Source organism: Seriola dumerili, unplaced genomic scaffold, assembly GCF_002260705.1.
Source record: "Seriola dumerili isolate Sdu_G_001 unplaced genomic scaffold, Sdu_1.0 BDQW01000081.1, whole genome shotgun sequence".
NCBI lineage: Eukaryota > Metazoa > Chordata > Actinopteri > Carangiformes > Carangidae > Seriola > Seriola dumerili.
This window is the reverse complement of record NW_019174336.1, coordinates 1,564,548-1,708,726: the sequence shown is the minus strand read 5'-3', so window position 1 is coordinate 1,708,726 and position 144,179 is coordinate 1,564,548. Positions and strand designations below refer to the sequence as shown.

Sequence of the window (144,179 nt, the reverse complement as noted above, 5' to 3'; positions counted from 1 at the left end):
CTCAGCATTCTTTCTCCTCCAAACACGACAAGTTGAGTTTTTACCAAAAAGTTCTATTTTGGTTTCATCTGACCATATGACATTCTCCCAATCCTCTTCTGGATCATCCAAATGCTCTCTAGCAAACTTCAGACGGGCCTGGACATGTGCTGGCTGAAGCAGGGGGACACGTCTGGCACTGCAGGATCTGAGTCCCTGGCGGCGTAGTGTGTTACTGATGGTAGCCTTTGTTACTTTGGTCCCAGCTCTCTGCAGGTCATTCACTAGGTCCCCCCGTGTGGTTCTGGGATTTTTGCTCACCGTTCTTGTGATCATTTTGACCCCACGGGGTGAGATCTTGCGTGGAGCCCCAGATCGAGGGAGATTATCAGTGGTCTTGTATGTCTTCCATTTTCTAATAATTGCTCCCACAGTTGATTTCTTCACACCAAGCTGCTTACCTATTGCAGATTCAGTCTTCCCAGCCTGGTGCAGGTCCACAATTTTGTTTCCGGTGTCCTTTGACAGCTCTTTGGTCTTGGCCATAGTGGAGTTTGGAGTGTGACTGTTTGAGGTTGTGGACAGGTGTCTTTTATACTGATAACGAGTTCAAACAGGTGCCATTAATACAGGTAACGAGTGGAGGACAGAGGAGCCTCTTAAAGAAGAAGTTACAGGTCTGTGAGAGCCAGAAATCTTGCTTGTTTGTAGGTGACCAAATACTTATTTTACCGAGGAATTTACCAAGTAATTCATTAAAAATCCTACAATGTGATTTCCTGGATTCTTTCCCCCCATTCTGTCTCTCATAGTTGAAGTGTACCTATGATGAAAATTACAGGCCTCTCTCATCTTCTTAAGTGGGAGAACTTGCACAATTGGTGGCTGACTAAATACTTTTTTGCCCCACTGTATATGTATACCAGCTGTACATGTCAGGTATGCATCCAGTTGTTTGGTTGTTTCCTATGCGTGTACATGCTTCATATTTGAAGAGCTTGAAGAGTTGTCAGTAGGCTTCAGCAGAGGCTCGTCATGGTCAGGAAGATGCTCCTTGATGTAAATGAGACCTAAATCAGAAACAATACATTTTTATTATCTTTATCTTTATCGTCATCATCAAAAAAGTAAGTACACAAGTATACAAGTTCAGTGTTTTAAGAAGTGAAATGGGACACTTAGTGATAGTTTTCTTCTTACCTAGTTTGAGGATGTCTTAATCACTGATCCAAGAAGTTTTGAATTATGGATGAAGTATGTCTGTAGCACGCAGCTCTGGGTCAGATGTCATTTCCCCAAACCATTTCTTTAAACCGCTTTACAGGAAATCAACTAGCTGCTCGCAGAATCTCAGCGACACTTTTCTCAAGCTTGACCATGAGGGTGGTGATAGTGGGGAGCAGCCATCCCATCTGAATGTTGGATTCTCCCTGTAGTATATTTATTGCCTTGGCAACTGCACTCATGGTGTTGGTATATTCACCAAAAAGGCAATGTCAGCTGGACTGTACCTGACCCACACAAAAGAAAAGAAAACATGTTCTTCTACATAGGACTGCTATGCGTTCAGTTATATGTAATCTAACACACCAGTTATTTCAGATTAGACGGGATGTTTTGTAATTGCTCCTTATCCTTTCTTTTCATCATGTGAAAAGTTTCAGAACTAGATCTATCAAGGTAAGTGATTATTGTAATAAATCGAACATACATTATTTTTCAATCATAAAAAAGTAAATACAATAACATTTTTGAAGATCTCTTCACAGGTTCACCATAGAGGTAAATATTACTGTGGGTAATGAAACCGAAAGACACAAACAAACCTTCACCACTTACTCCAGAGAGTGTGAGACTTGGAGAAGGCTGACTGTGACAGCTTCTTGTAGGCCTCTGTCCTATTTGCATTGTTGGCATCCACTCTAGAAACCAAATTTAGCAAATGACAAGCGCACCGATGATGCTTCAGCAGTTGGTACTGAAGTCTATCATCTTCAGCCATAATGGCTTCAACACTGATGAATTCTACTTCCACCTCCTCATCATCAGGCCCATCTTCCTTCTTCCTCAACTACCTCTTTAGTGGTAACATTGTTGTTTTCATCTTCTCCAAACACACAAAATGCTTTGAGGAAGTTTGAGCCATTATCAGTCGTGGTTCTGACTATTTTTTGTCACGAATTTCACACTCTGAGTGTATGTCATTCATTGCACCTGCCAAGAGATCAAATGTATGAGCACCCTTCAACCACTTGCATGCAAGACCAACAGAATGCCTCTCAAAAGTGCTGGCATCCAGCCAATGTGCTGTAACTCAGATGAAACTCCTTGCAGTCCAGCAATCAGTTGTTGTGGCAATGTATGCAGTCGTCCTCATTGCTTCTTTCACCTGCTCCTTCATCACTGCTGTGGCTTTATCAATCTTGCGCCGCACAGTGCTTCGAAACATAACAGTGCAATTTGGCTGGAGATTTTAGACAAGGCTTTGAAATGATGATTGTTCAACAAGGGAGAAAGACACCTTTAACTATAAAGTTTAGTACTGCATGGTCAACTGACTTTTGTTTGACTTGTCTCCTCAAGCTCCATTTGTTTTAGTCTTGATGAAGATGTACCAGCCTCTGCTTTTCTCTTGCAGGCTCTCACAGTGAGTTCACTATATGTCTTGAGTCCATGCTTCTTCTGTAAAAGACAGTATGCAACTTCAGTTAAATAGGCTCTAGGTTTACTAAAATTGGCATGAAACGGATAAGTAAGGGACAATGGATGACGCAGCTTTTCGGTTTTAGAAATTAATGCACGTTCAAGGTGGTAATGAGGTCACGAGCAAAGTACCTCGAAGTGTAGTGATTTCTGCTACCCAGCACGGTGAAGTCCATTATCCCCAATGCCGGTTTAGATACGGGCGACAAGATCTGCTGTCGGGATATTGAACTGTTGGCAGTTGGTCTTAGACCGTACTATGTACTGAGGGAGTTCTCACACATTATCGCCATTGTTGTTTACATTCAACCACAAGCAGAGCCTGCAGTTGCGCGTGATGTCATCCACAAGACTGTTGCGAGAGGACAGACCCAGCACCCTGATGCATTCATTGCAATATCTGGGGATTTTCACAACGTCACTCTCACCTCTCACCTGACTGGCTTCACTCAATATTTTGACTGTCCCACAAGGAAAATAAGACACTGGATCTGTTGTATTCAAATGTCAAGGAGGCCTACACTGCTTCAGCTCTACCACCACTTGGCAGATCAGATCATAATCTGGTTTTTATTCAGCCTTCCTACAAGCCCTGTGTACTGAGGCAGGCTGCAACCACCCACTCATTCAGGAACTGGACCCCAGAGGCCAGTGAGTCTCTAAAAGACTGTTTTGAGTGCACAGATTGGAATGTCCTGTTGGAGACACAGGAAAATGATAAAAACAAGGACCCTGACCTTGATAGAATGGTTGAATGTACCACAGACTACATGAACTTCTGTATGGACACTGTAATACCAGCAAGGACTGTACACTGCTTTCCAAACAACAAACCCTGGATCACCAGGAACATCAAGACCCTCCTCAACCAGAAAAAGGAGGCCTTCAGGGATGGAGACAGGGAGAAGCTCAGGTGTGTGCAACATGAGCTGAAGAGGAGATTAAAGCAGACGAAGGAGGACTACAAAAAGAAAGTAGAGAGGAAGCTGCAGCACAACAACACCAGAGAGGTGTGGAAGGGGATGAGGACCATCACTGGCTATAAAGAGAAGAACAGCCAAGCAACATCAGGTGATGTGGACAAGGCCAATGAGTTCAACCTGTTCTACAACAGGTTTGACACAGCCTCACCTGTTCTCTCTCCCACTGCTTCAGCTGCAGCTTCTCCTACTGCATCTCCTCCACAACCTGAAACTGCAGCTGCAGCTCCCTCCACACTGGGGTCAAGTCTCCTGTCCTTTACAGCGGAGGAGGTGAGGGTGGAGGTTAAGAGACTACGTCCTGGAAAGGCAACAGGCCTAGATGGTGTGTGTCCAGGGCTGTTAAAGGACTGTGCAGCCCAGCTGACTGAACCTCTCCAGAGGATCTTTAACTTAAGCCTTCACACAGGGAGGGTCCCGGTCCTGTGGAAAACATCATGTCTTGTTCCGGTCCCTAAAGTAGGACGACCAGCTGAGATAAATGACTAGAGACCAGTGTCTCTCACATCACACATCATGAAGACCTGGAGCAGCTGCTTCTCCACCTTCTGAGGCCACAGGTTGAACTTGCACTAGAGTGGAGTGGAGTGGATGATGCCGTCCTTTACATGCTCCACCGGGCCCATTCTTACTTGGATGAGCCAGGTAGTTACATGAGGATTATGTTCTTTGATTTCTCAAGTGCATTTAACACCATCCAACCCCCCATCCTTAAAGACAAGCTGGAAGGGATGGGGGTGGATCCCTGCTTCACGTCCTGGATTGTGGATTACCTGACAAGACGACCACAGTACGTCAGGCTGGGTAACTGTGTCTCAGGGACAGTGATGAGCAGCACTGGGGCTCCACAGGGGACTGTTCTGGTTCCGTTCCTGTTCACCCTGTATATGGCCGACTTTAAATACAACTCTGAGTCCTGCCACATCCGCAAATACTTGGCTGACACTCCTCTTCCTGCCCGTATCACTAACGGGCAGGAAGAGGAGTACAGGGATCTGACGATGGCCTTCAGTGAATGGAGCGACAAGAACTGCCTCCTTCTGAACACCTCCAAGACCAAGGAGATGGTCATGGACTTTCGGAGGTCTAGGCCCACCCTTCAGCCAGTCAACATTTGAGGGAAGGACATTGAGGTGGTGCACACTTATAAATACCTAGGTGTGCACCTGGACAGTAAACTGGACTGGTCCCTGAACACTGATGCCATCTACCTGAAGGGGCAGAGCTGGTTCTTTTTCCTCAGGAAGCTCAGGTCCTTTGACGTTTGTAGTGAAACGCTGCACATGTTTTATCAGTCAGTGGTGGCCAGTGTACTCTTTTATGCTGCAATCTGCTGGGCTAGCAGCATGTCAGACATGAACACAAGGAGACTGGATAAGGTTGTAAAAAAAGGCTGGGTCTGTGCTTGGCAGGAGTCTGGACTCACTCAGGACTGTTGTGGGGAGACCCATGCAATGGAAGATGGAGGCCATCTTGGACAATACCAACCATCCTCTCCACAACATTCTGGCAGGACAGAGAAGCAGCTACAGGTGCAGCAAACGTCTCATCTCACTGCGCTGCAGAACAGAGAGGTTCAGGAGATCCTTTGTTCCCACTGCCATCAGGCTATACAACACCTCAGCCAGAGGAAGTGGACTAATCTAATTATTATTGTTCATTTATTATTAACTTTTTATTATTATTATTATTATTATTATCAACAATTAGCTAATGGACACATACATTTCCCCTACGGGATAAATAAAGTATCTATCTATCTATCTATCTATCTATCTAAAATCAGTCACACCATGAAAAGCTACTAAATAAACCACGATTCATTCATAATACAGATACACAATACGTGAATACAAACCTGTAGTTTCACACACATCATTTTTCAGGGCTGTGTGAAATTGTTAAGAATAATAAACCAGTCTGTGTGTCTTGTTTATATATATATATACTGTACATCTGACACATCTTTAAAAGGAAGAGAAAACATTATCCATTGTAAAGTTGGACAGAATAACATTTTAAACCAACTTGTTTTAGAATGCTGGATTGACCAAATACAGACACAACAAAGGTGCATTTGCTACTTTGATTTATTTGAAAGACTGTAGTATTGAAGCAGACTGTAGGTGGGTGCAGGTGACCAAAGAGCCTTTGTGAAATAACACTGTACAGTGCTTGGAAGTAATGGCAGTTACTATGAAGAGACTCATCAACAAAAACTTGTATGTGCCACATTTTTCATTTTTTATCACTTTATATACAAATGATGTTACTGTTTTTAGCTGAGAGCTGCTGGGGGGGCAAACTGTGGTGCAGTGGTCAGACAACAGTTCAGGATACAGTATTTTGGTGTTGTTTTAATTAGATTTGAAAAACCTAAACTAAGAACAGTCTGTACATCTGCTGGGTACAATTATCCGTGTGTGAAACACGTTACAGTCTGAATACAAGAAAAACTTATGTGTCATAAATGAGGTTTGGTGCATATGAATACAGTTTGATCTTTTGTGACCTGTAGCCCGCCAAAGTAAAGGCAGACATCAGTGGGTTAAAGTTTGAGTTTTGCAGACATGATGTTAAACTGATGCACAGAATGAGGCGACAGCGGGAAAATCATCTGTTCAGATTCTCTTCTTAAGTGTAAAATAGTCATTTTGCACAGAACCAACTACGTGTGGAGTCACTTCCTCTGCTGTGCAATGCATTGAGGCCTTTAGAAAAATAAACCTGATGTTCAACACAGTCAATGATTCATAAAAGCAATTTCACTGAGCAAGTCAAGTCAGGTAGATAGCTATAAAATTACAGACATCTCAGACTGTTAGAGCACAGTAAATATGGAAAATTCAACATAAAAGTCAGATTTACAACAATACAGTCGTCGCCTCGCTGCAACGTGCCGGAGTCATCGAGGAATTCTTGTCTGCAACATCAAACAAACTGAAAAGGCACATCACATTTCTCAAGCCGACATTTAAACCAGACATCCTTAGTGGAATCACATGAAACCTCACAATGTTTTACATGGTACACAACAATGTACCACACCACTTTTTAACGTACGCTTCAGGATACAGCTTCCTCTGGGATGGTCTGTAAAAACCCTGGGGAACATCTCCCTTCACATCAAAGAAGATGTTCTCCATTATTTACAGCACTGTGTTTAAGGCAACCCTGCTTTTCTACTACGAAAACAATGTTTCTGCAAATCAGCTCAGTGACCAGCATGGCGTCAGGCGTGCTCCAGTTACAGCACGTCTGACATACAGTCTCATCCTGGTATGAAAAGGTCAGCGGCCAAAGTTGGCACCCAATGACTGCACTGGATTTAAGTTTGGCTACAAATATTCTCACTGCACATTTATAAACTGATCAAAGAGCAAATTTGCCAAAAACTTTCACTTCCATGTTTAAGTCTTATACAGGAGACTTTGTGTGGTTGTGTTTGTTTTGTTGTTGCTGACACATCTCAGGTTTCTGGCTGTCTGTGTCCAGGATCAGGAGACCAGTGAGAGGTTTTAAGGTTTCTGCAGAGACCAGGATGAAGCACATCAGTAACAGTTTCCTCATCTGTCTCAGTTTCCACGTCCATCTGTGATTGTTCATGTGTGTCCAGAGAAGGACTCTGTTCTGAGGAAGAAACAGATAAAAATAAAATGCTTTGGTCCATGCATGATCTATCTTGGCTGTTCAGGTTCATATACTCCAGAGCACACGTGACGGTGGCTCAGATCCTCGCAGTCTGTTGTTTGGAGTCCTTGCTGGCGTCTACCCGTTCTCCTTCCACAGTACTAGGTGAATGCTATGGTCGGGCATGCTGGTGGCAAAAACCAGTCCAGAGTCATTTCCCCCGTCCAGCCCATTGAGCCAGGAGGTGACGCCGGCCAGGAAGCTGGATCCTCGTTTGGATTTCCTGTAAGCGGGTAGAGGCCAGCGGCCCGAGATGGCCTCTGTCCTCAGGTCCATCACATACAGGAAGTGGTTGTCAAAAAGGAGCGCGAACACCTCGCCGTAGCTGAGCAGGGACAGGTTGGCTGGGTCCTGTGTTTTTATCACCCTGGGAACAGCAGAACATAGAGTCTGATCATATTCTTAAATAATATAACACACTTCTCTTGTACAAAGTTCCTGTGATGAAACATAAAGAAAACTCACTTTTAAGGTTTTGGTTTGCATTTGCATTGTTTTACATTGCAACAGTGGAAAACAGTTGATGTATTGAACACAAAGTTCTACATCTTTTCCTCTTTGGACATGTTGCTACAGTGTTAAAACGTAATGCTTTGTTAACAACTGGTATTGCTAACAATATCAACAACAAGCACACAACAACAATAACAAGCTTCTGACTTGTACCTGAACATGGTCAACACGTCTGAGTCCTGTGGTACATGGAACTCAGCACAACAGCTGGACTTCCACTGTCTCTGTCTATCAGGAGGAATCTATTAGTGAATGTGACACTGCCTTCCACTAAAGGGATGTGGAGTCCAGTGATTTCTAACAGGGCATAATTCAGTAAGACAAAGAACTACTATTGTAATGGAACTCATAAACCAGAATTATATACAGTTTACTAATCTTAAAAAAGTGAATTTGCTGTCATTAAACTCTGATGTGAAAGACTATGTTCCAGAATGTCCCTCCAGAATGTTGCGATGTCGCAATCGGAATAATTAACGCAAATTCAACCAATCCCCATGAAATCTGTGGAACCTTGCATTTTTGTCCAATCAACACAACTTTTCCGCAAATTCGATCAAATATCTGATCAAATAGCTGAACCAATCACACCAGTCCCTGCGCAAAACCTAGATTTACGTCACCAAACTCATTTCCTTGTTTCTGATTATGGAGCATGTTGTGAAGCTGTAGACATGTGTGACATGAACGTCTCACATTTACCAACAAAAATGACTGTTAAAGGCCGTGTAAAGCAATTCCCAGATGTTTTGCACCACAGCGGGTTAAATAGTCTTGTACCGCATGCAACACTGTGGTGGAACCACAGGTGTAGAGCTGCCGCAGCCACCGGAAAGACGCTCCGCTACTTTTATTCTCCTGATGAAGTAAAATATCTACAGTTCAAATAATCCTGTTGATATTTATCTTCATTTTAAGGAGCTTGAAGATCCGATCATCACTAAAGTGGTTGTTATGTAGAGAACTAATAAAAACAAATGAAGTGGTCAAAATTCTCATATTGACATTTAAGGTGTATTGATTGATTTCCAAACATCAATCACACATCAAGTAACACTCAAGAAAACGTTCCACCTTAAAAGTGTTCGGTAGCTGCCGGTAGCCTCTGAGCTGCTCAGTGAATGGGGGGGTGGGGGGTTCTTCACAAGGTTATTATAAAGATCAGCTCTACCTGTGATTAAGACGGAGCAGAGGAGCAGAATCGCTTGTTCTTTTTCACTGATTTGTGAAGACTGGGACATGGACACATTTTTCTATTGTGTCCGTTGTTTTGTCCTTCTGTTCTGTTTTAGTCTCTTTTATCTAACTAGTGCTGTTTAATACTTTGTGACATCTGCTGCCCACAAAAAACATAAACTGACATTTTTGCCTAATGCACACACACTACACAATAGGATTCATTACTTCATCACAAAGAGACAAATACGTGTCGTCACATATAAATTTTACCTGAGAATCTTGAAACTGGCGAAGTCCCACTGATAAACTCCGAGGTCAGAGCTGCAGACGATGTAGCGTCCGTCAAACTGCAGGCGAGGCTGGAGGCTGATGCTGCGGTCCTCTGACACCGACAGGGTCTTCAGACACTTACAGTTGATTTCTCTCCCTAAAGGCCAAACCTGCAGGAGAAACACAGTGTTTGTTCCATCCTCTGGATCCTTCATGTACAGCAGCTCATAGGTGAGAATAAAAATCAAAACTGCATTACCTTAATCTCATACTTATCAGCACTTAGGAGGATGTGGTCACCAGGACTGTGCATCATAGACTCCACTTCACTTTTCTGCAGTATCACCTGTAAAGGAGATAACAACACGTGATGCACATTTCAACAGACATCGAGCATTTGAAGGCTAAAACCATGAAACCGGGTAAAGCGAGCTGACCTTGGTGACCCACTCAGTGTGCCCAGTAAGAGTGTTGAGGCAAGCACCAGCAGACAGGGCCCAGACCTTCACAGAGAAGTCTGCAGAGCCGCTGACCAGCACGTCCAGCTCATCATTGTAGTCCACGCTGAAGACTGAGCACACACAAAACATTTGTCTTTTTAAAACCAGCTGCAAATATCATTAAAAGGTCAGAACATCAAATGAATTCATGTAGTTTTTATATATTGGGAAATGGCTGTTGTTTAATTTATACCCATTAAAAGCAGAGTTTGTAGAGTTTATGGCCCAAGCTGCAGGAATAGTCCCAACAGGCTTCATTTCATCATATTTAAACACTGTATGTCCCTGAATGAAATGTGCAACACAAATGAACCCAGCAGCAGACATCTTCAGAAAAACCCACCTGCTCCTGTGTGGCCGCGGAACTGTTGGATTTTAGCCCCTGTGCTCCACTCCCAGCATGCAATAGTGTTGTCGAAGGACCCAGTCACCAACTTCTGTTCATCAAATTTCACTGTGGCGCAGGTGTGCGTCTGGATCCCGTAGATGCACTGCCCCGTGCGCACGTCCCACAGTTTGGCAGAGAGGTCGTCAGATCCTGGGGAAAGAGAAGACGTCCATGTTGTTGCTGTAAACTCCGACTGTCACACCTGCTCCAGACTGACACAGTGACAAACTGAGTTTAGGTGAAGGACGTGTATCCATGTGTCAGTACAGGTGTGTTACTGTTGAGGTGATCAGATCAACAAATAAGTAAGACTATAAAGCTGTTAAGTGTATTGATTTGTTTTTGTACTAACTGCAGAAACATATAGTACACAGATACGGATACTGTATGCAGTCAGTGTGTAGTACAGGATTAATAAACACTGCTGAACACGGAGTTATAATGGCTTAAATTTCAATGTGGAAAGGTTACAGTTATTAAGAAATGTTAAGAGCCATTTTTAACATAAAACAACAACAATCAACATTCACACCCGGGTCACATGACTCTGCAGTACACGCTCCTGCTCTGATCAGCATTTATGTAAACACAACACCAGCGTGAACGCACTAATTTTCGATCCCTACATAGGACGTCTGTGTGTGTGCTCTGTAACTGCATGTGATGACATCGCTCCTTGCAGTTGCTCGTGTCCTCAGTCTGAACTGAAGGGCAAACAGGACCGGCAGTGGAAAAGGGGACAATACGGCTTTTATTAGCGGCTTTACCCGTGTTTAAAAAACCTGCATATACCTGCTAATTTTGGTGGAAAAAGTGTATAAGACATTCAAATGAGCTAACATGCACAATATCTAGGCCCTGAAACTGACACACCTAAATGGAATGCAGCCACTCTCAAGCGTTTCCCCAGCAGACTTTTCTGTCAAAATATCTGCTACGAGAAAGATAACAAATCCGGAAGATGATAGTGTGTCCTCCCCAACAGTCAACTGGTCAAAATAAGTGAAAGCTTAAATAAATTGAAGGGTGTAGGTTAGAGTTGTGCCAGTGGAAATTGAACTCTGTGAGAGTGATCACCGATAGCTCACGCCTTTTCCAATATTAAGGCAATATTTGGCTTGTTTTCTCATTAATGTAGAAACTTAATATTGATGTAATTATTTGTAGTAATAAATTAATATTACATTTTATTTGCCCTTCCATAGTTTGAGCAGGTGATTGTCATTGAAGCACTGTTTGCTGCGTGTCGGTGCCGCGCTGGGATTCAACAGAGATTGATAGACAGACCGTGTCACTTAGTTGTGTTTCTAAGTTGCTGTTGTAAAAAGAACTTTGGGTTCTAACAGGGAAGAGAAGGGACGGTCAACAAGAGAAAGAGAGAGAGCTGACAGCCATAAACAGCTGTTTCTACACACTTCCTCCTGCTGATTAGTGTGAATGCTCTGATTATTAAACTTACATAATTAATGCTTTGTTTGTGATGACAACTTTGTTTAATTTTAGCACAGCCATAAAATGCATGACTACTGTCACCACTCAGGGTATCCCAGAAAGAGCCAGAGAGTAATGAGCAAAATTCAACATGCGCTTTCCTCTCTCTCTCATTAGGTAACGATAGGACGCTCTGACTATGGATATGACGACACAACGCTAGTGTAGGTGAACCATGTGTGTGGAGCCCCAGCAAAAGTATATTTTTCTAAAATGGCGTAATCATAAAAGGACGTAATCATCAGCAGCAGGTCCACAGCTCACTTGATGTCACAGCAAGTGGTGAGCGGGCACCGATTTCAAATACACTGAGCTTCCATAGATTATGTTGCAACAGCGGACGGAAAATGAACACATACCGTGCAATCTGACAAAAGCTCCAAATAATGCCTGCTCTCCAATATCCATAGCATCCAGCTGCACCACATTCTACACATTCACATCACATCACCCTTTCCCCACTCCGCTGTCTTTAAGCAGCCAGACAAATTATGCATTTCATTTGTCACTGACTTTGACTATATTTTATGAGAAAGAGAGAGAGTGAGTGAGAGAGAGAGAGAAGTGGAACAGTCTCGTTCAAACCTCTGTTCAGCTTTCAACAGGGTTCGATGCAGTTCAGTTCAGATCAGCTCATAAACACCATCAAGCATTTACTAACTAGCAGTTATTACCAAGCTGCTCTGCTGCAGATAAAATCATCATTTATGAACACAGGTTCATGACAGCAGCTACACTGACATTTAAACTGTCACAGAGAAAATAAGATGGATCCGACCCTGTGGTCAGAGATGAGAACATTTTCAACACTTCTACAGTGGAAAGTGGTCTCAGAGTTTTGGACCCCATGGTACTGTGTGTAACTCGAGGCTGATTCTAACTCTGATTCTTTCCCACATTGAAAATAAACCAGAGCGACAATGTACCTGTGCAGAGGAGGCCGTCCTTATAGTAGAGGGCGTATACTCGAGCACTATGGCCGATGAGGGACGATGTCTCAAACGCCTCCTGGTCCTTCAGCTGCATCATGCGCAGTTTAGCCTTCAGGTAGACCCCCTTCCAGTGTGATGCATCCTGAATGGACTCATCAATCCTCCAGCCCAGCTCCCGACACACTCCCTGCCACACCTCTGTGCACGAGTTTATCACCTGCGAGGAGACAGACATGGAGGCACTTTCAGTAAAGCTGCTGCACAGTACTTGTAAGTTTCTGTGCATTGTTTTGTCAATGTGGTGTTTATATTCTGAAACTATCATGTCAGTAAGTTCTCTTCATTTAACCAGTGATCAATCTTTTTTGTTGTTAAATAAATACATTTCCTGCCTATTTGGAGCAATTAAAACATCTTGTAACTGCAACTTTTGAAACTAGTGTACACTAGAGTACACTATTTTTGGTACCTTCTTGTCTCTTTTCAATTTATTTGAAATTTAGATCGAAATCATGATGACATTTGGTGCTAGCTTTTGATCCTATGTGCTATTGGTATATTTCTGTCAACATAAAAAAAGAAAAAAGTGATTTGAAATTACCCAGAATACCTTGCCTTTTACAAGCAAAGACAGAAATTTTATTTGCACCGACACAGTCGGTGTGGGTAAAAAGTCATTTGTGCAGCAGCATCAATGAAAACTGAGTTCATGAGCAGTGAAGGTCAAAGAACACCACACAATAACTGTCTATGCTCCGTGATTTAATGTAATGACCATCCTCTGTGTAAAATATCTATTGGATTGAAATGGTCTATTGGCTGTATTCTAAATTTTTACTTTTACAATTCAAAGTAGCGCACCTGTGTTAACTGCAGTCCAGATTGACAAATAAAGCATGACATTACTTTCATGTTCTCTTTGTTTCTCATCATTCATGGACATTTTTCTTTTTAAATTCTTTATAACCTGCATCCTGGGTCATTAGGGAGAGTCTAGACTTTATTTACAATATTCTAACTTGTTGTTGCTGCCTGTCTTAGTAATAAACACACGTGTCATTTACATTCAGTCATATATGATGCATATATGAAATCAGTTACCATACATGTAGTTGAAACTATCCTGATTTTTGTTTCCATTTTCCTTACAATGTTTAGTTATTTCTACATGTGGGACATACAAGTCCATACCTGGATACATTTACGAGCTAAATATCAACGCAGAACACTTCAAGTGAACTGCCAGGTGATTGAGCTGGGCCACCTTAATCAAGAAGTGACGTTGCTTCAGATGATGCCTGTAAGGGAGGAACGTCTCATAAATGTTTTCCTTGTGTGTTTCATGGGAGGGAGACATTTAAGGGAAATGAGAAGCACCCGGTTAACACTACCAGACATCAGGGAGCATGATATTTACCTTATTCCACTGCTTGCAGACCAGGCAGCAGGTGAGCAGGGTCTGAGGGTCCAGCCAGCGCAGCAGGTAGAAGGCCAGCTCCAGGGGAAGGAGGCGCAGGAAGTCACGCTTGAGCAGCGTCTCCAGCCCATTAGACAGATGACGGAGCTGGACAGCACCACTTAAAGATATGAGGTGGTCCAGAGAATGGTTGCGCTGCTGGTCATTTAGAGTAAGGAAAGTGGCAGAGACTGACTCCAGCCACCCCTCAAAGGCTGCCTTCTCCATGGGCACATGAGAGCAACCTGCAACACCTGCAAGAACAATGACGGGTCTTAATTCAGCCCATTATGAACGTTACACGAGACGACATGATTATCTCCAGCAGCCAGAGTAGGAATCTGATAAATATTATATATGGAATAAAAATGATCCCAAAGTGTTGTCTTCAAACATGCTGCGTTTTCCTGACCAATAAAAAAATCCCAGAGATATTCAATTTGCTCGGTATCATTCAAAAATTGTAGATATCAGTACTGATACAGACACCTTGGTTTTGATACCGATTCTTAACAATACCTTTTTCCAATATCAATTTGATCAAATCCCTTGTATCAAAAAGAAAATCACAACACGCATTATAGTACAAATTTTAGTTTTACTTCAGTTTAATTTTGAAGCTCGGTCTCTTCACTCACTCAGACATGTTTGTATAAATAAACAGCCCATCACCAGCATTATTAGATCTTGGTCCAAGCATGCTGCATGCTGATTGGCTAATGAGATTTACTCATTTACTCCTAAGGTATCAACATTTGGTATTGAATGAGAAAGTATTTTTCCATCCTTGATAGAATCAATCCAATTTGTTCAGCCCATAAAAGTATCTAAGATCGATACCCAGCCAGAGTTATAGCAAATGTATTACAGTTTTACTTTAATCAAATTTGTTATTGAATTATTTACTGTTTATTGATCAATCAATTAATAATCAATTCTGAATTAGATGAAACAAATAATGGAGTGTGAGGTGTAAATTTTAATGTTTAATAACTATGGGTTGTTTAGCTGTGAATTTTATGACATAAAACAACATAATACAGATACAAAATATTACCAAATGTCAACTACATCAGTGAAGATCTTGCTATATTACTATAGATTAATAAGTTCCTGTTCCATCAGTATTAATTAGTATCAGATAACTGAAATCGCTTGAACCACTTTGAATGACAACAACAGCATCTCATGCAAAAATGAAAGTTACACAGATTATTGTTGGGAGATTTGCTGATTTTGAAAATTGATAAATGATCATTTTTGAAAATATATTTCAGTAATTATTCAGACTATTATTATTATTATAGTTATTTCACTCAATTAAATCAATAAAATGTCCAAACATTTGCTGGTAACAGATGTTGTCTTCTGTGTCGTGTCATCTCACTGTAAACTTTAAGATGATGTATGGTGATGTATGAGTTATCAAATTAATCACGATACCAATTTGTAGTAGCTTCAGAATCCATAAATGTGGCTAGAAAGAATATTTTTGAAGTTTTGTTGGATAATAGCAGACACAGCGGCATATGGTTTTAGCTGTGATAAACTGTCAACAATGTGTAGTTCAAAATCCATGAGTCAGTATTTCAGTTAGTTACTTAGTTGGAGAACATATTATATTCATGAGCCAGCAATGTCACCCGGCTGATATGTAAATTAAACTGCGGACACACATTTGTATTTGTACAATTTAAATGCTGTCAGTAAGTTGTGACTGTAAAATAAAAACAAAAACAGCTGAAGGCTTTAGCAGCAGGCTTCAGACAGCTCACTTAGCTATGGATGGGCTATAAAAACAATGCTGGCGTCCTATGTAATCCATGTATGTATCTGGTACATGTTTCATTTAATAACATAACTAATCTAGAGGTAATCAACTTTACGAGCAACTGTATCTGCTTATGCATTCATGTCTAAATTAGCTACTTGGCTAGTTAGCAACTTTTGCAGCTAACGTTAGCTAAGTAACACTACTACAATTTAATAGCAAGTTAGCTACGACTGGTAACACCCCTCCCAAAAAATGAATGAACAGCATCTGCTAGTAAATAAAATTACATTTTAAAATATTAACTCAAAATGTCCATCAACCTGGGAGTTGCAGGGAGTTCCTTTATCGCCACTTTCCTTGGCTTAGTGAGTTCACATATCGAAGTTAGCTGTCGTAAGCTAACCTGTCAGCAAGCAAGTTGAAAGGATTGTCCAAGTAACCTAGCTCCGTAGCTAACGTTAGCTAACCACCATGATGAGAGGACTTGATTCTGTTAATTGCGAACTACATAATGTCTGTAATGGAATAGTGTTCTATACATTTCCCAAGAAGAGAGTTTTTAGGCTAGGTGGTGGGATACAATGATAGCAGGATCTGACAGCTTGAAAACCAAAAGATAATGGAAACGCTATCCTGGTCTGGTGTTTCTGTTTCACCCTTCGCTCTGTCTTACAGGAGGCGGCGTAGGAGCGTTTGCTAACTCTGCCCCGGAAACAACATGAATGAATTGAGCGCGTTCAGAGAAGAAAGTCAGTATCATACCGCCACACATACACATTAATTCATTTTTTGCTTGGCATTTTTCTCTTCACAAGTCTTAATTTGCCTGTGAGGCAACACTGTGGTAATCAAATGTCAAACTTCACAGGTAAAGTAGCTTCCGGTGTCGCGCACAATGTGGGACGGTGTGAAATATATTACTCGGGCTGGGCTACTTATGTCTGGCTCTGTCAGTGGTTCCGTTATATCTGCACAGCGGCGGTGTCAGATATTTGGTAGTGGGTTATCGTGAGGTTCGGTGGAGCCACAATTTCAAACTCTGTATTCAATGCAAGGACGACTTTCTCTCTGACAGTAGCGCGCTTATTAAACCACGCGAGATAATAAGGGGTCAGGTACAGCAGCTTGCTGAAATGCGCTGAGGAATAATCACCACCAGAGGGCAAACACATAACGAATTTGATATGATTTCTTGCACATAGTTTTGATTCTTCTTTCCCTGAAACACTTGATCCTACACTTCACACAATGCAGCTTGATAGTGAGTTTTCATTAGTCCCATATATAAGACGTACAAATAAAATAAAAAAACATGTAAAAATGATATATGAAACCTATTAGAAATTGGAACAATTTCATATATTGACATATATGTTTAGCCCATACAAATATGTATGTATATGTACGTATGCTTATATTGTACACATATGTTACATAAATATGTGTCCATCCCAAAGCCCATCAATATATATAGATATATACAGTGGGTTCCATGAGTCTGTGACAATTTATAGACATGTTTAAAATGATTGAGAAATTAATAATAAATACATATATAAGATAAGTAGAATGTTTATATGTATGTTGTTTTAATGAACTTGCATATATAAATTAAATATACATTAGTTGACATATATGGTCACAACATGTTATATCATATACAAATTCATCATATAAATAATTTAAATGAATGTACATATAAAACTTTACTATGGGTATGGGTATTATTATATCTTCATATATCCAGGGGATGTATATACAGTATGTGATAATCTATGGCAACATCAGCCTTGATAAAGGGTGATGCATGTCATATGTTACATTTCTGTATGGGAAGGGTAGTATTTCCTGCAGTGTAAACTTAACCTTACAATTTAGACTGAATAAAACTAAAAGCATAGTTTATCAAATAGTTCATCATATCCACTGCCTTGTTTCCCCTTCAACTCCTGAAGCATGTATGATGCAGAGACTCAGGTCAGGTCTTTTGTTTCCCCAAGAATTCACATTTCTGGGCTTGTGTCCAAATCTAATCCCTAATACTGGAGTTCTAGTGAAGCGGGTAACTTCTCTGGCACCCTCCTAACACCTCTTTATGTCTGCCAAGTCATGGAACTACAACCTGGCACAGCCATCTCAACCATTTTCTCTTTCTCACTGGGCCTCAATAGGCATTTGTTTGGAAGTCATTCCAATAAGCTGCACTTTACAATAGATGACTGACAGTTCTCTCCTTAACACTGACATTAACATGAACCCCTATATACAATGGTCAGATTAATCTGCTTGTGGGCTCTGGGCAAAAATGTGCTTTTAACACCACCCAAAGCATAAATCCATTTATTTTGCAAATGAGGATCTTACCACTAGATGTTGACATAAAGTCCTACTGCAGAACAGGTGTTTTTTTTCTGGTTTACATTATTATATTTCATATGTGTTACAGGCCATAGGACAAATAGGGTGTAAAGCTTGCACATCCAAAAGCACTTTCACAGGTGCTGGATCAAAATGATTAAACTAAAGGCAAAAGTAAGAAAAAAGATCCACACACTATGCTAATAGCTCCAGGAATTTTAATAAAACAGCAACATTTTGATCCGCAAGGATCTTCGTCAGGCACTGGCAAATCACCCTCACAAAACAGAGCAGGCTTTAGACACAGGCTCATCACACAGGTGACTGTGATCTACATGATTGAGACTTAGATTGCCCTCAGACTGAACAAATCAGAGCAGAGCTGGACAACAATGTCTGATCCTAACACATGGTGGATGGAGCATGCCTCTATAGGCAGCTGTGGCCTAGGAAGTAGAGCAGGTCATCCACTAATTAGAAGGTTGGTGGTTTGATCCCCGGCTCCTCCAGGCCACATGTCGAAGTGTCCCTGGGCAAGACACTGACCCCACATTTCCCCTGATGGCTGTTCCGTCACTGTATGAGTGTGATGTGTGAATGTGGCAAGTATTGTAAAGCACTTTCTAAGTGCAAGTCCATTTACCATTTATAGAAAGAGCACAGCTTGAGTCAAAGTCCAAAGTCATATAGACACACATGGAATACAACTAATCAAAAGGCAAGTCAAATATGATTTGTAAATCAAATAATATAAACAACTAAATAGCAAAATACATAGAAAGATTTAGAAAATGACTAGATAGGAAAATAAAAGAAGAAGATAGCAATATCATACATGCCCAAGACTTTCTGGTTAGCAGGCAAGCTCAGTCTAACAACTGGCTTAGTGTTTACTGACACCTGCAACAAAAAAGATTACAATCAATGAGGAGGCAGAAAAGGGAGATTTTTGAAAAGGACCGTCATATTCATTAATATGTCTGTAAAAAATAATCTTTCAATCATATTTGGTAAAAGTAATTTGTATTTTTCAACTATTAGCACTTACAAGAAAGTTTTACGATCAAAACCTAAATTTAGGCCCTAAGGTGCTAAAGTATTAAGCCACAGACCATAGTGTCAAAATGTTCACTGTAGCAGTCAGATCAACATCTATACAGTCTGCATGATTCATGTTTGAACTGTGATTAGATTTAAGGTGGTACTGCCAGTTAGGAAGGCCAGTGTAGGAAAGTGTTTTCCATCCTTGCTCACACAGTCATAAGTCATGTCTCTGCTGTGAGTGTCACATCCTGATCAGCTCATCGTGGTAAACAGGAAACTTATTTCTAATGCTGACAACAAAAAATAGATAAATCTGTGCCACATAGATCATGACACAGATGCAATGAGTACTGTCTTTCAGATGGATGACTAATAGATGGTGTTAACTAACAACAACATTAACTGTCATTTTTATTACTCACTCCTTGTGTGGTTCACCGCTCCATCTGTATCTGTTACTGATTAGGAAGGAACCTCAAGGACAGAACAGCAGATCTGCTGCTGTAGTCTCTTCCCTCTGTATTTTAGCACAGTTTGCATTTATATTAGATTATGTAGGGATACTAAAAGAACATGTGGTGAAATGCAATGTGTAACCCAGCTGTGAGTCAATTTGAGTCGGTGTGTATATTCAGTTACAGTATATTAGGTCACTTAACTGGAAGTTCTTCCGTGATAAAACAGTGATAAAGGGATTAAAGTGTTGGGCTGTGTGCTGTCTGCAGTCGTGTCATGTCTACATGAGACAGATCATGTCGGGCTGAGGCTTATCCTGCACACTGGCCTGTTTCAGTGGCCAACCTGCCTCTTCATACGGTTTCTTCATCACACACACATAAACTGTGAACCACCATGAACATCTCTATATCTCTTTGCTGAGTCTGTTAGTCCAGTGTATGTGTGAGGCAAGATATATTGACATATAAAATATTGATTTGAATAATCTCATCATCACTAACATGGTTAGTTATCCTTCAAAAATCATACATCAAAACTGTTGAGTAAATTAATTAATTAATGACTAATGACAGGCTGATGCTCCATGTCCCTGAAGTTAATACTGAACTTGGACGGACTGCTTTTGGCTTCTCTGCATCGTCCACCTGGAACTCACTACAAAGCACTTTAAAAATTCATTGGTAGCTCTTGGTCACTTTAAATCCATAATCTCAAATGTTTAAACCTCTGTTTTACTTTAATTGATTGATTGTATGATTGGATCAATGATGTATAAAGATTTTCAACTGTGTACAAGTGTTGTGTACACATAAACTCATTAAAATTCTAAATGAAGTGATTTTAGTGTTTTTTAGATGAATTCGCTGTGGCCTTTAAAAATGTCATGTGGTGCAACCGTGATTTATCCTACAATAGTTTCATTTCCTTAACATGCGTAACATTTTCTACAGGTTCTCAGTTATATAAAGTGTTTAGAAACAAAGTTTTCATTTCTTTTGAGTTTTTGTAAATAATGGTCTCATATTTTTGTTGTACAATGTCACAGTAGCCATGTTAAATGTACTGAATAGACTTATTTTTCCCCATAAACTGACTAATAAAACTGATAAACTGATAAAAAAAACTGATAAAAATGTTTAAAAAATACCATCCACTTAAGTATACTGTGATATTTCATTTTTCATTTCATAGTTATTGCTGTTATTGGAGGCACATTTTGACACTAATTGAAAAATTACAAATGACTGAAGTTTTTTGAAAAGTGAGTACATACTGTATATATATATATATTTTTTTTTTTTAAACCTTTTTTAAATGAAAAATTGAACTTGGACAGAAAATTTGGGCATCACGTCATTGACCCATTGACCCTTATATGTTAGTTTTAATTGATGTTCTTCTTTTGACATCATTTTGTGACAGTGATTTAGACAAGCAGAGTATGTGTATAAATGAAAACATTTTGTTTTTGATTTACAGGGGATCCAAAAGTCTGAGACCACTACCTCAGCTTTAGACCTGCATCAATTAACACAGTAGAACCGTCCACACAGTACAACATCATCCAGCAAAACACTGAGTCGGGCCAATCAAATGTGTGCAAGTATTCCTGTTAAATTATTCTGTAATCAATGTGACCACTCATAATTATTGGCCGTGTTTTTGCTTCTGATAAACCTCTACAATCATGGATCTACAGTTCTACATGAACTAATCTTGTTCTGTGTTTCATCTTCTCACTTGTGCCTGAAGCAACACACCAACCTGCAGTTTTTAACCCAGACAGGCTGAGCTCCCGTCTACGGTTAAAGTCTGGACGTTACTCACACAACTTATATGCACAATGCACAATACACAATATCCCGATCATGTGCCAGTTACTGTAGGTGACACAAAGTTCATGGGTGCAGATCTGTCCAGTTGGCTGCGGGGGTGTCAGGCACAGCTGGTGTTTAGGGCGGGGTGGGGGGGTGGGGGTGGGGAGTAAAAGGAGTAACAAGTCTCTCAGAGGCTAAGTGATGTATGTCTGACTGCTAAGCTCTACGCTACAAAGGAGCCACTAAAGCTGCTGAAGACACTAATGAGCCAGTGACTAAAACCTGGCCTGGATTCACTGGACTGAGCACGGTGGAGACGACACACTGACACCGGCTGACTGGGTCACACAAGGACGTCTAGTGGATTTAGGTTTCCTAATCCAATACGCCCTCAGTTAAATGAGTAGATGTGAATATAAAGGCAATTTATTCATCAAATCTTGCATGTTTCTGGACATGTAAGGACTCCTGTGTTCTGATAAGGGTCATGAGGTCACTGTGGGCAGGAAGTGTGTTACACCTGAACCACCTTAACACACACGGACAGGAACTATTCACTGTTTAAACTGTATGAAATCCTGAGGGTTCACAGGGAAAATGGGCTTTAATAAGTTAGATGTGCTTTAAAGGACCACACCAATGTTTACACACACACTCCACTCACATCAGATGTGACTGATTTTAATTTTCTACCTGTGGATCAGTCATTGGTTTCTATTTATTTCTGTATAGTAAAGTAACCTACAGAGACTTGATACTTGAATTAGATTCACTGCATAACTGAACTGAAACATTGTCACTGTAAAACCAGGATATTGGTTTTTTAAGATGCATTTTTGCTTCTATTTGAGAGTTAAGTGACAAACAGATGAGATCAGAGAGCGAAGGTGCGATGTGCAAAAAGGTCCCCACCTGCAACTGAACCAGGTGTGCTGTGGTTACATGCATAAATATCATACAGCACTCATTTTATTCTGAATCACATGTTGTAATAATGTTCGCTATGATGATAAAACATACAACATGCTGACAGGTTTCAGCTGAAAACTGAATATTGTGTACATCATCTAAATGTACGTCAATCCAGACAAAGCGATCAATAAACAAGAACAAATTGTCCTGAACATGAGAAAGGCAGATATTGTTGTTTTAAATTGTTTGAAAGGTTTTCCATTTTGTCCTATAAATCCCTTCAGCTCCTGTTGTTTTCTTGGTCTGACTGCAGTTTGGAGCAGGTCTAACTGCACACATCAGACTGGAGCCTCAAGGCGAGTTCATATACATATGAATATATCTGTTGTGGATATTAACTTCTTCATACTGATCATTGATCAATTTCTGCCCAAAGCTGAGCAGGTCTGATATGTTATGTTACGATACATTTTAATATGATACATTATGTTAGGATACGTTATGTTACATTACGATACGATACAATATGTCACAATGTGATATGTTATGTTACGATACTATATGTCAAGATATGTTATGATACGTTATATTATGATAAGATACGATACACTACAATACATTACAACACGTTACCCTTATGATATGATATGTTACATTACGATACATTATGTTAAGAAACGATATGTCAAGATACGTTACGTTACGTTACGATATGTTATCATACGTTACGATACGTTACATTACAATACATTATATTGTATGTAATTATAATGATGCAATACAATACATTACGATATGATGTTATAATATGATGTAACGATACAATATGTTACCAGACAATATGTTACAATACGATATGATAATATATTTTACGATAATATATCATATTAACTGAGTTTTCATTATCTCTATTTGACCCTAACTTACTTTTTTGTGTTGTAAAGTTTTTTATTGTTTCATTTTACATGTTGCTCATATCCACAACAACAGATGTGTAATTTAAAAAACATCTTTTATTTCACTTTAATGGAGACACGTCTTAAAAGTGTACGTCTACTGTAAATGGAAATGTGTGTTGTTTGATTTAGGCTCAGATACTGTGAAGGCAGTTGAAAAATAATAATTGATTTTTATTGTTTGTGCCAAAAGGAATGAAGAAATGCAAAAAAGAAAGAGAAAGAGAAGAAATGCAAAAAAGAAAGAGAAAGAGAAGAAATGCAAATCAACTTACAATCCAGTCTCAGTCTAAGAATTGAAAACTTGGATGGGATAAAACAGGGAAGCTTTGAGATTATTCTTAATCTTTTCAACAGTCCAACAATGTGCATGTTTTTCTTTTCATATTCTTTCTTTTCATTATGTTTTCTTTTTCTCTGTCATGTTCAGTTTCCCTCTTCAGTGGGAGCAGGAGAGTGAGTATCAGTGTCAGCAGGTGTTAATCCAGCTCATGTTTTGCTGTTGTCTCTCTGCTCTCATGGCTGATTACACTCTGTGAGTCCGGAGCAGTTAGTGTCCGGTGTTGCACTCATTACTAACCAAGCATGGGCAGTGTCAGTGTGTAGCATGCCAGCCTCTAAACTCAGGGCAACAGCAACGCAGTGAAGAGCATCACACAGCAGCATGTCAGAGCTTTAGGACTTCTTCTTCACTTCTTTTCTAGTCTGATACAGATCGAGTTTTACCATGGAGCTAGGAAGAGTTCATCTGAATCTGAAGACCTTGCTGCTGACTGTGATGATGTTCAAATGGGGTGAGTAGAAATAGCAGTATTTTTTATCAGTGTTTTAGGACAGTTAGTGTAAGTAGAACTGAGCCTGTGATTCCTGTGTGTGGTCGTTTGCTTGTTGTTTGAAGTTCTTGTTTAATCCTTTGTCATGTAACCTGCTGCTTTAGTAATGTGTTAAAGGGGAAGAGTTATTAGAATGATGTACTCAAAAAGTATTGTACCTTACACATCCTTACTGTTTGCTTATTGACTAACAAAACACACAGTAGTGTTAACATTTCATCATTTATTGGAGCTTGACTCTTGTGAACAGTGAACTGAGCAGGTCTCAGGAATGTGACCAGAGCTCTCAGAGATGCTGCTCCATGAACAAGTGGTTTCTGGGTGGTGCTTGTTGGGTCGCTTTGTGCTCCCACTATATTAAGAGACTCAAACAGACTGAGCCAAGTTGTGGGTGATGAGGGGACAGGTTAGTTTCCAGTGTGTTTCACCAGCAGTTATTTTAACAATTGATGCTGTTGGACTTTGAACCTACATGAGAATCGGATGTATGATTGTATGATTTATCGCGGAAGGCGTGGCTTCAGAGACACAAACCGTGTATTTGTGGTGTCGTTTTTAGAAGCTCTGTCTATCCATCAGATTTGACACATGACTGGTTCAGAATCAGAAGCAGTGCTCCCCAGTCATGCATACTCAAACAGAGCAAACAGAGCTGAGAGCAGCTCATTCATATCAGCCTGAGAGTGAACACAGGTCACAGAACATCCAGACTTAACATCCTGTTCTTCACCAAGTTCGATTCATGAACACCAAAGAAACATCTGATGTCACTCTGGGCCCGATTGTTCGAAAATAGAAACTTTATTAAAAGTGCTCAATTCTTATCATTTTCTCTTTTTTTCTTTCAATCAAACATCTTTTTGTAGGCAGAAAAAAAGTCACTTAATAACACGCTGCTTTTATTAAATATACGACATGTTCAGTAAGTGTGAGTAGTTTATCACTCAGACTGATCTCACAGGAAATGTATCCATAAATAGATATATTTAAATATTTATCTATTTATTATGTTAATAATAATTTGACACATACAGTCCAGCTAAAGGGACATTTAAGTGTTTATATATACCTATAAAATCCAACTGGAAAACAAACAGAACTGTTTCAGAAAAAATTACATTAATATACAGTACAGGTGCTGGTCAATAAATTAGAATATCATCAAAAAGTTGATTTATTTCAGTAATTCCATTCAAAAAGTGAAACTTGTATACTGTATACATTCATTCCACACAGACTGATATATTTCAAGTGTTTATTTCTTTTAATTTTGATGATTATAACTGACAACTAATGAAAACCCCAAATTCAGTATCTCAGAAAATTAGAATATTGTGAAAAGGTTCAATATTGAAGACACCTGGTGCCACACTCTAATCAGCTAATTAACTCAAAACACCTGCAAAGGCCTTTAAATGGTCTCAGTCTAGTTCTGTAGGCTACACAATCATGGGGAAGACTGCTGACTTGACAGTTGTCCAAAAGACGACCATTGACACCTTGCACAAGGAGGGCAAGACACAAAAGGTCATTGCCAAAGAGGCTGGCTGTGCACAGAGCTCTGTGTCCAAGCACATTAATAGAGAGGCGAAGGGAAGGAAAAGATGTGGTAGAAAGAAGTGTACAAGCAATAGGGATAACCGCACCCTGGAGAGGATTGTGAAACAAAACCCATTCAAAAATGTGGGGGAGATTCACAAAGAGTGGACTGCAGCTGGAGTCAGTGCTTCAAGAACCACCACGCACAGACGTATGCAAGACATGGGTTTCAGCTGTGGCGTACCTTGTGTCAAGCCACTCTTGAACAAGAGACAGCGTCAGAAGCGTCTCGTCTGGGCTAAAGACAAAAAGGACTGGACTGCTGCTGAGTGGTCCAAAGTTATCTTCTCTGATGAAAGTAAATTTTGCATTTCCTTTGGAAATCAAGGTCCCAGAGTCTGGAGGAAGAGAGGAGAGGCACAGAATCCACGTTGCTTGAGGTCCAGTGTAAAGTTTCCACAGTCAGTGATGGGTTGGGGAGCCGTGTCATCTGCTGGTGTTGGTCCACTGTGTTTTCTGAGGTCCAAGGTTAACGCAGCCGTCTACCAGGAAGTTTTAGAGCACTTCATGCTTCCTGCTGCTGACCAACTTTATGGAGATGCAGATTTCATTTTCCAACAGGACTTGGCACCTGCACACAGTGCCAAAGCTACCAGTACCTGGTTTAAGGACCATGGTATCCCTGTTCTTAATTGGCCAGCAAACTCGCCTGACCTTAACTCCATAGAAAATCTATGAGGTATTGTGAAGAGGAAGATGCGATACGCCAGACCCAACAATGCAGAAGAGCTGAAGGCCACTATCAGAGCAACCTGGGCTCTCATAACACCTGAGCAGTGCCACAGACTGATCGACTCCATGCCACCTCGCATTAATAATAATAATAATAATAATAATAATAATAATAATAACAATAATAATTATGATAATGATCATATAATAATAATAATAATAATAATAACAATAACAATAACAATAACAATAATAATAATAATAAAACTTAATTTGTATAAAACTTTTCATACAAGAAATACAGCACAAAGTGATTTCCAACAAAGAAATGACATGCACCAAGTGCATCGCATGAAAAGACATAAAAGAACATAAAACCCATATTCAAAACTTTAATGGAATAATGTTTAAATAAATGTATGTAGTAAGTAAAGAGTAAAACCTGTTCTGTACATGAGTGGTTCAAGTTGTTTGGGTTGGTAGAAAAATGTGGAGTTGAATGTAAGTTTAAGTTTAATGAAACAATGAACCAACAGCAGAGTTCTGTGTTACTACCAAGTCTGTGAGGTTATCAGGTCAGTGTGACTGAGGCTGCAGACGGGCCAGCTGATGTACCTGATCTTAAAACAGGTACAGGTACAGGGACAGGGACAGGGGGAGGTTCTGTTCAGAGACACTTCATTTCATTTTCAGAAAATTAAAAATAGATTAGCTGCTAATCCGTGTCAGAGGGAGGACAAAAGACAGTCAGATTATTATAGATTAAAGGATGATAGCACTGAGAGTGGGACTGTGTGTGTCAGACATAATGAAGAGAAAGGTGTGTGTGTGTGTGTCACATTAAAGATGTTTTGTAAAACTTGTTGTGGGGCTTAGTTGCCTTTGTTGTACAGTTGATATGCAGACAGGAAACATGAGGACAGGGGTGTGTGTGTGTGTGTGTGTGTGTGTGTGTGTGTATGTGTGTGTGTGTGTGTGTGTGTGTGTGTGTGTATGTGTGTGTGTGTGTGTGTGTGTGTGTGTGTGTATGTGTGTGTGTGTGTGTGTGTGTGTGTGTGTGTTTGCGTGTCTTAAAAGCTCGGCTCCCAGGACGTGATGAGTGTGACTGTATTAATTGGAGCTGCGTCAGGTGAATGAGACATGTCCTCCTGGCTGTCACTGTCTGATCTGCCTCCTCTGTCTGATCGCTGCAGGTGTCTGAACAGTCAGGGTCAACCTTGTGTGTCTTCTGTGGATTATAATGAACGGTGGACGGGTAATGAGGACTGTCTGCAGTGTGTGTTTATGGGTTTGTGCTCCAGTTTAAATCTGGAATTAAGAGAAATAAAAATTCAAGGAAAAAAGCAGCAAATTAACAAAGCCGAGCACACAGGTAGAAACGGTGACGACATCTGCAGAAGAACTTCTATAGGGGAGACCAGGGATGGTTGTAACAGTGACATTTCTGTCTGTATCTTTTAATCCAGTGCATTCAAAATGTAACACAAACTAGTTCTATGTGTCTGTTATTAAATGGTGTAGGTGTTATCTCTGCAACACAAACAGAATTATTTAGTTGTAACATCATGATGTATGTATATGATACTTATATTTCCTCTTATAGGTGAATATATGGCAACATCACTCCTGATATAGGGACATATATGTCATGTTACATTTCTGTTACACTTCACAATAAACGTGATTGAAGTCTAAAGAGTTGAACTACAGAGTCACAAAAACTACAGCTGTCACAAAAATGAATGTAAAAAAAAGTCTGTGCCACAGGGAGCTACTTCCTCACATGTGGAATAAAGACTAAACTGAGCAGGTACAGAGTGAATCAGGTGATTTATAACTTCCTGATTGGAGAAACTGGAAGTGTAACAACTGGCACATGTTACAACCATCACCAGTCTCCCCTACTTTATACGATCTTTGTTCTAAATACCATATCTGATAACCACAGCAGGTTAGGAGAGATAGAATAAGAGAATACAGTCATTTATTTGCTGCAGCCACCTACTGTAGCACCACCTAGAATGTTATCCCACTGTTTGTACGTCCTGGGAACAAGAGTGCCATGTCTCATGAGGGTGGGAAGCCGGTGAGACGTGAGGTCAAAGGGACAGAGGAGGGACATGGGACAGAGAACACGGTGACAGAGTAGGTGACAGAGGGGACGCATGCTGGAGCTGTAATCTGTGCAGGTATCCCGGCACCAGGAGATTAGAGGAGCAAGGGGATTGGCCCAAAGAGGCCAGAGGGATTACAACATGGAAAGGCTCTGGAGGTCAGGGAGGCCATCAAACCTGCTCTGTTCAGAGAGGGGGAGGGAAAGTATAGGATGAAGAGTAGAAGTGGAGGGGGGATAAGGAGAAGGTGGTGAAGACAAGGAGGGAAAACAACTATAATAACTCATCTAAATACATACAAAACCAGATACAGAAATGATTCGATTTTTAGGCTACAAAAAATTATTATTTCAGAAATGTCAATGAAAACACTGGATTTTTAATAGTTTATTTTTATTTGTTTTCATATGGAAAACAGAATCTTGTTTTCGAGATTCCGGCTCAAACATGATGCTGAAAGTTTCTGCAGGAGATTTAACATCAGTATCCAGGCCAATCTCTGCTCACTTAATTAAGTTGTTAACATTCTGAAATGTTCTGTCTTTTATCACGTTCAGTTGCACAGTCTCACCAGAAAATAATTTGCACCTGGTCCAAAAGCAGATGGTTCTGAAAGCTTAGTGACGTAGTAGCTTCTGTCTCAATTTTTGGAGGACGGGGTATGTGAAGGTGTGGCTTCCAAAGACCGCATAGACAATGAAGGCAGTCCGGTCTACGGAGATTTTCCTATTTATCCTCAGCTGTTGTTTTATTTGCAGAGGTTTTATTCTCCTTTTGAAAATGTGATCTAGTGGTTAGGACTGACTGAGCAGCTCAGTATTCTTTGGATGAGTCATCACCTCACACTTTACATCCAGCACCAACATCCACTAACTTTCTCCAACTTTAACCAGTTGTGTTTTTGTTGCCTTACCCTGACCATACTCTACCTTATAGATGCCTAACCATATTTTTGTTGGCAAACTTACAGTTGGACGACCCTACTCTGATCAGTTTATTTACTATAACCAAAGTCTTTCAAGTGAGAAACTCTTGTTTTGTATTACACGTAAGAAATATCTGGCATCAACATTTGTGTCTGACAGTAGGGTCAGAATGAGAACAATTATTAAAACAAAACAGTAACAAACAAGCTTGTTAGAAGAGAAGAGAATGAACCTCCAGTATTCACACTCATTCTGAAGCAGGGCCCTAACAAATGCATCAGTCAGTCTTTATATATGAATAAATAAAGGCAGGGATAAACCAATTGTTATCAATTGAAGGAAATAGTATATGGTCAGATTAAGTATCTGAATACACCTGAACACTCTCTCTGTGTCACCTGACTGAACAGTGTTTTTTCTCCCCCCATGTTTGACTCAACAGCTCTTAAGTTTCTTATCAAGCAAGCAAAGGATCATCTCCTCCCTCAGTTAACATGCTGATCCTGGTTTGCCTCTCACATCAAGACGACTTGAACCTAATCTTGAAACCCTCGACAGCCACCTGGGACTCTTCTGGTCTACAGGTGGCTAACACTCTCCTGCAGCCCACTATAATCTGTGGAGCTCAAACACAGTTAGTGCCCACGGTTCAGGCTGAGGGGAGGGTGCACATCAGCACCTCAGCCACAATTGGAAATGACAACAACCTTCTGCTTCAGAGGGTGGACGCTGGGGGTTATAGGTTATAGTACAGGACAAATGAAACTACTTTGATGGTTGCATGCTCATCCATTCCTGCAATATAATGGTTATAATGGTGTTAAAGGTGTTTTCTCATTATACTGACATTATTTCTCATATTTTGTCCTTTGACCAACAGGGGTCATCAGGGGTCATCTCAGGTTGCAGCAAATCTTTTCTGACTCACAAATTAATAATGTGATTTAATTACAGATTGACTTAATATTTTAAACTCCAGTCATAATTATGAGTGACCCCAGTTTTATCACAAAAGGTTATTTGTAGCTGAGCTTTAATAAAGCTTTAAAATACTACACAAATAATACACTTGTTTGCATTATGTTGTAGATATAAAGCACTATGTAAATATGAAATTTTACTAAGTTCATGTTATAAAAGCTTCTTACTCCAATATAGTGAAAATAAAATAGACAGCAGTTCCTCAATTAAGACAAAATTTTAGACAAAACATCAAACATTTTTTCATGTTATAGTAACATATTTTTCCTGTTATTACTCCATGAATGAATCAAATATAACATTCGTTATAACATGGGCTAGGTATTGAACCTCAAAATGTTTATGGACCGACCGAATTGGTTTGATGCAATCAAGAATGGAAAAATGTCTTGTCATTTGATCATAAGGAGGAAATGAGTAAATCTCATCAGTGTCAGTGAGCCAATCAGCATGCAGCATGCTTGGACCAATATAATAATAATGGTGGTGATTGGATGAAAATGATTGAGTGAGTAAAGAGACCAAACTTAACAATAGAACTAAAGTAAAACTAAAATTTATACTGTAACGTATGTTGTAATTTTGTTTTTGTTAAAATTGGTATAGACAAATGTGTCATTAAGAATCAGTATCAAAGTCAAGGTATAAGTCTCAGTACTGATATTGAACATTTTTGAACAATACTCAGCCCTAGTAGTAAGAACATCACAATTTATCAAAATTTTGTTATTACTATAAGAAATGCATTCTGTTAAATATAACAAACTTTTCTTATAATGTTACGAAGACAAAATGATCCAGTCAGTGACTGAATTCAAGGTTTGCTGACATCGGCACAGACAGGAAGGACTTTAAATCCAGACTCAAAGGCAGACAGAGTCAGTGGAGACACTTTAATAGAGACAGGCTTACTGGCAAACAAATGAACAAACAGGCAGATGGGTTCACAAGCAGGCAACAGGTAACATATGCAGGAGACAGTGTTCTGGAACATGAACAGGAACACAAGCAGATGATCCTTCGAGCAACTGGTTTGTAATGGCAGGTTTAAATACTGACAGCTGTGGGACCAGGTGGTGCAGTTTTGATTGCTTCTGATTTGGAGTCATTCAAGAGCAGAAAATTCTTGGACATCCACAACTTAATATCATCAAGGCAGGGTGGTACCAATGGTGTTACCAGGATTTATCAGGACAAATTGTTGTGTATCATCCATATAAGAGTAAAAATAATAGTGTCTACACATGATTTGTCCTAGGGGGAGCATGTAAATAGTAAATAAAAGTGGACCAAGATGAGAGCCCTGAGGACCTCCACAAAACAGCAGAGTGGTCAGGAGTCAGGAGAGATGAACGGTACCCAGAGGAGTACTGCTTTGTGATCAGAGATGGCAAAATCAACCAAATTCACATGTTCCACACAGACACCATGCAGAGCACAAGGTCGAGTGAATGCCCTTTGTAATGGCTGGGATGCTTGACATGTTGAGTTAGATTGAAAGAGTCTAAAAATAGGGTAAAATCAGAAGTAAAAGGGAAGAGGGGCAAAAAAAACACAGATATTAAATTCACCAACAAACAGGAAAATAATTCTTTAATAAAGGCAGAGGTTGTAGGAAGCCTGTAAATTTTAAATTTGTTTTTAAAATAAAATAACTTCATGTTGTCCTTATATTACTGTCAGCAGCTCTGGGTCCGAAAAAGAATTACTGAGGTGAAAGTGAATTTGATCTAAGCAAGAACAACTCTACACACACTTTGTTTACATACAGTACTTAGTATACGTCAGTATTTGAGTCTGTTCTTGGTCTCCAGTTTTTCTCAGACAGGTCATAATCTTTGATAATTGTCCTTCACAGTGCAGTAAATAGTCCTGTACATTTTTGTTTTACATTGCCCCATTATTAGGCTGGTCTTATTCTATATTTTACTGTCAACAAATCCCAGTAATGTGTCTACTGACTTCCCTCCTCTGTCTGTGGCTCTCAGCTTGAAGACCTTTTGCTCATGAAAATGTAAATTTAAAAAAAAAAAAAAAGAAAAAAAGAGTAGTAATAGTTTAAAAAAAGCAGCTGCTCACTTTAGTTTTTATTGTTGCTGAAACAGGAGGAAATAGTGCATTTGCTGGGGACTGTTTTCAGTGGTGGATTAGTCCACATTTGTTGCTGTAGTGAGTATTTGGGGCAGCAGGACGGTGTGTGTGGGACTGAGTCAAAATAAACAACATTGTGTTCATGGTGATGAAGAAACATGTCACCCAGTGTAACAGTGAGAGTCACTGGTGTGTTTTTAATAGTTTGTGGACAACAATGGAGCTCAATGGCTCAGAGGGATAAGATACTGTATATCAGGCTTTATACACGCACGCACACAAAATACTTGTTGGTAGGAGACATTCAGTGTTTGTCATTTAAGCCCTTGCAACATGAGCAAATGATCCCACAACTGTTTCCAGATTCTGATTTAAAAAGTTGTTATTGGTGCACAGAAATATGTCACATCTTCTTAAACAGAGCCCCGCCTACTTCAGACCACTTAGAAGAGCACAGAGGAAAAAAAAGGAAAAAAAAAGTCTGTGACCAAAACTTTTGTAACTTTGACAGGAAGTTGTGCATCCACAGCTTTCTGGCCTCTGACCGTCTCTTGCTCCTGGAAAAAGCCCAGAGATGACCTGCATTTGCAACAAATGAGAGTGACCATCTTTCTTACTACTCACCTCATTAAATACCCCCCCCAACTCCCTTCACTGTTAATATCTTCCCCTTCAGTGAGAATTTGGAAACAGGACACTGATCAAAGTGTTGGGGGAGGGGAGGCTGGGAGTATTTTGCACAGGGAGCTGAGATTGGCCTAATAAAAGGAATGCAGACTGATTCCACAGAGACCTCTTGGTATTGGCTGGTGAGGGGAGACAGTGTATTGTGAATATTCACTAACCCCCCCCCTTAAAGTGTTCACATGCACTTTGTGAACCGACGTACAGAACGCCCCACAGGCAAAGAGAATGGCTATTCATGGAGGGAAATGCACAGTATAGCCATTATTTGCACTGGCTACAAGCTGATAGTGACAAAAACAGTCAGAGCTAATTAGTGGAACAGCTTGATGGGCTGGCCCAGTGTTCATTAACAGTGAATCTCGTACCTCCCTCTTTGTGAAACAGGGTCAGAAATCCCACTACAGGCCCTGGACAGATTATGAGACAATGGGCCCCTGGGCACAGAAACACAAAAGGCCCCTGGTCCCCACTACCAGCTTCCCCCTGAGTCATCTGCTGTTGTTTTACATCGTTTTCCACAATATGTCACAGGTTAACCTTCAAAATTTTGTTGTTGGGTGAAAACTATAACTGAACTACAACTGAACTTATATATCTACATAGGCTTACTGCTATCAAACACAAGATGGGTTATAATGACAATGAAATAAATAAGCGATGAAACAGAAATTAAAGGTCCATATAGTCTAAAGGTAAATGTCCATGTGTTGTTTGATGATAAAGCAGGGCGAGGTTCTATATTAATACTGTGAAAGTATCAAAGCCTCAGTCCACAGAGAAATGCAAATAGCCTGTATTCAGAAACTGAGCCTTAAAACCAGCCGTCAGGACTTTGTGATGTCACAACAAAGCAGTCACCGCCCTCAGCCCCACCCAGTGGGACCCCCATTCAACCTTGCAGGATTTGTTTTCTCTGGGTGTTTACCTGAGATCTGCTATATTTTTATTGGATCACTCAGAAAACAGTCAGCCAATCAGAAGAGAGGCTCAGAGCCTCCTCTCTTCTGATTGGCTCACCAACCTGTTGTTACTAGAGCTCCAGAGAGAAGCCTGAGAGACAAGATGTAAAACTCTCATTGAGATGGTTTTTGGTTCTTAAAACCACAAATATATCTTCTGATGGATCAACACTTCAAATAAAACACAGAGAAGAGGAAAATATGGAACTTTAAACAAATATCTCGAAGGGAGACTTTATATATACTCTACAATAGCTTTTCACTGAATATCAATCAGAATTAAATGTTGATCCAGCCCCTCGAGGTTGATTGACAGGCGAGTGCCATCCTGAAATAAACAAGAGGTCTTAAAGCATAAAAAATAGAGTTGGAATGGAGTTTTCAAATAAACATTTATTTATTTATTTCAGTTAACATACTTCATCATCTTTATGTTATTGGGGTTTGGAAGTAGGGAGCCGATGATCTACTGAGCCATTTTACCATGCGCACTTAAGTTATGCAACTGTTTTTTTTTTACATATTGGATCTCATTTTAGTGTATGTGGGTATTTTGATGCAGTTCTATATCCTGAAGCATATGAAGAAGCAGATCCATATGAAGCCTCCATCTAAAGCAAAGACATGCTGGTGCAGTGTTATGGTTCAGAGAATGTTGTGACTGATAGAAAGTTTTGTTCAAATCATCATTTGCAGGAAAAGGCTGGAATGGCAAGAATTTTTACCTAAAACAAAATGAACCCTGACGCGTGTGGGAGGGTTTAGCAGTTCATCTAATCTTACACTTCTGCCAGGTCTCTCCCACACACACAATGTGTCTTTTCCAATGAAGTGAGGGCGGATTAGAGGAAATGTCAGGAGGAATAAGTGTAACGTGTACTTCTAAAAGGAGGTGACCCATTTTAGTCACACTTGGTTCATCGACTTGTTTTGTTGCTGCTAAATGCAGACAGATTTTGTCATTTAAATATATTTAATGAGCGAGCTGGTCCGCGCCCTCGCAGTGTCCCATCAGCAGCAACACTGTTAGTGATGGGTCTGACCTGCCGTTAACCACAATCTCATTATGTCTGCAGTGTCTGCTCTAAGAAAAGGTTGTAAGTCAGGAAGGAACAGTTAATTACTGTTGTGACATGGAGCATTATCCTGCTGGAAGGAGCCATTAGAAGAAGGTGAACTGTGAACATGGTCAGCAACAACACTTTGATTGACTGAGACATTCAGAACATGATTGACTGGATTGACTGGCCTCAGCACAGATCCAGATCCATCAGACCAGGTCTTCAGCTGTCCAGTGTTGGTGAGTCTGTGTCCACTGCAGCCTCAGGTCTCTGGTCTTGGTGAAAGGAAGTGGAACCTGACGTGGTCTCATGCTGTTGTAGGTAGGACGTGTTGTTCACTCTGAAGCTTCTCTGCTCAGCACAGTTATACAGAGTGGTTATCTGAGGTACCGTAGCCTTTCTGTCCGCTCCAACCAGTCTGTCCATTCTCCTCTGACCTCTGACCTCTGACCTCTCTCATCAACACAGAGCTGCTGCTCACTTGATGCTTTTGTTGTTGCTCCATTCAGAGTAAAAACTCTAGACACTGTTGTGAGGGAAAATCCAGGAGATCAGCAGTTTGAGAAACACTCAGACCAACAATCATGATGTTTTTCCTCATTAACTGAAGCTCCTCACCTGTACCTGAAGGATTTTATATACTACACTGCTGCCACATTATTGGCTAAGTGCATTTTGTATAAATATGCTTTGACCCATCAGAATTTTCTTTGACCCTTTGAGGTATGAATTGACCCCTGCATAACTTTTACTTTCTGTTTCAGGGATCTTCTGCAGCGCCACATCAGACAAATGTTTGTCTGCTCCCTGCCACAATGGAGGCACCTGTGTGGACACCATGGACGACTACGCCTGCATCTGTGCCAGAGACGGGGTCCGATACATGGGCAAAAACTGTGACGAACTCTACGATGCCTGTTCCTTTGCACCGTGTGAGGACTGCACCAGCATCCCTGGTACCACAGAGTACCACTGTATCTGCCCGGATGGACTCACAGGGGATAACTGCACAGAGGAGGTGGACGAGTGTCAGAGCAACCCCTGCTCTGAACCCCACTCCATGTGTGTGGACCAGCTGAATGGATACTTCTGCAGATGTCCTGCAGGGTTTGGAGGAGAGGACTGTGGGACACACGTCACTGACTGCATCGATCAACCCTGCAGTAACAACGGGACCTGCATACTACAGCCAGAGGGCTTCGAATGCCACTGTGCAACAGGGTTCAAGGGGAAGACCTGTGAGGAAGATGTGAACGAGTGTTTGTCACAGCCCTGTCAGAACGGAGCCATCTGTATAGATGGAGTGGCTGAGTACCACTGCTTCTGTGTGCCCGGCTTTCAGGGCTACAACTGTGAGATCGACATCAACGAATGTGCGTCACGGCCCTGTGAGAACAACGCCACCTGTATCAATGAGAAGGACCACTACAAGTGTGAGTGCCTGGCAGGCTTTGCAGGTACATCTCTCACACACACACACACACACACACACACACACACACACACACACACACATATATATATACAAGCTGTGTCCCAGTTCAGGGGCCACATCCCTCAGAGAGACTGTATTTAAAGACCAATTGCGTCACAGCCGTGTGACTACACTGTCCCATTTTGAAGGCTCGTTCAGATGCGTCCTGGGCAACACCCAAGATTCATTGCGCGCAAACAGACAGATAGACAGCCTGAGGATTACACTTTTAAATGTATTTTCTGGGTCTCAGCTCAGTTCAACAGCTAGCGGTACAACTGGTTAAACCAAGGGCTTTAAAACCTCAAGTTTTTGTGAAAAAAAAATTGTGTCAAGGTTGCTAGGGAACAGGAGCCGCGCTTTGCAACGCAACTGTACGGCCGTCACAGCTGGTGACGTACTGTGAAAATCCTCCCTCACCGTCTTATTTCGGTCCAGACTTCGCAGTGTACGACGGCCAGGAGGACCACACGCGTCCTCCGAAGGATGCGGCCCCTGAATTGAGACACAGCTACAATTACCACAATTTGGGGCCATGGAAGCAGTGAGTTATACATAAATATAACATACAACTTGAACTTCATATTTTTAGCCTGTTTTGTTTCACATGCTGGCACCAATAACAGTATACTGAATTAGCTATTAGCATTTGCACCTGTTTGCAGTGTTCAAGTTCTTTTTTCTTTGATTTCTAAGTGAATCAATGGATGTTCATTCACTCATCAGAGATAATGGAAAATATAAGCCACACTAAATCTAAAAATATTTGTATTTTGCCTGTGTGTTCAGATTTAAAGTTATATCTCCAAAAACAAGTAGCTACATTCTGTACTATAAGTGCACTTGGTTTTCAACCAGTTTAAATATATCCAAACATGCAAGAAGACTTGAGAGAAGATGAGAGACAATACTGACGGTGGTAAGTGTGCAACCTTATTATTATTTGTGGCAAACACAAACTCAACCACAGAGCTCTAACATCTGACTGCTGTCATGTCACAGAAGTCGCTTCAGATGACTATTCAGAGGAAAGGACGTCTCATTTCTATGAAAACTTATTTCCTCTTTTCATCTTCCTCGCATTTTCAGTGGGAGGGACTAAGACGAGAAAAAAAGATGCGAGAAAGAGAAACACATGCAATGAAGGAAATAATGTCTGTCCCTCCTGTAAACGACGAGCCCATAGGTGGCCTGTGCAACTGGTTATTATGACCCATACTTAGATTTTATTGTTGGTGACCTCTAGTGGACGTATCAGTTATGATGGGAGCAAAGGAGGATGTCAGGTGAGGTAGGATAATGAATGAAGGTGATGAGGTTGCGGTGGATGGATGTGGATGTGGAGACGTTTATCCATGACTGTTCCACAACCTTAACCACATGTTTATCATTATAACCATCACAATGAAGGTCGTCTAACCTTATGGAAAACTTATTCTAACCCACCCACAACCTTTTCCTAAACCCAACCAAACTGTGACTCTTCCATAAGCCTATCCACGTTTTTATTATTGTAACCATGGCGACCAAGGTCTGGTACGCCTGCAACCATTGGGGCGCTAATTCAGGAGACGCTCCTACAGGTCGTATCAGAGGGTGGGGACAAATGACCTGTGTGGTCGTTCAGGTTGGAGGACTTGTTGCTGCACCCTGAGGATAAACCCAGTGTTATTCAATAGTTTTGTAATTGTTCAGAAACCCAATGAAAACACTAAAACCAACAATGTGTCAGTTCATCACTCAGCTCTCAGACCCAAGCCCATGTTCCTCCTGATGATTAAGGAAGGAATATAACAAAGTAATATAATAAAATGAGGTTACTTCAGTGTTAATGTTAAATGTTTGACTATATGCACCACTGAAGTACAAGTTATCTTTAAATGACAAGAGCTTTCTGTGTCTACCTTTCCTCCCATTATTATTGTAGTTGTTATTTTGCTTGGCACATATTCCTAAGAAAAATTGTATTTAATCAAATGATCTTTAGAAGCTGCCACATGAACGGTTCATACACAATAAACAGAGATGGTGAGGAAAGGGTTTTAATTTCTTTTCATGCATTAAAACTTAAGCATAGACCAACAGACTTGCAGCAGAATCATTGCACCTGAAAGTTGTAGTGTTGCAGGTATAAAAAAAAAAATCAAGTTAAAGCAGTGAAATATAGTGATATTACCCAGAGACAGAAGCTCCGCCTCCTGCATGTGTTTTTGCTTTTGTTTATATCTGTGAATGGAGATGTTTGATATCATGTCATCATTAATCTCCTCAGTGAAGCAGCACTCAGACAAAGACTTTCTGCTTTTATTTGTTTCTCTGAAGGTTTTTTCTGCTTCTTGTTCTTTCATCATCATCATCATTTCCAAAGTGTTTTGTTTGTTCCTGATAAACTGGGCACGAGGAGTATTTTAAGTGCAGAGTAAGATGTTTTTATCTGCGGCTCAGATAAAGTCTCAGTGCAGAGTGAGAGAAAACACTACCATCCTGCTTTTCTTACACAGCTTTGTTTCTCCGTGAGCCTGCTCTGTGTCAGAGCAGCTCTGTGTTATCTGTGAGTGGTGCACCGCTGCATTCCCCTGTCACTCTCACGGGTCGTTTGGAGAATGTAAAGAAAGGCTTTTATCACCACAGATATCTGTACACCAGAATAGACACATTGATTTAAGTTGGTGTGTGGATTTATAAACATGACGCATTGTTTCACTGTTAACACCAGCTACATTTACCAGATTCACTGTTTTCATATTTCCCTCCTGGCGATGTCTGCTTATGTCCTCATTCTCGCCTCCTCCAGGAGTCAACTGTGAAATTGAAATAGACGAGTGTGAGTCCAGCCCCTGTCGTAACGGAGCCACCTGCCACGACCTGATCGCCATGTACTCGTGTGAATGTCCGCCCGGGTTTGACGGCACCGACTGTGAGGTGGACGTTGATGAGTGTGCCAGTGAGCCCTGTCAGAATGGAGCCGTCTGTCATGATATGGTGAACAGGTAGGCGAGTTATTACTGTCTGTAGGAGCTACAACAGTGATCACTGTGACTATGGAAATCGTGAAGATCAATACCGATTTCCAGTGGTTGAAAATCGCAAGCAACCAGACCTGCTGCCTAAATTTCCCGACAGCAAGACGACAAAACTGCCTCCACATCAGACTGTGTTAACTGTGAGACAACCAAACACATCGAAATATATTTGTTCTCAATGATTCCTTAATGAACCAAAGATCCTTTGAAATCACCACCAACACACACGACAAGTGAAAAAACTGGGACTCCGCAGAGTCAGCATCCAGTAGTTATGGTTGGTGCTTTATCTGCTTTAGCTCCAGGTTTTAGCCATGGTGATGGCCACTTGGTTCTGTTCTATCGTTGTTCATTGTTTGAATTTTGATAACATGCTGTATAAAACCCACCTGTGTCTGTTTCAGCTATGAATGTGACTGCAGTGACACAGGATTCCAGGGTGACCACTGTGAGGTGGACATCCCAGAGTGTTCCTCTGACCCCTGTCAGCATGGTGCCACGTGTATGGAGGGAGTCAATGGATACGACTGCCTCTGCTGGCCAGGTACTGAACCACATGCTGCACAACAAACATTTCTGTCCCAGCACAAGGACAATCAAGGTGTCCTGAGCCGACTGCGTCACAATCCATGTGCCTCTAACAAATCATCTTACAATTATCTGACCTAAAGCCTAAAGTTTGCATTCAAAATGATGCTCTTTTCTCTGGGAATGTGGAACAATTCATGTGTTAGTGTGCTCAGTGTGAGTTTTGTTTCTCCAGGTTATGAAGGACCAAACTGTGAGACCGACATAGATGAGTGTGCTGAGCAGCCCTGTGAAAATGGTGGGGACTGTTTCGAGCGCTCAGACCCATCTCACTGGGAGCTGGACTGGGAGCTCAGCTTTGCAGATGCAGCTGGATACATCTGCCAGTGTCAGCCCGGATTTGCAGGTTGAGTAAAACGGAAGAAACCAATTAGTAAAAATCTCACCTCTCACACTTTTTAAAACCTTCTGACAATCCTTTGATTTCCTTCACTTTAAAGGAGAGAACTGCTCTGTCAACATCGATGAGTGTGAGTCTGAACCCTGCCAGAACGGAGGCACCTGTGAGGATAAGATCGCGGGCTACACCTGCACATGCCCCGATGGGTTTCTGGGTGAGTCTCGCACCTTGTAATAAACGGACAACCACTAAAAAACAGGCCCAGATGGAGTCATGGACCAAACCACTGTTATAGTACAGCCCACTCTACCACCTACAACCATCAAATCGGGATTCCCTGGTGTTTAAGGGGTTTCAAAGAGTCAACCAAAAAAAATCATCTGGAATATTTCTGTGTGTTGAAATGGTGCATGAATTTGTTTATTTTACTTAATATCATATCCACGTTGTAATAAGTGGGAAACCACAGGAAAGACAACTCACGACGGCACAATTCAGAAACAGTCACGACAGTCAGTAGAACAGGCAAACAAATCTGGCAAGAAGTAGACAGGGGCCAGAGGTCCGAGTAAACTAATATTAATTAAAACACCAGGAGAAATGCGGTGATGCTTGACACTAGGGAGGAAGAAAAAATGCCATGGAGGAAGAGGAGCACAGAGACTACATACAGTCGGGAGGGGAGGACTGTAGCTCTGTTTCCATCGCAGTTTTAGAAAAGTTGACAAAACACAGTTGTGAATAGTGTGTGTTTCCATTGAGTAATGTAACGTGAAACAAACACCAATGTTAACTCTTGTCTCTATCGCATCTTTTCTTCTACTAAAGTTAGCATGCTAACCAGCTAGCCCGGGGCCAACTTCCCACTTTCTGATGGTGACTCACTGTAGCCTCCAGTCTGTCCTGAAGACGTAGCTGCTCAGAGGACGTATTATAACCTCTTGCATTATAAAGACAATGATTGCTGAAGCTCTCATCAAGCGTCAATCACCACCACCTGCTCCTGACGAGAAACCACATTCTCCAGCAGAGAAAACTTACAAATAGCTCCTTTAAAGATTTTACATCTTCAGTTGGAACCAGTGGGATAGGAACCACAGACAGAGTAGGGAAGTCAGAAAGTGTTGGACTTATGGACTTATGGAAGAAATATATGTAAATACAAAACAAAACAAAGCATCTGGTGTCCATCAGTATTCAGCCACCACCATATCTAACTGTCAGTTTAATGTCCTTCCAGGTGAGCTGTGTGAGGTGAACATTGATGAATGTGAGAGCCAGCCCTGTCAGAACGGTGGCTGGTGTGAGGACGGCAGGGCGTCCTACACCTGCCACTGTCCCGAGGCAGAACCAGGTGAACTTCCCTGGGGAGGAGATCACTGCGACGTAAAACTCTACGGCTGTGTGGACCATGAATGCCAGAACGGAGCCACCTGCCACCCGTGGCTGGAGGGTGGAGAACACGGCCACACGTGCTTGTGTCCTCATGGGTTCTACGATGAGCAGTGCTCCACGAGAACAACGTTCTCCTTCTCCACCCCTGGATTCATTCACATCCAGGTGGTTCTAGAAGAAAGGACCCGCAGGGAGGTTGAGCACCGTGTTCACCAAGGTGTCGGGGTACAGCTTCGCTTCCGGACCACCATACCCAATATGTTGCTCGTCTACAGAGGGGATGTGGACAACCACCTCCTCCTGGAGATTGTGAACGGTGGTCTTCATGCAAAAGCCTTTTCTGAGGAGTCCGAACTGGATGTGTCATTTCCTGGCTTGGTTAGCGATGGAGACTGGCGGGACGCTCATGTGTTTGTGAATAAAGAAGGTCTGGTTTTGATTCTGAAAGGACCTGGTTGTGACAGGGATGGGTGCAGAGTTATGGATGGTGGCACAGGCGAATCACCTTTCCAGCCCACTGAAGCCTTCACTAACATTTATATAGGTGGAGCACCAGAGGAGCTTTTGGAGAACACTGTTAGTGGTGCAGGCTTCATTGGATGTATGGAAGACCTGATGATAGACTCAAAGCCTATCCTACCCCAGACACTTCCAGAGGACCAAGGCCATGAGCTGGGATGCAGTAAGACTGAATGGTGTAAGCCTGACCCCTGCTCTGGACATGGACGCTGCGTGGACCTGTGGACCAGCTACCAGTGTGACTGCTACCGTCCCTTCCACAGTGAAAGCTGCTCTGAAGGTAAGCACTGGTACCACCCGCAGGTTCTTCATCATTATTGTGTATTAATTGTACACAAATATTTTGTACGTAAAATCTTCAAGCACGTGAACCCATAGTCCACCCACCGGAGTGTTTACACAATAGACTGTATGTAAAGATGGTCGTAGCCTCCTCGTAGGAGTTTTGAAGCCCATCGCCATCTTGGCAGTGCCTGACTCCACCTAACTCCCAGCTAATCCAGAAATGGGCAAAGAGGTGGGGCGGGTGTGGAGCTGAGACTTCAGTGCATAACATTCGGTTTAATAACTGTGACAAGCGTACGCTCCGGTTAGCATCGTTAGCACAGCTGGGCGTCAGGGTGTCTTGCTCGAAGGCTAACCCAAAGCTAATTCATTTGCAGGCTAATTAGCTAGTTAACGAGCTAGTTAACAAGCTCAGCTAACAAGCGCAGACAAAGATACCTGCCAAATAGTGTGAGAGGTCACACTCAGTGACTCAAATTAGCTGAGGTGATGTCTGTCAGAAATTGTGCAGCTAACCAACTGTGAAGGCACCCTCCTGTCACTCAAACTTTAAGCCTTAAATGTAAACAGGTGAGTTATATAAACAGTTGTCATGAAGGAGGAAATTAGCTCCAGAGACCAAAACTGTTTTTTGTACCAGGCTGTAAACATGTTTATTTCTGCTGTAAAGTCGGACATTTTAACATGGGAGTCTATGGAGAGTAACTCACTGTTGGAGCCAGACTCATTAGAGGAACTGCAGTTTTTGGCTTCATTTTTCATTTTCTTGTTATACCTATTAGGGAGGGATAACTAATCATTTGTGTAATTTATAAATGATCTTATTAGTTCACAGGGTTCCCACCAACACACACCTGACAGGACGTCTAATCAGTCAGAGAAATTGAGAACACCTGTGTGCAGAGCCTTCAATCTCAATCTCAATTTAACCAGTAATTTTTTTCCCGCTGAAATGTAGTGTAGTATGTAGTATGAGTATAAAGTAATATAAAATACAACATACTTAAGCAAAGTAGCTCCAAAATGTACTTAGTTATGTTCCACTACTGCACAAATCTAATAAACGACATAATTCTGACTTAAAATGTATCTTGGCAATGACAGCTCCTGTTTCATCATGAAGGGACCAATAAATATAAGATAGATATAATTAGATGCAGTTCTAACTGTGAAAACTTTCTACTACTTCAATCTACATTACATAGGCAATAAAAAAAACAGATACTTCCTGTTTGAGGGCTACCTGCAGTAAAACTCTTGATTTCCAGATTTCCATCTTGCAGTGACTTTACTGATACTGAGGTCCTGTTACTAAATGTCCTGGTCTTATTTTTTTCCTGTGATCAATCCAAACTTTCATTTCAATTTGACAGAGTTCCCATCGTGGACATACAGCCACGAGGACACAGTGAGTTTCAGTGCCTACGACGTGGGCATGAGCCTCGGGAGCAGCTTTAACGTGTCCTTCTTCCTGAGGTCATTAAAGCCGGACGGGCTGCTGTTCCAGCTCAGGAGGCCCACGGAGGAGGAGGGGGGGGAGGTCTACTTCTCGGTCTACCTGGGGATGGGGAGGGTGTTGGTTACTTCTCTACCTAACAGTGCCCCCCTGACTGCGCCGGTATTTGTGACCACTGGTGAGAAACAGCTTCTGCAGGTGGAGGTCCAACACAGGCAGGTGATCTTTGAGCACGCAGGCCTTCGCTACGGAATCGGAGAGATCCCTGAAGTGAATATTGAGAGTGGAGATCAGGCCTACGTAGGAGGACTTCCAGGAGGCTGGAGCTCTGATATGTGGGGGGGCCATTACAAAGGTTGCCTGCAAGACTTTCGATTAGACTCAGTGCATCTAGATGTGGATGCCTGGAACAGCTCGTCGGAGGAGGAAGTGTATTTACCAAGTGATGCTGAAAACGTGAAGGAGGGCTGTGTCAGTGATGACACCTGCAAGGTAGGAAACAGTTCCTTCAAAGCTTATGCTGCATGCATACAGTACAGACCATAGCTACAGACCACCAATTAACAACACCAAAAGCAGGGCGTCGTGTAGCATAGTGGTCTAAGCAGGCGCCCCATGTGTAGAGGCTACAGTCCTCGCTGCAGTTGACCCCAGTTCGAGTCCCTTTTCGGACAGCCTTTGCTGCATGTCATTCCCCTTCTCTCTGCCTCCCCATTTCCTGTCTCTCTCTGCTGCACTATCAATAAAGGCATAAAAAACCCCCTCCAAAAAAAAAAAAAACAACACCAAAAGCTTATCACCTTGAGTGGAAAGTTGGGTGATGGGGGGAGCTACAACAGCAAATGGCGTGGACATGATTGTACCAACAGACCTGAGAACTGGGAGGATATAATAACTGAACACCTGATACCATTCAGTGAATGCAAATGTATGTAAGACGATTCTCCATGAAATACGCTAAGAATATCTGTTTTAGGACTAATTGATTTGAGTTTAACCACCTTGGAAAAATGCACCAAAGTCATAACAATGTGGTTCTCCCATTTCTACCAACATGGTGTGAAAGCAGCAGCAGTACCTACAGAAGTGTGTTCTGTGAGGTACTAAAAGCGAGGATGCTAAACATGTACCTCCTCCCAAATAAGACCATTGTTGTATTTTATGTTTCAGTTGTTCTTTTTTTATAAATACATATATTGTATGAGCAATTAAATAAGAAAAAAACTAAATATTATTATGAAATCTGTATGATATATGATATATGATATATCGCGATATTAAAATATTATTGAACCTCTGCCCAAGCCTAACATCTACAGAAGTTTAATCATGGCGTCAAAACGTACTTCTTTGTTCCTGGTCTCACTGTGACCAAACCAAGTACATAAACAACAAGCTGTACAGGACAGTTTGAGGCAGCCCCAAGATGGGACACATAATTAACCCTTGACAGTACCTATCAACCATAGCTAGAACTATCAGTCTTCACAGCTGTATTTGTCTGAGCTCCTTGTGTTTGGACGATATGAAACCTCTGTGCTTCCCTCTGCAGACGGAGCCGTGTCAGAACGGAGGAGAGTGCACCATCACATTCAACGACTTCACATGTTCCTGTCTGGAGGAATACACCGGAAAGATCTGTGAAAGAAGAGTGTGGTGCGTCAGTGATCCGTGTGTCAATGGCGGCCATTGTGTGGACCTCGATGATGGATATGAATGTAAGAACGTTTGCATTATTTTATAACTGTCATGTTTTTTGGGCACTACCAGACTCCTGTGTGCAGAGAGCATTCAGACCCCTTCACTTTGTGCACATTTTATTATGTTGTAGATTTCTTTGTAAAGGGATTACTGACATTGATCCACACTCAGTAACCCATACTGACTCAGTGAAACACAACACATCATCTTTCGCCTGAACCAGTTATCATGTATTTATACAGTAAGTTCTCCCATTCAGAGACTCTGCATTCATGGCAGAAAAACCCAGCTAGAAAAACAAATGCAAAACAAATCCCAGTATTGGAAACATTCAGCCTCACATCCTGTCTGACTGTCTGAACTCTGTGATCTTAGACGAGATACATGGTCTCTCCCATGATGATGCTCTGCTAGCCCCTAACTGCAAACTGAACTTGAAGTGTTGCAATCTCATGTCCAGTCAGTGAGGTTTACAGAACTGTTCAAAGCATCCACTCGCTCACTCTATAGTGGAGCAGCCATCTTGTTATACTGTACGAACCTTCAACTGTAAATTTTACCGCTATATAGTGCAGTACATAGAGGCACACCAAAATGTAGAGAGGACGTACACTACATTGATCAAACTAGACCATCATGCATTGCAAACCCTCTCTTGAAATTGCTGCAGAAGAAGTCATCTTGCTAACAGGCTAGGTGCCAACGTTAGGTGCTAGATAATGTGATTTTATAACCCGTTGAGAGGAGGAGCGTAATACTCCTCACACGTCTCGACCGTGCAGAGGCTCATCCGTCTGAGCAGCAGCATTTCAAACATTATACTGTCAGGACCATACCTGTATACCCGGATCTGAAAAACAGTAAGAACTGACACAAACAGTGAGTGAGAACCAACCAACGAACGAGCGAGCTGAACACAGCCTTGGTCTTGGATCAGTGCTCTGGATCAACAGATACCTTGAGCTGAGCTACTGGTATCAATATAAAACAATCCAATAATAATATAAGTATTTGTCCATGTTGACCATCAGGTGTGTACAACGCGACATTTGAGAACAACCCTGTGCAGTACAGTGCTGGAGGCTCCCTGGCTGAACCCGTCTCTAACATATACATGGAGCTGCGGACTCGGTCGGAGAACGCTGTGCTCCTGAGGGCCTCCTGGGGCTCCGACCTGCTGATGGTGGGTCTGCTGGACTCCTCTGTACGGGTGGAGATCCACATAGGCAACAGTGTTGAGTCGCTGACCTTTACAGGAGTTCGTCGAGTGGCTGACGGGAACTGGCATCGAGTGAACATCTCGATGGCTGAGCAGGATAGCGAGGCCTCTCCCTGGGTCATCACCGTGGACGGGATCACTGACAGCAGCAGCGTGCCGGAGCTCACTGGGAGCCTGCACTTCCTCAACGAGGAGGGGGCCACGCTGGCCATCGCAGAGAGCTTCACTGGCTGCCTGGGCGCAGTGAGAGTGGGTGGAGTCTACCTTCCCTTTATGAATGACTACAAAGCCCCGCAGCCGTCTCAGTTCCATTTAGTGGAAAAAGCAAATATTCATTTAGGTTGTACCAGCGCCCCTGTCTGTGATTCAGGTCCCTGTCTGAACGGAGCCACATGTGAGGACCTCTTTAATAAGTACGGCTGTGCGTGTGACTCCGGCTGGGAGGGAGAGCAGTGTGAGACGGACACTGACGACTGTGTGTCTCAGCCCTGTGTCCACGGAATCTGTAAGGACTACTTAGCTGGTTTCGAGTGCCGCTGCCACCAGGGATTCGCTGGCACGCTCTGTGAAGAGGATCTGGACGAGTGTGAACATCACGCCTGTGAACATGGAGGCACCTGTCAGGACGGCCCAAACATGTACACCTGTGTATGCCCCAAGGACTACAGCGGCCCCCTCTGCCAGTGAGCACCCACTCATCCTCCTGTTTATTCAGTGCACAGAGGAACACATTTCATTCATTCATTCATTCATTCATTCATTCATTCATTCATTCACTAAAGCAAAGTTTCATACATTTTCCAACAGGTGGGACTATCCTCCAATAGAGTGTGGTAAAGATGTCCAGTGTGAAAATGATGGTGTCTGCAATGACGGGCTGTGGGGAGCTAACTGCACATGCATGCCGGGTTTCACAGGCAGCAGGTAAGTTTAGAGGTTTTAACTTCCAAAATATTTTATGATAGAATACAATTGTAAATTGTATTAGGGTCACATTGAGGAAAAAAATTAATTTTGAGAATGAATCCATAATATTCCAAGAAACACATTGTAATATTGCAATAATAAAGTCTTTATTTTACCAGAAACAGGTCATAATGTTTAAAGAAAAAAGCAATATTTCCTGCTTTACCTCCAGCCATGTAGGTCATTTTGGTTTTATCTGATTCTCAGTCATTTGTGACATTTCTGCCACTGCTCCAATTTAATGGAAATGGATTTTGTTTGTGGTGGTGCAATGAGAAATTAAATTAAGTTGAATAAATACACAAAAGCAATAATCGTAAAGATGGTAATATAGTGAGATTTATGAGAACCAATGACTGAAAAGGTCATTTAGACCAATCCAAACTCAGACAGCCCTGAAGTTGGAGCAGATGACTGAATGTGGATTTTTCAAACACATTTTGCTGTAGTTTGTATACGGCCTGGGCAGCTTGTGTGTGTTTGTGTTTCTACAAATTTTGTATTTTATTTAATTTTAAATTAATTTTAATTTTAAATTAATTAATTTTATTAATTAATTTAATTTTATTGTGTCTTTTGATTTGCTTCAATGTTTCTTAAATTTCATGTTCTCATAATAAAGAAAACTGGGGACGGTTGCAACACTTTACATTTCTCTCAGTTACTCAGAGACTGTCTGTTCTAGACAAACCAAACTTTTATATATTAAACTTACATCTGTCTGATAATTACCCATAGCATTTAAAGATGAGTACATATGACACATCATTCACTATATTTGGATAGAAGAATTCCGATGTTGTAATTTACCCCAACCCTGGGGACAGTTGCAACATATAAAAAATACATTAAATTTCACTAATTAACTTTTCCTTTTTTCTCAATGTGTATATTACACATTATTGAGTTTTGTTTTGTTTTGTGTAGAACATAGAATCTGCTTTCAGTTAGAATAGACACTTTTTATTTATTTTGTTGCTTATGATGAAAAGAACAGGCAAATATATGATAAAAGCATGAGAGGCTGACAAAATAATTCCCAAAATATATATACATATATATATATATATATATTTATATATATATATATAAATATATATATATATATATATATTTGGGCATAATACGTTTTTATTGTCTTATCCATTAAATGAGCAAATATTGGTGCTTCTGTTTCTATGGGACAAAATCAGCTTCATATTTTTCCTATTTGGAACTAAAATGTTAAAACAACTGTTGTGTGGTCTGTTGTGATTTGGCTGCTCAGCTTGAGGAAAGTTACAATAAAACAATAACAATAAAACCACCCTGTCAGCCATGACAGAACATCATGTGACACACTGACACATGCTAACCAAGTACCACCATAGTGAGAGAAAAAAACCCAAAACATTTACAGGAACACGTCCAGTGAAAACTGTTGTGTGAATCTTGGCGTGATGGAGACGCATGATGCTGCTGAACAATCATGTATCTTTGTTTGCAGAGTCAGAAATCTTAAAAAAAACCTGGACAAATTAAAGACTTTTTGAGTAGCAAACAATTACTGCTTCTGCTTATATAGTTTGTGTTTATGAATATGTGACTGTGTACTTTCTGTCTTGCAGCTGTGAAACAGAAATCAATGAGTGTGAGTCTAACCCCTGTCGAAACGGCGGCACCTGTTTGGACCAATTCAACATGTTCGTGTGTGAATGTCCACCTGGATACAGCGGCCCCATCTGTGACATGAACGTACGTCTCAACATCTTTCTTCTTACTGCTCAAAAATAAAGATTTTTTTACTTGTTGCTGAGAAAAAAAAAAAGTATTTTGTTGTAATCTTCTCACTTCTTTATAATAGTGAGTTTTTGAAACTTCCACATCCATGTGATTTATATATTCAGGTTGTGTCTTCAGGGAGCGGAAGCAACAACAACTGGACCACAGATGCAACAATGACAACTTTTTAGACATTTTGGTGCATGTGTAGATCAGTAAGACTCAACCTCTTCCCTCTGTGCCTTTTGCAGAAACAAGCTCATAAACAGGGCATCCCCTGGCTGGTGGTGGCCATCCCGCTGCTCTGCTTCTGTGTGCTCATACTGGTCATCAGCTTGACCTTCATGGTGCTCACGGCGAGGAAGAAGCGCCAGTCGGAGGGTGCGTACAGCCCCAGCGCTCAGGAGCTGGCTGGAGCTCGGCTGGAGATGGACAGCATGCTCAAAGTCCCGCCAGAGGAAAGACTCATCTGATGTGGGGGGGGTCAGAGGTAATCCGGATCTGAGCACCGCGGGCAGGTGCACAGGACTAACTGTGAAAATGTAGTGACTTCCTGGGCTGAAGTGAAAGACAGATGCTGTAGGATACAGCCCCCTGCTGGTGGAGACCAGGTACTGACCTAGTGCTGCTGCTCTGTCGTTTAACAGAAACATGTTGAACTTTGTTCTGGAGGTGGAGTGAACAAGGAAGTACAATCACTGTATATTGGTACACACTGTCTGTGGCAGGGCCTCAGCCTGCTGTAGTAGTGCAATGACAATGTAAGGGCTTTGTTAAGAATCACTGCACAGCTAGAAACATGAGCACACACACCGCTAACTTCTGCTGTTTCCATAGTCACAGCATCATGACGCAGCGGTGCTGCTGCTGGAGACTGGATCACAGTTGTTCGGTCGCATCATCAGTAGATGTTAGAGGTCCAATCAACATCCAGAACAGTCCAGCTGCTCGATGCTCGTCCAAGAACACTCAGAGTGAACCAGAGTGACTGGAAACACCGTCAGCAGTTTCTTTGTCTAGTTTTAATTGTAACTGTCCCACGACAGATTCATTACACTGATGAGTGTGTTTGTTTAATTAAGACAAAACACAACGGAAATGGACTCAGTGAACAAACACTGATGTACATGACACATCGCTGCCAGAGGAGACATCAGCTCTGTGTGGAGCGATGATGAAGAGGAGGCTGGAACCTTCCTCACATTAATACATGAGACAAACAGAGACCTGAGCTCTGTTAATGGCCTCATCTGGCCCAGTCCCAAAGTCCCCCCTAAGGCCTGAACCCTGAACCCTCAGACTTAACTGATGTCACCTGGTGAGTGATTGGGTGCGAGGGAATGCAAGGGCTCAAAATGGTATAAAGAGGAATCATGTTAGTGTGACGACGCCAAAACATGCTGCGTACAAATGTGGGTTTGTGACATTTGCGTTCATACCTCCTCCATTTGTAAACAGACAAATAATGTTGGAATCAGATCTGATGAAAGCAGATTTGTATATATTTGTATATATATATGCATATTCATCATCATGCCATCACAAATAGCTCCAGTTCAGGCTCTGAGTCATCACTGAGCTCTGTGTTTATACTCATAAGTAAACTTATATTTTCTTTGGGTTCGTTCCTGTAATGCTTGTTTGTTAATGGTTCTTCTTCTATCTTCTTTTTCCCGTGTTATGGCGGTTGTTTACATTTTTTCTGTAATGCTTCTGGGTGTCAACTGGTAACCATGGCAACCCAATTTTTAACATCACAACACTATGAACTTTGGTGAGGGTGGACAATGGGACTGGGCCTTCTTCCTCTGCAGTGGTTTAAAGGACAATCAGCTCCACCTGCTGTGTAACTGATGTTCTGGAAATTTGGTTGAAATTTGGAAACAGCTAACCAGGAAACTGGAGGCTACACCGGCACAGTCTGTCCCTGTCCCAAGTAAAGGACGTTGTCACAAAACACAAAAACCTTTCGGATGGCAAGACTGTCAGAGACACGTTCTCATCCCGTCAACAAAAAAAAATCTAGTGAACGCACAATGTTGTGGAATGATGAAATAAAAGGCAGCATGTGGTGAATTCATGTGTATCAGAGGAGTGAAGACTTTTGTGTGAGGGAAGGAAGTAAACGGAGGAACAAAGGTGAAAAAGTCTATACAAGAACACACAAAACATCTAATGCATACGTTACAACTTTCTTTTCAGTTTAAGAGCTAGTTGTTGTGTTAGGAACACAAACGTTTTCGTAGCCTGTTGTACAGTTTGAATTTTATTCTGAGTTTTAACTGTTGTATTTTGAGTTTTAGCACCTCACGTGCACAAAGGGACAGAGTCTGCTTGTGTTTGTCTCAGAAGCAACTTCACATCTGTTTACAATCGATGAAGAACACGTGAAACCCAGACAAGTTGAAGATGAAACAAACAGCTTCTGCAGATGTGAAGTTGTCAGTTTGTACAGGACGTAGGAGAGATTGCACCAAAATAAAAGACCTACAGTATCCTCAACGGTACGTTTGGGAGAAAAACCCATGAAATATCCTGTAACACACTCTAATGTGAAAAATGCAAAGTACAGTATTAGTTTTTTAAATTCTCATTTAATAAGAGTTTAGGTCTTGGCTGCACAGAGTGTCACTGTTTTCTTTATTTTGATGTACAAAATCCAGGCTGTTTTATTAATGATGTATTACAAACCTGCAATAAAGTGAAATGTTCTCAAGTGTCTCATCTTCAAACACATTCGCACCTGCAGCCTCGCAAGGAAACTGAAACCATGCAGACTGCACACAGAAGAGACAGTGTGTAAGATTTTTTAATTCACTATGGGGAAACCAATGGAAATGATTTCATTATAACTTCGACCCTCCGATGAAAATCCAGTGTTTCACCTTGTTAACATCCATATGATGTTTTTATAGAATACAGACATGATGAGAGAAATAATCATCAACACCATGACTGAGTGTTTCCACCTTGAACTGCAGTGAACCAATGACAGTCTCATAAACACAGATTCAGACAGTCAGGGTTTCATATGTCACAAACCTAAGGAACAGGACCCCCCCCCAAAACAATGCACGGTTATGAGCTAGCACAATAATAAGTTACTATGTTCATTTATATAAACCAGAGGATTAGACGCTTCTGCTTCCAAATGCGCTGATTATTGTTTGCTTCATCAAAACTTTAATCCAGATAGAGGGTGAGATGTGACATCATGGTTGTACGGCTGCCAAGTGCTAATAACAGGGATGAAGGTTAGTCACTGTAAGCATGCAGGCCATGACGGCTCCAGCAGCTTATACTTGCGCAACCTTTCCCACATTATTTTCTGTCCTACCTTCTGACCACAGAAGTCTTGCATTAACACATCCACATTAACCACCACGACTGGAGGAAAACTACTGCTGGTAGTGTGTCTATGTAACAACTATAACTGAACTGAATCATGTGCAAGTCAGTTTCAGACTATATAAAGGTCGACGTAGCCTCTGTGACATCACCCAAAGGTTTCTGAAGAGCAGTTTTGGAGCTGCTCCACAGTCGCCATGTCAGTAATGCCTGGTCAAAGAGGTGGAGCGTGTGTGGAGCTCAGACTTCAGTGCATAACATTAAGTTTAATAACTGTGGCAAGCATATGCTCTGGTTAGCATCGTTAGCACAGCTGGGGGTCTGGGCGTCTTGCTCGAAGGCTAACCCATAGCTAATTCATTTACTGGCTACTTAGCTAATCAACGAGCTAAGCTAACAAGCACTGACAGATACCTGCTAAATAGTGTGAGAGGTCACTTTCAGTGACTCGAATTAGTTGAGGTGACGTCTATTAGACACTGAAGGGCAAGCCAACTGTGACCCACCTGTAACTCAAACTTTAAGCCTAAATAAAAGGTAAACAGGTGAGTTATATAAACAGTTGTCCTGAAGGAGGAAATTAGCTCGAGACCAAAAGTTTTTTTTTTACCAGGCTGTAAACATGTTTATTTCTGCTGTAAAGTTGGACATTTTAACATGGGAGTCTATGGGGACTGACTCACTGTTGGAACCAAACTGTTGTGGTCTTTAGAGGAACTGCAGGTTTTGGTTCTTCACTGTTGGCTTCATGTTTCAGCCCTTGATGCTTGGTCAGTACCCATCCACAGAAACAGACTGAAAGGATTTGGAGGTGCAGGTGGACTCACTCAGTGGCCATTCTCAGTTATCATTACAAACTGTACAGGGTTAGCTTAGCATAGCAGTGCCTCTATGCTAACAGAGGGAGGTTAAAACAAATGTTATTTGTCTAAGAAACCAAACAAATGGAACATAGTGTTGCGGATTTTAATATTTTGATATTGGTTTTTAATATTTCTTTTGTACAAGTGGACATTCTGGTGTGATGATGGTGCTGCTGCTAAATGGTCTGAGTCACCAAAAACATAACATTCAGAAAGGGCCGTGTTTCTGATGTGTAGTGTCATGGTGCCATGTCATGGAAATAAGCGATGGTTGCGCTAAAGGAAAGGACAGGAAGGAGACCCCCCCTGCAGGGACCATGAATATTCATGTTAAATATCACAGGAATATGAACAGTGGACAGGATATCTGGCTCAGGACCCACAAACAGGAAAATAATGTAAGAAGGTGATGAGTATGTCCTTTGCAAGAGTCAGTTGTGGAATTTGAATCAAGTGAAGCTTTGTATTTTCAGCAGGTGCAGTGAGAGACTAGTCACCACTCTTTAATCAGTCTTAGAATAAATATAGTGTCATCTGTACACAGACACAACAGCAACAAGACCTGCACTGCACTTTGTAGCATTTAGGACTTTTGGGCGTTGACCACACGGACGCCCCGAGGTACCCTGGAGAGCAGTGAAGGCTGACGAGGTGTGAGAGCTACACAGGTTTCTGCTGCTGATAGAAAACTGTGAGAACCATTATTTCTGCTCTACGAACAGTGGACATCATAAAGCCTACAACTCATTCGCCATCACTGTCATCACACACAGAGTAATGCTGGACTAAGGCAAAAACGGAGAGACGGAAATAGAGTGCATATATCAGCAGAATCCTTTAAAACAACAGAATATACCATAGTGTTTCCAGGTCCCCACATATTTAATTTTTTTTAATCAGACAGAAAGGTTTAAAATCATCAGGGACAGTCGAGTTTGTTGGAGGCAGGAGGTCGATCATGAAGGCCACAAAACAAAAGAAAGAACAACAGCACTGTGCATGAAGCTAAAACATCAACAGGTGAGCTAAATGACTCTGGTGCACCATGGTTTGTAGCTGTAGCATGATGCTATTAGGATGTTAGCTGACTATAGCAGACTAGCTACTGGCAATAAGACAAGCTAATCATAGAGGCTGACATCATTATGCTGTTGTGTGACGTACGTCCTCTCTCAGGAAATACTGCGTGCTATTTTTTAAAGTCACAAATCTATAACTGATCTACACTGAGCACTGTGACGTGTGGTGACATGAGAGGGTGCTGTGCAAAGAAGTGTGTCAGCAGATCTGTTAGCGAAGTGGCAACAGGCTGAGAAGTGTTGGCATCTGAGCATCTTGAAGCGAGGTCGGCGTTCCTCTGTAGAATGGCGGGAAAATGAAACACAAAATATCCAAAATTCAGACGAGTGGAGTCCAAATGCTGTCGGGCCGGGGTGACAGTCCTCACTCACTCTCCATCTGTTCTCCAGACACAGTCTGTCTTCAGCAGGTCTGATGGTAGTAGGGAGGGGAGATGTGTGTGTGTGCATATGTGTGTGTGTGTGTGTGTGTGTGTGGCCTTCCACCACATGACCGTTCCTACCTACAGGACAAGGAGCTTCTGTTGCAGTTAATGACACATTATCTCTGATTAATCTGCACATTTGTACAAGAGAAGAAGAAAATCATGTCATTACAGTCCAGACCAAAAACATCACAGTAAACAGTTCATCATACATCAGTGCACCACACACAAACTGTGTTTTGGTAATAAAAGTGATTTTAAGTTTCAGAACTGTTCAGTCCTGGTTGATTTGGTTGTTTACTAGTCAACAACATCTGTTGACTGACTTCAGTACAGTTTATTAGAAAACTGTACTAATGATCCATTGTTGTCCTTTGCATCATGTCCAGTGCATAGTGTCAATCTACTGTCAGTCCCTTTTGCATTGGTGCACAATGTGAATCCTGCACAGCACAGGCAGACTCAGAGGTAAACACAGAATGTAAATACATTCAAAGGCTGTTGCTCAAAATCTGCTCAAGATCAACAGAATCAACATGAAGACATGATTTCATGAAAATCTTAAGGATTAGAACTGTAAGACAGCGAGCGGTCGCCACTGCATCTGCCGCCCCGCGACATGATGGTTATACACTTCAGATGGATGGCAAAGAAAAAAAAGGGGCTGGTGGAGCAGGTGACTGTTACCTGACAGGAGCTTCAGCCATCCTTTCCTTACAATACCTTTTCCTTACAAGAATTAATAATACATCCTGTGAGCAGCTACGTCTTCAGGACAAACTGGAGGCTACAGTGAGGAGACGGGCCGGGGCTAGCTGGTTAGCATGCTAACTTCAGTCGAAGAAAAGAGTTAACATTGGTGTTTCTTCTAGACTGGTAAGTAAACAGCTGCTAATGCTAACGCTAGCTATGGTTCAGTAGCAAAACTCACATATAGCTCCTTTAATGTAGAGGAAATGGTGAGCCATATTACACCATTAACATTAACCATGATCGCTGCTGCTGAGGGGGTGTACGATTCCGGGAACTCAGATCCTCCAACATAATCTTTCTTTGCATGGCTTCTCTGGTTGCCATGGTGACACGGTGAGTATCAGTAGGACCGTACATTCAGGCTCTACCTGCCACTGCTGCCTAATTCAGCAGCTGTTTACTGCCTGAAAGCACCTGTAATGTTGCTGGTAGCGTGTAAGGGAAACAATTTAATCTTAATTAGCTAATGTTTTACCATATTTACTAACTCTGGTATTCACTGCTTTCCAATCCATGATCAAAACTTTGCTGATACATAACCTGAAGTAAAACAGAACCCACAGATGTTTTAATCTTACAAAACAAACTCAGAGTGTGTCAGAGCTAATGTGTCAGTAACTGCAACGGAAGGTCCTGATACAGTAGTAAGGGAAGTTTGCGTAGTGACAGAGACGAGCACCTCAACACATATTCACAGGTTTTAGTCAAATGTCTCCCACCTCCTCCGAAGGTCCTCCACCTTCTTTTTCTGTGGTGTAGCGGGCTTGGCCATAGTCAGCAGGTCCCCGAAGGGATCCTGAGTCTTCTGGCTGTCGCCCTCAGCACGAAGCGGCTTTGCCAGAGGGTTCATAGCTGTGGGGGGGGCAGACATGGAGTCTGCCAGGCTGGAAAGGGCGTGATTGCTAGCAGAGGAGGGAGGCAGGGAGGTGACGGAGGAGGGGAAGGTCGACTGGAGCAGTCCGTAGCTGGGCGGCAGGGTGGAACTGCCCGGTGAATGCTGTCTGTAGAGCCCTGGTAGTGTGGAGAAGGACTGTGGCTGCTGTGGAGTGTGTAGGTAGGAGCCTGGTGGGGGCCCACAGACTGCACTGAAGGGGTTCCCACTGACAGTCGGTGAGTAGTGCATGTGAGAGGAGGTGTGCTGCAGAACCTGGGCAAAGGGGTTGAGTGATATGTGAGGGTGCACTGGGTAAGGAGGCAAGCCCTGTGGGTACGACCTGGGGGGTAGCGTTGGTTTGCAGGAAGAGGACGACATACCAATATCTACCCCGTCATGTAGTGAAGTGGAGCTGGTCTGTGCTGAGCTGTTGAGGGGGTCTAGAAGGCTAATCAGATCTATACTGTCCCTGCTGGGCTTCAGCAGGTCTTCATCTGTAGTCATGCTCAGCGCTTGCCTGAACTCTTGCCCCCCTAATGTAGTCCTTCCCTCACTGGCTCCTGCTGCTTTAGAGCGTGACTGGGCCACCGGTGGCGCGAGGACCGTACCAAGCTCCGGCGTCTTTCTTCCGTGTGGACGTGGAATGGTGATGTTGCCGGGGGTGGAGGGCTCCAGAGGGTCGGGGCCCAGGCCAGAGATTTCACAGCTTGGGGAGTGGGCTTCTGGCTGCACAGGAAGTTGGACAGACGGAGGTCTGTCACAGGGAGGGGGCGCACAAACAGGCAAGGCCGTTTCATCCTGGCCTACGCTCCACAGCTTGTTGTAAGGGTTGGAGAGCTTGAGGCCCGGCAGCGTTCGCGAGTGTTCGCCGACACTCAGGTCCATCCGCTGCAAACACAAGAGAGCATTCAGACTGAGGTTTGAATCCATCTTAAACCTCGGGACCAGATCTGGAATCTGGACCAAATATTGTCTTTTGGGAAATAACACTATGAAGCAGAACATCTGACCTGGTAGGTAAACTTGGCTTGTAGCTCCCCAGGGTCTTTGGGGGTCCTCAGGTCCTCGAGGCTTTTAGCCAAGGTCATCGGCTGGCTGTCCGGCTCGTCGTGGCAGCCAAAGATATCGCCAAGCAGGTTGATGTTGGAGAACTTTTCGTTGACTGGGCTGGGAGGGGCAGTGTGACTCTCTGCCCCAAAACCAGGATCATCCCCTTCTATCAACTCCACCTCCTTCAGGGAGCGGTACGGCTGTGGCCTGCAGGGACAGTGTGAGTCATTGTTATTCACTTCCCTCACTTCATGGATCAAAACACTCAAACTGAAAAAGGACCATTGACCTTTTAGCAGAAATATAGATGGACCTCATCTTGGCAAAGGATGCTTTTTGAAGTCTAAAGTAGTGGGTGTATGGTTAACACGTCTGTAAGACTCTTCACAGCACTGTGGCATTGAATCCACAGACTCTCAGTGCTTTTAAAAGTCCAACTAAAGGGGGAACTGTGGAGATACTCTAAAAGCCTGTGGTGTCAACAGGTTATGGGAGAAACCTGAGCTTTCTATACTGTTTTATACTCATGGTTGACATCGTGCTTCAACCCAGTTTACATGCTGACTGTAATACAGAAAAATGCATGTGCATGCAGGAAGTGGTGCGCAATATGGATAGAATCTTTTTTCATATACAGCGATGTATATGACAAATATGATACATCTAATCTTCTTGAAACCATTTACAGTTAAAACAGCCTGGGGTCTGTTTTCTGCTGATCCAGTGAAGTGATGATTGACCCTGACAGATCTGGAAACTTCATCCTGTTGATGTGAAAGTTTGCACCAGCAGACCTGCTCACTAAGCCTGATACAACCAGAGATGTTAAAGGGAGAGCTGGTGGAAATATTGTCACCGAATCTGGTGAAACGTGGGCCAACCAGGGGCCAACTGTTCAATAAATATATGAACTGATGAGGAATGTATCCATCATGCCGCACATGCAGCCGCCTCCTACCCCAGCTCTCACAAGCCATGAAGGTCTGCACTGCAGCATGTCTACACCACTGAAATGATCTTGCTGCAAATATAAAAAGATGGATTCACTGTTAAAATGTATTGATCCTGAGAGCGTTACCAAGAGGGACACGCCTTCAAGTCCACGACCACACATGGGAAAGTGGTGTACGGGAGGGATTTGCACTGGTGTTATTTAGTTCAGGTTAGTATGCAGGTCTGTTTGGTGTGTTATCTCCCACATAGCTAAATTATTATTGTGTTTCTTCTGGTTCAATATACGCCTGGTTCCTCAACCCAAGTCCGGCCCACATACAAGCACGACTGGCTGCTTCCACATCTGGACTGATTCTGGTGCACACACACAAAATGTTCCTGGCTGTTGGCCACCACTGGAGGATAACAGCCGGAGTCAGTATATGAGCCAGACTTGGGCCGAGGACCCGGGCACATGTAGGACCACAAGTTTCATTTTACTGTGGATCCACACAACGCCAGTACACTGCATCATGTATACTTTAATAATACTGTTGACACTAGTGCACACCAGTGCTGTACTAGACTTTGTGTTAATGTGGCATGTTGACCCAGTGGTGGTACGTCACAGGGGCGACATAACTGTTTTTCACTGACAGTGGGCGCCGTGTATGGAGGAGCAGGAGCGTCACAGGAAGAGCAATGAAGCATTTCCATAATTTCATATTTTAATAGGCATTAAAGATAAATTGTGAAAAGAATTTATAAATGAACGATCCATCAATGAATGCTTCAGATTTAAAAATGGATTTGCAAAAACAACATAAAACATTCATTAAATAAATATTCAAATAGTTCATATTGTATTATTTATTCATGAATTACTAAATGTATTTATAAATTGTCTATGTAATGAGTTTTATGCTGTTTTGTGAATCCATTTTTAATTGTTAAGTATTTAATGATGTTATTAATTGTTCATTTATAAATTCTTTTTACGATTCTTATTTTTAATGCCTATTAAAATATGAAATGATGGAAATGCTTTATTGCTTTTCCTGTGACATCCCTGCTCCTGCATAGATGTGAATGTGCCGGTCCCACTGACACTTGCTTTTATACACAACTGATAGACAAACCCTCTACAATGACTACAACACCATAACACACACACACACACACACACACACACACACACACACACACACACACACACACACACACACACACACACACACACACACACACAGATTTCAATGGAAAAAAAGAGTTGATTTGAGAAAAGCTTATTAATGAGCGAACAGTGCAGAGCCACAGAGAGAGAGAGAGAGAGAGATGCGTACAGAGGCGACCACTCAAAAGGGACGGAGAAGAGAAAGCTGTCAGGAAACCCAGAGATGGAGTCATCGTCGTACTGGAGCTCGTCTCCGGACGAATCCTCCGAGAGAAAGACTGTGTAGTGACGAGTGGGACGGATAGAGCTACGGCGAGGAGAGGGAAAACAACAGGAAACACACAGCTCATTACAGGTGTGTTAATCAAGTCCAGAAACAGGAGAAGTAAAGAGAAGGAACATTAAGAAAAGGAAGATTAGTGATAACAGTATCAGGTTTTATATTCATTTACATGCAGTGTGTTAGTGTTATAGATAGTTATATCATGTGATTTACTGCTGAATGTGAAGTCAGTTAAAAAAGGATTAGTGGTAATTAGATCACGATGACACAAACAAACAAACCAATAAACAACATCTGTAAATGTTGTACTCAAACACTTTGATTCAGCTTGTTCCACTGCAGCAGCTGTTCACAGCTGGAACACAGTTAACACGGCTCTGTAACTGACTTCAGTGTCTGCAAACTGTCGTGAGGAACGTCACTGAAGCTCCAAATAAAACTCATCATTTCATTTGTAGGTTTTAATCCAAATCCTCTTGAAGTTAAATGAAGCATCTGAAGATTTTATCTGAAGACTGAGACTCCTGAGACTCTGCTCAGCAACTGCTGCTACAACTGTTCATCGTCATTATTATTAATACTTTACATCTCTGTGGAACCTGCATTGTGCTCCTTCCTCCTGCTCGCTCTCCTCAAAATACAATATCCAACAAACAGCATGAAGCATCACGGCCCCTCTGAGGCTTTTACTGTGAAGGAGCTGCAGTTTTAATCTTAGTGTAATTAACAGAGACGTGATGTCCGGGAGGAACACACTGGCTTTTCTTAACAGTGACATTTCTTACTCAGCTCTGCAAACTATAAAGAACCCTCTGAGCAGTTTGACCTCAGAGTTACTGCACTGACTCTCAGAAGTGTACATGTCATTTCTTAAGTACACACAGACAGTGGGACACACTGGATGTAATGGAGGGAGGCTTACTGGTCAACGCTGCTTTCCAGACTCACATTGCTGCTCGGTCTCTTCAACAACATGGGGGGCCGCGCCTGTGGAGGGAAATGAATAAGATAAGAAAACAGGAACAAGTTATCTGCACCATCATCGGCTTCTCAGTGAGGAACATTTTAGAAGTGTATCATGTTTGTGTGAATCTGGACGTCCAAATCAACTAAAGAGGACTTCAGTAGAGGAAATAAAGCTACTGTGAGGCAGGCAGCCTGAGTCTGATGGAGAGCTACAGGGGAGAGAGGGCCGCAGAGGAAATGGGACCAAATGTGCACAGACAATAAAGAGATGTGTGGAGGTCACAGGTAAGAGTGAGGGGAGAGATAAAGAGAGAGATAGCACAGACCTCTCTGTACTGTACAGAAGAGCGATTACACTAAACACATCGGATTACAAAGGTGTGACGCCTAGCAACACTAGCATCTGGTTATACAATATGGTAAGCTGATAGAAAAGGTTAGAATTGTGATGGATGATAAGTCCCGGGTAAAAACTAGAATCACCTCCTTGTGGTTGTATCCCTCCTCCACTCAGACTAGTTCCAGGTTACATCCTGTTCGTCCAGAGTCATATCAAATATGAAGCATTTGAGTGAAATTGTCATAATTGCTGTGCGAAGTCTTGAGTAATGGCACTGTGCCTTTGACCTTTGACCACCAAAATCGAATCAGTTTGTCCTCGAGTCCAAATGAATGTTTGTGACAAATTTGAAGAAGTTCCATCAAGGCGTTACTGAGATATCGTGTCCGCGAGAATGAGACGGACGGACGAACAACCTGAAAACAATATACCTCCGGCTCTGACTGTCACTGACGCTGAGGCATAAAAACGTCCATGAGTGAAATGAATGTAACATTTCAGAGTTGTGTTGTTGAGTCTCTATCATCACAGGGAAGCGTCAAGTCTTTGTAAACTGCACGCTGTGCATCGTGTCATTTTCTTCTTGCAATTTGGAAACTTTTCTACTATTTCTCCAACACAAACACGTTTAATGAAAACCATCCACAGCCTCACATGTTCAAACAAACCAGTGAGGGCGGATGAATAGTTAGTTAGTTAGTTAGTTGGTTAAGTTGGTTAGTTAGTTAAAGACTTTATTGTCTAGTGTGGAAAGTTATCTTTGACTTCACTGCACCGTTAAAACATAATTCAATAAAGAACAATAGTGAGAACAAGAGACTTGAGTTTAGTGTGAAATACATGAAAATATAAAATATGATTGAATAAAATGAGAGAAGGACTAAAGCTAACTTGTGTATACATTTCTGGTGGCCAGCTGCTCTTGTGTTTACTGTCAGTCGGACTCAGACAAGCGCTCACACTTCTTGTCCTGATAGACGCTGTTCTGCTCAAGTCCTTGTTTCTACAAATCTCTACAACGGAGCTGGTGGGTGCAACGTTAGCACGACCAGAGAACCAGAGTGGCCACATTAATATGGGAAATATGCCCGGCTTAAATGAACTGGAATTAATGCCTTTTCAGTAAAGGGATTTTCCTTTTAAACACTTCTTTTGAGGCTTTCTTTGAGTCATAACTCTGTCAAACATATGATGCACCGATTACTCTTTATGATGATGTCACTACATCTAATGTTAATCCTGAATAATGTCCACAAATCCACTGAGAAAGAAGAGAGAAAGAAGACAAGAATGTGGAGTGGGGTGTAGAAAGGTGCAAAAATCTGAAGACATTTATAAATTTATACCATTTCAGGATCATTTCTGCCAACCTGTCCAAAGTGCACGGTGATTGGCCTGTGGTCATCCCAGGTGTGCAGTGGCCCCTCCCTCCTGACTGCACCGGTGGAGGAGGTAACGCCCGCTGAGCCGTCATCATCGATGACTGCGGATCCTCCGGTAGAGAGGCCGTTTTCCGCCTGCTCCTGAAGAGGGGGGACACAGGGAAGTCGAAATGGGTGAGAGGGGTGATGACACTGCAGGGGGAGGGGGAGGGAGGCTGCACGCCGTGGCTGGGGTGGGGTTCAGTTAAGGTAAGTCAGGGTGATGTTTAAGGTATTTTTTGTGAGAGAGAGACCAAGAACTGTCACTTCCTGTGCTGCTGTCACCAGAGTAACAGTGTTTACGGCAACGGAGCAGAGCCACTTACCTTCTGCTTCAAGCGGCTCTTCACTTCCTTTATACGCATCTTAGCGTGATCCTTAGCCTGTCAATCAAACACAGAAAGAGCCACATCACTGCCATGTTCACCTCTACCTGACACTTCATTCTCTACCTTCTACCAGGATCCATGGACGTGCTTACAAACTTGTAAACGGTCTTCATGGCCGGGTTCGCCTTGGTCTTCACTGTGTTGAAGATAGCCCCGCCCCCTTTCTGTGAGAAAACATCAACACAAAACTTAGTGACGGACACACGGACGAACTGGTAGGGCTGACGTGTGAAAAGACTGTTCTCACACAGCACACGGATGAACTGTGCAAGAGCATGAAGTAGATAGCATCACCTAGAGGCTGCAGGATTCATTACAGACACAACACTAGAGACTGTTTCACCTCATACAGACGTGTTTCTGTTATTCAGCCATTTTAATTAGTATTGCAATGATACACACTCAGTGACCACTGCATGACTTTTAATCACTTTTAAGGCTCCTTCTGAAATCTCAGAGCTGCTCTCCCCTTATGACCAAACACACACACACACACTTTAAAAACATACCAAGTTTAAAACACTACTCAAAAAATACTTGTATTAAGCAGCTTTTAATTGTTGACTGTTTTTTACTTTTGGTTTTATTTTCTATGGTTGCATATTTTTTATTGATTTAATAGTTTTAACATATGTGTTTGTAATTCTCCCTGTTATACTTGTCTTGCCAATTCACACTTTACCTCTGTTCTCTGTCTTTTATTGCTTTGTTTTGAGTTTTGTTTGTGCAGCACTTTGTAACTCTGTTTTGAAAAGTGCTACAAACACATTCAAATATAATGCAGTCCCCAACAAACATGTTGTCTAATTAAACAAAAACGGGTAATATCAAGCTTCATCAAAGTAGAAGAGCTGTTGTACTGGACTGTATTAGGCTGCATAGGTGTACCTAATAAAGTGGTCAGGCAGTGCAGGTTCCAGGAAACCTTTTCCAGAATAAATTGAGGTTCCATAAGCATCAGTAACTTTGCATTCTGGTCAGAAGTTGTTGAGATCTGTTTTCCTGGATCAAAGTGGTGGATCGATGGACAGACATATGACCTGCACTGACATCACTGGTTCCTGCTGTTAGCACCACAAAACCAAGTGGCAGAAAAATCCCTGTATTATATTCTTTAGAGTCACATGCTGTGTGTGTGGGTTACAACATTCAGACCAGCTCACCTTCACAGTGAACAGCCACTGGTGGTAGGTCTTGTCACTGCCTGTGGGGGGAAGGTCAGGAAAATAAAAGGTCAACATCATCGTGCTGGGTACAAGCTGAGAATGTGGAGGAGTCCAGTCTGGACTCTGCTGATGAACGTGAGCTGTCCATCTATGTCTTGGGGGGTTACAGTGGATACTTATCAGGACAGACACATTTCACTTGCATTTACGATAACCAGTAATAATGAGCAGAGGTTAAACGATGGCAGCTGCACGAGGTTATCTGCATGATCTGTTCGTTTCCATGCCAAACAAACACAACAGCGCATTTATCAGGTGTCCTCTGTTATTTGTGTGATCCTCCTTTAAATGAATAAAACACAAGTTGTCGGTGCTCCTCAGTGTCTATGCTCCTGTTTGACTCACCTGCGTATTCACTCATGTTGATCTCCTCCTCGAAGATGTCACTGAAACCTTCCCCTGAGTTCAGCAGGTCCAGACGGCCGTCAATGAACTGCAGGGAGAAACATAATGTGTGTGAGGCCGCAAGACCAAGGGTTAAACAAAGATGTGTGAGTGTGTGTGTGGGAGCCTATAGTTGTGGGGTTCGACAGCTTTGTGGGGGCTGCACAAGTTTAAACGGCTGTTAGAATTAGGCCAGGGTAAGGGTTGAGGTGAGGCATTAGGGTAAGAGACTAGGTAATGCATTCTGTCAATGACAAGTCCCCATAAAGATAGCTGTACAAACATCATTATCTCAGGTTTAAACCATCGTATTGACCAAACCTTACTACGTGAAAGGACTGGTTGAAGGTTAAGACTTGGTTTTAAGGTTAAGGTAAGGGTTAAGGTAAGGCTTGAGATTAGGCAGTTTGTATGAGACATCTTTGAGATGGAATTCAGCATATGACCAGCAGGGGGCAGTACCAGTAACTAAGGCAAACATACTCTATAACAGAAGATGACACATTACAAGCAGCGCCAATGGTACGAAATGGTTTACACTTCCTGTCTCCTAAGTGGGCGTGGTCATGATTGATCAGTCTCATACTCTCTGTTTTCCCTCCAAAACAGTTCAATAATCATAAGAATAACAGTATTATTATCAGTTTGAACTTTTACATCATAGTTGCATGTTCAGGTCCCTCTAAACTTCTGCAGTTGGAAAGGAAGTTTATCAGTGACATTAGAGGCTTGGAAATGCATTATGTCAACGAGGGCCCTGACAAGCATAGACAGACAATCAGCTGAGTACCTGTTTGAAGAGCTGCAGCTGAATGGCGTTCTGCAGGAACTGTCTCATGGCACTGGAGCGATGATTCACAAAGGTTTCTTCATTAAATGTTATCGGCTCTCCCTGAAAATGAAGGAAAACACAGCAACTGTCAGAGTACACACACACACACACACACACTTCTGATCCAGTACCCACAGCCACATGAAAGCATCAATCCCAACTCTACCGCTGTCAGATCTGCAGCGTGTACTGACCGACTCTATCTGCAGAGCGTTCCTGTAGCTGCCGAACAGAGCCGCCTGACTCTTGAGGAAGGCTCGAGCTACGCCGTCCCCCGTTGTCGTGGAAACCTTCTTCAGACGACTTTTTAAAGACGACACCTGTGGGACGGCAGGTCACAGACGTCAGACCACATCAATTATCTGAGACTGTTTACATCCATGTGTGTACAGCGGTTCCTCACCACATCGTTGGGCAGGCTCTGGAGGTCGTCGAAGGGGGTTTCCAGGGTGTTTGTGTCCACATTCAGGACAACCACATCATCCAGAGCCATCCCTCGGACTTTCTATGAGAGCAGAACATGATATATTGACAATCGACTAAAGACACAAAGTCAGTGTGACTGTAAAGACAGGTGGTTCACCAAGAGTCACCTACCTCCATCAGGCTGGAATGTACTCCGATGAGGTAGGGCATTGGGGCACTGAAAACAAAGAGTTAGAGCCATTGTTACAACATGTATATACAAGGTTCATAGATGGGTCTACTCTCTAGGTCTTAACCTAAGTGTGTCACACTTTGCTTGGCAGATATTAAATCCTGGATGACACAGTTTTCTTTATCTCCTGGATCTGTCTGATCCCAAGTCTAAACTTAAAGCGAATGAAGTTTGATGCTGAATTCACGTTTCCTCTAGACTGGTAAGTAAATAGCTGCTAATGCTAACGTTAGCTACGTAGGAATAGAAAAACTTACAAATAGCTCCTTTAAAATAAAACAATACTTTTAGTTTTTTTTATATGTGTAACGTCACATATAAAAACATTGGAAACGACATCACTGCCTGCAGCAGGAAGCAGACACAGCCTTGAGGTTGTATGCCTCTTTTTTTTTAGGAAAATAAACTCAGTGCTGTTCAACACCTGCAGATGCCTTGATTTTATTATCGCCAGCTTAACAATGAGGAAAAACTGTTCACTTTGCCTCAGCAGTAAAAAAACAAAAACAAAAAAAAAACATAAGCAAATCAGGAAAGAGGACGACGTCTCACTAAAATATGATGAAATACACTCGTAACACTTACAGAACAGTCTGTCTCTGATATGACAGAGGCCTCACTTTCTCTGCAGCCGAGATAAGTGAAGAGCCACTCTGTGAGAGTTACTGTTCATGCTTTAACTTCAGCTCTGTGTCATCATGTGAAGAAAAGCTGAACATAATTTCACTCTCATCGTCATAACATGCAGATAAATCAAATACAAAAGCAACTTCCTGTGACAGACGGGGTTCAGTGGTGTTTGTGCAGATGTACGGATGTGCTGTGTGTGTACAGTCGTTGGACAGCGGACTCACCAGCAGTAGTCTAACAGATGCTGAGGCAGGACAGGAATGTAAACATGTTGCCAGTGCATTGGATACAACATGGCTGCAGACCCATGGACACAAGCTGTTAACTGTGGACAAACACCAAATACATGATGTGTGAGGTTAGATTTTATATATGCAGTTATTTCAACAGTTTAAATAAAATGATCAGAATAAAAACCTACGTCAACAAAATATCATGATATATGTATATACAATGAAATGTATTAGAGTGTATGTTATTACAAAATTCATTTCCATAATATCAGACTTTATCACAAACTATAGAGCCCAGCAGGCGTCACAGAGAGAAAATCATTCATTTTGTTCAGTTCACTTCTTCATATTTATTTTTCAGTTCCTATATTCATACACTTCCTCACTCTTCTACATACAGTCATGATGCCACATGTTCCATGTGTTAAAATGCCAACAATATGTTTCATGCTGTGTTCTGTTCATTCCTGTGTATAAATATGAATTCAAAAGCACCAAATAAATAAAGATGAGTTTGTGTGTTTGTTTCTCTCCATGACACTTTCTGGGCTTCGCAGTAAACTCTCACTCACATTACTGTTACAACTAATGTGCAGAATAAATCACTGTATAGGCCTCTTCATACTTTTGCAGCTCTTCATATGCGAGTATCCACATTTAATAAATAACGTTGCATTTTTGGTTAATCATCTTTCATTTTATTCGAATGGATAAATAGAAACTGACCCACTTAAAGTGGACAATGGTTGTGATGATAGAGCAACTATGACATCAATTCCTTCACTAAACACAGTGACATAAAACTACATAAACCACAAAATATCTTCATGTTTCTAACAAAAACTGTAAAGCCTATCACTCATTTATATTTGGATATTGTCCCACATATCAATAGATATACTGTTTACTGACTTCAGTTTTTATAAAACTTCCAACTCTGGGATTTACTCACCCCGACCTTCAAGTCTAAACATGACAAAACATTTTCTAAACTCTTTTCAGGGAGGTCACAGGGTAAATGTGTACTCCTGTTAACTGTATTTTCTAATAAACCTACTTATTTAAGAGACCAACATGGACAGAGCTGTAGAGGAGAGAAGGAAGAGGAAGTGGACTCTACTTACAGTGCTTAGTTTGCTACAGCAGATGAGGATTCGACGTTCATAAAGCATACTAGCGTACAGATGAAGCATGTTATTGACATCTACTGCTACAAAGTACTCTGTTAGGTTTCTCTGCAGGGGTCAAACACAAGAGGAGAGAAACAGGTGAGTTAGTTGTGAAGGTGAAGACCAGCAGAGCCTCAATTCAGCATGAACAGTATCAACTGGTTCAGATCATAAGACTCAGTATTACACAGAACGTATCCAGTAGACAGTTTACAACAGTAATGCATCATGTTTATAACAGGGCTGCAAGTTAGGAAAAGTACAATTATAGTTCTCATAATAGGTCAAATGTATGACTCTCTATCTCATTATCAATATTCACCAGGTTAAAATGATAACGTTAGAAATGATATGGTAACTCTAGATCAGACTTAATGGATCATCATTTTTAAAAAGTCACATTTGATATCTGATCTGATATTGTCATGTATTTATTCATTTTGTGGTCTTACACACATTTCTGTGAAAATCAGTCAAAAGTCTGAACACTGTAGGTTTATCAATAATCTACATTTTAAACCACCCCTCCCACTGGATGAAGACTAACACTGTGCTCTTTGACACCAGACACATCCATTCACACTCCTCCAGTATGTGTCACAGTATCTTAGCTCGTAAATATTTAGCTTCACAAAAATAAACTTGCAAAATTTTTGGTTTTGAATGTAGCTGCACTAATGATGGACAGTTAAAAAAAAAGAAAAAAAAGAACGATTCTGCTCAGTCAAATATAAGGAAGTTCAGAGGTGTGACTGCAACATCTTTCAGCATCGTATCAGAGTTGCGTCCGTCAGGAAGTGATGAAATCAAACAAAGGGCAAGAGAGAAATAACCAACACTCACGTTCTCAGGTATGCTGGGGAGTTCCCTCGTGTCAGGCACAGTGAAGAAGGAATGCTGGAATAAAGAGAGTCAGCGGTATGAATGACATTCAGGACAGACTGTCTGGTGTGTGGCCTTTCATTCCACCTTAAAGTGTGACAATTTGGCACAACTATACTGTAACAATACTTTCATCAATGTGGTCAGAAACACATTGTATAAACCTGCCAGTTTCTAACATAACACGAATCTTACTATGTCAAACAAATTATTGACAGTACAACACAAAAGAAATGTAATATTTTAATGGATTTGGAACTCGTATTATTCGTCTTACTATTGTCTTATTTTGGGGATAATCATGCTCTAAGTCTTGGAACTACAGCTCACAGGATGATGAGGATTGTGGAACGTTAACAGGAAGTATGATGCCGCCGTGGAGTCAGTAAGTTACTGCAGATGTGGGCCCCACTTTTTTAGCCTATATTTGTTCATATTTTGAACTGGCACAGAAACAGTAGCTGATTTAGCTATTAGCAGCTCCTGTTTGCAGTGCACCCATGGATGTACAGACAATTGTCACTGTCATCTTTTTCTGTGATTTCTAAGCAGATTTATGGACATTGATTCATGATGGACATCTGTGACAATGATTTCCTTGGAAGTGTAAGTCACTCTGCATCTCTAAGTATGTATGTATCTGGTTGGTGCAGGGTTTTAAAGCAGCTTATATCCTCTATGAGCTGTGTGTAACAGCCACTGCAGCAGTTCCAACTGTTGGTGAGCAGCCAAATCAGCTCCTGGCTACAACAATTAGCTGGGTGGAGGTGCACCTCACAGTTTGAAAACCTCATCTATTTTGGTCGCAGTTTGTACTTTAAAGATAAAAATGTCATCAAGTTTCTGATGCTGAAGAAGTGATTCAACCACCAGCAGATTATCATTTTTCTATGGGAGGAAAACAGACTCTTGCAGTGCCTCTAGCTTAAAGTGAACTCAGCTGGATGTGACGTGGTGGAGTCAGACTCACCACACCAAGATGAACCGGGACCCCCGGCTCAGGGATGGGGAGTTCATGTAGTGATAACAGGAGCTCCTGCCACTGGCTTTCCTGAAGGATATGGTAGAGCCAAAATTCACACACAGTCACGTCTTCATGCAAGACACACAAACTTCACTCTATATAACTCCAACATAAACACAGTGACAAGCTGCAGTTTGCACAGAATAATTACTGCAAAGTCATTCCAGACATCTCTCAGTCATGTTATCATCACACAGCAAGTGTGACTGATATTCTGCTGTGTCAGCTTATGGTTGTGAAGAAGCATAAACACTGACATTAACATTCAGATATCTGTCCACACTCCCACAGATACATTTGAAAATGGCTTAAATGGCTTATATGACAATATCAGTGTTATAAATATATCAATTAAAACTAGGCTTGGGCCAATATTCCATTATATTGAATATTGCGATATTTCCTGCCATGTGTTTTTTTTATTTTTTTTATTGCAGTTTAGCTCAGTGTGTCTGAGTCCAACCCTCATTTCACTGCTTTACTTACTGTACATTTAAACCTTGTGACATAAAAAACTTCTGTTTAGTGGCAGCATTGCTTATACCTGAAACATGAAATACAATAATACAATGATATTGTAAATAAAGTTTTTTTAAAAACCCCACCCCTTGGCCATCATATGTGTTAATTATTTCACATAAAATACAAAAGATAAACAACAAACTGTAGGATAAAATTACATGATATATCACAATATTTGGGCTGGATTGTATCAAGTCATACATTTTGGATATCACCCAAGTTTAATTTAAACAGAAACTAGCAGTCTGCTCTAGTTCTCCATGTCTGAAGCCAACTTGACGAATCAGGGAAAACTCTGGAGCAAATTAAATTCACAGAAACAGAAAGAAAAGTTGAAATTTAGCTCAAAAGAAAAACACTGATGAGAGCTGACAAACACTCGCATGTTGAGTTCAGTAATCCGTCAACAAACCAACCAACAGACTGAAGTCTAGAAATCTGATATGACACAAAACGAGAGGAGTCACCCGTCCTCACTCACCTGGCCTTTGATAGTGTAATCTGCCAGGATATTAAGCAGCTTGTAGAAGACTTCAAACCAGGGCAGGTAGCTGAGAGAACAACAAAGAGTTTGTACTTTTACAAAGCGTAACATCACATTGTGACTAATGGCACATCTTAATTAAACACTGTTAAATCTGACATCTTCGGAACTGTAGTCAGCCTTCACTCTAAACCCAGTTGGAAATTTCAGAGTCTGAGACATTTATCTGGTAAACTGGTCGTGAGAGGAGTGATTGGTTCCTTTAACGAGCTCATGAGAGTTACTGTTTCACTTTAAAATCCTTACGCTTTAAAAGGCCCCATCTCTGCTACTTTCTCTATTTGTGAAACAAAGACACACACACTCACACACGCATGAGTGTGGCAAGTGGCACAAAGTAGGGCGGGGTCAATGGCCCCTTCCTTACTTCCAGCTAGGGAGATGTTTGACCTTGCAGATCTTTTGTTTATGAGTTCATCTGGTTTCCTTTTCACTCTCCATGATTTCAACTTCAATTTCCATTTCCTGTTTTAAAAATCTTCTATAGATATGGCAATAATATCGTTATCATGAATTCTTTTGATCTCAACACCAGCAGCTATACTTCCAACACCCATAACCCTGGTGCCCTTGCTTGGACCACATCCATCTTTGAACCCAGCCCAACTACACACCTGCGAAGTTAGTGACTGTATCTTGTTGTTACGCTATTGTGGTGACAAGAGTCTGTCCACAGAAGGAAAGAAAAAGAAAGAAAGAAAGAAAGAAAGAAAGAAAGAAAGACAGACAGACAGACAGACATCTGCCAAGTTCTCAAAACCACCTCTGTGGTACTTGCTGCTATAAAAGGTCTCTCTAGGACCACATTTTGCTATGATCTCACTTACACGCGTGCGTGCGTGCGTACGCGCGCACACACACACACACACACACACACACACACACACACACACACACACACACACACACACACTCACCTGAGAATGCAGTAGCAGGTGTGTGCACCTGAGGACAGGCGACAGAAGCCAAATCTCTGTTTGCTCTCAATGTCAGTCAAGACAAAAGTGAAGTTCTGTCCGACCTGGTTGACTGTCAGGCTGCAGGGAGAGAGAGGTTCAGAAGGCAGAGAGAGAGAGGGAGAGGACAAACGTTTAATCACAGCCCTGCAGACCAGCAGGTTCTGTCCTCTTTGTAGAGGACGGCTAGGAGCTGTTGGAAATCAGAAACTGAAGTTTGATTTACTGAGGATCTGCAGACTGATAGTGTGTGTCCATATTTACTCTGATGTCACCCAGTAGACTTGGGTTAATTGATAACTGTTAATTGATTTTTCATTGTCAACTAACCACTGTGGCAGAGGCAGCTTTCTCTGTGACCGGATGGAAGGACAGAGTGCAGTGAAACACTGAGGAACTCTGAGGCTCTTTCCTCGCCCTCACCACTCTGGTGCCACAGTGGGGATGTGCAGTGGGGATGTGCCACTGACAAACTACACAGCTCAATATTTATGGCATCTCACAGCATCTGCCACTCACCTGGCAACATATCTGACCTACTGTTTTATGAAAGATGAGTTTTAAAACCTCCACATGTGCATCAGTATAACAAATGATGCTGTGCCTTTTAAGACACTGTCACTACAAGTAGTCTGTGTGTGTGTGTGTGTGTGTGTGTGTGTGTGTGTGTGTGTGTGTGTGTGTGTCTGTACCTGTCCATGCTGAAGGGGAAACAGAACTTGGGCACAGTCTGAAGAGTTTCCTGTGGGAAACAGATGAAGGTTAATAAAGAACAGTAGTTACATGAATTATCATAGTATGCACTTCCATTTGTAACATAAATAAAAGAGTGTACACATCATACACTGGTTAGTGTTAGGCCTGTATACAGAAAGAACTACTACCCTGTTTACGTTATGTGGCAGTCCTACAGACTGAAGAACTACAAATCAGCTGTGAGGAAAAGAAAAGGTAAAAGGAAGTACTGTATTCCACACCTGGTCTGTGTAGTCTTCAGGGAACTGCCTCCGCACCTCCGGCTCTGTTAGAAATCACAGACATGAAGTGAGGGTGTACAAGTGACTAGGATCTAACAGAACACATTCAATCAAAATTCATATCTAGACAGACAGGTTCAAGAAAAACTAGAATCACCTCCTCATGGTTTTCTGCCTCCTCCACTTGGACTAGTTTCAGGTTACATCCTGTTTATCCAGACTCTTATACAATATGAAACATTTGTGTGAAATTTTGTCATAATTGCTGTGAAGTCTTGAGTAATGGCTAAAAAGTGTTTTGTACCGTGGCCCTGAGAGCTCAACGCACTGCAAATTCAGAAAACGTCTTCATCAATTTGACAACACATGCAAATAAACAAACACGCTGTACATTCAGTCCTACAAAACAACGCAGTGTTTCTAGGGGACACTAAGAAATGATGAACTTGATGTGTTTTCTTAGGTTGCAGTGTGTTGAGCTCTCAGGGCCACCGTAGTTTTGTGAAGTCATACTGACACCACCAAAGTCTAATCAGTTAGTCCTTGAGTCCAGGTGAACGTTTATATCAAATTTGGAGAAGTTCCATCAAGTCGTTACTGAGATATTGTGTACACGAGAATGGGACATACGAAGGGACAACCTAAAAACAATATGCCTCCAGCTCTGACTCTTGCTGGTGCTGAGGCATAAAAACAATAAATGAAGTTCTGATAATTAATTAATCAGCCTGATTAAACCTCAATCTGAAGGATACCAGCGTGGTTCAGGAGGGATCAGGAAGTCCCATTAAGTACAGTGGAGAGATTCAAGAGGACGGTCAGCAACTAGCACTGCCAGTGACTGGACGTAATCTGGAGTCTCAGTAACATGACCCTCTGCAGCCACCAGACCAAACTCAGGCTTCATGCTGGCCAGTATGAGAGGAGTGCTGCAGTACAGGGCCTCTAACCTGGAAGTCTCACAGGAAAGCAGAGGAAGCAGTGGCCCAGGCTGAATCCCAACTACAGCACAGGGTGCTCATGGGAGTTGTGGCAGGACAAAGATTTTGCCTAAGCAGTGGCACAGTGGGACGCTACGACCATAGACTCTAAATAAAGATGGGCGTAGCCTCTGTAACGTCACCCACAGGTTTTCTGAAGAGCGGTTTTGAAGCTCAGAGTGAGCTGCTCCACTGTCACCATCTTGGCAGTGTCTGACTCCGCCCCTAACTCCCAGCTAATCCAAAAATGGTCAAAGATGTGGGGTGTGGGTGAAGCTGAGACTTCATTGCATACGCACCTGTCACTAAAAGCGGCCCGCCTTCAATTCTCCATAACTTTAAGTGTTAATAAAATGTAAACAGGTGAGTTATATAAACAGGTGTCATGAAGGAGGAAATTAAGTCTCGAGACCAAAACTGTTTTTGTACCAGGCTGTAATCATGTTTATTTCTGCTGTAAAGTTGGACATTTTAACATGGGAGTCTATGGGGACTGACTCACTGTTGGAGCCAGACTCTGGTGGTCATTAGAGGAACTGCAGGTTTTGGTTCTTCAGTGCTGGCTTCATGTTTCAGCCTCGGAGGTTGATGTTTGGCTATGACCAGGCCCAAGGCAAGGAGAGGTGAAAGGTGTGGGCATAAGTCGAAGAGGAACAGGCCAGCAGGATTGGCCTGAGCTGTGATAAGCAAAGTCCCACCACATCTACAATGGACTACCAAGCCCTTCCCACTTATTCACCGGGCCAAAGTTGACACACCTGCTTTCCCGCTCTGCCAACAGACAGGGATGTTATAGCACATCATCAGCTGCTGCCATAAAGCCATGGGAGAGGGTCGCTATTGTTGGCATCAGGAAGGAAGTAGCGGGGGCCATCTGCCATGAACACCACCAAGTGCTTCCAGCCAGCAAAGACTCATCACACTTGTCAGGACAATACAAACAACCTTCAAACCCGACAATGTCGCACGGTCAGAGCTAAAGAAGGAAGTGGTGATACTGGAGCTCACTGTTCCCTGGGAGCCAATCAGAGGAGGAGGACCAAGTATGAGGACCTGATAGAGGAGTTTCCAGAGCCGGTGGGTATAATAGTGTTAGCTAACCGTCGTTGATCTTAATGGGGTTGACTAAATAATAACGACTGGACTAGATTAGAATTTTTAATGATAACCAATCATTTCTATGATGATTTGAGAAAACTCTCTGTGGTCAGAACAGATGTAGATCATTCTTATTTTTTTCTAAAACACCTCAGGCCTACTGTCTGTCTCTGTTGCTGCATGTTGTCTCCAGCAGAAGGAGTCAGTCTTGAGCTTCACTGCAACATGCTGAGAGTCACACTGACGCCTCATGTAAAGGGCGAGTGTTTGCAAATATGAAAAGGTTTCTAGAAGATGTCTAGAAATGTCAGATATCATCCCACAAATTTAAAGAGAGAAACAGCATATTGTGGGGAGCATAAATAAAACCAGACTAAGAAATGCTGTGTATAACTCCCATTATTAATAATAATCCCATAAATCCCAAAATTAAAAAATTATTAATAACCCCATTATTTCTTCAGTGTGCAAAAAACTAAATGGTGGTCTGAAGTGATTCCTGTTTTAAGAACAGCAGAAGTCAGACTGAAGAAGAACTGTGTGATACAGACATGAACATGGGATATTTAAGACTGAACAGGAAACGACGAGAGGCACAAGTCTCCAACAGGAAGACGTTCTTAGAAATAAAGCCTACAGTTTCTCCTCAGTACCCAGGAAATGAGTCACATAGAGCAGATTAAAAAAAAACTCCGACAAAGATGAGATCAACCTCCATTTATCATGAGCTTTAAACCAACTGTTCGCACCACTTATAATGAACCAGGGTCTACTTGTGACCCCAGTTTGAGGACTCATCTGAGGCCAAAATGTAGAACATTTTCACATCAGGGGTGCCTCAGTGGCTCACCTGGTAGAGCACATACCACAAAGGCTTATTCCTAACCGCAGCGGCCCAGGTTCCAATCTGACCTGTGGCCCTTTGTTGCATGTCACCCCTCCCTCTCTCCCTGACTTTCCTCTCTCTCAGAATAAAGGTGCAAAAATAACTTTAAAACACATTTCACATCAAAAACTGCAGAAATGCCTGAAGACAATGAATTCAAATTTGAGCATCCAAGAGTCTGAGACACACAGATCAGGTGATGAGGTGTGATCAGGTGATGGTTTCTCCCCGATCGCTCACTTTGGCGAGGCTGCCAGCTCCAGGAAGAGTCCTTGTTGTTCAACTGTGAGACCTTCAATGTAGAAGGACAACCATCACTGCAGCTCTACACTGATCGGGACTTCATGGCAGTGACAGTTTGTAAAGAAGCAGCTAAATGACTGAGACTGAGAGAAAACAGAATCTCTGGTCTGATGAGACCAGGACTGAACTGTTGGGCCTCTACACTAAACGTCATGTCTGGAGGAAACCAGACTACAATTGGTTGCTCCCCTGGAAGTAGAAATGCAACACGACTTTACTCGTGTAGTATAGAAGCCTTGATGGCTTACTGCTTATGATCAGTGTAAAACAGAAGAAGAATGCAGCTGTACCTCCAGCCTTCACCAACTTACTGGAGCTGTGTGTGCCTGGATGGGAAACCTCCAGATACGCCTCAAACGTGGACTCTGGGCTCTCCCTGGAAGAGAGGAAGACAGATCATCAGTGTGGTCTTCTCATGTTATGGAAATATTTATCATTTACATTTCCTCATCTGGCAGCAGCTTTTATCTAAAGAGACTTACAGTGAGGTTCACCACTGAAGCTTCAGAGCAGTAGAGACCTTGGTGTAAGAACTAAGCACTACATCTGTTTAATTAGTGAAGGAGATCAGGTGAAGTCCACAGTAGGAGCTAGTTAGACATGTGGGGGTGTTAGAGGTGTTAGAGAGGAGGTGCTCTGTGAAGAGAGGAGTCTTCAACAGATGCTTGAAGATAGAGGGATGCTCTGCTCTGATAGACTTTGGTAGCTTGTTCCACCATCAGGGAACCACAGACCAGAACAGTCTGGACTATTAAATATTACATATTTATATACAGGATATATATATTTATTTATTTATAGTGGAGCCTCCCACTAAAAAAGATATTTTACTTTAATTAATTTAACAGAAACTATACACAACCAGTTAGGTTGTTCTGCCAAATATTTATTATGACTGAACATTTGTCATTAATTTGAAATTTTCAGCTCCATAGTCATTCTAATATTTAAAATGTGTCAAAGAAGAAAACTATAAGTGCATCAGGGTTTTTAACATCAGAAGTAAAGTGAACTTCATTGTAATGCCATAAATTAAATAATAATAATCAGTACATCACATGCACGCATTAATGCACAGTTGCACTGTGCATAAATCCTGGCTGTACTGCCTGTTTCACCAAGTTCCCAGCTCCTCTGTCGCTCAGTCTGCAAAGAGGTGGTGCAAATGCAGTTAAACTGAAAATGGAGTGACAAATTATCAAGTGATTTGATCCATTTAAAGCTGATTTGATTAGAATAGATTGAAGATAGACTAAATAAAGCGTTATATAATTGCAGTCCATTTGCAATATGATGGAAACAGAGCCATGTTTCATCATTCTGAACACACAACTGACCATTTATCGTTTCAGGAAAGTGGCCTCAAGGGTGGAAGTAACAAAACATAACTGATAAAAATGAATATGAATTAATAAAGTGATGAAATGTATGTGAAATGAAAAACACAGTGATACATTGTCAATTGATTTGATAAAACTGATTGACCTTTTATTTGAAACATTTATTTGAAAGGCATTTTCCCAGCAGAATATTACTACTACTACTACTACTACTACTACTACTACTACTACTAATAATAATGATAATAATGATAATAATCTCTACAAAAACAATAGGTTCTTTGTACCTTCTGTCAGGGACGATTTGGGCCCCGACCTTTGGTGCTCAGGCCCTAAATATGTGACTTTTAAAAGCACCATGCTGTTCCAAAACGTTTTTACTCACACACAGTGTAAGTGCCTTACTACAACGGAGTGTGAAAGCCACATTGAGAAAAAAAAAAAGAAATCTGAAATTTCAAGAATAGTCATATAATGACGAGAATGAAGTCTATTTATTATGAAAATTAAGTTGTAATTTTGAGAATAAAATCATACTATTTCAAGGAAAAAATATTAGGAGATTAAAAATGTGAAATTAAAAATTGATATTACATCAACCAATAAACCAGGTGAAAGAACAGTAAGTGTCAGTCTGAGCTGCTTCTGACAGCTGCTGTTTCTCTGCCTGACAATAGAATAAACTCAGTTTCTGATGATGACAATGATGATGATGAGCCAAAAGATGAAGTCTCTCCTTATTAGTGAAACCTCTGCTAAAGTAGAACTTCACAGGATGCTCCACGTTCCTCATTTTAAAGCTTCTTATAATTCCCCTCTAAAACACAGAACCTACAATTACAACTTTATGCTCATAATATTATGACTTTATTCTTGAAATATTATTTCTTTCTCAAAATTACAACTTTTTTCCTAAATGTGGCCCTAATACTCCATCGACCTTACAGTACTGTCACCTGTGATAAATAATGAAAACATATAAACCTGTATTCTGGCACGTAAAAAAAGACCAACAGCAAATATAAACCTAGCCTTAGTATAGCTGACCTATAACACATTGATCAAAATACATAAATGGATAATAGATAAAACTATTGTATGATCGTGACATGATAATCATCATCATCCCGCTCCCATCTGTAAAAGATCAGAACAGGAACAGTTGAGAGAGCAAATAGAATCATATCTGACTCCACTCATCCAGCTCACCCTCTGGTCCAGATGTTACCCTGCAGGAGAGTCCTTACAAATCACTGCCTTCACAACTTCTCCCCACTACAATCCAAACCTCAAACTCCACCACAGCCGGTTATCACCCTCTGGTCAATCAGTCAATGTGTATATTACAAAGTGCAATTACCTCTATCACTAATAATAAAAAGCATGCCCAGTCAAACAATGGCTGTGTGAGTTTTTCTCTACCTACATGACCTTTTATTAACACTTTTAATGGTGTTTAAAGCAACAGGATGAGGAGAGAACTACAATGAGGTAATCAATGAACTGGACACAAACACATATTCAGGCACATTCACCCCAGAGTCTTACAGGAAATAAGGTGAAACAGGAAAACACCAAACAAACATCAGTTTCCTGAGAGTTGGAATAATCACCTTTGTCCTTCTGAGGATGGAAAGGCATCAGTGACCTTTTCCATAAAGTACAGACAGGTAACACCATCTACTGAGTGAAAAAGACCATATAGCTAGGCTTGGGCAATATCCAAATTGTCTCAAATGATCTCAATACAAATATCACAATGCACCATTATATTATATACAGAGGGGAGCGGGGTTATAGTAATAATAATTATATTGTTGTATTTTATATATAATATATAATTATATCATTGTATTTTATCTTTCAGGTATAAGCGATGTTGCCACTAATCAGCAGTTCAAAGTTTTATTTGTCACATGCCAAGGTCCAACGTACAGGAAGTAAGCAGTGAAATGAGGGTCAGACTCAGCAGCAGCACAGACAAAAAAAAACATATAAAAAAAATATATAAAAATTATGAAAAACACTGCATGTGGTGGGAAATAAATACATTTATTTCACAAATAACAATTAGCCTATTATGGACTATGGATGTATGGAGGTACTTGTCACTTGCAATACTCTACATGCCTGGCCTGCTGTTTCTGCACCACAGCTCCTGCTCAGCTGCTGCTCAACAGACAGATGCTGCACAAACAGTCTACACCAAACTGACTGCTGTCAGAAACAGCAGGACAATGACCCTAAACATCAAAGTAAATCTACTACAGAAAGAAAATCCACCTTCTGGAGTGGTGCAGGCAGAGCCCAGACCTGAACTCAATAGAGATGCTGTGGACTGAGCTCAGAGCAGCACAGCACAGCGTACTGCGCATCTAACATGTAAATATCTCACTGTATAATATAAAATATAACATTTAAAAAAATAAAAATAAACGTACAACAATTTCACACACAGCATACATCTTGCTGTAAAGTATGAAAGTGAGGTATGTTGCTTCCAATGTAGAAACTCTGTGCTTTTACTGTAAATGAATAAAAATAAGTTTGACAAAAACAATGTGCATTGTGCAATATAAGAAAAGACGTGCACTGTGCCTCTCTAGTCTCTACTGCAGGACTTTGCCACATGTTGTTGGCGTGGTGTTAGCTGTAGTAGCAGGAGAGTTGTGAGTAACGCTGTCTGCAGCTGGTGCGCTGGCTATGGGTTTACCACACACACTTTACAGGTATATTAACGCCCAAGTACATTTGCTACTATGTTTGTATTTTAATCGGTCAGAATGAGGCCGTCCGCGATTGATAAACTACTCTTTACTCGCTCCCCTGTACCTCTTGGTTCTGCTAACACGCAGAGACTAAAAGAAAGAGAGAAAGCGGGAAAGAGGGAGGCACATGGTGTTACGTTAGAAGATGTGGACACAGTGGATACTGAGCGATACTGAAGTCAGTTCTCAATGGTTCTCAAGTGGTCAGTTAAGCTGCTGCAGGTATGAGACAGCTGAGGGAGAGGCAGAGGCAGCAGGTCACAGTGTGGTGAGAGCAATATTTGTTGTTGGTAACACTAACTAACGAACAAACCTACAGTCCTCTACTGTGTCACTTTAGTCTTGAAAAAACAATCTAAACAACTAGCTCTCTCTAGTTCTCACTCCACTCTGTTTGAATGCTATGTTTGTGTACACTCTGGATTCCACCATTGTATTGTTGTGCGTCCATGAATTTGGGGGGCGGAGCACTGAAGGGAAGGGTGTTTTTTTGGTTTTTTTTTTAGATCAAAATATCTACAACTGAGATAAATATCTACAGTTTCTCAGACTCTCAGAATTGCTTATTCTACCTTCAACTGTTACATATGTTCAACAGGTTTAGTGCTTACCAAATGCATGTTTTCCAATGAGGCCTGGAAGTTGTACGGCATCATTTGCTCTGATAAATACTTTGGATTTTTTATGGCCAGTCATTGAATAGTGAGAAATGGGACTGGAATCGCTGCAATTTGAAATGTTTCTGTTCAATATATAATTGAAAGTAAGTAGTAAAGGTGTTTACTTTATCTATTCTTTACTGTGATTCTGCTGTGAACATCAGTGGTTAAAAAAGGGTTTATTGTGTATTTTATAAATGATTAATGATTGTTAATTGTTAATGATTAACATAAATTGCTTAAAACCCCTAATTGGGATGTCTGACCAACAACAAAACGGGTTTGATGACACACTTTTGTTAATTATCAACATGTCCCACACAGCAGGCGCGCCATAATATGACCCTGCTTACATGCTGATCCTGACATGTCATTGTCTGCATTCTGCAGAAATTCTCTTACTAATAGGATTTCTACAACTTTCTATGACCCAGTTCTGTCAAATTGCTTGAGCAGTGTTACTGCCTCTGTGCAGCTAAATGAAGAAGTTCTCTGCTTCATAAAGACCAAAGAGTCTTTACTGTGTTATATAACTGTGATGGTACAGATGTGACAGTCATTTTTCTGCAATTATAATAACTCATAAACAACTGACTAAAATTTCTTAGTCTAACAACACCTAATGACAGTTTAGCCATAGATCTGTAATATTTACATGGTGTCAGAGGAATCATTAGGCTACAGTTAAGCACAAGGACATCTGTCAGACCCCTGCATCTCTGCTCTGAACTTCAGACCTGAAAACCGGCATCAGGTTCAGGATGATCATCTGACACAGATACCATGTTTACACTGGCTGTACATACACAAATATGTTCCTAACTCACTGTAAGTCATCTCTGTCTCAGCCTGTGACAGCCTGTAGAGGACTAGTAGAGCTCAAAACCATAAGAGACGTAAATGCATTGTTTTTCCGGTCAGTACAGTGGTGAGCCACCAGTGTTTTTAGCCTGTGTCGCAACAAGTCAGGGCCTCGCACTGTACTGTATCTTTCCCAATGACTCACAGGAACAAAGCTAACAGAGCAGCAGGCCGCTAACAGCCTCCGATAAACGGGCGGGTAAACATTCTTACTTTATTCGGGACCCCATCCTTATTCCTCGCCCCGCCGTCGCTGGCAGCCGATATCAGTGCGCAGACGCGTCTGTCCGGAGATGTTTTTCTGATGCTAGCCTGTCACACAGAGCTCTACTACGCCATGGTGTGTCCACACGCGTAGATCACGCTCTGCCTCGCGCAGCTCTCTGGGACTTGTAGTTCCATTGTGGAGGACGGGTGAATTTGCAATACGGAGTAACACAGCGAGAGAAACTACAGCTCCCATGATACGTGTGCTGCCGACGAGTGGGTCGCGTGATAAGATTCATGCCTGCCGTTACTTACCCGTTACTTACCCCAGTAGCGGTTAATTGAGGTTTTATGGGTGATTAATAACCAAAAATGTACTTACACCAAGGTACCACCAGGTGATAAGAACTTATTTGAGGTTCTTTTGGGAAGCTCTACACACACACACACACACACAGACATATATATATTGACAGAAACACACAAATACCATCTTCACGATTTTGATTAACCTGCAAAATAAAAGTCTTAACATGGTAAGAGGGAATTATTGGCTGTTTTACAAAACCTTTGTGCAATTTATACTGACAAACACAGAAGCACAGACACTTTCAAAATAAGAGTCTCAAAAAGGTAAGAGGTAAGGTAGGTAATAAAAGTTCAATCTTAGAAGCTATCGTCTATATGGGGATATAGTGGTATAGCTTTATTGCAGAACAACTTCTGTTAGGGCATGTACATGTGTCTATACATGTCTTGCTGTGGTTGTGGGGACAAGTTTGGGTTTGAAACCATCAGTGGGAGGTTATTTTGACCAGTAGTGACAGCTTCAAAAGGCTTTTTGAGGGACACCTGCAGCGACTGAGGTCAGTGTCAGGATGAGTCTTTACGACATGAATGAAACTGAAACGTCATTTGTACAGATTGAAATGTGAGGAGTGAAGCACATGCACTAAGCAGCAGGCACATTCAAAATTTCTCCAGGAATTTTCTAATTATCATTATAATTACTTCATGCATACTCAATGTAGAAAGGTGTTGAATATAGCATTTGAACCTGCCTCTCTGATAGCAATAAGAAATTTCTGGCCCAACATGCATGATTCCTCCGCCCAAGTCTGGCCCTGGCACTTCCACATCTGGGCAGTTTCCAGCTGTTTTGGTGTTGTCTGCCAGCTTCAGGTTTTTCTCTGTGTGTGCGCTAGAATTGATCCAGATGTGGAAGCAGCATCAGACAATCATACTGTATATGAACAGATTCAGGCCATCCCATACAGAAATGTAATATATAACATATACAGTATGTACCTATAGCAAGAGTGACGTTGCCATATATGTTAACTATATTCTTATCACATACATCCTCTGGATGTACAAAGATATAAGTTTATAACATATAATGAAATAACCATGGTAAAATTTTTATATGTACATATATTACATATATCTATGATGAATTTTTATATGGTATAACATGCTGCAAGCATATATGCTAATAATATATAGTTAATGTATGGAAGTTTATTAACAACATAAAAACAAAATTCTATATGTTTATATATGTTTTTATTATTAATTTCTCATCAATTTTAAACATGTCTATCTTTTCATTCAGACTTTTAGACCCTACTGTTATAATATCAAGATACATTCAAAGGCTTTGGGATGCATATATATTAATATATGTCTACAACATAAGGATACATACATAAACATGCATATTTGCATGGGATAGATATGTATGTCAATATATGAAATTGTTCAAATTTTTCAAATATTGTTTTTATGTACATGTATTTCATATTTGGAAATTCAGTACATGTACAAATATTACATTTGTCTATGGGATGGAACTGGGCGTGTAGTAGGCCAGAAGAAAACAAGCACGTGGTCCAACTATGGGCCGGATTTATTGCGTTGAGGTTTTCGTGAGAATAATGACTAAGAAGTGGTCCTGTGGTTATGTTATTTGATCATTAGGGGACACCTTATTATGTAAAGGTCTTATTTTTGTAAATATTACAACAATATTCTCTACATAGGAGGTCTGTGCAGGCCTGTTGATGATGACAGTTTGTCACAATAATAATGGCATCAACAGAAATAACATTATTAACTAATGCATTCATGTATTTTCACTTACATTAATGTGTATGCAGCATTTTAATGGTGCAGCTTGTAAAGGCTACTTCGGGGTGTGTCAGTACTTGGTGACATCACTTTTACACAATTATGACAACAGCCAACCACACTGAAATACCCTGTGTCCCAATTCAGGGGCTGCATCATTCAGAGGTACAGTATTTGAAGACTGATTGCGTTACAGTGGTGCGACTAGACTGTCCCATTTCAAAGGCTCCTTTAATGAAGAAAGAAATGTGTCTTTCTCCTGGGCAACGAAGGCTCCAACGGACAGATTTTTCATGGCCCAACCTATCCCAAGATTCATCGCGTTCCGGTAATGAAAATAATATGGCAGCAAACAACAATGACAGAGAGCCTGAGGATTACACTTTCAAATGATCAACAGCTAATGATATAACTGTTAAAAAACTAATGGCCTTGAAACTTCAAGTTAAAAAAAAAGAAGAAAAAGTGTTGTCAAGGTTGCTAGGCGACAGGCGGGGCGCTTTGTAACGCAACTGCACAGCTGGTGATGCAAAGCGTAAAATCCTAGTCTACGAAATACAGTGGCCCTGAGAAGTCCCCGCGCTGCAACTTGAGAAGACACGTTCATACAGACAAAACACAAACAACTTCAGGAAACATCTTCATCAGTTTGGCAACACACGCGCTCAAAATATTCACAAACACTACCAAATACAAGAACACACTGCAAGTAGCTCAGACAAGGTTTTCCGAGGGGGTTAGGGTTAGGGTTAGGGTTAGTCCAACACTTTTGTGTACCGGTACACAAAAGTGTTGGACTTGGCTGGGACACGGTTATTTTTCAATGCTTTGTTTTCAAGTTAAATGTGTTGAACAAGAAGTGTGTCCCAGCCAGGTTCATCACTTTTTTGTGTTCCCTGTGAGCACTTGCAATGTTGTTTGTGCCGCTTATAGCGTATTTCTGTATTTGCTTGTCTTGTGTGTATTTGTAACACGTTTGCTTAAGTTGTAGTGTTGAGCTCTCAGGGCCAAGATAACGATGGTTACAAAGACATAGACTGTATCCGCCGAAAGATGCGGCCCCCGCATTAGGATATAGTATTTGTGTAAATAGTGACAATTTTATGTCAGGAAAAACAAAGAAAAACATTCAGTAAATGACTAATGGCTAATGACTTTTACTGACATAACTTATTCCTGTAGTGCGCCGGAACAACTGTCCTCTACTTATATTCTCCAAGTGGTAATAAATAAAATGTCCGTCGTTCACATGATCTGGTTGATATGTATATACATTTTAAGAACATGAAGATCCGATCACTTAAACGTTTGTCATGTAGAGAGCTAATAAAAACTAATGAAATGGTCAAAGTTGTCATATTTACATTGAGGTGTAATGATTGATTTCCAAACATCAAGCATGCATCAAGTAACAAGGGGGGCATGTCGCAAAAGAAGCAACAACCCCATACACAAATAGAAAGCTCTACATATAAATTCATAAATGCATGAGGTCATTATAAAGATCAGCCATACCTGTGATTAAGACAGAGCAGAGGAGACCGTGGCGTGCACCAGCGCGCTGGTACTGAAACAAAGAGAGCTACACAGTAGAAAACACTGTTAGAAAACAGCTTTTACATAACAGAAGAATACAAAATATTAGAAAAAAGACTTAACCGGTTAAAATATCCTGATCAATATAACCTTTTGCAGAGTTTTCACACCTATATATTTATTGAGGTGGGGGTGTTGATGGTTCTTATGACCTCAATAAATTTGACCACTTGACCGCTTTTTAAATTTTGGCTGCGGCCCTGATTCACTGAATTGTGCTGTTCTTATACTCTGTGTCACGTGCATAAAAACTCTCACATCATACATCATGAACAATGGCCCCATCCCACGTGCAGGGGGCTGTCTATGGAGGAGAGAGGGAGATGACGTTTGACCTACTTTCCAACAAACACTTGCCTCAGCCTCACCGCACTATGCGGAGGGTTTACACTTTGAAGTCTCCCTCCACTCATTCATTAAGTTGTCTCTGCAAACTCTGTTGAGCAGCCTGCGTGGCAGCGCAACACACATACACACACCCACACACATAGAGAGAGAGAGAGAGAGAGAGAGAGAGAGAGAGAGAGAGAGAGAGACTCGAGGGAGGGGGTCTGTCTGTCGGTGTGCGGAGTTGCACAACAACACGGAGGATCACTGTAACTGTAACTCGTGGAAACTGTTCAAAGATTTCAAATAAGCAGGACGTTTGTGACTCCTCTTCAGGTAAGACACGCAGCTCTCACTGTAAACAACTGTCTCCAGCTCATCGGTGACGCCTTTAGAGGTTGTTAAGGTCCAGTTTATGCACCAGCCATCTTTGTTGATATTTATTAATGTGTGTTTGTATCGCAGTAAACCGCCTCACCGAGCAGGGCTCAGTCTGTTTACTCTCTCTGGAAAGGCTGCAGGAGCCAGTTAGTACATACCTAGCTAGGAGCAGCGTTAGCCTGCTGCTCCGGGACCATATGGAAATGATATTTACCCGCTGCCCTGGACGGAAACGAGGCTGTATTGATTCCTGCTAACTGCTTTAAACATGTTTTTTTTTCTCAGTTTTAAACAAGAGCTGTATGTAGTCTGTGCTGTATCAGGACAGGACAGAAATCTAATTCAGAAGTTTAACAAAACAGCATAACATTAAGACTAAAATTTAATTCTAGTTAATTTTGTCACATTTCAATTTACATGTGTCCACTGCCAAGTCAATGTATCATTCGGCTGCCTCAGTCCAGCTGGTGAGTGTGTTTATCTAAACATAAAAGAGCTATAATATTGAGGTATTCATTTCATCTGTGCAGGCTATTCTTTCATAACAGGAAACCACTGCAACACATTGCCAACTTCTGCAGTCTCTGGGTTATTTTTCCTCAAAGTGTCAATTTTTTTATATTTTTGGATAAAACAAATTTGGACTAATATTTAATTACATTGCAATGCACCATGGTCACCTTCTACCTTCTTAAGTTAGTGAAGAAGGTGTTGAATATGGTTTATGGTATAAAAAATGTAAAATCAGTGATAGTTTATTGCACATGCCCCTCCATTAAGGAAAACAACATGTTGACATGTTGCAGGCAGTGTGAAAGCAGAGCCTCATGTCTGGTGAGGGGTTTGTGGGTATAAATGAACATTACATACATTACATGAAACGGTAGCAGCAGGGAGTTAGGGGGGAGGACGCTGGCTGCAGTGTGGGGTGGTGTCGAAGGGGTGGTTGCTGGTGGTTATGAGGATGCCTGGGCATCCAAGGTCAAATAACTGGCTAAAATTAGTCACGTGTCAGCTGTGACAGGGAGTGACAGTGTCCTGTTTGACTGGGAGGGCTGGTTAGTATCCACCCAGCAGGAAGCCATGCGCTCACACATCCTCACTGAGTATTATTAATTCTGCTCTGTCATTCTGTAGCAGTTTGGCCATTTTAGGTTTGCATTTTTGCATGTTTTATGGACATTAGATTTTGGAGACAGGTTTTAACCCACAGATTGTTATTCTGACACTTACATATGTCTCGTAAGTCATTGTTATGAGTTGGTTTAGTTTCCATTGAGCAGGGTGGTTCCTATGAATTATTAAAAAGCTGTAAAACATCTATTTTTAATGTTTTAAATTCAAGATTCTAAACTATCTCTAATGAAGGGAGATAAATATATGTTTCTATTTTAGTTCCATTTAAATGTCTGGTGTTGTGTTCCATTACGACCCTTTCTACTGATTTATTTGGAAGATTAACAGCCCACTCTCTGCTCAGTAGGAGGCAGTCAGCTTTGTGTGATCTCTCTATTTGTACATTTTTAGAAAGAATGTGTTTCAGACTGAAATGATGCCAACTTTAACTTGCAGGCTACATTGGCTGCCTAATCCATTTAGCAGTTCTTATGTGATATAATATGATATTTATAAGTAACAACAAATTGCAGCACAGATTTAAAAGATATGCTTGAGTTAATTTAGCAACAGTGTTGCTGTTTCATAGTTTAGCCACCAGAGGGCACTGACAAGTTTGTTTTTCCACTGTCAGTCATTCTTTGAACAAAAGAAATTTAAGGTAAACAAAGTTATTTACAGTAAACAAGCTAAACATTTTGGAAAAATGTTTGCGAAAATTCTGTTTATATAAAAATTAATATCAAATAAATAATATATATATTAAATATCAATTTAGTCTGCCTCTTTTAGTCTAGATTATTAGTTTATTTAATAATTTTTTGGCACTGAAATTGCCCCCTTTTTTTTGCATTTTGGAGGTAGTAAATAGTCAGCTAATTTTGTTAGTGTTATCTTGCCAGCTATATTGCTTTAGCTGCTGTTATAAGAGTAAGGCTGATACAGTAATGCTACAGCAGTATATAGTAGAGTATCTAGCGTTATGTGCACTGGCTGCTGTTGTTTTATGATGAAAGTTAACTTGAGGTAGCTAGCTAGCTACAAATGCTGGTGCTTTGTGCGTGTAGCTACCAGTGTTTTCAGGTAACCTAACCACAGTTCACTCGATGTGTCACTAATGCTACATGCTAGAGTTAGATATATGCTAGATAACCAATTAATTGCTAAATGGCCAACACTCCAGCTTGTCATCTGTGAGGTTTTCTTGCTATTCTTATTTGATATTGATTTTTATCACATCACACTGGGCTTTAGGAAACAGTGACAGACATTTTTCCATGTTTTGTGGCATTTAATGCACCAAATGATTAATCTGTTATTGGACAAAAAAACCTGTTGATTAGATGCTATAGGGTTTTCAGGCTGTGAGTCTGATCTGCATGGAACTTTGCACACTGAATCTACGGATTCTCACGAATAACAATTATCACATTTATTAACATGAAACTTGGCTCAGTAGTTTTCTATGCTACACTGAATCTTGGTGCAAATTAGGCTACTCTTAGGCTGTGCATGCGATCTGCATGAAACTTTGCAGGTGAATTGTGGGCTTTGACCCTGGTAATATCCTGCCCGCAGGTCTAGTTGTATTTGTACTTGTATGTAGATACTTTGACTTATGTGAGCTTATGTAAAAGTATGTGGTGTTGTAGAGTATTCACTAAGGGAAGAACTTCTGAAATCTATCTTCAAGACATTTATTTTTTTTATTTTCACAAATAACCACAGCTCTCTGCAGTCAAGTTAATTTGTTTTATTATTTTTACTTAATTCACTGTTGACAATTTGGGTTTAAAACAAGGTCAAATTGTATTAAAATAATTACAGCCAAAATTTTGTGTCAGATGATCAATAGGTCTGATAATTTCCTGTGCAGAAAGGAAGAAAATGTCAAGTCAATTACACAACTTTCCAAAAAAGATTAATGAATGAAATAAAGCCCTGACTTGAACCATTCAGTAAAGAGCCTGTTGGGATGTTGAAAGATAAAACTGATCAGAAAGCGTCTGAAAGGAAGCTGACAGACCAAGAGATGACTAACAGATGAGATATTTTGGTATCGAGAACAAGGAACTTAGTTGTGTTTCAGTATATTGCACTAGAGGAGAGACTCTAGTATGCATAAATGAAAGGAACAGTTCAAGTGATTTATGTGCATAAAACTACTTTTTTTTAAGGTTGCAGTATTATGCTAACTCATATGTAGACAACAGCAGAGCAGGAGGTGGATTATGGGGCTCCAGCCCCAGATGTTGTCACATGACCCCTGTTTTTCATATACAGTAACTTAGGCTTTGTGTCATTCCTCGTCAGTCTGTCTGAGTGAACCTGCAAATCAATGCAGCTCTGTTACTGGTGATATACCACCATCTATAGGTCAAAATGACTGACAGAGCAAAGAGGAAAGAACAGGAGAAAACCTGTGGAGCAGGAGAGCAAGCAGGATGAGATGGCGTGGGGAGTAAGAAAAGAGAGGGGATGAGAAAAATATGTGATGAGGAGTCAGGAGGAGAGGAAATGAGGACAGACGTGAAGGTGGAAGTATAGATTTGAGGAGTGAGGAGCAGAGGGGAGGAGTGAAAGAGAAAGTGAGAAAAATAATGAGGGAGAGAACAGGAAATGAGATGTGAAAACCTGTGGAGGAAGCAAGTGAAGAGGAAGCGGGCTAAGAGAGGAGAGGAGCTAAGAGGCGAATCTTCTTACATCTTTAGTTTTTGATTAAAAACCTCAATACTTTTTTGTTTTATGTGTATCTTCCTCTTTGAATGGAGGGATAGATGAGTGGAGCTGAGAGTGAGCAAAGAGGAAAAGAGGAGGAAATAAGAGCAGACCAGGAGTAGATCAAATGAAGTACTGTAACATAGTATGATCATGGTGTTAATCTTACTGTGCTATTCCATAAAGAAATCTGCTATAATTTGAGTAAAATATTATTCTCTTGGCCCAGTGTTAAATTCAGATGGGCAAGCAGAGCCAAACAACCATGTGGGAGTAGAGTCCGAGTGGAAGTATGCTCACCAGACGTCTGTAGCCCACTCCACATCTCTGATTGAGGCTCCAGGCTACTTTAAAGTCTACTGGCATAGTAACAAACCCCAAATCTTAAACCAAACTATCGGCGGTCAAGTTGCATTGTGGATAATGTAGGTTTTGACAAAAGATGGAGTAATTTGTTTGCCCATGAGTGTGTCAGAGGTTTTAGGTCTGTTACTGCGGTGGTTGAGAAGATGCACACTATAGCTGGTTTGCCTTAGACTTTGATATGCAGTGAAAACTCTGACATTTCCCACAGTAAAGAGAAGAGTTGTATATTTCTATTTGTTTAACCCAGCTTCCAGCAGAAACAGTTACCTGGAGGACGACAGGACATTCTCAGTCCGTCTGTCACTCAGCGAGTAGAGGAGTGGTGAGTCATTCATTCCCAGAGGTCCTCTGTGTGCACACTGCTGCAGGGCTTTGTGCAGTCTGACCTCGTTTGGCCTCAGCGCTTCATTTACCATCTGATCCTATTTGCATATTTACTTTGTGTCTCCTCTGTGCTCACAGTGAGGCAGAAACATAGTGTGTGCTTTAGCAGATGAATGTTGTTCAATGAGCTCGAGAGTCCAGTCACTACATCTCTGCTCCACCCATGACTTCTGTTCTCTTCCCCTGACTCGGCTTCACTTCCATTGTTGTTGTTGCTGCATTGTTGCATGGGCATTTTCAAATACATCTAATTTTTCTTGTCTTGAACCAAGTTAAAAACTGGAGTCACCACCTTGTGGTTGTATCCCTCCTCCACTCAGACTTGTTTCAGGTAACATTCCTCATATAAAATATTAACAATTTATTTGAAATCTTTGTCCTAATTGCTGTGTGAAGTCTCGAGTTATGGCTAAAAAGTCTCACTGACCTTTGACCACCAAAATCTAATCATTCCAACCTTGAGTCCCAGTGGACATTTGTGCCAAATTTGAAGGGATTACTAAGAGTTGACCTTTAGCCACCAAAATCTATTCAGCTTGTCCTTGAGTCCAGGTGAACGTTTGTACCAAATTTAAAGAAGTTCTGTCAAGACATTACTGAGATATCCACAAGACTGGGACGGATGGACGGACGGATGGACAACCTGAAAACAATATGCCTCCAGCTCTGGTTGACGCCAGCAAGGAGGTACAATGATAAAATGTACAGTAGGGTGCAGGGGTAAACGTTGGAACAGCTGATTTTACATCAAGGCTGACAAGTGACATTCACCTTGTGTCTGATCTGTTTTCAGTTTAATTTCTCTCCACAAATGTATCTCTGGAATATAATGCAACACTATCAGCTGTTTGTCCATGATACAATATAGACAGACAGGGAGGAAAATAAACTGTTTAACTGTTATTTTACTCACCACTTTGACATTCTGTCTTCCAAATGATCCAGCCACCAGCGATCCATTCATGACATGAAATCACACACTTAAGGATCCTCCTTACCCTGGGAACATGCATGAACATTAATGAACACAATATCACCCAATGTAAATACAACATATTCCATTGATGTAATCAACCAAATCCAACCAAATCAGCTGATTAATTGGCTATTGATTTTACCAATCTATTGTTATTAGAGTTTTTTCCAATACTGATACTAGTATTGCAAATGCCTCTGATTCTGCCTACTGAACTTATTAATAAACTTTACAGTTTCACACACGAAACCACTGAAACCACACTGAAATCACTTCTTCTTCGCTGCTCAGAACAGAAGAAAAGTCGTTATAATATTGGCCTTCAGTCCAACCTAGTGTGCAAAAGGGACATGACACACACATATGATCATCTCAGGGTTACTGGCAAGATTTCAAACTCAATAACAGGATGCGGGATGGTGGTGCTGAAAAAAAACACACTTAATGCTATTGTTGTGGCCATTTTTCTCTCACTTGTTCATGGATGTAGCAAGGTAGCTAACTAGGTGTTGAGGAAGATAATGTCCCCCACAGCTCAGGCCGTCGCCGGTGCGGAGACATAATAAAATCAGAGATGAACTTTCACTGTCTGTGCTCACACTCCTGTAACAGTAGCCTGTTCATTTTAACATTGTGCTGTTACATTTAGTGATTATTTTCTATTAAATATTGAAGTTTATAAATACGGCTGGCTGAGTGGGGAGAGGACAAGACACTGACAGAGTCCCAGTAAAACCTCTGTTCCTCTGACTGGAATGTTTTATCTCGCTACCTGCAGTGGACGGATCACTAACCGTCTACTACTGCGGGCTGAGGTCTGTCTGAGCATGCTCTGGGCAGGAAGCAGGGTCCACCCTGGGTACCATCTATCACAGCATTAACACCCACATGCACAAACATCTTCACACTCTCAGTCACAGAGATAAGAATATTAGAGGTTTTTTTCCATCTGACCGTTTATCATGTCAACAATCTCCCTTGTACCAATTCTTTGGAAATTTCTGCAACATTCTTAAGAAGCACAGAACTGTTTTTCAGAGGGAGGAAGAGGAAACAGCTGTGTGGGTTCAACTTGACTTAGTGTCTCAGGTCAGGGTAAACAGAAATGAACTAACATGAGCAGCATCTTTGGAAAGCACCTCTTACACTCTGGCTTAAGTCTCTACTTTATCCTGGTATTATTCAGAATTTGGACAGACAGACAGACAGACAGGGAATAGTTTCAGGGTGTTTTCACACCTGCGCCTTTTAGTCTTTTAAACCAAACCCTGGTTCGTTTTCCCCCTTGGTACGACTCATTTGGGCAGGTGTAAAAACAGTAATCACATTCGGGTGCAGACCAAAACAATCGTACCGAGACCCTTTCGAGGAGGTGGTCTGGGTCGGGTCCCAAACGAAACTCTGGAGCGGTTCGTTTTTGGTGTGACAGAGTTCTGAACTCGTTCCGACCCCACTAGCAGGTGAACTCAGATTTGAGCCAGATTTCAGCCTGCAACCTTCTTCCTGTGTTTACTTTCCTGCTCCAGACAATCTGACCAATCAGGGGAGTGAACGTTCTTAATTTGTTTGTAATGATGGATCTTGGTTCTTCTGAATTTTTATCTGTGTGTAAACAAAAGGAACCTGCAAGTTTGTAAAACTCTTCAACTGAATCAGACCAGAAGAAAGCAACCTTAATCTTGTCAATCTTTCTAATTGGTTTAATCTTAAATTTTTCACTTGTGGTGAACATTCAAACCGAAATGTGTGAATGAAAATTCCCTCGTTCAGTTCCTGAGTCCAGACTGTCAGTCAAAAAAAAAAGGATAAAAATTCATCAATGCTTCAGTGGGATGGAGGTTGAAGAAGACCATTCAATGTGCTAGAAAGTACAGTGATGAGCAAGGGTCAGGTGGAGTCAGGAGTCCATGAGACTGTATCTAAAGACTCTGTGAGGATGCATGTGCACCAGATGCCAGGAGTGAAAACCAAAACTGATTATTCAAATTCAGTTTCATTCTTCATTTCCAGCAGGTTGTTGAGTCTCAGTTGAGTCGTCAGTTTCGGTAAATGTCCAAGAGAAACACAGAACCAGTCAGGCTGCTCCACAGGATCACAGTGTGACATCAACCGTCAGAAGTAAAGTCTGGATTCTTGGGAATGTGTTTTGTCATAGCTTGTGGTGCTGCCTTCCAAAGTATCCAAGGGCATATTGAGTAGTATATAGACGTGTCATTAACAAAGCCATCCTCCTGCCTCCTGCCTGTAGGCTCTGTTGCTTATACGTTCCCCCCCCGTTAATCTTTCCCTGCTCTTGCTCCGGCTGGTTTATGTTCACAGGGAGAGATTGAAACAGAGCCATGTTTTAAAATGTATTGTACAATTTCCTGGCCGAAACATTGTTTAAGAGCCAGAGAACAAATCTAAGGCATTTGTTCACAGCAAAGTTTTTGGGGTGTGAGTGTTTTTCTCAGCGGGAATCCTCCACACACTCTATGGAAAACCATAGAGCTGGCAGGCAGCGTACTGTAGACATGCTGCGCGGTCCTACGTTGAGAGATTTCCTAGTCTTGAATGCCAACAACAGCATAGTCCTCATTACCACAATTAACAGCAGCCTGACATATGTATGCAGCACAGATCTGTTCCTGTGTGTAACCCAAGTCGTGGCATGAGGCCCAGTTGGCATTGCTAACATTTTAATGGTTAGTGGCGCTGAGGAGGTTAAGGTGGGCTCAAGTTAGCACATGCACACTCTACACTCTGGTTTCAAGTATTAGCTAAATACTTAAACCTGACTCATCAGAGATGGGCGGCAGGGGGTGTTGAAGAATAACGCTCGTAATGCTTTGGTACAGGGAGCAAGTCTCAGCACGACCCAGCTGAGATATCTCAGCAGCTATTTGCGGTAAAACAAGTCATTAATACTTCAGCACTTGGCAGTGGTAACTCCAGAGGTTGAGTCTTCAGAACGTATGAATGCTGCTTTCAAAATCTGACCTTATTTGAATAAAGCGGGAGACAGGAGGCACAAAGGTCACGCTCAGATGACTCAGCCAGTCAGAAGGGGAAGACACAGATGATGTGGCGGCTCACCACCTCACTCTGTCACTTGCTTTCAGTGATCCATTTGTTTGGAAATGGACTTCGCATTTCCAGTTAAAACCAGAGCAAAGTCTCCATCATGATGAGTCACCAGCAGGCACCCAGCGAGCTTCAGCTCCACTGTCAGAGAGAGTGATGAGTCCTCACTTGTGTCTGTGGATTAGCAGTTAGCTCACAGTGTATGTAGTTGTGACTGAGGTGGCTTAAAGCTATTATCATTTCATTTTCTTTGTACTCTGTTTACGGTATGTACTTTGTACTTCGCTGTATACTTGCTGTACTTTTTTGCAATATAATTATATGATTGTATTTTATGATTCCAGGTATAGCCAATGCTGCCACTAATCAGCAGTTACTCAACAGATTTCAATGAAATTTGATAGAAAGTTGGTCCCTGTGCTTAGGAATAAGTCATTTGAACCATGTGGCGATTAGATTTAGTTTTCCTCTCATACTCTAGAAATATTATTATGCCTCCACACCGGCGACAGCCAGGAAGGGGAGACTGTGACCATTTCCTGCAACTTGGCTTGCTGGCAGAGGCATACAACCATGACCACGTGGTGATTCAGGGTTCCAGTCCTCCTTGGTTCAACACAAACCTATCAGCACAGGTCCAGCCAATGGAACTGATGTTTTTGCCAGAATCCTTTTTGAAAACACTTTCTCACCTGTTCTCATACACATATAATTAAGTAACATATCTGAAAGATTGCAAAAAGAGTGTTGTTCATATGTTGTGTGATATTCCATTCATTTCTACTGGTTACCAAATCATTGTAGCCATGGATTTTCGCTATGCTAGCAGCGTGGATCTGACATCCTCTGACACAGTCTGATTAGTCCCTACACAGTTTATAATGAACCCAAAATATTTGACTATTTCAAATGGATAAAACCTGATTTCACTGTAGAGCTGTCAGCGGAGCAATGATTCACTCAGGCCCTCTGTGCCCCACTCTCTCTCTCTCTCTCCCTCTCTCTCTCTGTCTCACACACACACACACATACACACACACACACACACAAGCACATTGACAGCAGACCCGTCGGCCTTTTTGGTTCCTTGGTTCTTTGGTTTGGTTAAAAACAAAGACACATGCCTGTTTATTTGAATATAAAGTGGGAAAGCGAGATCAGATCAGGTGTGAACTGAGGAACTTAGAGCTGACCACTTGTGATCAAATCATCCAAGATGAATGTTAATACCCAGTCTGAACAGGGCCATAATGAACATGATAAAAATGACTACTGCGTCATGATAGCATGTTAGCATGCTGCTTAGCCTTTAACTCAAAGCACTGCTGTGCCTAAGCCTCACAGAGCAGCTGACATGACTGTGGACTCTTGTTCATAAACTGGCGAAGCTGCAGCAACATGCACAACTGAAAACAAAAATCTGATGAGACTCAGTGGCAACATCTTTTATTTATATGACTATGACTCAGTCATCGTGACTCTTGTCCTGGAGAATGCAAATTTCTTTCTTTTCCATGCACACTTGCTTTTTACAACAAGCTTTTTGCAAACATGCAAAATACATGATCAAGAGTGCAGACAGATGAAGTAATAGGGGTGTAGCTGGATGAATGGTAGGTAGGTAACTGCACAGAGCAAAAGTGCAACGAAAACATAAAGTAGCCTCTCCACGTCTAAATAAGTCAATGTTCACCAATGAAACACCAAGTCAGTCTTTCAGATTTACACACTGGTAAGGCTGCTCTGGGGAAATTAACATGTTTTAATGTAGACGAAGAGCGGAGATTAGTTTACTAATTTAACCAGCTTTATGTGGACATACAGGCATGAAGCTATCGTGACTCTTTTAAAAAAAAAAAAAAAGTTATTTATGTACAGAAGAAAAACAAATCCAACAGAACAAAATGCCACATGTATTTTTTTCTCTGCCAAAAATTTAAGATAAAGAGTCAGGAACAATGACCACATTACAGATATCACTAACATTAGAATGTATTTTTTGCCAGTCTGGCATTTGTATAGTGGATTCTGTGTAGGGTTTTAAATTGGATGGGACTGTGATGGGCACATATGGAAGGAGAATGGACCAGGTCTAGAATATGGTCCCATAGCTCACGGTCTGTCCCCAGATCTTGTTCCCATGCATTCTTGATTTGACTAAGGCAGCATGGATTGTCCATTGTGACTTTTGTTTCACAATTTTGGCCTTATATAATAAAGCAAAAGTGAATGAATCCCAGAAAAGGGGTCTGTTTTGGCCCAGATCTAGATCCAGATGTAGGTCTTTAACACATGTGAACAGTTCTGCAGCGTGGGAGGGTGTGTGTGCTCTCTGAGAGCGTTCTGCTTATGTTTTGATCAGTGCACCTGCTATTGATCTGCGCTGTCCTGGTATTAAGGAGTGTTACGATCAAAGCGTTCAGTGTTACCAAGTTGATTAAATCATTTCCTGATTTTCTGGTTGGTCTCACTCTGTCAGTGATGAGAACATAAAATAACGACCAGCGTGTGTGGTCTCTGTGAGGAATTTTAATTTGCAAATATCAGCACATGCATAATCCTACACACACATACACACACACTGTCCATGTGCATAGGCTTTATGAGAGTTAAAGAAGCAAGAAAGCAAGTGACACTGATGATGTATTAAGTGAACCCACATGCGGCCTGTTGTCTTCTCACCTCTCACCCGCCTCTCATCGCCGGAGTTAAAACTTTGTTCTTTAATGCTCTGTAAAAAAAAAAAAAAAAGTTGCTGTATGTCTGGAAATGTGCTGAATAAATGAATAATGAATAATCATAATCTTCCGTGTTGCAGCAGTGGGCGGGTGTGATGCCACCATGGAAGCACAGAACAACAACCAACCCAACTTAGACAACCACAACAATCTGTACAAGATAACTGGTCAGGAGGATCAGGTAGGACGTCTCACCTGTGTGTTATTAAACAGTAATTATATTAGAGAAAAAAGCTGAATGTTGCATGTTCTAAAAAGCGGCTTCAAAATCTCACTAAAGACACAATAACACATTACATCTAATTGAACTCTGAAGTTAAAAAATGACAAGTTGTGGTTTCTCAGGTGGTCAGACTACTCCTTGGCCTGGTTGCAGTCACTTCCTGAAATCTTGTCCTCACCATGACAACTAGCACTGAGACCCCAGGAAGTCACTGCTCCCGGCCAAGAAGTAGTATAATTCCTCATATAACCACAACCACAGTGAGATATAATTTAACTTTATCATTGCGCTTTGGAGGCGCTGGTAGGCACTGTTAGTTCGGTTTCACTCCTGTTCAACACATCGTGTTGGAGGTTCTGTCAAGTAAAGAAGAGACTGAGACTGAGACTGAGACTGAGACTGAGACATGAAGCTTCAGAAGTCACTGGTGCTTCATACATGTTGACAGTTTAAAAGTTTTGCAGCTCAACTACGTCACAGGCTCATTAGTGGGATAAATAATTGAGAAATATGGAGATATACACTAGAAAGACACAATCAGAAGTACACATCACACTGGGTCTCAACAAAAAGAAGTACATTCATATTTTATATCTTTTAAATGAGTTTTAGACACGTCATTTATTAATTATTTTACTGCAACATATTGCACACCTTGCACACATCTTGTCAGGGTGCAAAAATCGCTTTGGCCCAGGGGAGGTACAGATGGCGTCGTGACAGGGTGTTGCTAGCAGACATCCTAGAGCAGGAAAGGAGAAAGAAGCATCCAGCCAAAACAAAACCGCTGCACCTTCACCTTTATCAAAGAGGGGCAGAGAGCAGTCGCCCAGCGCAAGGCCAAACAAACCCTGTTGCAGACAAGCCAGGGGTGGGAGATGAGAGTCGACTTAGGCAGAAAACTTCACTTTCTGGAAGCGGTTCTGTCCACAGCCCTGAGACCAGATGTCACTATCTGGTCCTCAGAAGGGAAAAACAGTTCTGTGGGAAGAGGGCTGTGAAGAAGCGGCAGAGAGAAAGAAGAGCAAGTACCAACAACCGGTCCGATTGTCGGGAAAGAGGGTGGACGACATGGTTGTTCACAGTGGAGGTGGGATGTCGCTGTTCCCATCCAATCCGTATGGAATCTGCTGACAAAAGTAGGAGTGAGGGACCACGAGAGGAAAACAGCCGCCTGAAGGCTTGGGGAAGTGGCGGAAAGAGCCTCTTGTTGGCTCTGGCATAAGAGAGAGGACACTAGCTGGAAGCCTGGAGGAGAGGGGCAGTGACTTGGCCACCACTGCAGAGCCGCCAACTGGAGAGTGTTGTGGTCAGGGTCGAAACACTCCATGAAGGTCGGACACCACCTGATGACCTCTCCTCCGGGTCAAGGCTACATCCATTTATAAAGGATGTAATAAGGTGTCTTCGATGTGATGAAACATGAACATTGCACAACAACAATAACATGCAGGCTTCTGGACTTTTTTCGCCACAGTCAGCCTCGTTCCAGGTTTTAGTGGCTTCTATAATTTTTTTTCAGACCACCAAATGTCTGGAGCCCCAAAGCTTTATCAGGCCATGAGAGCCAGTCAGACTTGAGCTGTGTCCCAATTCAGGGGCCGCATCCTTTGGAGGACGTGGTCTATGAGGGTGTGGCCCTTTGTTGGTGTCGTAGACCAGAAAGGCCGAACCGGTCTGGTCTACGGAGGATTTTGGCAAAGTGCTGCTCCTGTCGCCTAGCTACGACTAGGAACTATTTTAAAATGATAATTAAAATAACTTGTAATTGCACATTTATAGTTTTCATATAGGTTTCATCAGAGTAAAAATCTACAACGGAGTATTAGGGGCACACTGAGGAAAAAAAGGAAATTTCGAGAATAAAATCATAATATGACAAGAATAAAGTTATAATTTTAGGTTCCATGTTATTTTAGAGGGGAAATATCAGAAGCTTTAAAATGAGGAACATGGAGCATCCTGTGAAGTTCTACTTTAGCAGAGGTTTCACTAATAAGGAGATACTTCATCTTCTGGCTCATCATCATCATCATCATCATCATCATCATCATCATCATCATGAATCTTGGAATAGGTTGGACCACGGATGATCCACCTGTTGGAGCCTTTGTTGCCCAGGTAAAGAAGGCTGATTGAAGGAGCCTTTGATGGGACAGTCTAGCGGCGCTGCTGTGACCCAGTCGGTCTTCAAATGCAGCCTCTGAAAGATGCGGCTCCTGAACTGGGACAAGTCTTGGAGTATGTGTCAGGAGAGGAGCGGTGTTTGGCTGTGTAATGATGACACTTTAACTTGGTGTTTTGTTGCACAGAAAAACATGCCCAGCTGTAAGTACTGCTGCACTCTGGCAAACTTTCGCATTGAGAAGAAGATTGGTCGGGGCCAGTTCAGTGAGGTCTATAAAGCCACCTACCTGCTGGAGGGACAGCTGGTTGCACTCAAGAAAGTCCAGGTACATTACAGTGTCTGATACTGCTGATATTTATTTTGGTGCATTTAAAGGCATATTAATTTATTAAATTTATTTCTTGAGTGATTTATTTATTTTTGATTTTAGCAGTTTCAGTCGTCCATACACCTCAGCACCTACTTGAAATCTAGTCTTCCTGTCAATCTGTCCTGATTTGACCTTTTCATCAGGATTAAGATTTAGTCTAATACGCCCCCTGCTGGTCACAGACCTAATGAATTAAAATAACAAAAAAAAAAAAAAAAAAATCCAGACACTCATCACAATTGTCTGTATCCTAAACCAACATTGAAGGAGCAGCCTACAACTGCTGTTGTTAATATTGGTAATATTTTTTAATAGTTAAAGCTAGAATGGGTTCGCTTACCGATACTACACAAAAAAGGAAGAAATGGACAAAGAAATTATTGGATCTTTAGCATGTTAAATAGTGGCAGGAAATCCCCCTGTATACAGAAATGGTTTAATCCTACTGCTCAGCAGCCAATGAGAACTAATGACACAAAATAATAAGAAACTTTATCAATATTTTGACGTAGGACTATCATCATGAAGGTGTGCACACCAGCTAGCTTTCTGTCATTACTAATGGAAGATAAGATACATGTGCTTTTGGAGCACTGCTGAAAATCATGCTGGCCGACTGCTTTTCAAAAAACAATGAAGTTCAGTCTCATATACAGTAGTACACACATAAAGTTGGAATAATTTTGTTTTCAGACACAATCCTCTGTTTATTCCTATTTAAGTGCATCAGTAATCACTTTGGAAGAGACTGACTGCTAAAGTTTTGAGAAGATTTACACTTTATCTGTCAAGAATAAATCACATTGTCACAATCATTTCATGGAAAGAGGTAAAAAATATTTTATTCCAGCTTTATGAGAAACAGTGTATATAGACATAGCAGCACTAAACACAAAACCTACACAACTACATCACATGCAGCATTATAGAACGTCATTATTACTGAGGCATTGTTTTGATAAAGTCTCTCATTATGATGATCTACAACATCTATCTTTCCCACCACAGCGGCAGTAATGGTTTTCCATACTTCCTCTTTCTCTCTGCCCATCAGTAAAGTCTTGGTTCTCCCAGTGGACACTGAAAGCTTGAAAACTCTGATAATACCTGACGTGAATGTGGTTTATCAGCTTGTATATTAGTTTTTCAAACATATAGATACATGGGAATAGACTTTCCTTCATAAAGCTAGATGGGAAAAAAAAAAAATCATATTTATTCATATTTATTTATCTTTGTCGCCGCAGATCTTTGAAATGATGGATGCCAAGGCCCGTCAGGACTGCATCAAAGAGATCGACCTGCTGAAGGTAAATCTATAAATATATGAGAACAAACACAAAAGCAGAGGGTCACGTTTAAACGCTTATTTGAAACGTGTCCACTGGTGCGGATGATTTGATGCATTTTTGTGGACACCATCGCTTTCAGCTGTGCTTCTTGATGGTCACAGCTGTTGTGTCTCTCCTGTTTATCCACTGCAGCAGCTGAATCACCCCAATGTGATCAAATACCTCGACTCCTTCATCGAAGACAATGAGCTCAACATTGTTCTGGAGCTGGCAGACGCTGGAGATCTGTCCCAGATGATAAAGGTCAGACACACCTCAAACTAGATGAAGACAAGTGACCAAAACTCAACAGGTGTTACATGCAGGGATGAAGATAGTCAGATGAGTTCATCACTAGTGTGTAAACATTAGGAACTGAACAGAAAAGTGAATTGAAATCCCAGAATTAGCCAGGAATTCTCTCCAGAATGCAATCCCCTCGACTAACTAACACTTCCACCCTCTGTGTGTTCAGTACTTCAAGAAGAAGCAGCGGCTCATCCCAGAGAGGACTATATGGAAGTATTTTGTGCAGCTGTGCAGTGCTGTGGAGCACATGCATTCACGCAGAGTGATGCACCGAGGTAAACAGCTACTCACAGATTCATTTACACCGTGCACCTCCATGTTTCCTGATTGGTTTCTACAGTATTTAATCCTGTCACTCATCCTCCCGCTCTTTTCACCGCATCAGTATTTTTTATCCTCTCTCTCAGCCTCGTTCTTGTTTTACTGTTGTTTATTCTGCAGTCAAAATTCAAACACAGGAAGGCAACATGTGTCATTATAGAGAAACATCCTCATCTTTTTCTACAAACACAGCATGATGGATGTTAAAGGTGCGGATATTCCCTGGTTTAAATTTGTGTATATCTGTGTGTGTGTGTGTGTGTGTGTGAACCAGATATTAAACCAGCCAACGTGTTCATAACAGCCACAGGGGAGGTGAAGCTGGGTGACCTGGGGTTAGGCCGCTTCTTCAGCTCTAAAACCACTGCAGCTCATTCCTTAGGTAAAGCACGTGTACACATGTACTTACACAACACACATACATGAACACACACAGTGTGACAGCAGATATAATCTCATAGATCTCATGTCAGGTCATGTGTTAGTGTGTTCAGTCAGGGTTTATATGGACTTCTCTCTGTCTCAGTGGGGACTCCTTACTACATGTCACCGGAGAGGATCCATGAGAACGGATACAATTTTAAATCAGACATCTGGTCCCTGGGATGTCTCCTGTACGAGGTGAGTCACACACTTTGTGGGAGTTGTTGTCTTCAACACCATTACCGTAAACTCCTCCCGGTTTGGATTCCTTCAGTGTCAGTGGTTCAGGAAATCAAACAGACCTGGTGATTCTAACCGTTAAAGTCAGAGTTTGAGCGATGCTGTACGGAGGACAGAGACTCAGGGAAGAGCTGGAGCTGAGATCGATGCTAACCTTTGTTCTGATTGTTCCTCTGATAACTTATGAAGCAGACGTTCAGCAGGTTTTTACCAGCAGCTGAATGATCCACAGAGGTGTCCTCCTCTCCACAACAAACATTTCCTCAGCTTGTTTCTCTGATAACTTCAGATCCAGACGTCCGACGACTAAAATCCTTCATCTGGTTCAAATACAGAGCTGAAAACCACCAAGGTGGAAAAAGTGTATGTGGCTTAAAACTAGATAAAAGTCAATGTTGAGCTTCTGTCAGACAAACACACTGACACATGATCATAGGGGATATGATGTCACTGACAGGCGACCAATGAAACGTTACCATGATTAAAATCACAGATTCCTCTGGTTTGAGAATTGATGGAAACATTTGAGATGATGTAAGAACACAACTCAACAACATATAGAACACAGGTCCAGTTGTTTTTAGACATTTTAATGTGGAAAAATTACAGATAATAATTTTAACCTCCTCACACTGTGAGGAAAGAAGCTCAGCGCCCAGTGACCCCTGAGACTGCAGAGTTTATTACATCCCAAAATACAAAAAAAAAGGGTTTCCTCTGCAGAGGTGTATGGTAAAATGTGTGAGAGTGATTTGTGTTTTTAGTAGAGACGTCTGTCCGCAGTGAATCAGCTGAACAACGTCAGGACGACTGATCTCCTCTTCTGAAATACAGATTGACAACAGCTGTGCTGGATGCTTGGCTGTATAACACTACTACACTACCATTAACACCACATTTGAACCAAATCATTGTTTGATCATTGCAACAGATCTGATAAAATCCATGTTAGTCTCTACAGCAGCTGCACTGACATGAATGTTGATGGAAAATTCACCAAAACAATTTGAAATGAACTGAGAATATTCAAAGGGAAGATTCCTACATTTTTCCTACTTTCAGTTCAGTCCTGAATGTCTAATGATTATGATCAAAATAAAAAGAGCTCTGAGAATGTCGGCCTCCATATCGTTGTGGGTTCAGATGTGGGCCGCCAACATTTTTAGTGAGCAGTGAGTTGGAAAAGGAACTGCTGTCTTCGTCTGTATGGTGTTGAACCAATCAGTGTTCAGACTGACTGTAGGCCGCAGCACCAACGAGGTAGAAAAACATTTTTTTTCTCGCTAATTAAGCCCTTAATCTCTTGGATGTTAGTCAAGAACAATGTTATCAGGTCCCTGGGGAAAGGTGGTGCTAGTTGAGCTTCATAGACATTTTTGTTTCCAGTGTTCATTGTCTGCACCCACATCAGTTCTTCTTCCCCTCCGTCCGTCTTCCTCTTCCTTCAGATGGCGGCTCTGCAGAGTCCATTTTATGGGGACAAGATGAACCTCCTCTCTCTCTGCCAGAAGATCGAGCGGTGTGACTACCCTCCCCTCCCCCCCGACCACTACTCTGAGAAGGTATCTATCTATCTATCTATCTATCTATCTATCTATCTATCTATCTATCTATCTATCTATCTATCTGTCTATCTAGTTAAAATTTTTGTTCCTATATGACTCAAAAAAACAATCACTAGAGCAGCAATTGTGGATTAATCCGCCAGTGAAAATATTCCCCAACTAATGTAGCATTTCCTCCTCTGGACTAACGTTTGATAAAACCTGGAGTGAGCAGCTGTTGTAGGAAATGACTGAACCTGTAAAAACAAAGGTTTAATGTGGATTCTTGGCTAAATCTGAGGCACTCAAGAGGGTGGTGGGTTAAAAAGCCTTTATCTCCTCATGACTTCATTACAACAATAAAAACATGCCTACATGTTTCAGCCTTTAGGCCTTCATCAGGGCAAGTATAAAATGGCCACCTTTGGGCTCTTCCATTTATAAGGTAGCATTAGTCGCACGAGCAGAATGGACAGAGAAGTTGTAACATGATAGGTCCAGGCAGTCATATGGCATTTTTCCCACACCCAAGCAGCACTCCTTGCACTTAGTTTTTTTGACTTCAAGGTTCAATGTGCTTGTGCCAGAGATAGTGTAGGGTAGAGTAGGGAACACATTGTTGGTTTAATCTCTTCAAGGGATTTGTCGACATCAGCCTTGTAAACTAATCCAGCCTCTCTTAAAAGCTGCGGAACCTGGTGAGCATGTGCATCAACCCGGACCCAGACCAGCGGCCGGACATTGTCTTCGTGCTGCAGATCGCCAAACAGATCCACATGTGGACTTCCAGCACCTGAGCGCCACTCGTGCTCCAAGCAGGCCTCTTCTCTGCTCAGTGTGAGGACCTGAAACCAGCGGACGTAAAGCTCTGCCCGGTCTGGCGGAACAGTGTTTGTTACCCTCGTCTCGACAGGAGGAAACGGTGAAAAGACTCGCACCAGTGGACGGTCTACTGTCATGGAGGACGTGAAGAGATGCGTTAGTGGTGTAGCACTGGAGGGAAGTTTATGACACCGCTCTTGTTGGTTTAAAGGGGTGACTGCACTGATGGCCTGTTCTTCAGCTGAGGACAGAGAGCTGCATCTCACCTCCACCACACAGGCTTTTCCTCCATCACTCCACTGGGGTTGCATTCCATGTTCACACTCTGTGTTTCAGGTGAAGTACGCAGTGGAGCTGGGAGATTTGAATATTACTCATCTATCATTTATCATTGTAATCATATCATACGTTGTTTTATAATTTAGGGGTCTAAAGGGACAATTAGTAAATACTTATTAGCAAATAGTCACATCCCTCTGAGAGAGACTGCTCTGTCTATATGTTTACATCAGTCTGGTGTGATGGAGGTGAGTCAGCTTCACATGTGATACTGTACATTTATGTCAGTGTGTCGGTGGTGGGTGAACTTTTCTAGGCCCAGTATCTAAAGAGCATCTTTTCATTTTCTCATTATACAGCTCAGCGCCTGTTTGCTCTGCTTGACGGCGTGATCTCCAGCTTTTTCTCCAGCTTTTAGCATTTTCCACAGCTTACAACCACCCCATACATAAATGTAATATATGCATTTCCATATATGAAATATATGCACATATTTAATAAAAACATGTATGTAAAAGCTATATATAAAACCTATTAGAAATTGGAACTATTTCATATATTGACATGTATGTTTAGCCCATACAATTATGTGTATGCATGTTTATGTCTGTATGCTTATATTGTAGGCATATGTTACATAGATATATATCCATCCCAAAGTCTGTCAGTATATGTTCATATTATATACAGTAGGGTCCAAAAGTCTGAGACCACTGTCCCTGAAAGGAGAGATCGACATGTTTAAAATAATGAGAAATTAATAAGAAATGTGTTTAGAGAATTTTTATATGTATGTTGTTTTAATAAACCTGCATATTTAAAATAAAAAAAAAAAATAAAAAATACTGTACATTGTTAACATGGTCACAAAATGTGATACCATATAAAAAATCATCATAGATAATTTAATATATGTACATATGCAAATTTTACTATGGGTATTTCATATACTGTATGTTATAAACTTATATTTTCTATCCAGAGGATGTTTATATGTGATAATAACATATCTGCTTGGGAGTGTCATATATAGCCACGTCAATCTTGATGTATATATAGGGACATACAGTATATATCATATATTACATTTCTGTATGGGACATGTCATGATCTCCATTAGCAGATGAAGTTTGCTCAGTTGTCAATGACAACTATCTCAACTGAGTAAACTAGTGTTCATGTTGTCATCTGTTTTAGATTTAGTGTTAGTCCTAGACCTTTGATCAAAACTCTCCGTGAGGTTCAGTCATATTTAGTCAACTTCATCCTTTTTAGTCCGTTTTCAATTAAAACTCTGGATGTTTTAGTTTTAGTTTTAGTCTTTATTAGATCACTTGACAAAAATGTTTAAGTCAAGACCAAGAAGAAGATCAAAAAGAATTTCAGTCAAACTGCTTTCAAATAAGATTTGATGCAAATGATTCTATGCTAAAAGAAAATGAAAGTGAATATAAGCCACTAATTGACAGGTGTTGTTGTTAAGACCGGAGCTCTGCAGAGAGGACAGACTGCTCTGAGGTTTTTCAGTTTTCATTTTTCATCCAGACACTAAAGAGGATAAAACAATGAAGTCAAGAAAGTTCCAACATGACCAAATCCAGTGCAAGCCAACTCTCACAATACAAGCCAATCAGTGGTTTGATCTTAGCTTCCTGTTTGATGACACAAACCCTGACAAAATAAAAGCCCTGTAATAAATCCTACACTCATAATATTCAGTTTGAGTTGATTTGTTTTTTGTGGATTTCTTTCCTGTAATTCTGAAGATCTCAGTCATAGTGTTGTACTACACTCACACAGGAAGTGCTGATCATTGGTTGTTCTCTCCCCTGTAAATATATTTGTAAAGAAATTATTGGGTCGGGATCTGAACCTCTGCTGCTTCAGTTTTTGGACAGATCCTGTTTTTACAGTTTTTCTCAATCGCTTTGATGCAATTCACTCATCAGAAACATCTTTCTCACAACTCTTAATGCAGATCTCAGAACACTAAATCACCTGTGCAAAACTCTGTAAAACAATCTAAACCTTGTTCACGTGTCGAAACATGCAAAGTCAGTCAGTCACTTCAACATTGTCACTAATGAATTAAACCTTTTCTACTTTAGCAGAGGTTCCACTAATAAGGAGAAACTTCATCTTTTAGCTCATCATCATCATCATCATCATCATCATTAGAACATTGAAAATATTGTGAAGAAACTGAGTTTATTCTATAGTTAGACAAACAGCAGCTGACACTGACTGTCACCTGTTTGATTGGTTGATGTAATATTCCTAAAAAAAAATTTTCTCTTGAAATTTTTAATTTTTAATTCTCATAATATTACAACTTTATTCTCAAAATTTCAGATTTCTTTTTTCCTCAGTGTGGCTCTAAAACTCTGTCGTAAAAATGAAAATGGATCTAATGAAAATAATAAAATTTGCTCATTCATCTTCTATAATCATGTTAAAATGAAAATGGAAAAGCTGTTAATTTTGACAATTTCACATTAATTCAAATTTGAAAATCAAAAATGTAATATAAATAATGTCACCTGATTTTCTACACATGTAAACAATATAAGTCACAGTAAGTCAAACTGTAATTCTCTAACAATTTGAAAATGAAAATAGAATTCGACTTTTCATTTTCAAAGACTCAACCTGCTGCACAGTGAACAATATCCACATGCAATAAGTGAAACATGTTACAGTTACACGTACAGGCCTGAAGATATTAACACCATCTGATGCATTTTTGTCCCCCCCCCCCCGTTTCACTGACTTCTCCCTCGCTCTTCCGTTGGTTGTGAATAACAAACATTAAATGAGTTTAGTATTTTTTTCAGGTCTGTTTTAAAGCAATAAGCAGGTATGAACATGTTTTACTTGCTGTGATCATCCCTCCTGCTCTTACTGCCCCTGAGGTCGTTTCTAAGTCAAAACCCTCTGTGTTATTCTGAAGTGAATCTGAAGTTAATATGAGGCTTCAGATCAAATGGTCATCTCAGTCAGTGTAACCAGGCAGCAAAATACTCAAGAAACTTCCTAACTCCTGTGCTTACTTACAATATATCCTCAGTCTGACTTTAATAATAGAAATTATAGAAAGCATTTTTTTCATTCCACTCGTGATCATATCGTTACATTTCACCTTGTTGAATATCACTTTATGACGTCATGATGACTGGATTTACCTGCAGGTCTCAGTGTTTCTTTTCATATAAGAATTTTATTCATGGCTCTGACATTGGTTATAATTAACAACTCTGCCTCTTTCATGTGAACGCGCTCATACCTGGACAGGTAAACACAGTATTAACCGAACCAGCTGATAACTTGCTTGGCAGTACAGGTTATCCAGTACGGTCAATGTTAGGTTCAGTTAACTAAACGTTATCCTGGGTGTGTTGAACTTGATTATCGTCCAGGCCTCAGCTGAAACACACTTACAAACCAGCAGCTTTGAACTCGTGGTCCTGTTAAAACTGACTCACCTGTTTTATTTGTGGTTCAACAATTTAAAGACAAGAGAACAAAACATGAACCAACTCAAACACTTTTATTGTAAATCATGGAAAAAGGAGCCATTTGCATTAGGAATTCTGACGGGTGGTGAGTTACATCAAGAAAACATGGTCAAAGTATTTTAGGACGTATCCATAGTCTGTACAGATTCATCCACCACCTCCAGGTCCAGGGGGGTCACCTTCTTCGTCAACACACTGGTGGTTCCTCGTTTGTACTTGTAGTCACCAGTTCTACATGAGGGGAAATGAGACACGTGGAATAATGGAGTTTCAATTCAAGCAGTGAAGTGTTGGATGGAGCCTGTTTAATCAGAGATGTTATCATCAGCACGGCACGCCACTCAACACAACCACCCAAAGACACAACCACACACTGGGCTTATCCAAAGTCAAACTAAGTAAGTGGCTAGATTAAAAAAATCAAAATAAAAAAAGTTGGTTATTAGTAGGTTCAGATCAGTGAGAGGCGGCGGCACCAGAACACTCAACATCTGTACTCACAGCTGCAAGGCGTCAAGCTCAATCACTCTTTAAACAGAACAAGCAACAAGACAAGGAGTCACCACCAGCTCATCATGTGATGGAGAGTTAATGAGTCCAGTTAACGATGAAACATGCTCTGTGATGACGGCCTGTTAATGCAGAGGTGGAGACACAACACCACTTCCTCAACTATGAAAATGTGAACAGCTGCTATTGGTTCTTCTTCGATACTGTGATTCACCATAGCAACACTTAAAAAAAAAAATGGAAGATCGAGTTTTTAGTTAAGTTATTTTTTGGCCATTAATGGCTTTACTGTGACAGTGAAGAGGAGAGACAGACAGGAACATAAGAGGAGAGAGAGACGGGTCGACATGCAGCAGAGGGCTTTGTCAAAATGGCCGGGTCTGAACCCTGCATACTACATCAAGGACTCGGCCTTAATGGGACACGCTCCACCAGGTGAGCTACATCCATTTTAATCCAGTGAATTCACAGAAATATCAAAGTGTGTGTATGTGGACCAGATTGTAATCTCCTGACATTAATCTCTGCACATTAATGAGCTTCGATATCGACTGTGAGGTAATGAAATGTGTGAGAGGAGGAGACAGAGAGAAGCTGCCAGAGAACAGATCAACTTCATCTCTGTTTCTGGAACTGAAAACATGAGTTTCCCTCAGTTCAGCATCAACAAACTGAAATGAAATTAAAGTACAGTTCTAGAAGCATCACTGATATGGTCCTCACCTGACCCCCTTCTTGTTGGCCTCATCGTGGGGCCGGATGTAGTCCACTTTGCCCTTGGAGATGACACACAGGTCGATGTTGCTGCCAGAGCCCAGGTCATTGAAGATACCTGCAGCGATGGCGTCACGCACCAGCCGCTTGGCGTCCTCCTCCTTTGACAGGAAGTGTTACAGGCGGTCAGTCTGGGATCATCAGACACTTCACAGGGCAGTCTGTGGTATTTACCATGAATATAAATAATGACTCACCTCCATGTCAGGCTTGTAGCGGTCCTCAAACACGGCCATAGCAGCCAGAGACCCGGAGCCTTTAAAAATAGATTTCAGAACTTTCTTGTAAACTGGCTTACACATTATCGTTTAAAATGGTACGGTAAAAAATTACTATCATTTTATTGAACATAATCATATGATATGATAATTAATATCTTATCTATATAGCCTACTGGTAAGGTGAGATCTGTCTATATAACGAATCACGACGCTTCACTCTGGTTTACTTTCCTTTCCAACCACGCCCTGAGGAAGACCGGCCGGCGTTTTATTTTCCATTATAGTGTGCCTGAGGTCAGCCCAGCAGCTTCCTCGTATCTAAGTAACCATTTCAGCTTCTACCAGAGCACCTTGTATTTACCTGGAGATTCACTACAGCATCTTTGGATTTGTGTGTCCTCCTTGAGATGCAACACACTCAGGTGTAGCTTTGGTTCTAACACCAGGTAAATCTTTGCACTAAAACCAAAATCCACACATCTGCCTGAAGTCATGTTCAGCTTCCTTCACATAACCCTGACACTTCATGATTCAACAGATTAAATACATGTTGAGCTGCACATGACCTCAACCAACTCCACCAGCCAGTCAGAGACGGACTGTAAACTCACTGCTGCTTATTGAGCGTACTGCTAAGGCTTTCTTAACAAGCCTTCAGAAAACAGATATAACCTAATATAAAACAGTCAATTCAAATAATGGAAAGCTAAAGTGTGTATTTGTGTTCTATTATTACTAGTGACTGCTTTTGCTTAGTCAGTCCACTTGAGAGCACTGTGACTCCTCTGATCTCCATAAGTTCACTGAATGCATCACAGCTGAGCTGACACAGCAGAGGGAGGTGTCTTCATGCTAATGTGCTGCCACATACATGACTTTATAAAAAGGTTCATTCCTCCTCACTGTGCAACAGTCAGGCAGCTTCAGTGTGAGTCCATCACCAGTACAACACTGACACAGTCTAGAAACACATGTTTGCAGTTCACCTGAACTAATCTGTAAAGCCAACTACTGTCATGGTGAACTTGTGACAGACAGCTAATGAGTTGTTATCACAGCGGACTCCAACAGGTGACTCATGAGCTCCCAGTAGCTCATCCAAAAGAAGAGATCAGCTGTAGGCCACATGCAGTGATAGCAACTCTTCTGATAACAGAACACATATGACCAACACACAGGAAACACGTTGCCATGGATACAGTGAGTTTACATGTTGGAGAATGAAGTGTAGTGAATGATCTATGTTAACTTCCTGTTTGTTATGAACCAATGATGAACTGACAACTATCACTGATCACTGACTGAGGAGCTTCTTCTTCTCTGGTTTCTCATCAGATGTATGGAGGTTTATTTACAGTGGTGTTTTCATGTCTGTTCAGGTCTGACTGAATCATGACTCTGGTTTTTGTCTCATGTGAGTCTCACATGTTTTTGGATGTTGATATTTGATGATTGTTAAATGATCTTATTGATCTGGTTTGTTCTGGAGATCAGTTTGATAGTTTTGATACAATATGTGAATAAATGTAACCAGTAATATAAAACATGAGGAGCTCTCAGAAACTTTGATTCTGTCAGAGTATCTGTCAGAGGAAAGAGGTTGGAGACCCTGGTGTTAACACATAGTGTTACACTCATTCTGCCTCACTGAAATAACGGTGAATATATCTGTGACTCGCAATTCAGTACGTGTCAGTCTGTCAGACCCTCAGCTGCTTTACGTCCTGCTCAGTAAATATCTTGGTCAAAATGCTTCTATAACTAAATGTAAAGGATCCGTATCATAACATGTGTCTGTTATGTATTTGTTAAACAATTAACATCAGCCTCTATCATTATCAGATTATTTTTCAAATATCAAAATCAACATCAGCCTTACAAATAAGACAGCTCATCACAATAGTTCATAAACACTGTTAACATGTTTGAGACTGACCCATGGTGACGTAGGGCAGCTTGTCAGTGGAGCCGTGAGGGTAGATACTGTAAAGGTGAGGTCCGTTACAGTCCACTCCACCCAGGACCAGAGCAGCTCCGATGTAGCCCTGATACCTGAACACACACACACACACATTTCACAGTCACATGTATGAACATATCAGAGACTTCCTTCATTTTTCATACCAAGTATAAAACTATTGAAAACTACTTTTGACCACAAAAATCAAATCATCAATCCTTCAGTCCAAGTGAATGTTTGTGTCAAATTAAACAGTCATTTTGGCATCACTGTGTTTACACATCTGGATTTGTTAGGTATTTATTTCACTCACATGAACCCAAACTAACATGTTTTTTTTTTTATTTTTTATTTTTATTTTTTAAATCAACTAATTTTCCATCAAATGAACTAGACCACTTCCTAAAATGATGCGGTGTGAGCAGCGTACCTGAACAGCATCTGTTTGAGCATGCGGTTAGCAGTGGCCACACGTGGCAGCCTGCCAGTGGAGAGCGAGTGCAGCTCCAGGTTGGAGGAGATGATCTGTGTGGTCATCTCTGTGTCTGCGGCTGTTCCTGCTCCACAACAGCTGGACAGTAACACGAATACACAACAGTCTGTCAGTTATACAACACAGCAGCCACATGAAGTTGGAAAAGAATAAAACAAATATTTGCAGGATCAGAAAATTCAAAAAGATGACTGGAGCTCATGTGGACTCTTATAAAAACTTAAACATGACTGAAGTTCATCTTTCTTCATCTGAATACACAAAGGCTGCGTGTGGAACAGTATGAGTCCTGAGCAAACAACTCAAATAAACACACTCTGTAAACCTGCCACTTACTAAATGTTGGGGGAGATGTAGTGGATCTTGGAGCAGTTCTTGTCTGCCACCACCATGCCCTCAGTGGCTCTGGTGTCAGCTCCCAGGACAATGCCATCCTTCACAGAGAGACATCATCAGATACAAATCTGTTCTACACATGAACAGACTTTCTCCTGCTGATTTGTTTATATTGATTATATTGATATTAATTTAAAACCACAAACTTTTGAATTATTTGTGAACATCAATTTTACTAACTCAAAACTTTTTTGACCCCAACTTGAGCCCTTGAGCCTATCACCCTGTGTATTAACGCTGGCCAGTGTGAACAGTCAACTAGATTTAACACAGCGTGGCAGAATAGTTTGTGTTTGAATATTCATTTACACCAGCACTTCGTCTGTTTCTCGCTCACATTGTCAGGCTCAACTCACTTATTTGAAGCAACATGGTGTCTGCCACTCACCTTGAAGACAACACCGCAGATGGTAGTTCCTGTTTTACGAGCAGCAGGTAAACTGCATCCCACTTTGTTAACTTCGCCTTCCAGAACTGCATTTCTAATACATAAAAGGAAAAAAAAAAACATAAGCATGTGACTGCTAATAACACACTGCTGAAATTTTTATTCAAAACAAATATCTCTTGCTGTCAGAACATGACTGTCAAAACACAGTAAAACAAACTATCATTACCAGTCAAAAGTTTTACAACACCTCCATTTTTCCCGTTGTTAGTGAAATGTACATGGTGTAATATCTCACTTCATGTTTCCATGTGGAAGCCTTTGGTCCACATCAATATGTCTCATACAGAACTACAGTTAAACCATGGGATTTTCTTAAATGTATCCGTGTTTCAGGATATCCAGGTTTTCTCACACAGTGGCTCCATTAGGTTTCAGCGGTGACTGGTGGTGTTAATTCAGTTTGTTAATGTGTAGCAGGTTGAATATCAAGAGAAGGAAACGTTCCGAGACGTAATTTTCTTTATAAGATAACATCAACAATATAATAGATAGTAAATATATATACTACATACATTGTTGTTATACAAAAGTTATACATGTTCTAAAACGAGAAAACCTGTATAATGTTTAACCATAGGAGAGAAGTGAACCATAACTGTGTGTGGGGAAAACGCCTGAGTCATTGCACAGGAGCCAAGTCAACATGAGCTAGCATCGCTAGGAAAAACGCTTTAAATTCGTCTGTTGTTCTCAAAGTCTACGTACAAACGGTAAAAAACTGATTAAACTAAGTGCTGCAGTGACTCTGGTCTCACTTTCATTCTCTGAAACGCACTCACCTCTTGCAGTTTTCGAAACTGAAACCCGCGATCGGTGGCCGGCTCACTGTCAATGTCGCCATCTTGGTGAATGAAGATTTGTGTTTCCCGGAAGTACAGGAAGTGACTTCGTCTTCTTCTTCTTCTTTCGTTTTATGGCGGGTGGTTTTTTCTCCCGCTGAGTCAATTCAAATAGATGTATGCGTAAAAAATACATATGGGTTAATATTGATATAGAAAAACAATAATAACTTAATAATACAATAGAATAAAATATGCCAGAAGTAAACATAAATGAATTTAAGTCACTTTTTTTTTGCTAGCTAGACTCTTAATATATAACACAATTTCTTTGTTGAAAACATGAATGTGAGGTTTCACTTCAACAAATTTACATTTATGAATATAAAACTTTGCAAATAATAGCCTATAATGAGGATGATCAGAAAATACTCTCTTTCATATTGCGTTGATCCTTAAGAAACGCCCCTTAATCTTTTCCAGCAGAAGCTCAAAGCTGCAGACGATATCATCCAAGATAAACCTACAAATATCTCGCCAGTTTACAGGTATAGATGTAAACACTTCCAAAATTGATGGACCACAGTCTCAGTATGAGAAGGCACAGCTTATGTTAGTATAATTTCTGAATTTACCAAAAAGAGATCTAAGTGGTTAACACTGATGAATAATTTTTAATGAAACCTCTTTCATCTTATTGACCAAAAATAATTTTTGTCGGAGTGTCCAAACTTTTATCCAGCATAAATTGTTTACACAACTATTCAGAAAAGCTCTACTACGCGAAACAGAAACAATATCACTTTGAAACAGAGCAGGAGTCTGACAGTTGTTCTTTCAACCAGATGGGTTAAAGCACACGTTTGTGAACAAGTGAATATTTTTGATGGACAGCAGTAGGCTAAGTCATGTAGTTGTTGCTCCTTCAAATTTGAGGCTCTCTGCTGGCTGCTATGTCTTTCTATTTGTCCATCATGAGTCCCTCTTACCTATGCTGTAGTCCTTATAATGGCACCTGACATTATATTACAATGCAGTATTCATATCAGCATCTGCAGATACTACTGTAAGATATAAATTACTTGTGAACTATAATAGTTCAAGTAAAAAGGACTAAAACCTCATAAACAGGCATGAAGCTGAGCTCAAAGGGTTTTACAGCTCAAATCATTTTACAATAAGATTGTGGTGAGAAGGTGACACAACAAGAGCAGAAGACATTTTAGGCTGTGTGCTCATATGCAGAATACTAATCAACTACAATAAAATGATGGAAATAAAAAGAACGATTCAGCACATTTAACTTTATTTTCATTTGCTTTCCCGAGTCGAGATAATAAAGATAATATCTCTTAAATCATAACTACGACAAAAAAAGAAGAAACTAAAGAGGTTTTACATTCACAGTTACCTCTACTGCAGAGCAACAAAACACAGAAAGACTTTTTAAAGAAATTGTAAGACTTTAAAATGATTTGAAAAACATACAGACAAGCAAAATGTTTTAAAGATTCTTAAGGTCTAAGCAACAACAACAAAAATATTCTGCATGTTCTGTAAAATACAATGAACAGTGTTTCTTTGAATTTTTAACCACAACCATCAGAAAATGTTCAGGAGAAAGAGTCTGGCACAAATGCAAGAAAAATGGTTCACTGCAAACATACTGCAATTAACAAATGTTTGGATATCACACACCTCATGAGTCTTAAATTGCTTCCATTCTTTTATGTTAACAATTGTAAAGCCACATTTGCAAGTACCTGTAATGGTCTCTGTAAGTTTCCTGGTAAGATTCTGTTGTGTGCCTCTAACACTGTGTATTTAATCATGCTGCCATGTTTTGTCCTTGAACAGGACGGATGCCAGCTTGATGCCAGCTGGATGTCAAGGTCGGGTAGGAAATGGGCTCCAGTGAGGTGGATGAGATCAGATAGGGCGCCTCCACACAACAAGATGAGTGCATTATGTTGATTAAGCCTTTTATTAAAGCAGAGTGGAGAAAACAGGTGGTTGAAGGTGTAATCGGTGGATCTCAGCGACTGATAAACAAAGGTTTAATGTGCTTTGACTTTAACCTGCAGGAAGTGTGCCTGCTTTCCCATCATCCTCTGGCTTCATGTTCCATTAAATAATAAATATGAAGCTTCATGTGTAACAGCATGTATATTGTTGGAGCCTGTTTTCCAAAAACTAAAATTCACCTTAAGTGGACCAATCGGACTCAGCGTCATTCACCTCTTCATCCCTGCTGCTCTGCCCAGTGGCTCCATCAGAACTCATGTTGTGTGACCAGACATGGCTTCAGCCCAGGGGCAGACTGAATAATCATTCAGGCCGGGAATTTCACTCCAGGCCACCCTGTTCACACAAACCCCCTCACCTCTATTTGCTGATGTATTTAGGGTATAAGAGTAGTTATAAATTTGGCCACTATGTTCATCTGGGAGGAAAATCATCCAGATCACAATTACAACAAATATGAAAAAATGATGTGCTCCCAATGGGTTGTGTGCCATTACTTCAGGCCATAGACGTTTATTTGAAATTATACTATTCTCCAAAGGTTTCAGAAATACCACGTAGTACACCAGATGTGTAATATGATTTAATGATGTAATGGTGCCCCGGTAAAAAGCACAGCGACTTAGATGTGAATATTTCAATCAGAACAAGCATCACACAGTTATAATAACAGGTTATACATACCATGATGTAACACATGGAAAACATTATAACTTTAAAGCTTCATAAAGCAAATATAATCAGTATTTTTATATTAACAGTGGATCAGACAAACCCACAGAGAAATACAGCCAAAAGAAAGCGCTTCTGGGTTTGAGGCCTATTGTGATAAACAATCGGAAGCAGCTCGTAGGCCCAGATTGAAGCTAAGTCGCATCAGTTAAATTCTGTGGAATGAGACCGATCACACTTGTTTCATCATCACAAAGCCTGCAGCAGTTCAATAACTGAGCACTCAATGGTCCACCATATGGTTCCCTCTTCAGCAGATGTGAATGAAACTCCGCGTGTACGTTCAGGAGATATCTCAGGATGACTACAGTGAGTTTAATACGATTACTGCAAGGCATCTTGAGTTATGAGCAAATATATGATAGGCCACACCCACTTGCAACAATCAATATGATGTTTCAGATTTTGGTTAATTCTTGCCTACAGAGCATGCACACCTAAACTGATGAAATTCTGTCAGCTGGGTTTTGTGGTACACATTTTTGGTTTTTGGCGCCCCCTATGGTAGACCTGTACCCAAACATGGACGCAAGACGTGCTCAGATTTATCAAAATTGGACAAATTATTACTGAGTTTTGGCCATTTTGCTGCTAAGCCCCGCCTCTTATGAAGTTCATTGGTCGATATTTTGAAAACTAAATAACAACGTTTACTGACTAACTTCTGATAAACTTGGTCCAAAGATGACGAACAGAATATATGGTAGCAATCGAACCAAGGGTTTAGGAGGTGAAGTCAAAATTCAGAATGACTCTTATGGTCCAAGAGGCTCTTTTACTGAGCACATTGAGCTGGATTTGTGTTATCACTCAGATTTACGGTGTGAGGGGTGTGGCCTTTCCAGAATTGCATTTTTGGGCCTTAATTACAGCACCACCATTTTGCACAGAATTTGCAGTTATTAGGCTTAGAGTTTCATGTTTCTAGCTCATTTCAGTTCATGGGAATTTAAGCTACAACAGAAGAGAAATAATGACGCCCTTGAACTCTAATTATCACCAACTCTGCGGTTCATCTCAGCCTTACATAACTTTTTAGCCTCTTTCAGCTCACTGTTTGGTTTTATAGCCCACAACTGTACTGCTTTGGTTCAGTCTGAAGGAGAAACAGACAGCTGCTAAAGCCACTGTACACTATCTGTCTTGCAACAAACAGACACAATTAGAAACCAGCTGGTGATAATAATAATAATATTAGCAGTAATAATTAAGCAGATAAAGAGCCAGACACTTTTCTCTGGAGACCAAATCAGAGCTAAAAGAGAAGGAATACTGGACTTATATGAACACAAACTGCGACTGCTGGATGTGTATGTAAATAGGCAACTGTTTTCACAATGTCAACTTAAAAGGTAAAGATATGTCACTGCCGTCTTTATAGCTTAGTCTATTTCTGCTTCCCCCAAGTGACCAAAAGTCCTGATTCAAGTTGAACTGAAATACAACTTGAACCATTATAATTCAATTTTGGCCAGTAATAAGCCATTATTTACAGGTTACTTTCAGTAATTGCACATTATCATTGGCACAAATAACTAAAGCACATTTGGTCAGTGTCAAGAAAAAAAAACCTAAAGGAAGCCACATTCCATTCGCTGTAGACTACAACACTTACAGTAAGAATCGGTTCATTTTAAAAAACCTTATTTGTCTCACATAGAGCTGCAATGCATTACTGCATCTAGAATCTAAAAGATATTTATGTTGGCGGCATCTTGTGGCAATATCAAGAATGACACTGTGCAAGGGACACTGAGAGGTTTAGGCTGAAAGCAACACAGACACTACATTCATTTCACTGAGATTGTCAGTGAGATAGCCAGCTTTACTGCTGCTGGTATAAAAACATGACCTGCTGCAGCTAAAACCTATTCTGTTTTTGGAGCCTTTTTATACTTACACACCAGCAGTTACTGTGTCTATCGCTGTACAAGATGCATAGAGAGAAAACTGAACTCAGATGTTGGGTTTGACGGCAAACAAACATATTTGCCAAAACCTCAGATGCAACTAGTTTAAGTGGACACAAGTCACATTTTCCCATTCATAATATTAATTATTGTACTGTATTTGCTGCTAAACTTAATTCTTCAAACACAGAAAAATATCAGGGATAAACTCATTGTGTTAGACATTATTACAGCTTAATAACAAGAACAGCCAATCACAGAGTCTCTGAATGTTCATGGCCAGCTGTGCTTGGCGTGGAGCATCTCAATGAGCAGGTTGTTGCAGGGCACCTCACCGCTGAGGTGTCTGCAGTACAGGTAGTCTTCAGCGAGGGTGCTGAGAGAGCGCAACTCAGAGAGGCACAACAGCAGATGAGTAAAGCGTCCAAGGTGCTGAGAGGAGGTGCACAATGTGTACTCCAGCAGGGCTCCCTCAGCCTGCTCCTGCACACTCTCTACCAGCTGATGTTCCTCAAGGTCTTTCACATCTGGTCAGTGCGGGGAAGGGAAAACAACAACCAATGAATATAGCAGAGGTTGTCAAACCTTTTCATATCATGGAGTGTAGAAATGGAGAATTTTAGAGGCACCACCTGTAGTTATTATTAGTTATTTTGTACATTCTGTACCTGACATTGCATTTACCATTTGATAGTAAGACCTTTGAGTTCTCTATAGGTTTTAGACCTTATCATAGACCTTTTTGGCAGACCTGTGGAACTATAGCTAGACCCAGGCTCTTTTGGTCCAAATTCTTGAAATGGTTCCTGTTCCCCTTGATAAGTTCCTATGTTGGAAATTGGCCCTAATTGTGAAGATGTTTGTATTATAAGATATTGAAAGGTACTTTGATGAAAACCACAATTTACTGTCAAAGTCTGTGTGGATGGAAGACCTTTTTGCAGATATGAACCTTTCTGGTTAAAAAGCATAAGCTATCACTCACCTGGGTTAAAGAGGATGAGGAACTTGATGCAGGCAAACTCTTGACGGTCCAGCTTTAGGATATGGAGCCTCTCAACCAGCTCCTGTCCTCTCTGGACCAGGCTGGCCAAGGTAGGACCAGCTTGAGATGCTATGTCTGACAGCTGCACCTGAACCACAGAATACATGTACAGACATCATGAACAGTCATGATTGTTCCTCTGTACTGCACAGCTTTCATATTCATGTGTAATACATTCTGCATAAAATAAAAAAATGTCCAGTTCTCCCCAGTGATGGACCAGCACCTGCCTTTATTTCTGTGTCTGTCCTCATCAACCAACAACAACCACATTACAGTAACAGCTTGGAGTATTATCCCTGCACAGAACACATATTGTCAATACTGTGATTTTTTGCACACCCTGCTCACATTTTTTTATATGTGTATCTATTTATATTCATCTTTTTGACTGTTGAAGTATTTTACCTTTTTATTATTTCCTGTTAATATGTTTATTGTATACTGCACCAAACACCAAGCCAAATACCTTGTAAGTAAAGTATCTTACAATAAACCTTAATTTCTGACTCTGCCCTTGTGATGATGTCATCATTCCTTTTTCATGCTGCTGTAGACTGACACCCATGTGTCATGCAAACATTCTGTTTGTATTACAAGTACTCATAATTTGTTTCAGTGCCATCAACAATTTTAACTATCAACAATAAATGCACATATAAATAATAAATTATAAGCAACATGGGGAAAACAACAACATGATTAACTGGACAGGGAGGAAGAGGTGAAATGCTGCCCCCTATGGATGTGGAGCAAGTAGCATGATCCTACACATTACACCTTTAAAGACAGTAAACTATCTCACCTCCTGCCCAGTGACCAGGAGCAGACTGCCCACTCTGCCGTACAGGACCTGTCTGGAAATGATGTCCAGGATCAACAGTTCACTCCAGCAGCTGTGCAGTAACTTCATCTGATCACTGACCTTGGTGCAAAAACAAAGAGCTAATACAGTTTAAATACGGGTTTTATCAGGCTCTTTATGTTTCTTTTAATAATGTATATAAAACTGAAACCAGCAGGTCGGATGTTACCTTAAGTTGTTTGAAGAAGATGGACGTGCGAGCCCACTCCACGATGGAGAGCAGCGTCTGGTCAGCCATGACGCACATGAGGCTGAAGGTGCCGGGGTTCCCGTGTCTCCTCCAGCCGGTCTGCTCCTGCTGGATACGAGCGCTGATCTTATTCTGCAGTTGCAGCTCATCTGGATCACAGAGCAGGAACTCCATCACCAGCTGAGGCATCCCGGGACCTTGTGGAGAGCTCGAGTGTAGCTCGTCTGAGTCGGCGTAGGTTGCTGCAGCAGAGCCTGGTGGACTGTCACAGTTGTTGGTGTGCTTGGACTTGATAGTCCAGTTTGAGAGGGAGAAGCTCTGGTACTGGGGGCCAACAGGGGAGCTGGAGGGCAGAAGTGAACACAGTGATGGAGGCTGGTAGCTGATGCAGTCATTCTGTTCTGTGGGCAGCGGGACGCTGTGAAGGATGCAGTCTGGTTGGAGGCCACCAGCGAAGGTGAGGTCTCTCGGGTGGGCTGAGTAGACCAGAGGGGGGCTGCTCTCCAGTCTGAATCCACCAGCTTGTATCAGAGCCTTTCTCTGCTGCTTCAGGGCACGGTCTCGCTTGTACATGGGACCAAACGTGTTTCTGCCACCTCGCATCCGATCTGCTCGAACAGCTGAGGACAATGGCCGATTTGTTTAGAGCATCAGATTTTCACTGATGTAGAGTGTGCACACACTGTCCTACTGAGCAGATCACCCAGACATCATTATGACATTATGACTTTAGTGGGCCCTGGGCAAAGGTGGGAGATGTGGGACTTGAGTCACATGACTTGACTCAAGTCAGACTTAAATCACAAAATCAAGGATTTGAGACTTGCTTGACCAACACTGATAAAAGACTGGACTTGACTTTGACTTGGTTATGACTTTTACATAAGTTATGTTTTGATTTTGAAATGATGATAATGATTTCTGGTGTGATGGCTGCAAACCAGCTCTCATGGGGAGGAGCTAAGTCCAAAAATACTAAAAAAGAGAACAGAGCACAGAGCAGGTTCCACATAGAGATATAGCCTATAGTAATAGTAATAACTAGAATGACTCACACGAGGCCAAACGATCCTACACATTAAAGAAAGTGATAAAACATTCCTGGACCCAGTCCTTTAACCAGATCTGCACTAAAATGTAATGATCTGGTGCAAGTCAGTTTAGAACTTCTTTTTTTTTCATCATATCCTGATGTATATGATCCTCTATGCTCATGTGTCAGTGTGTTTGTCTGACAGAAGCTCAACATTGACTTTTATCTAGTTTTAAGCCACATACACTTTTTCCACCTTGGTGGTTTTCAGCTCTATATTTGAACCAGATGAAGGATTTTAGTCGTCGGACGTCTGGATCTGAAGTTATCAGAGAAACAAGCTGAGGAAATGTTTGTTGTGGAGAGGAGGACACCTCTGTGGATCATTCAGCTGCTGGTAAAAACCTGCTGAACATCTGCTTCATAAGTTATCAGAGAAACAATCAGAACAAAGGTTAGCATCGATCTCAGCTCCAGCTCTTCCCTGAGTCTCTGTCCTCCGTACAGCGTCGCTCAAACTCTGACTTTAAATGTCAAACTGCTTCATTCAGTGTTTTTAACGGTTAGAATCACCTGGTCTGTTTGATTTCCTGAACCACTGACACTGAAGGAATCCAAACCGGGAGGAGCTTACGATGATGGTGGTGAAAAATCCCATGATCCCACACTATTTCATGACATCATCCAATGCTGTCTTTTGATATTGTTTTGATTGCCCTAGAGGCAGAAGTTACAGACTCTGCGTTTAAGTATTACACTGTAATTGTAAGATTGTTTTCAATATGAGTGAATATTACTATCAAAAAAATTTTTTTTCTGCTTGGGAGCAAGACATTCGGCCAAACGCTGTACCTCTATGGATATACAGGAACAGCTGTGCACCTGCTTATTCATGCAATTACCCAGCCAATCATGTAGCAGCAGAGCAGTGTATGAACTCCTGCAGATCCAGGTGAGGAGCTTCAGTTAATGTTCACATCAAACATCAGAATCTCAGTGACTTTGACTGTGACATGATTGTTGCTGGTTTGAGTTTTTGTCAAACTGCTGATCTGCTGGATTTTCACTCACAACAGTCTCTAGAGTTTTTACTCAGAATGGAGCAACAACAAAAGCATCCAGTGAGCAGCAGCTCTGTGTTGGTGAGAGAGGTCAGAGGAGAAGGATTTCACCAGGAGACTTCAGATTTAGAAGTCTCAGACTGAAGTATTTATTGAAAGCTTGATGTGTCAAGGAGAAAATAATAAGCAGCACAAGTGAACCGCAGTAAAGCCGCACCAAATCCTGAAAACGTTCTGTAAAACAGGCCCTGGGCAGGACAACTGATGCACTAGAGAACAGTCTGATTCATAGTCTTGGAAACCTGAATTTTAGCCATGTTTACAATTTGAAGGACTAACACTCCAGCAAGAAGACTATAGAACTGATTTCTGTCATATGTCGACTGGACAGAAAATTTCATTTCAGGCTGCATGATGCAGGAGACAGCTGGATATTTGTAAGATGCATGTGTCATTAGGTGCAAGGTTTTCCATACAACAGCAGTTCAGTTATTTCACATTAATGTTGCAGGTAAAAAAAAAAAAATGCCATCCTTACCTTCCAGCCTCATGCCGACATGAAGACACTTCTGAAACCTACAGAACGGACAGCGTTTCCTCTGAGCTTTGTCGATCCTGCACTCCTGGTTCTCTGCACAGATGTACTTCTTGTTGTTCTGAACCGTCCTTTTGAAAAACCCCTGTGAGTGATGACGAAGAGGAACGTTATACTATTGTCGCAGTCTATACTGAGTCTTGTCCTGATACCCAGTAGACCTAGCGCAGCATGCAGAACACAATACAACATCTCCAGTATAATCCTCTCAGGCCTTTCTGTATCCTGGAACTATTTCCTTTGTTGAATGGTTTCTGACACAGAGAGACGTCTGAGAGCAGAATCACCAGAAGAGTACACAACTTCATTACTGGAGTCAGAGTACAGATCCTCCTGGTCAAACATTACTCCAATACAAGTGAAAGTTTACTTGAGTACTAAAGAACTTTTTAGTAGAAGTATTGAAAAGTGCATTTTTATGTCAACACATTGTTGATTTGTTCCACATTTACAGAACCTGATTACTCTAAAACAACCTACTGACTGACTGACTGACTGACTGACTGACTGACTGACTGACTGACTGACTGACTGTAGAACCTGTAGAATAAAAATACTGTAGGATATGATACAAGGATGATAAAAATTGCCATAAAAACACAATTGAATCAACATAAGGAGCCTTTATTGTTTTCTTATTTCTTTTTTATTTTTTTCATTTTCAGTGATAAAGTCTGCTCGTGGTAAACACACCGAACATTTAAAAAAAATGTCTAAAAAAATGTCTAAACCTTCAAACACAGACTTCAGATCAGATCAGGTCTCTGGTGAAGAATCTTCTGCCTCATCTTTACACAGTGTATGTTCTATCACATTTTCAAAATAAAATAAAATTCATTCCAATGACTTCAAGCTCTGCTTCAAAGTAAGAGTACTTCATAGAAATGTAGTGGAGCCAAATGCACAGTATTTGTATTTAAGTGTAGTGGAGTCAAAGTCAGAAGTTTACAAAAAGCAACAACTAATAAGTAAAGATACTAGAAAAATATGCTGAAGTACAGTACAAGTAAATGTACTTCATTACTGTCCAACGCTGAGAATCACCAGAAACTAACCAGCTTGTTCCATTTGCATCTCTGGCTGAGAGGCTGCCAACTCTCTGACACCAGAACCTGCTGCACAAACTAACATCCTCATGTATAGGCTAATGAAGTTTAGTGTAAGTTTAGTCAGAAGGACTCTCTCTATTCCGCTTCCAACCAATCAGATCTCGCCACGATCTCAACCAGCCAATCACATTGTCTCTGTAATACTTCAAAATTTGTTCTCCTCTCATGACATCATGATGGGGTCTAATCGCCACAGACTTTCATTCATAGACATAGAGCTGTTTCTGTGGTAATATCTTCAATAAATGTTGGTTAAACATGACAAAAAACGTCTGGTTTTTGGTTACAACCATTTTTTAATTATACAAAAAATAAAAGAAGACTCTTATTGGTTTATCCTCAACATGTGGTCTACCTTATATTTAGATACACAGACTTGACTACAAGACTGAGTAAAAATATACATTTCATTGAATACTTTAAAAGTAAATATTTCATATTTCATAAAATTCATATTTTTTGGGTTGTGGGTCCTGAAGTGTGGATCCAGCCCATGACTAATTCAATCATAATGCATATTTGAGCTTCCATGAATGAAGGTTGACCAAATCAAAATGTGAATGTGAGCCTGTAGCTGTGGAGTAGTAGTAGTAGTAGTTTATCTCATATTATTTCTAATCTATTATCAAGTGTGTTAAATTCACACTGTTGAGATGAAATGGCCACAACAGGCTGTTTTGGGCTCGACAGTGAGAATGAATAACTTTCTTGGTCAGAGTTTCCAACTGCTTATAGCTTCCATTAGACTGTTTCTACAGAACAACATATCACCCCAAATATGCTGCCTGTGTTGTTGACAATTTTTTTTTTCAATAGTTGAATTTGTGATTTTCTAAACACTGTCCTGTCCATGTGTAATGATCAGTTTATGTAACGACAGTAACTTGCGGTACAATAAATTGTGTTTACATCTTGTTTATTTACTTTAACAATATAACTTATCCATGTGCACATTAATGCCAACACTGCAAAGTAAAACTGAACAGCAGACCTGCAGTAACACTGTAGCCTAACTTTATTTCTGATGATCCATGAATCACATGCTTTTTTATCAGCATATTTTTCATACCTTTTATAATGACCCAAGCTGAAATATTATGGGATGCATCAGGGACGTGCGACGACATTTTGGGGGGCAGCGGCTCAAGTGAGAGAAAGGGCAGCTCTCATAATTATTTATAAAAAGAAATGTTTTAAAACAAAAAGTTAAATCACATCTCTGACTCACTTACCGATTTATTTGAAAACCCCTACACTCAAACAAATGTTTAATACATAAGTACTGATTACTACTGAACTGATTTCTACAAAATAATCAGTTCACACAGAGACAAAGGTCTTCTTTAGTATTCAATATTTCTATTTTTTTCACAAGAACAGGCAACAACAAAGGAAACTGACACATCGTGCATGTTTTCTAGTCTGCTAGTTTCTAGTATATATTGAGAATAACTGACTGCACCAGGGAGAGGGACATAATGAATTTAGAATTTTCAAGAATTGCATTGATAACTCGTTTATTTTTGCATATGACAACAAGGACTTAGTTACACTGTCCTTCCTTTCACATTTGAGGTAGGGCTGTCTGTACCATGTATCTGTTGTCACTGATGATGATCTGTTATCTCTATTAGCATACAACAAACCAATAGAATGAATAGTTGTTCAGTTAGGGGCCTACAATCAAAATGATGCAGTCACTGTTTAAGGCAGGACGCTACAGACAAAAAACATTGTTTTTTCATTTAGTGGTCAATTTTGAGATTTCAGTCTATTTTCATTACATAACATGTCTTCTTTTGCACTAATGGAAAGAAAACGTTCAAAATGCACATTATCTGTTTGCATCTGTAGATTTAACCTAAATTCACCAAACAAGCTAATCTGCATGTTTTAACAACATTTCAGGGGCAACTACTGTCTGAATGTAAGCAATTAACTGGGAAAGTTCTTTTAGTTATGCAAATTGGCGAATTTTAATTGGTTAACGCCTCATTTGCATATAAATGTTGGTGATACAAATGATACAAATTTTACTATATTCACCTGTAGTTAAGTACAGTACATTAGCCTGTCTGATGACCATGATAAATGTTGTCTAATTAGCTATAAACTCAGGCACTGGCAGCTTATTCCCTCGTTCATCACCACTCACCTCAACAAGCCAGGGAAAACCACCACAACGGGAGAAGTTGAAGCGCTGGCAGGTGCTGCCTGCCTGTCTGACGTCACTGGCTGTGACTGTGTGCTCACCAGGCATCGCCTCTCGGCTGAGACTAATCTCCCGACCTTATATTTAATTTTTTAATTCAATCAGTAGATTTGTTTGACAGGGAAGCTGTGCGCAAACAGGAATATATGTTTTCATTTATTAAAGGAAGCACCCCAGAAAAAGGGCACTTTCTCAAGCCCCCTCTGATGTCTATGTGCGCACGTGCCAGGGATGCATTAATCAGCAGATACAGTCTGTTCTACTGCTTTAAGAAACACATTATTTCACATTTAAGCCTCATTTTAGAAAAAGACTGTCTGACATGTTGCTTCTGTTGAGTTTAATAAACAGTGATGCTCATAGAGAACACTGCAGACCTCAGATTTAAAGAAAACTAAATGTTTTTAACAGTTCTTTGCTTTAGAAATCATTGTCCTACAATATCTGGTAGTTTTTACTTTAGCTGTGCGCGCTCCCGCGAGGGGCACGCACTACGAACCACATCTCTAGGCTAATTGCCCAAAGGTCGCCCGCCCGGGTCGTTTTCACTGAAAAAAAAAAAAACTTTTTAATAACGTCTGTGCAACAAGAACAACGAAATGACGGAGGAGAAAGTCTACCTTGCAGCTTTCACAGGTGAGCAGACCGTAGTGGTATCCAGAGACTTTATCTCCACAGACTGGACACGGCTCCTCCAAATCCACATCATGTCTGCACTCCATTCTGGGAAACGGACGTGAAAAAAGAGGCAAACTTACACTTTTATGAGTCTTTTCTGAAACAAAAGTTTTTATAATAGTAGATTATAAAAATTAAGTTAAATCAGCGACTCTAGAAGATACCTGCGTCTCACCTGTTGAATCACCTTTGTTAAATCCTACTGGGTGTTCAGTGTTGGTGAGTGTTGGTTGCGCAGTGTACCTGAAACAGTGACGTGGAGTGATCAGAGCATCCCTGGTCTCGTGTCATCATCCTGTGGAGGAGGGACACTGTCCATGGTTCTGACCCGGTCTGAAGCTCCAGCAAATAAGCATTGTCCAATCACTGAACTCACCTGTTTCAGGGTCTATGTACAGTCCACCTTCTCAGCTCTGACGTGCCTTCACCTCCACTATTCTTACAACAGCAGAATATACTGATGTATATTTCCCGCCTGTTTGTTTTCTCCTTCCTGTTCCTGCAGCTGGCGAGTGATGTTTCTAGATGATAAAACTGAGCTTTGAACGCATCCTCAGCCTCCTGTCTGAGGCTGCACCTCACCTGTCAGTTCAGGTGAGGTGCAGCTGTTTCTGTAACTTGGCTTTTAGTTGGATCATTTCATGTTATGCTGTAGCTTCTTCATTATAATGAAGATCAGAGATCAAGTAAAACAAAGTATTGAATTCATATTCATTCAATGTTAAAATATGTCTGTTTTTATTTCACTTTTGTCAGTTTGGTTGATTTTTAAGCTGTAATTTTAAATTTTTGATACAGTAAATACATTTTTTAAATGAATGTTGATTCAGGTTTATATTTCCAGCCTATTTGAATTGTTATTAATTAAAATGTTTGTCAGAACAGTTTCCACAGTTTTTTGCTTTTTTTTTTTTACAGGCTTTTTATGCCTTTATTCAAGCTGCAGTGAGAGAGGGACAGGAGAGTCAGGGGGAGAGAGAGGGGATGACATGCAGCCACAGATCGGACCCGAACCCGGGCCGCTGCTGGTTAGGACCAAGCCCCAATGGCATGCACTCCACCAGGTGAGCCACTAGGGCGCCCTGATTTCTATCACTTCTTTTTTTCTACTTAAATTAGCATGCTAACCAGCTAGCTATGCCCCCGTCGGCCCGTCTTGTCACTTTCTGACACAGAGTCACTGTAGCCTCCAGTTTGTCCTGAAGAAGTAGCTGCTCAGAGGACGTATTATATCCTCTTGTTTTGTAAGCACAACATGGCTGAAGCTCTCTCATGGTAAGACTGGTAAGTAGCCTAAACAGTTGTTTATGCTAACGTTAGCTATGTAGCAATAGAAAAACTTATTAATATCTTCTTTAAACAACGTGGCAGAGGGCAAGAACACCCTCATTTACTAGGGTTCCCCAGAATCTGGGGAACCCCAGAATCTGGGGAACCCTAGTAAAGATTATGAAACACAGGTTATGAAAACCTGACTGTTATTAACCTTCTGGAAACCACGTAGCTGTGAAATGATTCTAGAATTTTTGGACAGGACAAGCTTGGAGCTTGATACACATGTACCTGTTTCCATATGACCTGACTAATAACAATAAAGGACTCCTCAAGAGAATTTGGTCACATGCTCAGTTCTTTTTTTAATAATGGGCAGCTCAACTTCTCCACAGTGCCAGAACATTATTTTCATATATAAGACATAACATAAACTCAAAGTAACACTCTTAACAGTGACCTCACATCCTCTGTACCATATCATTTCAAAGAGCACACAGTAGACGGCCATTTTTGGGTAATTCCAGTAAAAAGGCCATTTCATGTTTTAGTGCAGTATTTTTTTTGACCATTAGATGGAGGTGTTGTATTAGACAACAAAAACACCTACAAGTCCAGTTGTACAGAGGAAATGTAATATCCAGTGCTGCCATTTAGAGCTTTTTGCCTTCATTTCATAGGCTACATGGCAGTAAAAGGATAAACAAGAAAAAGACAGAGTGAGGCAGAATGACATGTAACCAGGGACATTATATTTACATAGCGTTTGACACTTGGCTGTACCCCTAACCACACACCTTCAAGTTCATTTCTTTCTTTACTTTTCTATTTTTCTTTTCATCTTATTTTGCTTTGAATCTTATCTAAATTTCTCTCTGTTACTTTTGACCTCACACACACATACAAAGTACATAATGCATTCCCTGGCCCCTTACCCTAACCTTAACCACCCCAACTGAATGCTTAATCCTGACATAAACCTGTTTCTAATCCCAACACCAAGTCTTAACCCTCAAATGACTGTTCCAAGTTGTGAAGACGGCCAAAATGTCCTCACCTCCCAAAAATGTCCTCAATCTGTTGGGAAAATACTTTTTTCAGTCCTCACTATGTAGCATTTACAAGTGTACACACACACACACACACACACAGATTGCAGGATTATATTTTAATATTTCCATTGTTATGCATTGTTATTTAGATTTTGGTTGCAGATGATTATCTATGCTAACACATGTGCTGCAAAAAAAATCAAACACATGCAAATATACCTTGAAGGTGTAATCCTAACCACAGCGGTCGGGGTTCGAGTCCAACCCGTGGCCCTTCGCACTATATCAACCTCTTTCTCTCTCTCCTGTCTCTCTCTGTCTGTCTCTCTCTCACTCTCTCTATCAGAATTAAGGCAATAAAAAAAAGCGATGAACCTGCTGCGGCGCACTTGTTATTCGATGCTTTTAACCTCGAAAGTAATAATTGGGCATCGAACAACAGTCGTAGCCAGGTTCATCACTGTTTAGTGTCCCCTGGAAACACTTCCATTGTCCACTTCCATTTGCAGCGTGTTTGTGTATTTGCATGTGTTTTCTTGAGCTGCAGTGCGTTGAGCTCTCAGGGCCACTGAGCCCTCAGAACTCATTAAAACTGAAAAGATGGATTCAGACAGATGATGATGCAGATCCTTGTCTGTTTGGTTTAATTGCTCAATGATCTATTGGTAATACCCTGGGGCTCCAGTAGGGGGATCGTGCTTCTCTTCTTCTATCTATCTATCTATCTATCTATCTATCTATCTATCTATCTATCTATCTATCTATCTATCTAAACGTGAATATATGTTAACAGTAGTTTCGTCTCACTGTGCTAAGTTCATGTGACCAAGAAGTGAGTCAAAAGTATACTGCGTATCATATCTCACATGTCATGTAATACATTAGTTAAAATAGTTGGTTAAGTTAAAAACATTACAATAAGCTAAAAAGATACAAGATAGAAAGACACATCAGAGACTGAGTGTGTTGGGAATGTGTATGTTTTGTTTGTAAATGTGACTAAATACAGACGAGTGAAGGTGAGAGTTGTGTGTCGTTTCCCTCATCCATCTCCCACTACGTGGCGGGGGAGCAGCTCGCTCTGAGCTTCAAACCCGCTCTTCAGAAACCTGTGGGTGACGTCACAGAGGCTACGTCCATCTTTACTTACAGTCTATGAGTGCGGCTACTCGTACAGTTATGAAGCGTAGGTAACCAGATGTTCAATATGCAAACCAAGACACTATGTGTCTGTTGTGTCATGCACCTGTCAGTCAGCTTCAATAATCTTTGCATGCGTGCGAAGGCTGTAATGGGGCAGACATGTAGGTATAAGAAAAGCATCTTACTTTTTTTGCATTGGATATGATCCTCAGGTTTTCCTTGTACAATACCAACAACTTCCTGTTGTTTTAACACAAACACCTCTTTCATGGTATTAAACTCACCTTTAACCTTCCAAGAGGTTCATTAAAGCTGGAGATTCAAAGAAGATCAGGTAGCAGTCGATGTTTGAACTTTTAGTCCTTCCAGTGTGGACCCTGATAGGAAAGCTGAGAGCTTGCGGATTGGATGGAGTTCACAGGCGGCCAGAGCATCTGCTGGGATATAGGACAGCTTTGCTGGATCCAGGAGCTCAGGGTGACTGCAGGCACTTCTGGCAGGGGCCGAGGTAGCCAGGCTGCCCAGGGTTCTTACAGAAAGTGTATCCAAGCTTTCTTCACTGGCAGTGGCTTTAGACAAAGGTGAGTAATCTCCTCTTCTTGTTTGAGCATGGGATGTAACCAGCATGCTGTGATGCTGATGCAGTATTTAATCATGGCGTTTTAATGTCCGTCAGTAAAGCACAGCTGTTCAGCCACATTCATGGCTGGGGTTAAAGTCAATGGCCTGGTTTCCTGAGGTTGGTTCAGTCCAAGGAATACTCAATAGCTATTTAATCTTACTTTAGGATTGTGTCACATATGACTGAGGGTGAACAGAAATACAGAGCACACAGCCCAAACCAATCATCTTTTAATAAACAATAAAGTATTTCCACCTGTTTGGAACGAGCACATCTTCTCATCTGTATTCCTGTCTCACTCAGCGGGGACTGGAGGACTCTCAGCTTGGTGCTGCAGTCACTGGAGGATCAGAGCTGTTCTGTTCTGTATCTCAGGGAACATAGAGTTGATAAGGGATAAGTGTGTTGTGGCAGTAATATGGGATTAGTTATTTATGCAGCGATTTTTTTCTATACAAAATCATTAGAAAATGTGTCATTTTACAAATATCTGGGCTCATCTCTAAACTATCAGAGCTGTTTGACTTGGTCATTGAAATCACCACATTTTAATGTCAGTCTAGATTAAGACATTGTCTGTGCTTTTTTTTATCAAAACTGTCGGGGACAGAGCTGATAGACCAGAGAGACACAGGTCGTTTTTTGAAAAATAATAAATAATGTCTATTTTTATTTGCAAAAAGCAAAGAAAGAATAACAGAAACACTTCAACCCATAATTCTGGGACCATAAAAGACAGAAGAAGAAGAAACAGAAGAAGAAACATAGGGGAAACATACTGTATATACTGGCTGATCAGGCCATTCAGACACACATGGGGATAGACTAAAACATAAGCACAATAACCACAGTACATACTGCACCATATTAGGAGTACTGGAAGTACTGAAACACATAAACTCAAACAGAATTGTCAAAGAAATAATAACAAAAAATCAAATTACAAGACACTGCCCCCTCCCAAGATGCTGGAAGAACATGGTGCAGGCCAATTTGTAATCAGCACCATTTTAGCAGGCGTGATGGAGCTGTGACTCCTTTCGATGGCCGACCGGTCAACTCCAGCTGCGACCTTCCAGGACTGGTAACTCAAAGAAAGCTGAATTCACGTCATGACAAACGGCTCAAGTTTATGAAACTAATACAGCAAAATTGACAAAGCAAACTAAATGTGTGCTCCTCAAATAGATAACTACACTGCCAAATATGATTGATAAAACAGTGTATGTTATATCAAACCAAAACCTGTGTGTGCAGTTATTTATCTGTTTGTATATGTGAATTGAGTGTCATGCTAAGAAAGAAAGACTCCTAAACTAAGTGAATAAAACAAATGAAAAGAGTTCAGTGTGTGGCTGCTGGTGAAGCCATCACACAGCAGCATGTGTTGTTGTTGTTGTATTGCATTGTGTTGCTCTTGGGGCTGCTTGTGCTGCTCTACATGTTTAAGGTGTTTGCAGACCTGCGCTGTTTAGTGCAGTTGAAATGGGCTCTGGTTGGAGTTCACACTTGAATCGCTCCTGTGTGTTCAGAAATGCATCAGTCAATTGCTTGCATTCATTTTTATTTGTCACATGCCAAGGTACAAAGCACAGGAAGCAAAGCGGTGAAACGAGGGTGGGACTCGACAGCAGGACAGCCTGTGCAAAGCTGCAAAAAAAAAAAAAAAAAAAAAAAAAAAAAATCCTTATTATGTAAAATATCATATGACAGAAAATATCACAACATTCAACATTATGGAATATTGTTCCAGCAGTACAAACAGACAGTGGTGGGTTGTAAAACCTGAACTGCCTGTGAAGCTCTGTCACAGTTAGAAACATCCATCTGGAGTTGCAGTGAATGACAGCCTGCAGTTTGCATAACACTTCTCAACCCATCAAACTGTTTGGGCTTCTCTCAGAGATGAGGAGGGATGCTGTCTGCCTCTGCTGCAGGAGATCTTTACATCAGCTCTGCTGTAGGACAAACTGAGACTCTTACAGTGGGAGCAACATCAGAGGTTGGTACATACACTACATGTTCTTGTACCCTTAACCTCGGATCTTCAGGGGAACTGTTGCTGTTTGTTGTTGTTTTATCAGGATTCTGTCTGCCCCCCCCCCCTTTCAGGCCTGTTGTCAATGATCATGTTACATCATCTGTCCAGGACCAACAAACTTCTGCTTTGGGAGAAAATCTGGTTTATTTTATCTTGCCCATATTGTGATTCCACCACTGCACTTCACGTTGTACTTTCTGCACATTTGCATTTGTACTTTTTTTTTTCTATTCACATACTCTGCATCTATTATTATTACTAGTTTATTGTAGTATTTATAGTACTTTTTACTTTCGACTTGACTTGCTTCCTCTTTCCTAACTCAGTGTTGAGCAGTTTCCCTGCAGGAGGACTCGGCAACATCAGCAACAGACATTTTTCCAGCTGCGGCAATGTGGGGTTTTACATTTTGTAGAAAAGTCAATGTTTGGTTTGTCGGCCATTTTCTTTAGTGGTATTACACAGACTTTAGGAGCTGTTGTTACATTTGTGCTGTGCTCTATTTTCATCATGAGTCCTGGTTAGAGGAGGAGAGTGAGGGTCTGCCTCTCTGCCTGTGAACCTGAGGCAGAACTGTGTTGTCGAGGTCACATGCCATTAAATATTTTTTCCCTCTAAACTTCTCACATGGTTTCATTTCAATAAATGTTCAAATGATCTAATATCTCACCAAAAATCAAAGATTACAGAAAAAGTCTAAAAACAGATTTTTGGATCAGAACTTTGTTTTTGTTCTTTCCTCTCTCGTGAATCATCTGTCGACCTCTCAGATATATCTGTCCCTGTTTATAAAACTGTATATAAAGTTGTTCAAACTAGCTCCACCTCCAGCAGCTTCAACAGTAACATGCTGCTCACACACTGATGCTTCAGAATTAATGATGTCATATATAATCGTATGGGCCTATCAGTCAGGGACCAAACCAGGACTTTTACCTTGATACTTTAACTACATTTAGCTGCTAATACTTATGTACTTTTACTTGAGTAGGATTTTTCATGCTTATAATGGAGTATTTTTACCTTGCTGTATTGGATCTGAACACTTCTTCCATCACTGCCATCCTGTTCATTTTACTCCCACACTCACAACTCATTCTCTCATGTTTGTAAAACCCCACACTGGATTTCCTTTATTGGGTCAGAAACATCATCCCTCTAAACCTCAGACACACCCACACACATACACACACACACACACACACACACGTCTCTGCCTGTTTACTGTTCCTGCAGACATTTGTGGAAGGAAAACACTGCTGTACACTGTGACTTACAGTGATTTCATCTCTGCTCTCCCACCAGTGGCAGCTTGATCTCTTTGATTTGAGTTTTTTATTATTACCCACATTACCCACAAAATTCACATTAAAGCATTAAAGAGGAGCTATTATGGCCATTTGAGTGTTCATTATTTTATTCTCGGTGTCTGCTGAAACAGATCTACATGCTTCAGTGTTTCAAAAAGGCTATCTTTTTCTTCTTCTGTACATCATATACTGTACTCTATTCACCCTCTGTCTGAAATGCTTTGTTCGAACTCAAGCAGTCCTCCTTGAAGTGGTGAGAACACAGTGTCTTTTCAGCATGGCTACAAAACTAAAACAACTCTTCCTGGCCTTCATTTTAAGTAGTTACTGTATGTGCTGTGCCTTGTGTGGGGGCGTGCCTATAGCTTGCAGGTGGGCGGCACTGAGGGACGTATTGACATCAATAGGTTTAGGAAGTAAGGCCTGGACCCCTAAAAAGGCATTTCATACAAATGAGAAAAATATATTTTCCGCCCTGAGAGAGTTACTCCCTTTGGCGGTACATTCAGCCTTGAGACTTTTTAGACCAATTACACACACAAAAAGCTATAACTCACTATAGGAAAGGGACAACTCAGAAAAGCATAACAGGTCCTCTATAATCTATAATAAGAAGCTGAACCATAAGGAGAGAGGACAGGTTATAAACTTATAAACTCAGTGTATCAGCTATATCCACAACTGAAGTGAGACTGCATGTGAGCCGGCCTTTGCTGAAGGAAGTTTGTTATATCATGTAACCTGGAAGGTAGGAATAAAGTTTAAAAAAAAAAAATGATTGGAAAGCCCCTGGAAATAATGGTGTGAGCTGAACATGGCAAGGAGGGAAAGTTGGGGGATTTTTTGAAATCTGACACCATTAATATGTCCTGGTAGCTGGGTTTAGGGAAATTGAGGGAAGTGTGGACACTATTACTTCCAGGGTGATGATAGGTTGTTTTTAGAAAAATAGGTGGAGAGTCCACCTGAGAAGGAGGGATGATTTCACTATATAAGATGGTGCACAGGCACTTTGTTTTCAGTTCAATGCCCAGGAGCTGGCTCAGATTTATCCTAATGTGAAGGAATAAACTTGCATCGAACTTTGACCATCTCCAGTGAATTCTTTGAACTTTTTGGGACTCCAATATCTGTGCATGAGTGTTGTTAGTTACATGTTGGCAAAGCGGTCCAGACTTAACCCTTGTGTTGTCTTCACATTCTGTATACTCCCCTTGTCCTCCAGGTAGAAAAATGACCCGCCATCACTAAACCCCTAAAATAAAGAAGCTTAATTGAATTTTTAACACACACATGAAGAAACAACCTGCCATTCCTCACAAACTGTGTGAATATCTGAGTTTTCCCTCTTCACAGTGCAGAAAGACTGCATTTATTCAGTGGACCCCACTCGTTTTTATTACAACACTGCTGTCATAATTGTCTTCTTTACTAAAGTAGAGGTTTATTGTTAACATCATCATTTCTTAAGGTACTGCAGAGGTGGTAAACAGTATTTTCTATCAAGAGCTAATACTTGTATAGCCTAAGAAAGTAGCAGAAATGTGCAGAAAGTAGTTTTGAATGCATTTCATTGGAGGCATTCCCAATAACAGTCAGTTTTCACCAGTGAACAGTTATATATTCTTTTCTGTACAATTAGGAATTAAACAACACAATATATATGTCCCCATTTTTTAAACCATTGCTACCACCAAACAATAATTAACCATAAAATATACAAAAGAAATGTGAACAACATAAATTAATCAACTAATTAGCACATGTAGGGCAGTACACAACTGTGTGTGCGTGGACTTTGCAGATATATTTCTCACATGTGCAGCACACAGTATGTGTTTTACAGTCATTCATTGGTGGGCAGACCTGACAATTCTTACTTGCCCCAGCTGGGGCAGCAGCTGGATCCTTCTGTAGATCAGGAAAAGATCCAGCCCCCTGAACAGCTTGGGTGGTTCAGGTTATGGTTAGTATTAGGCTGTTCAGCAGTAGAACGTGCACTCATGGCTTCAGCACAGAGAGAACTCGGGGTACTGTCATCTGCAGCACCTTTCCAGCCTCTGAATGTCGAGCTATTAGTGAACAATTCTTTCAAGAAATCTTTATTTTTTGTCTGAAATTGTTTGAACTTGAGTCATGTCTGGGGTCGTGGAAAGATGATGCTGCACTTGCACGAGAAAGTTGTACTTCTGTCTAAGATCAATCAGTAGGACACAAACTCAATTGCTTTTGTGTGTGTGTGCGTGTGTGTGTGTGTGTGTGTGTGTGTGCGCGTGTGTGTGTGTGTGTGTGTGTGTGTGTGTTGTTTTTTAAGTGTGTAACTGACTCTGTGACTGTGATTTTAACTGCTGGAAATATTTCACTTGGGCTCACTCTAGGAAAAGTCATTGAATTTCAAGTTGAAAAAAGATCATTTAGGGAGTTTTCACTGCTGTTAAACACAGTGGCTTCAGGTCATTTTTGACCTGAAGACAACACAAGGGTTAAACTCTGGTCCACCTGGACTACTGGGCCTGTTTTCACAAAGCATTTTAACTCACCACTAAGAGTACTCGTCTAGTCACGCCAAAAGTTTTTAACTAAAAGTTTTCTCCTCAGTCCTCTTCACAAAGCTGCTGAGACCAACTTTTACTAAGGAAAAGTGAAAACTCTTTAGCTAAGAGTGCCACTCCGTTGTTATGGCTGACGTCGATTTTCATTGACGAGCTCCCTTGCAGGAACCACAGTGATTGGTTGATGACAGACCTTCTGTGAAAACACACACGCAACATCCCACAGTAATAATTAAACATATTAAACACATTCCCTCCCCCAACAAATAACGGATTATGAGCTGTTTACAAAAGTAATGCATTCTCCAACATGCATCTGTATGATAACGTTAGTGTTGTTAATTTTACAATAAAAGCTTACATTCAATCCTCTCAATGGAAAAAAAACAACAACAAAAACTAACCTGTCCTAGACGACCTAACTAAAGCTAACTGGCAGCCTATTATGCACAGCCTGTTGTAGCTGTATCTGTTGTGATGCAGCTGTGGTCCCAGCTGTGAGTTGAGGTGTGAGAAGATTTCCCCTGACCCCCCCCCAGGTGACATCCAGCTGGAATATGATCCTTTCAAACAGCTGATCAGGTCACTCTCCATTCAGATGCATGACTCGTGTGTAGATCCTGAACACTGTACAACAACGTCTACAACTGTACAGGCAGCATCAATACAACCTGTGTGTTGATGGTGTGATTCTGCTTTCCTGTTATAAATACCTCCTCATCCTGTGGTGGTGAAATCATTTTTATATGCGTTCCATCTCTGGCAGTGATCACAGCAGGTGGACCGACCATGAAGCGGCTTCATTTCTCTGTAGTTGTTGAACATCTAAAAGAAATCGTATGAATTGTCCAATAATGCATTTATTGTTTGGTGGATAGATCAGCTTTTCTCTGTTGCAAGTTGCAGTGTTGCCAAACACTACATTTCCACACTGATCGGCTTGTTTCAGTTGGTAGATGTTATAACACCTTCACAAACTCCACAACGATCATTATTCCCTCCTGATTGAATCGTTTCTTTTAAGTCATTCAGCATCGTGTAAGGTTTCCAGAACACTGTGATGTGGAATGACAGCAGCCCTTTAAGATTCTTAGTGATTTGGTCATAGTGAGTTAGGAGTCCTCTCCACTGCTTCTAACTTCTCCCAGACTTAGGTGCTACTTTTAGCACTAAGTAGCTTGGTGAATTACTCTTAGTCAGAAAAATACAGAGTCCTAAAGTTAGGACTGACACGCCTATTATTTTTAAGATGGTGTGTGTGCGAGGAGGATCTTTAACTTAAGCCTTCAAACAGGGAGGGTCCCGGTCCTGTGGAAAGCATCATGTCTTGTTCCGGTCCCTAAAGTAGGGTGACCGGCTGAGATAAATGACTACAGACCAGTATCTCTCACATCACACATCATGAAGACCCTGGAGCAGCTGCTTCTCCACCTTCTGAGGCCACAGGTTGAACTTGCACTAGACCCCCTACAGTTCACCTACAAAGAACATATTGGAGTGGATGATGCCGTCCTTTACATGCTCCACCGGCCCATTCTTACTTGGATGAGCCAGGTAGTTACATGAGGATTATGTTCTTTGATTTCTCAAGTGCATTTAACACCATCCAACCCCTCATCCTTAAAGACAAGCTGGAAGGGATGGGGGTGGATCCCTGCTTCATGTCCTGGATTGTGGATTACCTGACAAGACGACCACAGTACGTCAGGCTGGGTAACTGTGTCTCAGGGACAGTGATGAGCAACACTGGGGCTCCACAGGGGACTGTTCTGGTTCCGTTCCTGTTCACCCTGTATACGGCCGACTTTAAATACAACTCTGAGTCCTGCCACATCCACAAATACTCGGATGACACAGCTATTGTGGTGCGTATCAGGAACGGGCAGGAAGAGGAGTACAGGGATCTGACGATGGCCTTCAGTGAATGGAGCGACAAGAACTGCCTCCTTCTGAACACCTCCAAGACCAAGGAGATGGTCATGGACTTTCAGAGGTCTAGGCCCACCCTTCAAGCCAGTCAACATTCGAGGGAAGAACGTTGAGAGGTGGCGCTCACTATAAATACCTAGGTGCTGCACCTGGACAGTAAACTGGACTGGTCCTGAACACTGATAGCCATCTAACCTGAAGGGGCAGAGCCGGCTCTTTTTCCTCAGGAGGCTCAGGTCCTTTGACGTCTGCAATGAATGCTGCACATGTTTTATCAGTCAGTGGTGGCCAGTGTACTCTTTTATGCTGCAGTCTGCTGGGGCAGCAGCATGTCCGACATGAAGAGACTGGACAAGCTGGTCAAAAAGGCTGAGTCTGTGCTTGGCAGGAGTCTGGACTCACTCAGGACTGTTGTGGGGAGACCCATGCAATGTAAGATGGAGGCCATCTTGGACAATACCAACCATTCCTCTCCACAACATTCTGGCAGGACAAAGAAGCAGCTACAGCTGCAGCAAAACGTCTCATCTCACTGCACTGTATCTATCTATCTATCTATCTATCTATCTATCTATCTATCTATCTATCTATCTATCTATTCTCCTAAATCAGCAAGTTGGGGCCCAGACCTCCAACACACCCTACAGTCCGAGGCTATTTTGGTAAATGTATCTCCAATTGCTCTGTAATTGTCATTGAGGGCTTTTGTGCCGTCTGCTCTACAACTCCACCTGGTACTGCAGAGGAATTTTAAAGTGTGGCTAATGTAGTTGTCGCTGTTATGGAACAGCGGCGTGTTACAGCAATGGGTTGAGGCGCTGCTAAATGTATACACAGACTATAGCAGTTCAAAAAAGACTCAACGTCCTCACAGCAATTATCAATGCTGTTGACACTCACAAGGTTCAACGAATGGGCAGCACATGGTGTATAATGGATTAGTGGGTAACTTCTGAGGCCTGCTCCAGTTTTTGCACTGTACAATATCAACTCCACTCTAATACTGTCTAAAAAATACTTCCATGTTCTGAACTTTCTCATGCATTATTATGGGTGCTCTCAAATTTCAGCATTAGTGTGTGCTCCCAGTGTGTGTACCTGGTTGCTTAGGAACACATAAAAACATTTCAGCTCTGGTGGTAAAAACCACCAGTATGCCTGACAGTGCCAGCTGGTGACAAACATCTTTCACACTCACCTGAAGCCACAAGTCACAGAAGGACACGCCTCTCATATACAGTCCTGGCACTGTGGCGAGCTGCTAATGAAGCTGCAGACAGGTGTCAGCCTTCTCTAATGTTTATGACAGAGCTCTTTTCCCTGTGCGCTGCTGATGTCATCGGTAGCTCGCTGTTATTAATGAATAATGTCTGGCAGCGGGAGCTTAAGTGTCAGTGCAAGTCCTAGAACTATTCCTTAGCTTCAGATGATGTCAGCAGAGGGAGAGAAGGAGCTCTTTATAAAACAATAAACAAATCAGCGTCATAAGTCAGGGAAACAACTCAGGTTACAGGCCACAACAGGGCTGCAGGGGCCTCATGCAATGAAAGACTGTAGAGTAGGCCCTGCTGACTGGCCAAGAGCTTTACACGCAGATATTAGGTTCATATACAGTGGGGTCCAAAAGTCTGAGACCACCTTCCCATTCACTTGAAAGGGAAGCTGGTCATTTAAGATGAAGAGAAAGAGGTTTTCTTCCTGATTTCTGTCGTATTAGAAGTTCCAGACTGAGGAACACCCCAAAACTACATCTGTTTAACTTCAAGTGACAGCACCCCCAAGCAGCTGTAGCAGGCTCATAACGATGGGAGCAATCAGGTGATGTTATTATATAATGTCCACAAACATTCAAGGTGAGTGAGTGATGTATACCTACAAAGCGGTGGCTCAACGACGTAGGTTTGGTCTCAACATTGGTCAAGACATTTGAATTAGCTATTGGAGGTCTTAGTAATTATGACAGGATCAAAGGGAAAAGTGCGGTGACGTAGTATAAAGAGAGACAAAGTCCACGTCAGGAGGAAGTTGTGGTGGATGGTTGAAGATGACACAGGAGAGCGGTGTTCCATTCCCATGTGAGACTAGCTGATTATATTGTAACCATGACAACAAAGACCATGTTATGTTGAGGAAGTACTTATTTTAACCCAAATCACGATCTTCTCCTACACCTAACCAATCTATGACACGTACGAACACGTTTGGTCAAATGTACAGTGATTTGTGTACAGTATTTTACAGTACAGTATTTTTTACCTTAAACAGGGAAATAGTGAGGAATGAAGCAACACGCAGCTTTCATGTTCACTCATCTATCTTGAATGGCAGCGAGAAGCGTGGTTCCCCTCTACCTGAGCCCTGAGGCATCAGCAGTACATCACCGCACAACCGATCTCAATCAACCCAGACATCACTCTGCATTACAGATCTACAATTCTCAAACTCTAACCACATAGTATATAAAAAAATCATTTAACAAGCACAGTCAAAATAACGATGAAACTGTAAAAATGCAACACAATGAATACCAATGCATGACTGAAAGACATGAAATTGTTCTCTGAAAATTATCTCTCATCTGTATTACTAATTCAATTGTCTATAAATTCTACCACAAATTCCCACATAATTCCCCCACTACAGTTTAGCTTAATGTATGTCATACAAATGCTACATTGCTAATACTTCAAGTTAGGAGTTTTCAGAGGAAAAAACAGCCATGCATTTAAAGGTTAAAAGTAATGTGTGTAATATATGTAGAGAAGTCTTTGTTGTTTTCGAGAATGCAGTCAGGCTCTTTTTGGAGTATTAACATTTTGTTTAAACCTAAA

General features: G+C 41.1%; 6 protein-coding genes across 11 annotated transcripts; 2 read left to right on the top strand and 4 right to left on the bottom strand.

Moving 5' to 3' along the window:
• Positions 1-5,770: 5,770 nt before the first annotated feature.
• Positions 5,771-16,499, bottom strand: fbxw2 (F-box and WD repeat domain containing 2). The gene is made up of 8 exons (XM_022744643.1): positions 16,176-16,499; positions 14,043-14,335; positions 12,620-12,842; positions 10,158-10,352; positions 9,752-9,885; positions 9,574-9,660; positions 9,315-9,484; positions 5,771-7,719 (listed from the first exon to the last, which is right to left on the bottom strand). The coding sequence occupies exons 2-8, from the start codon at positions 14,307-14,309 to the stop codon at positions 7,431-7,433; spliced, it is 1,365 nt and encodes a 454-aa protein (XP_022600364.1). The 5' UTR covers positions 14,310-14,335; positions 16,176-16,499; the 3' UTR covers positions 5,771-7,430.
• Positions 16,500-24,094: 7,595 nt separating this feature from the next.
• Positions 24,095-52,709, top strand: LOC111221168 (protein crumbs homolog 2-like). Its single transcript, XM_022744521.1, has 13 exons — positions 24,095-24,195; positions 36,089-36,781; positions 39,593-39,788; positions 40,226-40,365; positions 40,585-40,755; positions 40,850-40,963; positions 41,990-42,943; positions 44,322-44,896; positions 45,957-46,122; positions 47,137-48,007; positions 48,132-48,248; positions 49,898-50,024; positions 50,303-52,709. The coding sequence occupies exons 1-13, from the start codon at positions 24,129-24,131 to the stop codon at positions 50,522-50,524; spliced, it is 4,413 nt and encodes a 1,470-aa protein (XP_022600242.1). The 5' UTR covers positions 24,095-24,128; the 3' UTR covers positions 50,525-52,709.
• Positions 52,710-56,709: 4,000 nt separating this feature from the next.
• dennd1a (DENN domain containing 1A) lies at positions 56,710-83,205 on the bottom strand. 4 transcript variants are annotated; one of them, XM_022744513.1, is made up of 23 exons: positions 83,095-83,205; positions 77,565-77,629; positions 73,987-74,030; positions 73,702-73,751; positions 72,971-73,090; positions 71,991-72,060; positions 70,934-71,014; positions 69,925-69,978; positions 69,037-69,147; positions 67,904-68,004; positions 66,989-67,034; positions 66,795-66,896; positions 66,586-66,711; positions 66,350-66,451; positions 65,521-65,608; positions 65,113-65,153; positions 64,042-64,113; positions 63,887-63,943; positions 63,486-63,662; positions 61,756-61,820; positions 60,720-60,857; positions 58,404-58,650; positions 56,710-58,281 (listed from the first exon to the last, which is right to left on the bottom strand). In XM_022744513.1, exons 1-23 carry the CDS (start codon positions 83,109-83,111, stop codon positions 57,220-57,222), a joined length of 3,036 nt encoding a protein of 1,011 aa, XP_022600234.1. In that variant the 5' UTR covers positions 83,112-83,205; the 3' UTR covers positions 56,710-57,219. The 4 variants fall into 4 exon arrangements, with proteins under 4 accessions (XP_022600234.1, XP_022600235.1, XP_022600236.1 ...); XM_022744514.1 differs by having other exon boundaries at positions 63,510-63,662; XM_022744515.1 differs by lacking the exon at positions 60,720-60,857.
• Positions 83,206-87,377: 4,172 nt separating this feature from the next.
• LOC111221155 (serine/threonine-protein kinase Nek6-like) lies at positions 87,378-107,396 on the top strand. 3 transcript variants are annotated; one of them, XM_022744501.1, is made up of 10 exons: positions 87,378-87,477; positions 98,964-99,064; positions 101,419-101,559; positions 102,852-102,914; positions 103,089-103,199; positions 103,411-103,519; positions 103,840-103,947; positions 104,092-104,186; positions 105,677-105,790; positions 106,459-107,396. In XM_022744501.1, exons 2-10 carry the CDS (start codon positions 98,987-98,989, stop codon positions 106,567-106,569), a joined length of 930 nt encoding a protein of 309 aa, XP_022600222.1. In that variant the 5' UTR covers positions 87,378-87,477; positions 98,964-98,986; the 3' UTR covers positions 106,570-107,396. The 3 variants fall into 3 exon arrangements, with proteins under 3 accessions (XP_022600222.1, XP_022600223.1, XP_022600224.1); XM_022744502.1 differs by having other exon boundaries at positions 98,967-99,064; positions 106,459-106,569; XM_022744503.1 differs by lacking the exon at positions 87,378-87,477 and adding an exon at positions 96,326-96,411 and having other exon boundaries at positions 98,967-99,064; positions 106,459-106,569.
• A 3,007-nt stretch (positions 107,397-110,403) lies between these two features.
• On the bottom strand, positions 110,404-116,049 carry psmb7 (proteasome subunit beta 7). Its single transcript, XM_022744461.1, has 8 exons — positions 115,973-116,049; positions 115,131-115,224; positions 114,683-114,780; positions 114,284-114,424; positions 113,830-113,945; positions 111,870-111,928; positions 111,622-111,773; positions 110,404-110,619 (listed from the first exon to the last, which is right to left on the bottom strand). Exons 1-8 carry the CDS (start codon positions 116,032-116,034, stop codon positions 110,508-110,510), a joined length of 834 nt encoding a protein of 277 aa, XP_022600182.1. The 5' UTR covers positions 116,035-116,049; the 3' UTR covers positions 110,404-110,507.
• Positions 116,050-120,912: 4,863 nt separating this feature from the next.
• Positions 120,913-129,471, bottom strand: LOC111221093 (nuclear receptor subfamily 5 group A member 2-like). The gene is made up of 6 exons (XM_022744423.1): positions 129,370-129,471; positions 125,372-125,513; positions 122,719-123,359; positions 122,490-122,609; positions 121,625-121,772; positions 120,913-121,166 (listed from the first exon to the last, which is right to left on the bottom strand). The coding sequence occupies exons 1-6, from the start codon at positions 129,469-129,471 to the stop codon at positions 120,913-120,915; spliced, it is 1,407 nt and encodes a 468-aa protein (XP_022600144.1).
• Positions 129,472-144,179: the final 14,708 nt, after the last annotated feature.

Coding starts and splice junctions, on each gene's coding strand:
- fbxw2 (XM_022744643.1), bottom strand. CDS start 14,309: ATGGAGAAGGCAGCCTTTGAGGGGTGGCTGGAGTCAGTCTCTGCCACT. Junction 12,843..14,042: donor TCTGCAAGCAGTGGAATAAG/GTAAATATCATG, acceptor GTCTCCTCGCAG/GTGATAAACTCGTGCACAGA. Junction 7,720..9,314: donor GCCAGTTTCAAGATTCTCAG/GTAAAATTTATA, acceptor TGCTGTTCCCAG/GGTGATAAAAACACAGGACC.
- LOC111221168 (XM_022744521.1), top strand. CDS start 24,129: ATGGAGCTAGGAAGAGTTCATCTGAATCTGAAGACCTTGCTGCTGACT. Junction 36,782..39,592: donor GTGCCTGGCAGGCTTTGCAG/GTACATCTCTCA, acceptor CGCCTCCTCCAG/GAGTCAACTGTGAAATTGAA. Junction 50,025..50,302: donor GCCCCATCTGTGACATGAAC/GTACGTCTCAAC, acceptor TGCCTTTTGCAG/AAACAAGCTCATAAACAGGG.
- dennd1a (XM_022744513.1), bottom strand. Junction 73,752..73,986: donor CTGAAGACTACACAGACCAG/GTGTGGAATACA, acceptor TGTTTCCCACAG/GAAACTCTTCAGACTGTGCC. Junction 69,148..69,924: donor TCCCCAGCATACCTGAGAAC/GTGAGTGTTGGT, acceptor TGACCCCTGCAG/AGAAACCTAACAGAGTACTT.
- LOC111221155 (XM_022744501.1), top strand. CDS start 98,987: ATGGAAGCACAGAACAACAACCAACCCAACTTAGACAACCACAACAAT. Junction 103,520..103,839: donor ACGCAGAGTGATGCACCGAG/GTAAACAGCTAC, acceptor TGTGTGAACCAG/ATATTAAACCAGCCAACGTG. Junction 103,948..104,091: donor CACTGCAGCTCATTCCTTAG/GTAAAGCACGTG, acceptor TCTCTGTCTCAG/TGGGGACTCCTTACTACATG.
- psmb7 (XM_022744461.1), bottom strand. CDS start 116,034: ATGGCGACATTGACAGTGAGCCGGCCACCGATCGCGGGTTTCAGTTTC. Junction 113,946..114,283: donor CTCAAACAGATGCTGTTCAG/GTACGCTGCTCA, acceptor GTGTGTGTTCAG/GTATCAGGGCTACATCGGAG. Junction 111,774..111,869: donor GCTACAAGCCTGACATGGAG/GTGAGTCATTAT, acceptor TTCCTGTCAAAG/GAGGAGGACGCCAAGCGGCT.
- LOC111221093 (XM_022744423.1), bottom strand. CDS start 129,471: ATGGAGTGCAGACATGATGTGGATTTGGAGGAGCCGTGTCCAGTCTGT. Junction 123,360..125,371: donor TGTCGGCATGAGGCTGGAAG/GTAAGGATGGCA, acceptor CATTGTCCTCAG/CTGTTCGAGCAGATCGGATG. Junction 121,167..121,624: donor CCTCATCCTCTTTAACCCAG/GTGAGTGATAGC, acceptor CGCACTGACCAG/ATGTGAAAGACCTTGAGGAA.